The 120746-nt window shown below is 41.0% G+C and overlaps 5 protein-coding genes across 6 annotated transcripts; 1 reads left to right on the top strand and 4 right to left on the bottom strand.

Moving 5' to 3' along the window:
- Positions 1–14457: 14457 nt before the first annotated feature.
- On the bottom strand, positions 14458–38308 carry LOC310897417 (uncharacterized protein C1orf198 homolog). The gene is made up of 4 exons (XM_083831064.1): positions 37825–38308; positions 29553–29603; positions 18882–19433; positions 14458–16926 (listed from the first exon to the last, which is right to left on the bottom strand). Exons 1-4 carry the CDS (start codon positions 38170–38172, stop codon positions 16870–16872), a joined length of 1008 nt encoding a protein of 335 aa, XP_083687190.1. The 5' UTR covers positions 38173–38308; the 3' UTR covers positions 14458–16869.
- Positions 38309–43958: 5650 nt separating this feature from the next.
- TTC13 (tetratricopeptide repeat domain 13) lies at positions 43959–83752 on the bottom strand (the record flags this gene model as incomplete). Of its 2 annotated transcripts, none has more annotated exons than XM_083831029.1 (23): positions 43959–44108; positions 46030–46109; positions 48097–48175; positions 49369–49448; positions 50135–50270; positions 51563–51672; positions 53869–53953; positions 55469–55552; positions 60698–60790; positions 63125–63257; positions 63572–63702; positions 64779–64935; positions 65333–65507; positions 66821–66962; positions 69266–69348; positions 71631–71741; positions 72542–72658; positions 73299–73391; positions 74757–74822; positions 76884–76954; positions 79743–79818; positions 81086–81180; positions 83557–83752. In XM_083831029.1, the coding sequence occupies 23 exons, from the start codon at positions 83750–83752 to the stop codon at positions 43985–43987; spliced, it is 2517 nt and encodes an 838-aa protein (XP_083687155.1). In that variant the 3' UTR covers positions 43959–43984. The 2 variants fall into 2 exon arrangements, with proteins under 2 accessions (XP_083687155.1, XP_083687156.1); XM_083831030.1 differs by having other exon boundaries at positions 51563–51669.
- On the top strand, positions 83751–103002 carry ARV1 (ARV1 homolog, fatty acid homeostasis modulator; the record flags this gene model as incomplete). Its single annotated transcript, XM_083831066.1, has 5 exons — positions 83751–84047; positions 96519–96638; positions 98307–98460; positions 99392–99616; positions 100080–103002. The coding sequence occupies 5 exons, from the start codon at positions 83751–83753 to the stop codon at positions 100184–100186; spliced, it is 903 nt and encodes a 300-aa protein (XP_083687192.1). The 3' UTR covers positions 100187–103002.
- LOC310897421 (uncharacterized protein) lies at positions 89962–96511 on the bottom strand. Its single transcript, XM_083831068.1, has 3 exons — positions 92706–96511; positions 92076–92356; positions 89962–91769 (listed from the first exon to the last, which is right to left on the bottom strand). Exons 1-2 carry the CDS (start codon positions 93117–93119, stop codon positions 92120–92122), a joined length of 651 nt encoding a protein of 216 aa, XP_083687194.1. The 5' UTR covers positions 93120–96511; the 3' UTR covers positions 89962–91769; positions 92076–92119.
- An 11125-nt stretch (positions 103003–114127) lies between the features above and the next one.
- Positions 114128–120105, bottom strand: FAM89A (family with sequence similarity 89 member A). Its single transcript, XM_083831069.1, has 2 exons — positions 119710–120105; positions 114128–116127 (listed from the first exon to the last, which is right to left on the bottom strand). The coding sequence occupies exons 1-2, from the start codon at positions 119959–119961 to the stop codon at positions 115969–115971; spliced, it is 411 nt and encodes a 136-aa protein (XP_083687195.1). The 5' UTR covers positions 119962–120105; the 3' UTR covers positions 114128–115968.
- Between the last annotated feature and the right edge of the window lie 641 nt (positions 120106–120746).

Genomic DNA, 120746 nt, shown 5'->3' with positions numbered 1-120746 from the left:
TTTAGAAGAGCAACTATAATCATTTTAGGTGAACTACATTGGTAAGGCCTTGATCTCTGCAGCTATTGCTGTTTTGCATTTGTCTCTTGTATTGTATTATTCATGTGACATTGATAGTCAGCGCTGACTTAAAAAATAACAGTAATAGCAGCCAGGAACTTAAGAAGTCTTCACTGGATTTGTTTCTATGTTTATCTTCATAACTTGTGTCTATTTTATAATGAATCAACTGTCTCAATTTGTTTTCTAAAACTTTTCTTGCAGTGAAACAGATGGCCCTTCTTAGAAGAGCTTTGCATTCCCTACTGTCCAGGATCACTGAGGCAGACAGGGTTTTATTTTCTCTAGATTTAGACCTAACAAGCAATTCTGGAATGAAAATCAAACCGTAGTAAAGATTAAATTCAAAGAACAACAACAACAACAAAAAAAAAAACACACAAGGATCACGATGTTTAAAATGCCCATTTCTTTTCCCTAACAATTACAATCTTATAGCTATATAGAAAATGCTCTGGAGCTAACTGGAAGCTGAGAGAAAGCTAATGCAGTATTTCATGAACTGAGGTACTCAGTCCCATCAGGTGTATTGATTTTCAGATGTGATGGTTGTATGCCCTTTCAACAGCACTGGAGGCAGCTGTCCAAGTTTGTGAAAGTTTGCATTAAAATCCAGACCATTCTATAACTATTTGGACACATACTTCAGAGTGAATTCATAGATTATTATCTGTTTCACTGCGTAAGCTTGAATGTTGATATAAATTTGTTGTAATATATTTTCTTTCTGTAATGATACCCACAAGGTATGCAGAAGAAAAGAGACATCTCCATGCCTGGCACCTCCAGTGTAGCTTTCTGTGTCTCCACAGAGAGTTGGGGATGCCTTGGAGAAATCTGGTTTGATATAAGCAACGGGGAGCAAGTAAAAATCTCTGCATTGAAGAGAAAATTCATGCATTTAAGAAAAAAACACCCCTAAGTGTTTTCTTCCCACTCAGAGCAGTCTCCTGCTGACTGTATGCCAGGGAATCTGAGAGTTAACGTGCAAATCCTTTACAAATTAGAGTAAGACCCAGCTTCAAAAGGAAAAAGTAATCTTAGGAATAAGTGCATCTGAAGATGGAGGATTATATAATGCCCTGTAAGTTTTTTTATTATTATTATTATACTGTTTGTGTGAGCAAATGAGTAGGTGAGTGAGAGATGTTTGACTTCACAGACCCATCAGAACATGGTAGCCCTTCTCAGCGCTGTGCCCATTAGATGCTTGAGCAGGAGGGCAACCTGGTGCCCAGAATCAGGGATCTGGGCATTCCAATTTTCTTTTCTTTTAATCAAGAATCTTGAGTTTAAAGCCAGACCTTGCTGCCTTCTCTGACATGAGATGTGGATGCATTTGGTTTTGTACAAGAGCTGGGGCTAATCACTTAGGGTGGTCTGAAAGCCATGAGAGCTGTATGTTCCCTATTGTGCACACAGATCTTGTCAGTGAGTACTGGCTCATGCTGTGAGCCCTGCCTCTCTGCTAATGGCTACATTAATGGGGAACATGAGATGCATTTTTCATAATTATGTTACTGGGGGAAAAATCACTTAGCTACAGGGTTGCAATTTGAGCATGCTCTTCCACTCTCTCCCAGAACCAAAAATGCCTCTCTAAAACCTGCTGCTGAAACCTCAGGCCAGATGTTGTCTGGGATCAGCAATGGAGAGTCTTTGGCAGTGACACCTCCCTCAGAAAAATCGCATTTCTGTCATAGCCCTATTTTAATCCCCACGAGACTTAACGCTGGTCCCCAAACACCTGATGTGTCAACACAGTGGGTGCCTGAGGCATTACAAGGGCCAGGAGGTGGGGGAGAGAAAAAAAGTGAAGCGCGGTCATACTGCTGGCAAAGCCTCCTTCTTGTAGTGTTGTGGCATCAGGCAGGAGAGATGCTTGAAATGATGAGGCTGTTCTCCCAATTTATAGCAGTTGTGGTTGCTTCCCTTCATCAAAATTAAATATTTGTGAAGAGATAGCCGAGTTATCTAAATCATTTTCATTTCAGCTGCATCATCTCCCTGCCTCTCCCTGGAAATACTTGAGTCTTTGTGCTTTTCAGCTAATGGCAGCGCATCTTTTGGAAGCACATCAGAGTGCTGAGGGTAGTTTATAACGTCCCCAGTTATGTCTGGAACTTCAATATTTTTAAAATAAATTACAAATACTTGCTGATTGAGGTAAACTAAAGCTGTCAACTGTCGCAAACAACTATCTTTTGCACGTCAGCCACTTGTGAGGGCAAGTGTGTTATAAACTGCCCTCCCAACAACTCCAATTTTCATCCTTTGCCCTTTGTGTGGCCCTCGAAGGGAGGTCTGTGCCGCTGAGGAGGACTCGGCCTCCTGGGTCAAGAGAGAAAGCCTGGGCCCCTCCTGGAGTGTTAGACACCACAGAGGGAGACAGGGCAGACTGGCCACAGGCACCAGTCCCCTTCCTTCCCATTCTTCTGGCCCACTGAACGTACAGCCACGGCTCCCTGTCACCATTTTGTCTTTGTATTTATTTAAAATGTACAAAAGCAAGATGTGGGGGTGGGGACAGGGCGGGGACAGGGACAGGGCTCCCAGTCATGGCCACACTGCCTGGCAGATGGCCCCGCGGGACACGGCCCTGCCACTGCCCTGTCGGGGAGGGCACCGCCAGCGTTTTGTGACAATTTTATCCAGTTGCTAAGCAGCTGGGGACACAAATACAGTGGAAACAGACTGCCCAGAGGGAAAACTGCTGCATTGTTCTGGAGGGCGCCAGGCCTCCTCTCCCCTCCTGGCTCGCTGGGGGTCCCGGCTGAGCTCCCTTCTCAGCCGGGGGGCACAGGCCTGGTTCCCCCGGCCCCTCCAGCTGCGGCCTTGCCCATTAAGCTGCAGCCATGCCGGAGAGCAGAGCCGTGCCCAGCTCCACGGCCTGGCACTGGGCACCCAGCCTGGAGATGGAGCAGCTGGGATGCAGTCTCTGCTCCTCTTGATGGCTAAGCCTGGGCAGCAGCCACATTGCACTGCAGCCCCCGTGGCCATCCTGCAGCCTGCCAGGGCAGGCAGCTCAGCGGCTGCTCCAGCTTGAAAACAGATTATCTGGTGCTGCAGAGGATGGATTTATCATGACTGATCCCATCCGTTTCCTAGAGGGCGTGATGAGTGACCGAAATAGAAATGGGGTCAGCAATTAACAGGGTAGCTCTCAGTCACTGTCACCATATGTTATGATGAATGTCTGGTTTGCATATTTACCTGATAAATAACTTACTGGAAGTTTTAACAGGACACGGTTCAAGCAGAAGGGAGACAGAAGTGGTCTGGGTACCTGAGAAATGAAGGGGCCGTTGTACAGAAACTGCTGTCCCTGCAGATTTCTCCTCCAATATGAAAACGTGCATAAGTATTCCTCCCGTTTCAGTGAGGGCTTTTTATGGCACTGGAGAGAGGCAAGTGGGTGGGTAGCAACAGCGACGCTCTCAGCTCAGCTTCGTGCCCCACTAGGCTCAGCTGAAGTGCCTGACTTTATCCCTAACAAGGACGTCATATACGCTATCTTTTTTTGAACTGGGGAAGGCAGACATTTGGGCACAAGAAGCAGAGGTTGAGAAGTGCCTTTATGAGTGCACTGCAATGGCAGTGACCCAAGCCATGTCCTGCGCTGATGCCAAAATCCCTGTTAAGGCCAGGAGTTCTGGGACATCTTTAGCACCACAATGGCTGTTTCAGTTTCTGAACCTTTTAGCAAGCCCAACTTTCTCTACAGCGAAGGGTAACATCTCTCCAGGAGAACCCACTGCGCTCTTTGAGACACATGTTGTTCCTTCCAGGGGCAGGAAACCTCAAGCTTGCCGAAGCACTTTTCTGAGCCAACAAGAGCTACAGTAAGAAATTTTGATTGAAAACAGGTTCATGGCTGGCTGTCCAGCTGAAAAGGAGTAACGGTGCAGTTTGCAAAAGCTCTGGGGGAAAGATGTGCATTCAAGGTGATGAAAAAAACATGGGCACCGGGTTTGGTTTGGCAGGGAAAGCCAGCAAGGGGCCGGGAAGTGATGGCTCCCTCAGCAGCCTGCACCGTGGCCCACACACATTTCATTTCAAGCATCTGAAGAGCAGAGGCCTGTTCTGCAGAGGGCTCTTGTACTGACGTCAAGGAGTGATTTACAGGGTAAGCTCTTCTGGGAAGGCAAGTCTGTCCATATGCAGGTATTTAAATCCCCATGTTGGCCCCATGAGTCTGAGAATTTGGCCAGTTCCTTGGGAAGAAAGACAATGGTCAATGTCTGACCTTGTTCTCTTCCAGGCACATCCTAGAGGGCAGCTGTCTAACTTTTGCATTGCCTTAAAGCAGATGCCTCTTTGGTAGTAAAGAAGACTCTTGTCGTGCAAAAGAGTGCTGGGGGAGCAGGGAAGGAAGAGAAAGGGAGAAAAAGTAGGGGCAGCGTGAGCGGTCTTCAACGCTTCAACATAATTATGAAAGTCTATTGCTTTTAGCCTTAAGAAAACAAATTCCTGTGGGTGACCACCAAATCTGCAGGCCAACATGGCAAAACTTCAGACACAGGAAACGCATGAGCACCCTTCACACCCTCTCCTCCTTCCTGTATCCTGCAGCTCGTCCTGCTGGCACTGACCTCCCTGCAGAATCGTGTCCCACCACTGCTTCTCTGACAGCTCCGTGGCAGAGCTAGCACTTGGCACTCTGAGATCCCCATTCGCCTGGGTTGGTGCACCCCAGGTTCATTCTCCTGCAAGGTTTTTCTTTTTAAGAAACAAGGTGTCCCTTAAGTGACAACCCATTGGAAGAGCAGCTTTACTGCTGGGATGCAGCAACCTGTGTCCATGGGTCCTGGGCATGGTCCCATGCTCCTGAGCAACCTGCTTGAGCAGGGGGGTGGACCAGATGATCTCCAGAAGTCCCTTCCAGCCTCATTCATTCTGTGACATGGCCAGCTTTTACTCCAGCCACCCCAGTGAGGATGGCTTGGCTGAGGGACCAGGTGTCTGGGGGGGTACTGGCTGGACCACTCTGCTGTGGGCAGACACAGGGGTGTATTCAGAAGACCCCGCATCACAGGGACAATACATGTGCTTAAGGCAACTGTGTCTTAAGGCAAATGTCCCTTATTTCCCTCCATAGACTAGAGCAAATTTCTCCAGCGAGGTGCCATTATCACCCAACACCTGGACCTAGGACATCCCAGAAGGCACCAGACAAGTGCCGGTGTCACTAGATTTTGTGTTCTCCAAAAAGCTTCAGGTCCAGAGGTTGTATGAGAAAGTGGGAATTCTACTGTAAGGTTTGGTTTTTATGGCAACAGATAAAATCTAGAAAATGGTATTTGAGCAGGTTAAATATTCAGAAACTAGAATACAAACAAATATCAACCCTATTTTATTACTTTTTGAAGTTCAGACCATGTTGATAATTTTAGTGGCCTTAACTCATGACTCATGAATGCTTTGATGTGTTGTTACTGCTCCCAGTATAAAATAACCCTGTGCTGGCTTTGTTTACAGGCAGGGATTTCCTTCCCTAATAAATGTTTGAAAGTGTTCTGACAATTAAGTCTCCAGAGCTGTTAATTTTGTAGTTTCCCTGATTACTAACAACCAGCTCTTTAAAAACATTAACACTAAGCGGCCACAGGAGCGGGAATTAGTGATTTAAAGACTTTTGGAGATGTAACATTAGTTTTATAATGCTGCAGTTCTGCGCTAAGCAGAACCACGTTCCTCCCTGCAGTCTTGTTGCCCCTGTGCATCGCTCAGATGCACAAAGCAGAGAAGTGGCACACCACCATTTCAGATGCATATTAATATATACATCAACTTACATTTATATACATTAAAAAAAAATCTGTAACATAAATAATATATATAAATTTATTGTACATACATGTAGGCCAGTCTTCAGCAATAAAAGTAAAAGTCTTCAGCAATAGCCCCCAGCAGGGAGGTGGCCAGTCCCTACGCTGACTGACAGCCAACTTTTGACTCACCACATGTGGATTGTCCGGTTTTAAAACTAGCTGGGAAAAGGCTACCAAAAAAAAAAAAAAGCCCAAGTTTGTTCTGCAGAAGCAATTGCCTGCAGTCTCAGCTTCACTCAAAACTCAGTTTAAAATTCAGCACTTGTTTGAAGGCCAGCTTTAGGCTAAGCAGCCTCGATTTAGACAATTTATCAAGGTAAGTTGCAACTCAAGAGGTCTTCCAGTGCTCCCGGGGCTAACATTGGAGGTGCCAGCTGTGCTGTGGCTGGAGATTGTGTTGGCACTGCACGGTGCCCTTCCCCTGTTCCCTGTCACACCAGGGTGAGCCAGGCACTGAGAGATGCACAAACCCAGCTCCCCAAGCTCTGTCATGTGTGACAAACCCTCTGGTGAAACTGGGGCTTTGCTGGAGTCTGTTGCTTCCAGTGATGTCGGGAGGATGGGGATTTTGCAGCATCCATGCCCAGCTTGGGACAGGACAGCCACAAGCAGATGCTTAGTGGTGGAAGTGTGGCTCCAGGATCCCAAGGGGATCTGCCCTGCAGGCTGCCTGGGAGACTGCAAAACTGCACGTCAGAAGGACATCCCCAGCTCCACGTCTGGCCCTGGGGCTGAAGCTCTGAGGTTGCTTTGTACATTGGATCTGCTGTGTGCCCAGCTTCTCCCATGGTCCAGGATTTTGCAGGAATTTTGGGGAATTTGCAGGAATCTGTTCAGGAATTTGAATTCCCGTCCCTGTGTAGTACTGTGGCATTTCTGTGCAGGACCCAGCATGAAGCCTGTCAAAGCATGGGGACATTTATTCCGTAGCTAGCCCATGCTTTCAGCTAGTGCTCACAAAGGCGTCTTTCCCATCATCTCAAGTGCCTTACAAATGTCTGTTCCTTGCACTTCCCACCATGAGATCGCTTCCACGTGACTTCAGCTGACGCTTTTTGCTTTTAAGGAGGTTAAGATGATGCTTCGAGCTGTGTGCAGGCATTCAGCCTAGGGGCGAGCATTGCCATTTGATATTAAGATCAGTCAATGGCTTTCATTCAAAGTCTCCAGAGAGGAGTCTCAGTGTAGTTTCTGATATCCAGTGAAAATCTGAAAGAGTTCAGTGTAGAAAACCTCTTTAGAATAATTTCAAAGCTGGAACAAAATGATGTCCTGTTATTATGAAACTTGCAGCTTCATTCACTGGGCTACAATTGATGCAGTACAAAAAGTTGAAAGGGCGTCTTCTTTGGCTCTTAACAGTGAAGAGCTGTGCACCATGAGCAATTTGTAAAAGGAAATACCATAGCCACGGGTCTAGCTGAGGCGGAGAAATGCCACAAGTGGCATGAGCACATAGTCTTTACCATTGCTATTTGCAATCACTTTTGCAAGGAAGTTGCTATTTTGTCTATAACAAACTGAAGCACTGAGCTGATGTACAGGCCCCCACGGCCTTTGTCTCACCGGTCCTCAAAAGATAACAACACCGTTGACAACATAGACACAGGACCTGCATCCCCTCAGGAAATCTCATGAGGGCATCTCGAGGTGGTGTGCGGTATCTGAGGTCACACTAATTTTGCCGTCAGGCAGTGATGCCCCCGCAGCCCCCACAGCCCTCACTGGAGGGCTTCCACCACGGCTGCGGAACTGGAGGAGGTTCTGCTGTCGAAAGGGCCAGCAAAGAGTGGGCTGTGCCACAGCCTGCTCCGAAAACAGTGCGACGGATGGAGCTGGCCCTCAGGGCATCCCTAAAAGGGGAAACGCTGGCAGATCTTCAGGGTTTCGATTTCTGTTAGCAAGAGCTTGCATTTTTCAGCCCCAATTTCTTGAATTTAAAAATATATGTGTATATATCTGAATCCAGTCGACACTTTGTGCCCTTGAGGACTTACAAACACCCTGTCCCCACAACCACCACCAGTGCAGGGTCCTGCTGCCTCTTGCAAGGACTGCGCAAGGAACAAAAACCCACACTAAGCAAAAAGGAGATTGATGCTGGGGAAGCAGTTTTGAAATGAGAACATTTTGTAGGTATCTGGTTGCGAGTGCTGAGGCTGTTGAAGTCAAAAGGGATTTTAACGTGGCAGAAATAACTTGGAGCCTATGAATTTTTGAAGAGCAGAGCTCTGCATAACTCAAAAATCTTTTCCCGCACCTCTCCAGTTACAAGTTATTTATGTGCCGCACACTTTTCCTCTCTTTAATTAGATTGTAATTACTCTGTTTACATTGCTGTGCACGGCGAATACATGTGCACGTCTCGCCTGCTCTCCTGGAGGCGAACCAGCCACTGGGAGCCTTCTCGGATGAGAAAGGACCTCCCCTGGGGCAGGCAAGGGGCCCGGCCTCCCCAGGCCCAGCGCGGGAGGCTGCTTCGTCATGGGCAGGAAGGGCTGGGGCTGGGAAAAATGCGTGGTTTGGGTTTGTGAGGGAAAAATAACCCCACTCTGATATCTTCCTCCCATTCCTCGTGTGCCCAGAAGGCCATGGGTCTGCAGGCCGGGCACCGGCCAGTGCCTTGCTGCTGCAGTGCTGCACCGGCCCTTCCTCCCCACGGTGAAGAGCCTCTAGGAGATCGAACGTGGTTTTACCCACGCCTGGACAGAAGGAGGATGGTGGGGTGGGCACGGCTGTGGCCGGGGGGGGTCTGGAGGCTGGTGGCTTTATGGAAACTGGGATGAACTCCAGTGACGAGAGGACGGAAGGACGCTGCTGGACGTGCAGAGGCTCCCGCGAGATGGACGCGGTGAGGGGAGCACGTCTGAAAGGATAGATGCAATGCATCATGCAATGTGCTTTTTTAATTGGAGATTCCATCATTTCTTCCCTAAGTGTTTCCACTGCCTGGCTAAAAATGGTATCTAAAATTAGCTCCCCCAGATAAAGGCATTTTTGTCATATTTAGTACATTCCTATAAAAACACTGAAAGCCAGCTGTTTGCGCTGGGTTACAGAGACAAATCTGTTTGTAACTATAATGATCTGGCATTGTTATTGCTGGAATTAATAGTTGTTGTTTTTTTTATCTGTCTACATCCTATGCTCATTTTTTCCATACTGAGGTAGTGCCAGAGGAAGCATTATAAGGGCTATATAATTAAAACCAGAAGTGCCTTGCAGTGAACTTAACAGTAAAAGCTAATGGAATTTCTAGCAAAAAGAAATGCCCTGGAGGACTTGCTGGGAAGGAACTAGGAAGGACTCGGTGCTGTTGCTGTTGCAGATTTTAGCTGAATCTGTACAGTTGAAAGGAGTCAAGACTGCAATTTTTCTCATGCCAGTTGAAGTTCTCTGTGAGTGCAGTCACCGACTGCTGGATGCAGTCCGTGAGGCTGGGGGCACCGAGCCAGGACCCACCTTGCCAGTTCCCGGTTCCCACCCCATCCATCAGTGCCAAAACCCCTAAAGCCCAGAAGAGCCCACACAACCCAAATGGACTGCTGTCTGCTAGCAGTGACCTAGACCAGGGGGTGCTGGGCCTGGGAGACAGGTCTTGGTCACCAGAGCACAGCTGTAGGCCTGAGGGACCTGGCTCGGTGACTCTTCGGGCACTGGCTCGCTGTCCTGAGCTTGGGCAAGTTCCTGCCATGCAGGGAGCTGGGGGGGGGCAAACCCTTGCTGAGTGGTGCCACTTGTGTCAGTGACAAGGGGCTACAGGGCTCCTTCTTTGTTCGTGCAAGACATAAAAAGCTTCACGTGCTCCCAGCCAGGACTGGATTTGAACTGGCTGGTGGAAAGACTGTACAGGAGCACACTTTGCTCTTTACCAAGATTGTTCTTAGTCATCTCTGCTCCTGAAACGTTACTGGTGATATCTCAGTGGCCAGGAGCTTGCCTTGCAGGACTTCGACACCATCAGATGAGCTGATATCAAGTTTAGCCTGCTGACCCAACGCTTGGGTCCAGGCTGGTGGTATAGATGTGGTACAACTTAACCAAGAACTCGGCACTCAACATGGTTTGATCTGTGAGGAAATACATGGGGGTCTGTGTGAAATTTAACGTCAGGTGTGCCTCAGGGAAAGCAAGCACGTGATACCCTGCTAATAAGTCACTGCACGACTGTCAGTGACAGCAAGACCATTCCCTTGGTGAGACGAGAGCCAGAGCAGACAAACCAGAGGACACACAATAAAAAACACTCCTGTGCTGGCAGGGCAGCGGGCCAAGAGCCTCTCATTGCCCTGTAGGATTGCTGTGACTTTGGCCAGATGCAGTTTGTGGGGCCAGCTGAGCGTGCCTCAGGCTGCGGGTGAAGGGCTTTGCTGAAGGGCTCGGGGGCAGCTGCGAGGCCCGGCAGCAGCTCACCTAGGTGGGCAGGAGCTCGGTTCCTCCAGGGGCTCTGGATCGCCAGCAGCAGCTCAGTTTCTCCAGAATCCAGGATGGAGTAGTGAAAATAAGCTCTAATTAGTGGCCACAAGTATTTGCTGTCATTCTCTGCTCCAGAGGAACTGGGCTGCAGCCAAGTGAGAGTGGAAGCCAAAGGGTTCAGTACAACGCAGAGGCCCAAGCAGCTTCTTAAACATAGGCTTATAGGCACACACCAGAAGTTTCCTTCTTGGCAGATACAAACTGAAAAATGTGGCAAGGAGAGCAGGATGTCCAGTCAGCCCTTTAATAACAAACAGCTGTAATAAAATCCGGGCTTCCTGCAAGTGAAAATAAATTTTGCCACCAAGTTAACTGTAGCCAATGCTTCAGCTTGTGTAGCTGGGAAATGTCATGGTGGAGAGGAGAAAAGTGGTGAATTTTCTACTCCTATTTGAACTTTGCTCCTTCTTCTCTCATCTTTCTTTCTTATCTCTCGTTCGTGACGATGTTGTGTGCCACTGCACCTTTCCATAGCAGCTGGCACTTCACAGCAACAACAGCAATCCCTACAAAACACTTTGTGCCTGGCTGATAGGGGAAATTTTCAAAGGCTGCCTTCACTCTGGGTCTTTGACTTCAGAGCACAAACCCAGGAGGCAGATGGCCAGCTTGACTTCAGGGTCACCGGCACTCTTGCCACTTTTGGTAAGAAGGGAAGTCAAGGCTGAGGGCAGGCCCCTGTGTTAACCTCTGGTTGGTTACTGAAATGTTAAGCCATCCAAAAAACACAGACAACTCCCCTCTCCCTCCCCCCCTATTTTTTTTTTCATTCCCTCATTCTTTCTGGAGACAAGCATTAAAGGAAAATTGCAGCATGCTATTTTCGGAGCAGCTACATGTTTTTTGACTCATTGGCATCCCAGTAAAACACTGACCTGCCAAGGGCATTTATCCCTGTATCTCTGCTCCAAAATGAGGTCCAAGTTTCACAGCCATTAGGCAGCAGAGCTGATAAATGCTGCGATTTAGAAGTTGCTTAATGGAATCTTTTGCCCCAGAAGACATTCGGAGTAAAACCTAGAGTGATGCTTAAGGCAAAACAGTAAGCTTTCAAAGCAGTGTGCTGGGCTGGAGGTGAGCAGAGACAGGGCTGCCAGGCTTTCAGCCAAGCTGTCCTAGGAATAATGGGTGGCTGGCCGGCCCGCGGCCTGCTGCCCTAAGAGTGGGTACCCATATTGCGTGGGACACAGGCGCTTGTCCTGGCAAGAAGTTCAGGGTGCTGGTAAGGAGCAGGATGAACTGTGGCCTCTCCCCTGGTGTCTTCATCTTGGACAGAAGGTATGAGGATGGGAAGGACCGATGCCCCTGGGAGGGGATCTTAGGGGACAAAGGGCTGAAGGAGAGGGATGAGGTAACTGTGAGATTTTCTTCTCACAATAAATTTGACCTCAGATCAGCATCAGAGCAATTGGCTGACGGGCAGGGCTCAAAGGGTTGTGGTAAATGGGGCCACATCAGGCTGGCGGATGGTCACTAGTGGGGTCCCTCAAGGCTCCATTTTAGGGCCAGTCCTCTTCAATGTTTTTATCAATGATTTGGATGTAGGACTAGAAGGTGTTTTAAGCAAATTTGCCGACAACACCAAACTTGGAGGAGTTGTAGACTCGGCTGAGGGTGGAAAGGCCTTGCAGAGAGATCTGGACAGACTGGAGAGCTGGGCGATCACCAACCACATGAAGTTTAGCAAAAGCAAGTGCCGGGTCCTGCACCTGGGACAGGGCAACCCTGGCTATACGTACAGGCTGGGCGACGAGACGCTGGGGAGCAGCCCCGGAGAGAGGGATCTGGGGGTTGTGGCTGACAGCAAGCTGAATATGAGCCAGCAGTGTGCCCTGGCAGCCAGGAGGGCCAACCATACCCTGGGATGCATCAAGCACGGCGTTGCTAGTCGGTCGAGGGAAGTGATTGTCCCGCTCTACTCTGCGCTGGTGCGGCCTCACCTCGAGTACTGTGTGCAGTTCTGGGCACCACAGTACAAAAAGGACATTAAACTGTTGGAGAGTGTCCAGAGGAGGGCGACGAAGATGGTGAAGGGCCTAGAGGGGAAGACATACGAGGAGCGGCTGAGGTCACTTGGCCTGTTCAGCCTGGAGAAGAGGAGTCTGAGGGGAGACCTCATCGCAGCCTACAACTTCCTCGCAAGGGGGAGTGGAGGGGCAGGCGCTGACCTATTCTTCACAATCACCAGTGACAGGACCCGCGGGAACGGTGTGAAGCTGAGGCAGGGGAGGTTTAGGCTGGACATCAGGAAGAGGTTCTTCACCGAGAGGGTGGTCGCACACTGGAACAGGCTCCCCAGGGACATAGTCACTGCACCAAACCTGTTGGGAGTTTAAGAAGCCTTTGGACTGTGCACTTAGTCATATGGTCTAAAATTTTGGGTAGACCTGAGCGGTGCCAGGGGTTGGACTTGATGATCCTTATGGGTCCCTTCCAACTTGGGATATTCTATGATTCTATGATCCCTTGGATGCTGTTCAGTGCTGCCAGGGAACTGCAGGATCCAGGCTGCAAACAGATCTCGTAATCATCTCTCACCTCACTCTGACTCCAGAGGGTGCTGCCAAGGCTCCCCTGGTGGTGGGAGGTCAGATGAAGTTCCAGATCCTCTCTATGAACTACATGGTTATATTAAGTACTGAGATGTAAAGCCTACTTGTGAAAACAGGACGATAACAGATTTTCATTGTAAATGTAGAAAGAGTCCTGTTGCAAAAAATCGGGCATGCCAGGCTTACCTGCTCTGTAGAGGCTTTCACTGGCACTAATTCATAAATGTAGGACAGCAAATTCTGGGCTTGTCTCAGATATGCAGTCATAATCCTCTCACTTCTGCTGGGTTTGTACCTCACAGTAACAAGCACATACTGCTACAAGTAGGTCATGAGCAAACTTGGGCAGCGAAGTCCAGGGACCTGTCTGTGAACAACGCCTGCAGAGCTGGGTTTTGCATCTCCCGCGTGTGACTTGCAAGCCCTCTGGGGATGCTGCTGCTGAGCAGTGAACAGGACTCTGCTGCTGGGTGCCGCTTCAGCACCCACAGCGGTGACCTGGAAGCCAGCTCTGCACTGCTTGAAGCAAGCGTGCCATTGGGGTCCTCACCGACCCTCAGCAACTACGGCAGGTCACCAGTAACTAACCTGATCTGCAACCTACTGGTCTCAGGCAGACTGCCACAGCATTTCCTACACTGTCTTTATTCAGTTATGAGACCTGCTGACTCCAATTGCCCAGACAACCCCCAGAGGCTGTGGATTTGCCCTTATTAGAATGGATTTTTAAAAGTTAAGATGGAGCTCAAACAAGGCTGAGGCGAGCTATGTGTAAGCCAGATCCTAAATGCAGTTGGAACACCACCCCTTAATTGGCTGTCCAGTGTCTCCAAACCAAATTCTTCTTCAAATGCCTTTTTAGTTGTTGATAGAAATTTAGCTCAAATATAAAACAAATTGAGCTGCTTTTCAAAATACACTTCTGTAAAAAGTGGAGGTGGGCATGCAGAAAAAGAACCATCCTTGTAGCTAAATGTTTGAGTCTCTTACGCAGCAAGTTCTCAAAGGGTAAGACAGATGGCAGAAAGTGAGGCTACCCGGTGGCCTCTGCCAGCATCTTTTTGTGACGTGCTTTTAAAACCTGTAGGTAACCATCCACTGACAGCATAACTGTGTGAAACAGTCGATGCTATTTTTGGTCATATCCATTAAGTATAGTTTTCAGATTCCTCCTACGGTATTGCTCCAGATACTGATTTGGACTAACTGAAGATACTGGGTTTGTGTGTTAAGTTTAAAGTCCATTATAGTGAAGTTAAAATAAATTACAGTCTTCACAGAAGTCCCAAATCTCCTGTCCCCAGCTGTCACATAAAATGATAAAGCAAAATATTTCCCCAAACAATCTCACTTAGAAGTTTGAAAACCAGCTGCAGTGTAGAGATTTTTTTTTTTCTGATATGAAAAACTCAGTTTCTAAATTCTAGACCAGATTGCTCTTGGCTGCCTCTTAGGGAAATTCAAGCTGTACCAAACAACTCCAATGGCACTGAGGAGAGCAGGGTGTAAGCGACAAAACACAAAGCAGTACAAAAGCCTTGAATGTTCTATTTAAAGTGACTTTATTAAAACATTGTTAATATAAAATGTGACCAAGTACAATTTTCTTTTTTGTAAGAATGTTTAATAAAAACATACGAAAGAAAGAAGGAGCATCAACTCTTGTCAAAGCACAGGAAAAACCTACCAGGATAAGTAAAAAGTTCTGCAGCATGTTCTACCAGCTGGTCCCAATGTGTATTAGGGTAGAGTTAGCCAATGGAAGAGACAGACAGCCCAGGTTCTTCTTTAAGAAGCTTCAATGTAGTTGGCAGAGATTTAATGTAACGCTCCTCAACAGTAGGAGGCTTTGCTTTAAGATCTGCCCCTATCAAAGTAAGATTAGAATGCACATCTTTACATTGGATTTAAAACTTTTCAACAGCTGAATGCATAGAAAATTAGATTCAATGGTAAATGTAATATCCAGGGTTAGCATTTGTCAGCTTCGAAAAGAAGGTGCAAGTCAATAATAATTAAACACCTAAGGAGGTTTTGCTGAAGTTGTTCTAAGCTGCATTAATGCTGGATGCTTGTAAGAAATCCTAAAAAAAGGGCAGCTAAGAAAAAGCCAGCTGTAAAGCCTAGGCCAACAGAAACAATGAAAGTATTTTGTGAACTGCTGAATGCAGAGACAATATCCCGAATTACAGGAATTTGTACATCTCAGGAAGGATGTAAAGAAGCTTTCAGAATTCTATAAATAAGTCTGTGCAATGGCTTATACTCTGGCAATCTGCACCCTCAGCTACGAAACCTTTTAAGAAAACACTTACTAGAAAAACTGGAGGTTTGGGGCTTCTATTTTTTAGGGGGTAGGAGGGCAGCACACAGCATCTTCCTTGATCACCAAGTTAAGTTTTAATGCTCTATCAGCACACAATGCTTGTTCGGAGTAGGCGGTACAGCAATTAGAGGCGAGGACTCTTCCAGTACATTTCCAACCCTTCTTGTAACAACCTCACAGCAGGCAGAAGAGAACCCTGCAGCAGCCGGTTCTGCACATGGAGCTGCCACGGGCATCCAACCAAATGCCAAACGCTAACCCACGAGAAGCCTAGCACTATTACGGTCTAGTAGATGGTGACCTTCTTATGGCTTTGGCGGGGACCCGCGAGAGCCGTTAGAGCCCCGTGTTTTGCCTTCTACCCCAAACAAATGCTACGGGACTATTGCTGAGGTAAAGGGAAGGTCAGACCTTTGGCATCGGAGCAGACCACCCGTTGGTTGTGCGTAGGGGAAGTTAAGGCTTCAAGGTGAGGTAAACACAGTGAGAGTCAGTGTGTAAATCATGCTGCATTTCAGAGACAACAGACTCACGTGACAGCTAACCTTGTTCTCTACATTTAAAACACCACACAAAGATCATTCGAAAGCGCAACTGCTGAGGGCCACCTTGAGATGCCTCTTTGCACCTCAGGAACAAATGTAACACAGATGTCGAATGCTACCCACCAGGAGGAAAAAGCACCAAAGTTGATAAGTCCTTGAGACGATAAGCTGCTTAAAAAAACAAAGAAGCCTCATACAGCTATGACCTCCCACAAACATAGTGGTTTCCTGACACAAAGGTAATCCACACTCCAGCAGTTACCAATGCTGTACATCCAGCACTACTGGTAAGAGTTACGCTCTAGCAAGGAGGCAGTGAAATCATTAGGCTTGTGTTCCCTGAAGACAGTTTCTCCCAATCATAAGGTGTTGTCTTGTTTCCCTTCCACCCCCAAGTCTTTAATCCAAAGACCAGAAACACCCGTCATTTTCCCAGGTAATTTTTCTAACACTCTTCTGGTTAATTTAGCAGATTTGTAGGGTACAGACACAGTGCTTCTTTGGATCCATCATTTTGGCAATGCCTTTGCCCTCTTCAAAAGAAAAGTATTTTCAGAAAAGTGGTATAAAAGTTACTTTCAAACTAAATGAGATAAAGAAATCAATACAATTCTTCTGTATGCGTATTTTTCACACTGTTTTTGCTAGTTATCTGAACTATGGAGTTCTTTGCTTATTTGGAACCATTGCATATGCTATGCTATGCTATTACTTACAGGCCATGCTAGCAAAGTTTCAATTGAAAATAGCAACCTGTTTCTGTAGGTTCCACTTCTTGGATGTGGAGACTCTCATTTATTTCTCTTTAACGTGTATTTGGTAACTTCTCCCACCTTCTCAATACAGTGGCTACTAAAAAAATTTGACAGATTTTAAAAAATAAATCAAAATGAAACCACACATCTATCACTGTTTAAAAAAAAAAATGCATCTGGTATTACAAAAGTTTATACAAAGGCAACATTTAAGAGTTTGAAAGTTACTTCTAGAAAAAGACACAAATACTAGTAAATTAACACACAAGGAGAAAGATATTCCACTCCTTCCCAAAATTGGTTTGAACTATTTTGATGCATCTTTTACCAGTTGTCTAGAAAATCAAAGCCAGTCTTCAAGATAACATTGCTTGTACTAGTCTGCAAGAGAAAAAAAAATGAAATAAGATGTGGTTGTTAATTATGGTATTACAAACTCAGTACCTGACTGCTTATCTGCAAAAGAAAGCTTAAAATGTTGTCTGCCACTATTTCAAGTCCTTCACCTTGCTCTAGCATGCCTAAGAACCCATGCCAGAAAATGCTAGACATGAAGATACACTCACGATGGCCAAAGAGGCAACTCCAGATAAGAAAAAAATCCTTGTTGTGGTCTGCAGGCAAAATGTTATTTTCTCCCCATGGAAAAACTCATAAACATCAATTTTCAGACTAGAGTGGGAATTGCAGAGAATGAAAAAAAAAAAACCACCACAGAATGTAGGCATTACTAATTCAAATGGATTGTCTGTTACAGTGACAGACAGCTGCTTCCAGAAAACTACATGTTTTAAACCCTGTTGACAAGTTATTTTACCAAGAACGTGCTTGCTCCTGCAGCACTGCACTGCCAGCCATGACATTTAGGGCGATTCCACCTTTCAGGAAGACTGCGCAAGGGACACGTCTGAGGCTCTAGAGCCTCTTCCTAGACTATGACCTATCTTCATTTCCTCTTTCTGGAATCTCTTCCCTGTTTGGGGGAAAGAATCCAGAAAGGAAATGAAAATTCTTTCACGGATCCTTCTCTGCTACTCTGCTCACATTTTGACATGGGAGGATTGTTTCTGCACGGAGAGGAAAAACTGGCTTTTCAAACTATTCCAGTTGGCTAGAAAACATTCACAGAGGAATTAATGCTGTACAAATCATTAATTTGTAGGAAATCATGACAGAATCTTTATCTAAAATTAAAGAACTACTGCAGTCACAATTTGTGGCAAAACAGCTTCAGAAGTGTAATGCCTTAGCTCCAGGAAAAAAAATAATGACTAAACATAGGGCTCCAAGTGCTGAAGTGGCTTAAGTAATGTTCTCTCCTAAGTGCTGCCACTCACTCTGCTTTCAAGTATTTACCTCAGCCTGCATCTTTCTGACCTTACATCATCTTGTTCGGAATTTAAACAATCACCAGTGCGAAGATATGGTAAGAGAAAGCTACGTGACATACTTGAGGTGTACAGTAATATGTCAGGCGTATGCCTGAGTGCAGTGCTACAGATCCCAAACAGGAACGCATGGCTTTGTTTCAAGAACGACTCTCCTTCTCTGCTTCAGTTTTTAGGCTTCACATCTCTTTCTTTTCTTTCCCTCACCATGTCATATCCTGTTGTTCCCTTTCTTTTCTCACAGGTCAGCATCTGCTTTTTAAATAGCTCCAACAGTCTATTGAGCTGCTTAAGGATATTTTTTGTTGTTGAGCTATTTGTTTTTCTTCAAGAAAAAGAAAAACACATTCAGAAGGCTAATTTTGGGAGCTCATTCCATTTCCATTTTGGACTTTAAGAGAAAATACTTTTGAAAGCTGCCCAGCTGCCTGGGACAAAACACTGGGAAGTGGCTGTCGGGCTACTGCTTAAAACAGCTGAGAAACAAGCTCACCATTCACTGTTACGCTGCGTGTAGCAAGAAAGTAGCCTAGATTCTAGTTTATCTACTATTCAAGTTGAGCTTTTTCCAATAAGTGTTCTGCTGTTTCAAGAAAAAATAGTTTTTTATTTTTTTTTATTTGATATAGTAAGTTCTTTACCCTAAACTGTTAGGTAGCTTGCTGTCAGTCAGCCAACGGATGCCATGTCAGTGTTTCTGTTATTATATCCAAATGATGCCCTCATCCTATGAATTTTACTCCATTAAAAAACACTTGATTGAAACAAACAATAGCAGTTAACATGTTGGTTATATAGACTTCCCTAAAGTTGCAGGATAAAAAGCCATCAAGCTTAGTTATGGCTTAATGCTTTATGGAATTCCTGATCTTCCAGAATGACCTTATTGCATTTTGATGTGTTATATTTGTTTTTCAATTTAAGGATCGTGGATACAGCAGTCCTTACCTGTCCAGGCATTTGTGGATCTGAAAGTATAGTACCATCGTTATCTTCCTTGTTTGTCCTAGAAGATGCCAGGTACTGCGGTGGGTCAGGAAGAAAGAAATCATCTAGAGAACTAGCAGGGAGTTGAGAGGGTCGAGGTTTCTCCCATTCGAGAGATACAGAAGGTAGACTGGGGGTCACGGACTTCTCTGGTTTAGTTACGCTGGGCTTCTCGGCTTTCGCCATCTCCTTTGGAGCAGACTCCTGTCTGCAAAAAGAGGGAAGGGGTTTCTCTCCTTTCTCCATCGACTTGATCTGGCTGGGCGTCAGGGACTGGAACTCAGACTTGTCTCCTTCAAACTTTGAGCGCTCTGCATTTATCTTCCAGAAAGAAGACTCCTCATCCTTTCTGGGTGCTATCAACCCATCAGAGCCAGGGGTCTTAGCAGCCTGAGAAGGTTTAGGGACTTGGACACCAGGTGCTGCTTTAAGTGGCTGCCTCTGTTCGTTTTGCAGCTGGGCACCACCTTGTTCTTGTATGGACAGAGATGCAACGCTGAACTCCATCTGACTCTGTTCAAGGTTAAAGGAAAGAAAAAAGAGTATTTCAAAGCCCTTCATAACGACAGTTTTGAACTTCTGATCTTGATGCATACAGATAACACCTCTACCAACAGCCAGGCAACTCCCGCACAGCAAAGCTAACTCATTTTCTCCATAAATGTCTATCTTTCTAGCTACGTTATAATAACTAACAAAAGACTGAAATGCAAGCAAATGTAGGAGTCCTGGACCTGCTGTAGAGGAGTCAGGCAGAGAGAAAACAATCATATTTGCGTTACTCAGTGCCACCCAAGATAGAAGTGCATAGCTTGCATGGCTCTAAAACATTAGAATAGATGTGGATGCATCTTGAAAGCTACAGATGTTTTACATGAGAAGATTAAGCGAAAACACATGTGCTTTACAGAGCAGTTGAAAAGGCCGTCTTCCAGTAAGGTCTTCAATACGGTTGGCAACATGTTACAACTCCATCTACTTCCAAGATAAAGCATTAGATGCAACGGGTATGTGTAACAAGCAGCTTTCACAATTCTAATGCCTGAAGTACATCTCTGAAGTAAGAGAAACACCTCCAGCAGGTCCAGTTCAACACTTACTCCAGAGCTGTTTCGCTTTAACTCGCAATGAGGATGGCTGTACTCATTTCTGAGAAGTTATACAGGGTCAGGGAAGCAAGTGACCATAGTTAAGGCATGAAACAGAGCTTGCAAGAGCCACCTAAAAGTCCGCAGTACCACAAAACGTTCATTTTGCTTACTGCCACATCAGTACTCTTGATCGTCATTTGGACACTTTAGGCTAATAAAAGTTAAGCCTTATTTCACCCTGAGGAACACGCAAGTGTTCCTGTATGTAGGAATAGTGCACCACAGCAAGCACCAGAAAAGAACAATGTCATGCCTAGTATCTTGTTTGGAAAAAGGAACAAACAATGCAAAAAAAATTGCATTTACAGTTAGAGCTACACTGTTGTCATTATGGGCTTGACTAGTCTTCAAAAAGCCTAGAGGACATTTCAAATACTAGATTTTGCTGTTAGCTATTGATAATTTCAAAGTTCATTACAAATCTGTAAAGTTTTCCCAATTCTCTCTCTTTCCCGGCCTTTCCTGAATAAAATTGCAATAGCATCTGCAGACCTAAATTTAAAACAAGTCCAAACTGGTTATCATTTTTACTAGAAGTGTTTGAGACCTCTGTTATTGTACATGTTAAGTTCAGATGGACTCTAGATCTAGGGCTTGCACACCTAGTATTTAGTATTCAGAAACTTCTCATCAAAGAGCAAATGTTAACCCTGCAACTGATTATTTATAAACCAAATTTGTTTTGAACTGTCAGCAGCTAGCTACGCATACATGAATCATAGAATCATAGAATCATAGAATATCCTGAGTTGGAAGGGACCCTTAAGGATCATCATGTCCAACTCTTGACACCGCACAGGTCTACCCAAAAGTTCAGACCATGAATCATGACTTCACTTCTGAAGTTTCTAAAGAATTAGATACCTTGGGTATTTTTCCAAGGTTATAGGCAAGGAAGCACCAGGTTGCATGCTTCCATTAGGAACATACTGTGTCATCAAATGAGGCAGAACATAAACACGCTGTGAGCAATTACAGCTCGACTGGAATCAGGTGAGTGCAAGAATACGTGAGAGTCCTTACCAAAGAGCTCAACTCCCTGCTCCACCCTCAGAAAACAGAGAGGGAAACCACAATGCTTTGTTTTCTAGTTTTCTTTTCAAACCCAAAGTCATGCCTTAAAGTTAAGAACAGGGGATAAATCTGTGTTAAACCATCCATGAGTGCAATGATGCTGAAGATTATTCGCAGTGACTGCCATTCCCTATATTAAATTATAGGGATTCATTTCCCTGAGGTCACTTGGCAATACTATTGAATTGAGATTTACCACCCTGAAATTAAGATGCATTAAGACTCACAGCTGATAAAATCCAAGCTCAAAACAAAACAAAACAAACGAAAACCCACAACACAATATAAAGCGGACCTGCGTTTACCCAATAACAAAAGAAAAACGTATTTTTTTGGGTTTGTTTTTACTGCACCTTGGAAGACTTAATTCCTACATGACAACGTACTTAAAACAGTGGTACTTTCTGTCCTTCAGCAGTAGCCTTTTCCTTCTTCTGCGTAGCCTGTCCCAAGGCTTACACTAGAGATGGCACTAGCTGAGGGCCATCACAGCAGCAGTTTCAGTAAAATGGTTCCTTCCTTCCTCAGCTCAAGAGAGAGGGGGTCAGTGCCAAGAGCAGAGAGGGGCCACCCCAGCCCCACATCTACTTGATTGGTGTTGGAACCAAAATCTGGGCAAAACACTGACGGAAGGCAAGCGGGGGCCTGTTAGATCAAAAATAAGAAAAAAAGCAAAACCACCAAGATGGTTTTGCCCTTCCACAGTAGCAGGATACACAAATAACGTCAGGTCTCCTGGAAAATTCTTATGTTGCGGTGCAAAAGCCACTTCCTGTGGTCATGTTGTATTTTCTCTCGCAAGGGCCCAAATGTCAGCTGAGAGCTCTGGTTTGGAAGCAGCGGGCTGCTTCTGGTGAAGAGGAGAGCGTGGCACCACAGCAGAGCTTTGGGCAGCTTTACCCTTTCCAACCCACTCGTCGATGTGTGTCTGGGAGAAGATATGCTTTTGTCTTTTAGAAGGAAGGCCTTGCAGAAGAATGGAGTTATGCTATTTTTGTATTTTCACAGGACTGTGGATGAAGTAGTCATCCCAACCCAAAACTGATTCTGGGGAATAATGTACCAAAATAAGACCACAGCTTGAGTAGCTGAAGTGTGAGATTAAATCTAACAAAAAACAGAATCTTGGTTTAAGAAAGAAAAATATCTGCTTCTCAGTTTGGACACAGCTTTTGTAATTTTGCTCTCAATTCTTGGAAATTTTCATCTTTCAAGTGGTGAAGGAAGTTTTTGAATATTCATTAAATCGGTTTTCTGTGTAGATGTTCTGTCTAATTTAAACTAAATCTACTTTATCTACATTTGAAATAAAAAAGAGCTAACCTCGCCCTTCTTGGTCAGTCTCTAATACCATGTTCAGTGCACAGCTGCGGGTGACCATACCTTGCAGCTTCACAAGAAAGGCCCACATGATGTTTAAGATCGCATATTTGTGTCACAGCGTGCTTTGGAGATCAAATAGTTCATAGCATGACACTTCACATGGAATAATCTGATTGAAAATACTTCTCCAAGAGTTTTCTTTACCCAACCAAAGAAGGCGAACAAGAAAAAACCACACTGATATGCTCCGAAAGCACAGGGCCTCAGCAGTCTGTGCAAGCAGTCCCGTGAGGTCAGACATATCCTTCTGCTTCCCAGGAGCTTCTGTGGGTCAGTCACAAGTTTTCTATTTTCCTTGAAACATATTTATGTTTCTATTTGACTTTTAAAGTTATTAAATATGTCTGAACCCCTGAGAAATGCTGGTGATGAAAGAAAATGACTAATACATAATATCTTTCAAGTCACAAAATTGGTAATAAAACACTAAAAAAAAGGAAAAGAAACAGAGCAGCAGAAAATTTCACACAGAGATAGAGAAGACTCATCTGAGAAACACTCAATGCAGAAACCTAAACCATGAGTATGTGTATTCTAACAGGCAGCTAGACCCTAGAAACGAGAGTTTAGCTGGTGTTTTCCTCTCAGTTTCTTAAATCAGATCGTAAATTGGCAACTGATGGCTCAAGCAGCAGAGGGAAGGAGGCGACTGTTACTCCCCCCAAATTATTTCCTTTTTCTTTAAGTTTGTCAGTCAGAGGAGCATCTTGGTGCATGTTTCTTCTTGCCCCAGCCAGACTCACGGCAGCAGCTATTCCAAAGAGAGCTGTGCTGTGCGTTTGCTCTCATGAGGCTGATGGCGCTGCCGTGAGCTGAGGCTGGGCAGCTGAACATTTAGCAGCAGAACTGCACTTGTGGTGGTCTACCAACAGTCTTTCTGGGGAAACAAACCCAGAACGTTTTGATAAGATTAGATAATCAAAACAAAATTGACATTTAGGCACAATTTGAAATTCCAGAGATTGGTTTTCAATCTCTTTCATAGGCTTTGTATGATCTTGAATAAGCTGCGATTTTTGGACTTTAATTTCCCAACTAAGGAATAAAATAAAAACACTTCCTTTCCTACCATTTGTCCAAATTATATGTCTAGAAATTGTTCAGCTCCAAAAGTATCTCAGTAGTTTATAGACAGGTTACTACAGTCCCAACTGCAATTTCTATGTGTTATCACATTCAAAAAAAAAGCTATTAACAACAGTAGTATTTTCAATATTGCCTGCAAGAGCAAGTAATTCTCAATGCATGAGACAGAGAGAGAGAGAGAGAGAGCGAGAGAGCAGACACAAACACACAAAGTAGTATTTTGAGGCAGAGTAAACTTAGAAGTCTGTTGTTAGTGTTTTTGTGTTTTAAATCTTACCCCTCTGGTCCCAAACACCTGCAAGGAAAGGGTTAAAGTAAAGGATGCTTAGGTCTTGGATCATCTCTCTGTCCAATAGATTAAGGAGAAGCAATATTCAAAACTGTAGTTTTTAGGAATCTGTGTATCCATCTTTCCTTCTAAAGACCATGGAAAGGCATCTATCAATTTTATTTATTGGATTAAAAACATTGAGACCTAACTTCAGTATCCCTCAGGAGGGAGGGATGACCCACCAGATCATAAAACCATCTGTATATGCTCCTGGGAAACAATGTAGTCTGAAAGGGACGAACCACACACTTCAGGAACCTAATGATTTAATAACACTGTATAGAATCACGTCTCATTCCTAAGTCTATATTATAAACAAGATGACCACAAAGAACCCAGGAGCTTTTATTTTTGTTTTTAAGCAACTTATTCACTCATCAGGAATGTGTAGTATTTTACTAAACAGACACGCAAACAAAGCCGAAACAAATAGTTTTGCTTGGCAGCCTGAAAAATCTCAATCGTTGAGACAAAGACTGCAGAAATGCTGTCAAAAGCAACTTGTTTTAAGCACAGCCTGATATATGCAGAGGTAAGAAAGCAAAGATAAAAAGATGACTTTAGAAGATGACTTTGGTTTGCTGAATGGACAAAACCAGAATAAACATGGACACAAAGCAGTTGCAGTTTTTGCTTTGTTTCCTGTGCACACAGTGGGTGTTTTCAGGAGCTTTTCAGAAAGAAATCCTTAGGTCAGCAGAGACTAATGGCAAGGGCAAAAATAGAGCAAAAACAATCTAAGTAATTTTAGTCCATACCAAGAGATAATGTGGAAGACGCGCAGCACTTAGCTTCAGGGGAAATTTCATGATCTGGACACAAGTTTGTTGCTCTTACTGGTGAGCCTGAGCAAACTCAAGAGTATCAGTACCTGGTATGTGCACGGTTTTACACTCAAAAACAGCTGTCCAAAGGTTGATGCAGGTGACTGAATCCTTAGCCAAGAACAACTGGCCATGCAGATTAAAATAAACTTTGAACACAGCTACTATTATCACAGTTTATTTTTTTCTTTTGCTCAAGAATTGAAACTCAACAGTAGTCTTGCAGCGCTGTGTTGTTTTTTTTTTAAATATCTGTAGTCCAGATAAAAAAGGGGAAGCAAAAACCCCAAATCTCAGGCATCACTTTTCATACCTTCCAAGAAAGTATTGCCGTTTATGCCAACTCGATAAAAATAACTGCACCAAATTATAGGTTGAAAAATGAATCTAACATCAGGCTACTAAATAAGGAGGGAAAAAATATTTTCTGCTACTTTCTTCCTATTTAAATAAATAATAAAAAATAACAGCTAGGACTTGTGTAAGTCAGGATATTGAAGACTGCCTTTTAGTTTTAGCCCTTAGATATAGGAAACACAATTTGTATAATACCATGTATTTTATAATAAGTAGTACTTTTTTATTTTCTTTCTAAATCATTGCTGGAATTAGATCACTTCCATTGAGACATAAAAAGGTGAATTCAGACACTGAGACAGCAAACAGATTACTCGAGGGGATTGAAGCTTGATACATTTTCTTTCTGTCCTTTTTTTAAGTATCACACCTTGAAGGCTTTTCTTTTCAACTAACATCTGAGGGGCTGTTGTAAGTAGAAGAGAGCTGAAGGAGGAAAAGTCAGGAGTTTTTTAAACAAACAAACAAACACACACACACATAAATGAAAACAAAACAAACAAACAAAAACCCCACAACTACAGCAAGGACTCTCTAAAGCTACCTCTACATCTACTCTAGCTGTAGCAAGACCAACAATTTTTTTCGATGAGAGTGTGTCTGTTTTAAATATCTGGAATGAAACCTATTTTAGTTAACAGCATGAATTAGAAATAGATTCCAACTTATTCCCATGCTGCTCTCTGTATTCAATGTGTTAGCTGAGGCAGCAGACTGAAATTATATTTTCTGCCCACTACTAAATTAACTAAAAAACAACAACAACAGCAAACAACACAGAAAGTTCTGAGTTCAGGAAAAGTTTCACAAATTTTATTTCCAAAACCAGGCACGATTCTTGTTTTCCATTTGTATCTTGAGGTCCGTGCCGAGTTTCACTGAATTTTTACATCAAACAGACCAAGAAACCTCAAAGCCTAAACTCAGCCAGAATGTCAGCTTTCATCTCACTTAAACCTGAAGCCATAAATAGAATGACCTAAATTCACAAACCTGGCTTTAAAAAAACATTCACAAACCTGGCTTCAGTTAAAAAAATGTAACCCACATTTCATGATGTGTTATATTCATGAGGGCTCCACCCATGAACCAAATCACTCTGTCCAACTCTGTCCCTAGCTTTAAAATGTCACTTTATTTGCAGTGCCATGAGAACATGTTGCTTTTTAAGTGATTTTCCTTTTGAGAAGTGCTACAGTTTTCCATGAAAAATATGAAATCCTTCAAATGCTGCCTAACAGCTAGCTCAAAAATTTATTGTTTCTATTTTTTAACCTGCAAACAAAGCAAAGAGGTAAGACAAGAACTTATTTGAACAAATGACTTCAAACAGCTTAAAATCCTAGAGACACTCATACGCATATTTGACATGAACAACTTAACCCTTACCTCACATTTGTGTTTAAAATGAGAGCACAGAAAATTTACTTTTGACAGAAGAGAGGTTATCGAGTCCTCCAACTGCATTCTGTCCAAAATCAAAGCAATTTAGTACACTGTTCTCATGGTAAGTGGAACAGCCACGAAATTAGGGAATTCGCAGCAGTAGCTACTGTAAGAAAAATGTGTCCATGCCTAATCAGCTGGAAGCAGCATTGTCATCACTGCAACAGCTGAGAGCAGCTCCAAAATGCAGAAAACATACCTTCCCCTCTTCCCTACTGTTCTCACTACCCTCTCAGCTGTCCTAAAATAGTTGTCCTACAGGCAACTACTGATTTCGCTACTTTATATTTTTCGTACAGTCTCAGCGTTAAAAATAAAAATCAAGCCTATCGGCTTTACTGATTTAAATCTCTATTTTCTCCTTCTCTGCAAAAGTAGACATTAAATGTCACATTCCCTTCCGTAGGTAACCCAAAGCACATTCGTACAAAGCTGCAAGAGAATGAAGGCATTCCATCATCACAGGCAATAATGTGGACAAAACAAAACAAAACAACTCTTCATGAGCAGGAGATCAGGGAAAACAATATTATAGAGAGAACAGCCCGTGCTGAGGTAGAGCTAATGAAATGGGAAGAGCCTGATAGCCTAATAACAGTGGGAGATCTGGCTCACAAGACTCTGAACACGCATCACAACATAGCAACCTTATTCAGGCTCACTCAGGCTTTTTTGCTGTTTCCCCATGCTGGACTGACGGCAAGAATATTTTCTACTCAGGCACTACCCCATGGAGAAATTGCGTTTCAGTATTCTCCTGCTGAAGTACTGGTTAGGGAAGAGATCAAAGAGTAAGCATGAAGCAAGACACCAGCCTTTAGAAGCAGGAGACGCAGCAGCTGAAGGGTTGGGCTGAAAGACTGCCACAGCATGACAAGGCACTGGGAAGAAAACAAAAGGAGGAACCCACACAAAGCAACCAACCCACACACCACGAGGCAGGACAAAATGGATTCTCTGGAGCTTTACTCAAGGAAAAGGTTGTTCAGCTTCTCACCCTGCAGCTGAAGCACAGCTTTTATCTCCGGTCAGCAAGGAGGGAAGGGGAAAGCCAGAAGCACATCTCGATTAGCTGAGACAAATAATTATTCCTAAAGCAACCTCCCCCCACCTCATTTTTCTTCAGCAGTCACACGAGGGTTTGCATGTCATTCTGCGATCCTCCGTTCATTACAGAAAGGCAAGAAACTGGAGCATCATCCTTTACTCTGAGACACCAGGAGGACAGTAGAAATAGTCTTAAGCAGCAAGGGAAAAGCCACAGGTTGGGCTCAAAAAAGCTTCACTAAACATACAAGCATTGAAAAGACAACTGCCAGCTAAGGAGAAAACCCATCTGACCACAGGTACAGCTCACCATGGATCACTGGGCAGCGTGTTACAGGCAGCACCATCTCCAGTGCAAGTATTCAGATGTTATCAAATCGTATCAAGACACAGCCTGGAAATATGATTACACCTGCCACGTTTCCAAGACTGAGTTTTGGGGTTTGCATCAAAAAGTACAGGAGAGACACCGTAACTGTCTCCAGCATATGATTTATTTCTCCATATTGTCAATGAGTTCCACGCTCTTCTCGCTATTCTTGACTGATTCACCCAAGCTCACACACATTACAAGCCCTCTAGTATTCTCCTAAAAGCCTGTGGCTGCTTCTTCTAAGAGTCTTGAAAAGACAGGAGGGCTTGACTGAGCTAGCTGGCTCCCACCGCCAGAAACCCTCCTGATGCAGCTTATAACACAGTTTTAAGGCCCCTAAAGACTGGCGATGGTTTCTCTTGAACTGTAGCAGTGTCGGCTGCAGGGATCCAGGAGCCGCAGCAAGTTACAGGGTAATCCACATCTGCAGAGCGCAGATGGGGTGCTAGCCAGAGGCAGTGACCTTGAGCAGGAAGGCTGACAACAACTTTAGGGCTGGGTCAACTGGATTAATTTAGCGTTCACTGGCATTTCCAGGTAATTACCCTGCATTAGCCTAAGATTATATAGGTAAGCTCATACATGATAACTACATATTTCAAGGGCAAAAAAAGGAAAGTGGGAGAAAAGCAGCTTTCTCTGGCAGATAAATCCAGAAAACAAAAAGTCTGAAATGTGTGATTAAATTAACATGGCCACCACACCCAGCTGAGAAAGGCAGTGAGCTGTGCTTTCCCACTAGAAACATGGTACAACTGTGTTTGTTTCCTCACACTGCAAGTTCACAAACATGGGGAAATCTGGCTCTACTTCAGCGTTATGAGAATCCCATTGTAAATAATGCTTTAACAAAATATCAGGGGCAGAGTAAAGTAAAAAAAAAATATATATATGTGTGTGTATATATTGTATATATATTTTATATATATATATATTTTTATATATTTATATATATATATAAAACCACCACAGAAAAAAACACATTATTTTTGAAGGAGCTGCCTTTTGGAAAGAACGCAATGCTTTCAGCACAGCCCCAGGTTAACAAGTTTTACTACATTCTACTACGTAACAAAAAGATGAAGCGTAAGATAGTCTACAAGAAAACAAAAAATGAACTTCTAATGAAGTTACTAGATATATGTACCTTTCTCACCTCATTCCCTAACTACTTTAATTCCTGCCTTCTAAACTGAAATGCGGTTATGCTTACACAATAACTGATGCATGTTTTCAAGATTAAATTTTCTGTCCTCACTAAACATGGAAAATTGTTTTGAAAGTTCGCTGTGAAAAAAAAAATCAAATAATTTGGAATGAATCAGTTCTACACCTGCACTTGAAGTCAGAACATTAGTATAGAAAGTACATTTTGTGTTTTTGTTACCGTAAATCAAAGTACACCAGCCCTGTTCCATTTGAGTACGGTCACTTTACACAGCTCTCATAGAATCGAGGCGACATTGGCCTATCAAGTATCGAAATGAAGACATTACAAAAGCAGAAGGACCAGCATCAAATGACAAACCAACATTAAAGATAAAAGTGCTGCATATTCACCTTCGTTTCCCAGGAGAACGGAGCCGAGTGTTCATCTTGCCAAGTTATGTCCTGAAATAAAATTCAAGAATGTAAAAATCAGAACAGCTTTACCTGCTCAGAGAATCACACAGATAACGTTATGTTGCGCTGCTGGAAGCATAATCGCCACCACAGAACTAGCTAAAAAGTGAGAGCGCTGCTTCTACATGTCACTGATTACATTTTAAGACCGACTGAAAGCAAGTTCTCTGAGGGAAGGACTACCAATTAGTATTCCAATTTAACCTCACAATTTAACCCAAGTATATGAAGATTTAACATGGTCTAAACTTCTGGAAATGATTTCTCTATAAATCGCTTTAAAATGTATTATATCTCCAATTTTCTACTGTACATTCTCCTCGGTGGCTACTAGCAACACACAGGGACAGGATTAAGGAGAGGAGCGGGGGCCTTAGGGAAATGAAGTCCCAATTCCCCCGCGCCACAGATGGAAGAGTGAGTGTGCAAGCAGGCAGCCTCGTGGCAGCAAAACAGCTGCACGTCCATCCCTCCAAGCCACAGCTGGGTCCGGCCCTGACAAGATACAGCTTTATGCACTTTAAGAACAGTCGGTTCAAAGTATTTGGTGCTGTTCAAGCAAGAGTAAAATCCCAATCTGAATCCAAGAAGTGCCATCCTGGGAAAGTACTGTGAGGTTTCATGACTACCGGAGACTCTGGTCACGTGTAATGCTGCAAGAGCGTGGTTGGGAATTCATTAAGAGCTCCGAGTGAACTCTGCTGGTTTTGATCATTACTGTATTTCAGCTTTATTACTAAGGCCGGAATGAGTAATGGAATAAAATTCAAGAAGGTGTTATTACGAAAATAATCCCAATTCGAGAAATTCAGGTAATCTCTTCACACATAGCATGCCCTCCAGAAAGACACGCAACCCACATCAAGAAAGAAGGGGTGAAACATAAATAAATAAATAAGCACACATCGTGCACATTTTTTCACAACTTGCAATAAAATGGTTGCACTTTTAGTTCTAGTCATGGCTGAGACTTATTTGTACATTGGATGCTCGTGCTGGCCAAGGTAACGAGATGCACCCTCCACACTACGTATAACGCTGCTTTGCCGCCACAGGGGAGGAACAGGAGTCAGAAGGATGGCTGGGTGGATGGATGGATGGATGTAAAAAGGCCTGGAGTAACCATGCATAAGGAAGGAGAGGACAGGACAAGGCCTGGAAAGCTCGTTTCACACTTCTAAATAGAACTTGACTGTGTTTTAAGCTAACCACTGCTCAGGAATCCCCCATCTAAACATGAAAACACGGCAATCTCCAATTCTTTCTCACTTGTGAAACACAGGGTTTCTAGCAGCAAAGTGTTTGTGGTATATGACAATAATCCCTCACTCTTTTGTGAGGATATAAAAGCAAGATTCACCTGCCTAATTCTTTACTGGCCAAGATCTTAGCATCTAGGGTGAGGATGGATGAAAATACTTTTGAAATCCAAAGAACCAGGCTGATCAGAGACCACCTGAAGGGGAAAGCCTGGGCTCTGCTGGACCAACCATTCTGACCAAGAAGGAAGTTTGACACAGGAAATTAATTGCCACAAACACAAGCGTAACACTAGGTTCTCTCATTCTAGGAAGCGGATACTCTTATTTATTACTGTTTAAGGGAAACAAAGTGAGTAAAAGTCTGTTTTTATTGTCTGTTCTATCAGTATTTGCCTTGTGCAGTGCTGCCGACCACATGGGAATGCCATAGCACTTAGGGGGGATGCCTTGCAGCAGGTGAGCTGACAAATTATTTCAAAACCATTTTAGAACTGGATCTTTCACATCTGAAACTGGCAGAGTTGTAACCCCATTTCTGAAGGATGCACGACAGGAATCACAGCCCAAGGGGGAGCACGTGTTGGAAAGAGCATTCAGTGAGCCCAGCTGCTGGATTAAGTCCAACGCACTGGAGGTAGGACTATAACCCCTGTGTCCACGTGGGGTCTGGACAAATTAGTTCTGGCCTTCAACCACAGCGCTAGAGGATACAAATGAAGTCCAACAAATTCCCACATGCTGTCACGGAGCCTCAGAGCTCCACATGTTAACAGAGTTGTCAGTGTATTTTACCTCAGGAGTTTAAAGGAAGCTTCGTCTTCTTGTCAGAAGGCTCACAGTTCATGAGGAACTGGAGAGCAGGGGATAAAAAACTTAGTATGAGACTGATCCCAATAATAAACTGGGACAGATTATAGGTCAGCCAGCTGCACACGTATGGGTGGTTTAAATGAGCTACTATTAACTGTCAGACATTTCCAGTGGAAAACAACAAAAGGAAAACTTGTGTTGGTAACGAGGAGAGCACATTAAGCCCAAACAGCCCTTGTAAAGGACTGTGATACAGGTCCATTTCCGCAACATGCAAAGCAGCCACAAACCAGTCCTAAAGCTGGCAGCAAGGCACGGCCATGTTGTCCTGGATCCCATGGCCATGTCGCCCTGGATCCAAGATGGCCAGTTCTTTCTTTTCCTGTATTTGGGACAAGTATAGACAGCGCTGGGAGGAGATGCCTCTTCACCCAACGTTCTCTGCACATCCTCAACTCAGAGAAGATGCTGGTGCTGCTGCTGACAAAACGCTGCCTGAAGAGGGACAGGAAAGCAGCATAGGGAAGAATGAGTGAACGTACGACATTGCCATACACCAGGACAGACAACTCCCTACAGAACGGAGCGAGTCAGCTTTCCACTTAGCAGAAATTGTTGTCTTCAACAACCACTGAACTTGTGGGCACAAAACTTCAATCTCCAGCTTAGGTAGACAAAACACTCCCAAAATGAGCTAACGGTATTTTGGTACTGGTTGTTTAAAGGTTCTTATCAGAGACAAGACCTAAGACTTCGCTGGGTAATTTCTAAAGATGTAAGTAGTGGACACTTGTTAGGCTGGAGGAGGTCCCTGAAAGAAAAGCACAGATTTTCTTTCTTCCACATAGGGTTCATTGTATTTCAGGCTCCACTTCCCAGCACACCTGCACTTCGCAGCCAGTAAATCTGAAGAGCTTTGCCCCTATTGAAGAGGTCTTCCACTGGATCTGGCAATCTATTTCATAACACATGGTTTGAAGCTTCAAGGAGTTGATGTCTGTGGTCACCTGAAGTGTCCTTGAAGGTAGGATTAAACAGACAGTTACCAGTTCTGTCCACTGTCACAGAAGGGAAGGAAGTCTGTGGCCTCTACCTCTTGTGCCTCAGAGGACACGCAGCGGACCAAGTGAGCAGCAGGAGAACAGCGCAGTTCTGCCGCTTCCTGTCTGATGTGCCTGATGCCTGATCACCAACTAAATCTGAGAAAGAATTTTGCATTCTGTGCAATAAACAAGTTCTCTCATGCTTGAAGAAAATGGGAGCAAAAACATACACAATTTTAATATTCACAAAAGTAAATGGAGTGAGATGTTTTCCAAAAAAAAAATATATATATATATACAGCTTTGAGGCTATCTAGCATCAGCACGGATTAGACGTGATCCATATCTGATCAGCTTTTGTTTTCAGCACACAAAGCTCTCTTCCAGAAAGAAGCCAAATAAATAAACTTTTGTTCACCAGTGTTAAAGAACCCATTTGTAAGAAAGAGGGCCTCATGCAACATATTTCATAGCTTAAAAAAAAAAGGGGGGGGGGGGGTAGAGAGAAAGAGAGGCAAAAATCTGGTCATACGCTTGACTTCAACAACCAGCTGCAGAATATATTAAAAAGATTCATATACTATGCTGGCTACGTGTAGGCACTGTGTTGCCAAACAGCATGAGAATTTCGAAATGGAAGACACTGGGAGAAAGATGCCAGGCTGTCTGACACAAGCATTGCTCAGAGCAGCTGACAATGACCATGCCATCCCAGAACTACCATGAAATGCGTTCCTGTGCTGGCAAATGCATCTCAGAAGCATTATCGGAACAGGACTTGCTGGTTCTTGTGGTTTAACTGCACTCAAAAATTGCACTGTGTTTTTTATTTAAAAAAAAAAGCACAAATCTATAACAGACATTACATTAAAGCTATTGCTATGTTCAGTACTTGCTGCTTTAAGGCATTTTTAAGTAGGAGATAAAAGGGTTGATCCTTTGGCTTGGTGTCAAACTTCTTAAGGCTAAGCAACACGAACACAGCACCCACCTTCAGGTAGGTAAGTCAAGCTCCCCTATTAAAAGATGGGATGAAACTAACAAAACTCTCTTACCTGTCTATTCTCCGTATAAACTATTTAACATTTTCTAAATCACATGGCATTTTCTTCAACAAAAAGTTTAGTTATCGTTACTCCAATTCTTTGAATTGCTCAGTACCTATGGCATTTTCTTCAACAAAAAGTTTAGTTATCATTAGTCCAATATGCCTTAAAAAAAATAATTAAAGATAAAAATAATCAGGCCTTGAATCTACGTGCACGTCACACTTGTGGATAAACAGGGGCAGTATGGAGAGATGGCAGAATTTGCCGTAAGCTAAATATCTAAACTGTCCTGCACTAAACTAAAGGGGGAGGATCCAATGGCATCAACTATCATCAAGTCAGATGCTTAACACAATTTGTGATGTATTTCAAAAATAACCCCTTTCTATTACATTTACATTAAATCCCAAATTCTACTTCCAGATTTCTCTCTGCTTAGTTAACCCTATTTTCTACCAGCTGGAGAAACACCAGCATTCGGAGCCTTGTTAGGGAAGATGAAGCTCTGCTTGAAGCTTGCAGCATCCAAAAGCCCTTGGCCAAAGGACGTAGACTGTCTGGACACAGGCAATGATGGTGAAGTGACAGTTTTCTGTTGTGCCCACATGCAGATAGCAAGTCACTTAACCTTTAGCAAACAGGACAAAAAATCTTTCATGGGGGTGTAAATGACCCTGTTAGCCTGGAAGAGACGAAAATATATGCTTGACCTAGAGCACATGATTCTAGAAAAACAGAACCCGAGAGGCAAGAGGTGCTTTTTGCTAAGAGCAGGTGTTGGAAAACAGCAAGGTCTGTGACCCCATCACGGATATGACGCTGGTGTTCTCTGGGGCCTGTTTCAACTTGCAAGTCTTACTTGACATCGCGAAGCTGACGGTGGACACGTCAGTGGCTGCTGTTTGTAGTTAGGTGCATCATCACCATGACAGTGTGGAGCACGTAGGTAGACGTCAACCATGCTGGGTGCCACCCAGGCAAACTGCGGTGGTGAAACAGTGGAGTCAGGGAGCCCGGTTCCTGTCCTTCCATTTCTTTCATCGAGCTTTTTGTAACTTTTTAAAGTACGCTCAGTTCTTTGACAGCAGGATGGCACATTAAAAAGCAGCACATGAAATTCACAGTGCACACACATCTTCAGGTATTATGTTGGGGTCTGGCAATGCTGCAGTGAGGGTGAGGTAACGAAAGGGAAGGAGCTGTGGGACTCAGGCAGTTCCAGGCATTTGCCAGCAGCGATACATGGTGCCACAGCACTCTGGCGCTACGACACAACTGGATCAACACTACAGGATGCTGTGGTCCTGCCTGCCACCGTGCATCTATTTTCTGTCACAGCCTTCCCACGCGGGCAATGTACTGAAAGATGTTTTGGAAATGTAAGAACGCTTACATTTTGAGAACTTGCAGTCCTGCACTAGAAGTTCAGGAAATCAGTTTGGTGTTAGAAAAGATCTATGGGAAGAGGTGGGAGGAGAAAGAGGGAACGAACCGTCCAGAAATATAATATATACCACTAAATATATCCTCTGTACCAGCTTATCAAAGTAGCCACGTGCATTAAAGTGGCAAGGAAATGCTGAGTTCTGGCTGGGTAAATTAGTATTTTCAGCATTCATCCTTGCTTTGCTTTCTCCCAAGTCCTCCAAAGAACACAAGAAGAAGATTAATATTTCATGCTTAAGCAAGCACAGGTAGATCTCTACAGATTTCAACAGTAGTTACCAGGGAAGATGAGCAATGCTTCTGTGGCCAAATGTGACACTGGTGGAGCGGGTGTCAACAAGGACATCGTTGGACCAGCACACTCATGCTGTAAGGGCTGGAATATTGATCAGTGGTTTTGGGGTATGCAGGCTACTCTCTGCTTCCTTACCTCAGGATACCGTACACCAAGAGACAGGGACAGGAGCCAGGACCAACCTAACTGCCCTCCGAGCAAGTGCTAGGTGACCATGGTACGTGCAGCAGCTACAACTTACAGACGGCAGCAGCACGGCTCGGTAAGCTGTCAGCTCAGAAGGCAGCACGGTAACAGAGCTCCGTAGGCAAAGCGTTTGCAAGCCTGGAAAGTTGACCTGTAACAGCAAGGCACTGGCCGCGGTGGCTCTGTAACAGTAGGACGCGGAGGAGCAATTACTGAGCCAGGGCAAATGTCCAAAAATCAGGTTGGATGCCAGAAGAGGAGCTGGGGGAGAGGAAGCTATCAGATGAGGAGCCAGGAAAAGCTCCAAGGCTCAATAGTGCTATTGGAAGAACTAAAATGGAAATGGAGGATGCCAAAACAAGTGGAATCTCTTTCTTCAGAAAAGCAATTTATATTAACTTCAGCTTGGAAGTCAAGGAGGAAGTCAGTTGAGGCAGATGCTTCCAAAATTAAACGCTTTGCATCAAGTATTTTGATGAGCCGCGATTTCTTTAGTTAATGGTTACAAAAAGGCTAAGGACAACATTATTTGCATCATAGTGATATTCTGGGGGAAGAGGAAAAAGAAAACGACTTGCCAAATTTCAGATGGACTCTCTAGTTGTACTTTTGTTGAGCAGGAAATGATTATTTCCATATGGTACAGCACAACAACCTACTACATGCTTTCTTTCCTTCTGGATCCACATAATTCAAAGCAGAAAGCACAGGAGAGCTGCCTGAGACCGGGAAAGCTGAACGCATTCAGTTTCCACAGTCATTAACCTAAGTCCTTTCACAAGCAACTTCAAGTTTAGGTTTCCTTTAAAGACTGATTGTGCAAGCCAATTTGTCCATGTCCTTCTCTACACTCTCTTTCACCAAAAGTGATGGTTTATTACCAGAAAATATCTGCCCAGACTTTCTGGTATCGCTGACTATATAAAACTAAACATGAGCATACATTGCCTGGCTCCAGATGCGATGTGTGTGCTGCACATTGTCCTACCTTCCCAGCACACAAGGCACAGGCAGCAGCCTCCTACCACAAAGCCATTTAGGAACCACGATGCCTCAAACACTTCTCACAAACCTTAGTGCACAAGATACCGGTGAGGTAGCTAAAAGAAGCACTGCTCAATTTAAATTGGATGATTACAAGTGCAGGAGCAGATTGCCTTGTTCTGGTAGCAGTCACCTAAGTTAATTAACAATAGGTCACTTTAAGAAATCAAATGAACAGAAGGGGAGATATTGGCTCTGTAATCATACCAAGATTTAAAAACAAAGCAAAACAAAACAAAGGAAATCTCATGCAAGGAGTAAGAGGGATACAGGATGTGAAGAGCACCGTTAGGTCTTCTCAGATAATTATTAGTCCTTCTCCACGGGAGCACACTCCGTACGGGGACCAGCTGTTCCAGACCAGGTACCCTCATACCTGTGCTCTCCTGGAGCATCTGCCACACTTTGCAATTAAACAGGTAGCTCTCAGGAACTTCAAAATCCATACTTTTTGTCATCTATCTTTCCACACCCTTGTTTTTCCTGGCACGTAACATGGAAAAGGCTACATTTTCTAAGGTGTCAAAAATACCAAGAGCTGGAATGTTTTCAGCGTTGTATTTTTAACCGCATCTAAAATTAGGCACAAAAAGGAAGAGATTTAACTCAGGGTAAACATTCCCTGCAGTCCCTTTCCAGCAGGGGATCACGTCCAGAGCCAGCCCAGCCTTCGCCGGCCGGACAACTTCGGGAAGGCGCTGCCACCGACCTCCTCTCTAAGCCTTTTTTTTTTTTAAATAAAATCCACTCCGGGATCGCTCCTGCTTATCTCGGACAAACTTCGGCGGGCTGCCTTTAACCAAACCCCCCCGCGTACAGCGACCACCGCACCCCGCCCTTGGGCACACGCAGCGGGCGAACAATACCGCTCCCGCCCCTCACCGGGACCCCCCGAAACCCGTCCCTCGGCCACCGAGGACACGAGGGGCGCCCGCCCTGCCCTCCTCAGCGGGGCTCGCCGCCCCGGCCCCTCACGGCCCCGCCATGGCGGAGCCCCCTCAGGCGGCCGCGCCCAGCGGGGGCGGGCGCGGGCGCGGGCACGGCGCGGGCCCCCCGGCCGCCGCCCGCGGGTACCTCGTCGCCGAAGCGCACCAGCTTCTGGCCCGTGTTGAGGCGGAGGCTGGGGTAGGAGGCGGGCGGCGGCGGCGGGCGGGCGGCGCCGCGGTGCGCGGCGTAGCGGGCCTGGACGTGCGGCTCCACCAGGCACTTGTCGATGATCTCGTCCTGCTGGCGGGGCGGCAGCCGCTCCCACTCGGGCCCGTAGCGCTCGCGGATCCGCTCCTTCTCCGCCATGATCTTGCGCGCCATGGGGCTCAGCGAGGAGAAGTAGCTGAAGCGCTTGCGCTCCCGCTCGTCCAGCGGCCGGTTGCCGTTCATCACCGCCGTGCGGGAGGCGGCGATCGCCGCCGCCATGGAGGCCATGGCCACCCCGCCGCCAGCCCCGCACAGCCCCGAGCCGGCCGCGCTCGCACGGCGGGAGCGGGAACCGCCTCCTCCCTTCTCTTCTTCTTCTTCTTCTCCTCCTCCTCCCTTCTCCTCCCTTCCCTTCCCGGCTCCGCTCCTGCAGACACCGCCTCCCCTCGCTCCCTATAAACGCCGGCCGCCGCCCCCCAGCCCGCCTCCCGCACGCCCAGCGCTGCCGGACGGCTCCCGGCGCTGCCGGTGCCCGCGGGGCTCCTGCCTCGCAGCTGGCGGCGGGACCCGGGCAGGACAGGGGCAGGAGGAGCGCTCCCGGCTCCCAGGAGAGCCCCTGCGGTGCCCACCCGCCCCGTCCCTGCCCCGGCAGCAGCGGGGGGCGGCCCGCCTGCCCCCGGCGAGCCCCCTCATGTCTTCTACTCCCTCACACGCGCCGGCCCCCCTGGAGGAGCCGGCCTGCCCCTTTCGTCCAACCCAACAAGCTCGGCAGGTAGCCGCTCGAAAGCGACTGTGTTATGTGGCAAAATAAACCCCAAAAAGTCGCAGCCCAAGTGTAACGGCTCCACCCATCAGTAACACGGAGCGTGGTGGGGCTGAGCTCTGAGGACATACCCCAAACGCCGGAATAAAGGCATCTCGTACGGACTGAAACTGCTGGTGGCTTTTTATTTTGTCTTAGGTGTGCTGCCAGAGGAAGAAGAACTCTCATATGTTCAATGAATTAGGATAAGTGAGGGGTGGAAAGCTGGGGAAGAACAGTGGCAGTAGTGTATGTTCAATGTGGCACAGCACTCCTGTTACTACTGCTTCTGTCACTGAGATTAGGGAAGACAATTGTGGACTGCTGATTTTCCACGTAGCACTGGCCTCTTTCATAAATTATAAGGGATTTCTGACAGCCACAGCACGAGTCTGCTCCTGAGTTTATGAAGTAGAGCAAGAGTACAGTACAAAACCAACATCTTAAAAAAAAAAAAGTTTCATTACCAAACTGCCCCCCTTTTCTGAAATCTTGCCAGCATTATGACCAGCTTGTGCCAAGAGCATGGTTCTTTCTAACCTCCGTTCTTCTCTCCAACTGTATTTTTCCTACTACTGCATTTACAGGGAGAGCCTGTGTCAAACCAACCTTCACTCCAGCACCCTGTTTAGCGTTAGCCTCTCTGTGTGTGCTGCTGGCTGAAGTCTGTTGTTGACCCCAGCTGGCTGGAGCTGTATACCAGAATTCCCCAGTATATCAGTATCCCAGAGGGGAGCCCATCACTGTAATATAACATCTTCGAAATATTCTTTACATAATCAAGAACTTCATATGCCTTTCCCACAGCCACATGATAGCAGTAAATTTTAGGTAGGTTGCAGCTAATAAAATCTGGAATTCAGTATCGAGAAATTATAAGAGACTTGATTTTGTTGATTATAATTTCCAACCTGTTTCAGGTACTTTCAGACATTGCGTTCTCCTTATCTGCTATTCTGGGCCTCATTTTGTTAACCCATCCATATAACCTGCAAGTTTCATTGCAAGATTAGACTACTAACCTTAGTTTGGCTAGCACCACCTTGTTTCTCCCTTTCAGAGACCTCTTCATCCTCTGTACGAGTGTACTCTGTATCAAGTCCTAATTGTGGTAACACACACAGAAAGGAGGCTTACCAAAGACAAGTAAATACATTGAGACTAAATCTGTTTTGCCTTTTGTGCTGGGTAGTTGCACAAGAAATTTTATGATCTTTAAAATATATTATGAAGTCTCACAAATGCTGAGGTTCAGATTAATGGGTTTCCATTGCTTAACCTATTTTTTCTCCTCATACTTTCTGTAATATTAATAGATAAGTGGTTGGGTTGGGCCTGCAATGCATCTGTGTTCCCATTTAAAAGCTCAAAAGATAGCTAGACCAGTTGTCTAAGATGACACAGGAGAGGATGAAAAATGATAATTAGATTTCTCCACATATCTACTTCTAAGGAGATAATTACAGTTCTCCACGTCCTCACATACCAGTCCAGTTATATAATCTTGTTCTGTTTGTTAAACTTGTTTGAGAACATTATTTGACTGCAGCTCACTTTCTTAGTCATATGTATTGCCCAGAGAAACAAGCCTTTGAAGCACCCATGCACACACACGCGGATGCAACACACACTTTGCCTACCCTCCCTTCATCTGCCACTAACAATCTTTTTATCTGTCAGCAAGGGGATAGGTATGAAGTCAGGCACACGGGTAAAAATCAATAAGGAGAAGAAAACCTGGACAGCTGTACACAGCTTGTTTGTCTGGGTAATCTTCCTCTTCCTCACTGTCAATTCTCTACTCCCTCTTATCAAGGCCATAAAACAAAGCCATAAAACAAAACAGCTCTTATTTTACAGTTCCAAAAACTTCCTGGTCAATACCAAAACAGATTTCCCCCTTATCAGTGAATAATAATAAAATGTACAGGTATAAAGGAAAGATCACAGTTTTTGAGTACAATCAAGGCATCAATTTAGGAATCTCTTCCTGTTTACTGAACCTTTCCCCATTACATAGAAATAAAATGATTCCTTTCCGCCATAATGATATCTAATAGATATTTCTGAAGCTTTTAGACCTTTAAATAGAAGGCATCATAGAAGCAAACACTGCTTGTTTATAATGGGGCAGGGAAAGGTACTTAAGTAAAAGTGTGGTGAAATAACTCAATTCTTTCAATGAAAACTCACAAGCCTACTTTACCCTTACTTAGAACGGAATACCCAAGTTAGGCCTTAATATAAATTCTGACCAAGAAAGTTTAAAATGCATTTCCATTAGTACCCACCAGACAGAGGGTCAAATTTGCCTTTATTATAGGTTTGCTGATGAATTTTAGGTCAGTATATGAAATTCTGCTTCTATTTTTTTCTGATGAGTTTCACTTCCCTTCTTAAAGTTATTCCTAGCCTTCCAGATGTTTAGCAATACAATGAAGCGCACTAATGGCTACTAATGTGGATTCTAAATGTTTCCTTTTTTTCCTAGATTTGCTTTTTGGGTATACACATTTTGTACCCCATTGATCAAATATATATACTGGAACTTATTTAATACTTTCCCTACAAACAAGCAGGAGCAGAGAATGCTAGGCTTTAAGAAAACTGTGCTCACATAAAGGCATTCTACTTGCCTTCTGATACTTGAGAAACAGATGTTGACTTCAGGATACTGCACACTGGATTATTCCCTTGGCTGGGAGGTGGGTCAGTTTTTCCATCAAATCTACCCTTGACATCTCTGTAGCTCCAGAACAAAGCTCCATGCAAAGCCTGAAACAGATCCTAGACCTACCTACTCAGACATATCCAAGTTAGGATTAAAAAACATCTTTAATGCTTCCTATTCCTTCCTCCTGCCTTCACACGTAACTTCTGCTTACAAGTATAGTAACAATAAATTAGCACAGAGTAACACTGGACACAGGTACAGATTTGGAGATGAGTGGCTGGACAGCAGCCCTGTAGAAACGGGGTGGTCAAACACTGGAACAGGTTTCTTAGCAAGGCAGTTGATGTCCTGTGCCTGTCAGTGTTCAAGAGGCGTTTGGATAATGCCCTCATAAATGTGCTTTAACTTTTGGTTAGCCCTGGTCAGGCAGTTGGACTTGATCTTTGCAGGTCCCTTCCAACTGAACTAGTAGTTCTAGTTTATAAGCTAGAAGTTAATACTATAATAGCACTTGTTCTTGGAGACATACTTACTACATGGGCAGCAAAATGTTTTGGCAACGGATGGTAGAAGGTGCTAAGTAGAAGAAAAGCACATTCTTTCCCTACTCTAATATTTTCAATATGTAATCTTAGAATATAAGACTTCATGAAAAAAGTTCTTGTGGATACATATGCATCACTATTTTATTTTGATCAGGAGCACATTTTTGAAGTGGATCTCCTCATCTTCTCCACTTACCACATTTTTTTCCCACCACAGGAAGGTCTCAGAATACGTGTTGTTTCATCCAAGAAGTCCAAACCAGAAGATGCATTGCTAACATGCACTCCAAATGCAGTGAGCAGTCAGTTCACAAAATAGACAAGTATAGAAAAAGACCTCTGAAATTAATAGTGTGGGAAGCGTTCTACTCACACTGGGTGGGATGTGCTGCTTCCTAATGTAGACATAGTACACATTCACTTTTCAGGTTTCATTTAGAAATAGCTCTAGGAAAACCCACAGGAACATTCAAGACTTTAGCTACCAGCTAGCTCTTATGCTGCCAGTGATCAAATTAACAAACATTGAATTTAAATTAAGCTCCTCCCCTCCCCCCCAATTGGCCGTCAGTACTCAGAGCAGCTTCTAACTTATTTTGTGGCTTTTTTTTTTCCTTGCTCCAGGACTTACACAAATCTGAACATACATACCCACACAGAGCTCACTTTGAATCCAATACAGAATCATGTTGTGCAGAATAATCAACACTTTCCCTTCAATAATCTATACTATTCTCAGCCCCACTATAAAGCAGTTCAACTATATCAACATCCTTGAGGCTTTGCTGCATTTCTTTCCTTTTTTTTTTTTTTCATTAAAGAGGGAATTCGGATTGCATTGTGCTGTAGCCAGAAAAAAAAGGGGTATACAGGATATTTTCACCTCTCCCTTGGAAAATAACTTGTTCTTTACAATATCTTGTGCTGCATGATTAGGACAGATAGTTGTTATTGTACAAAGCCCTAACCTCTGGAAAATTGGAAGAAAGTGTATAGAGTATTTGTGTAAAAGATGGCAGTAGCAATCACAGAATAGATCATCAATATTAAACAAGTTGAAATCTGTATCTAAAACAGAAAAGCTCTGTACATTTTCAGAAGTGTTGAATATTAAGGCAGAAAAAAAAAAATAAAGTCACTGAGGAAACTAGACATTTGTCCCAACATTGCTTGCCCTTTCTGAGTTCATTTAACCTGAGAAATAGATCTAAAGTCACAGAGCTCAACCTAAAATGAGTACAATTCAGTTAAGACTCACTGGAAGTAATATGGCTATGATAATGAGAAATTGGTTCATGGTATTGTCCACATTGTCTGAACTGAATTAGCTCTACCCTACAGGAAGCCTGTCTTTCCATCAGTCCCCTTCCAACAAAAACAACCCAGGGAGCCCTAGGTAGTTCTCCCAATATGCGCTCAAGTTTGTTGATATCTTTTGCCAGATACCGCCACCAATGGGTACATGGAAAGAGGAACTAATGCACTGCTGCTGTGTTTTTGACATTTACTCACCAAGAAGCTAACCCCGAATGTCATTTGTTTTTGTTTCCAAATTATGTTCTCCTAGAACCCGTTCCTTTAAGCTGACATCTGTTCCTTCACTGGATTACATTACATGAAATGTCTGTATATTTACCAATTACTCACACATTTTCTCGAGGTTTTCCATGCGGAAGACAGAGGCTTTGGAAAAAAAATAAAAAGGGAAGTTGCACAGTGGTATTTTCAATGCACTTTTTTAAAAGTAAATCTTCACTTCCAGAACATTCAGAACATAAGTGAGATGGAAATTTCTTATTGCTCTTCATTTTGCCCCCTCTCCCCCCCCCCCCCCAAACAGCTGTATTTCTTGTTAGAGCATGTCAGGATACAAGAAGTTAACTGTTCTCCTTTTTTTTCCCTTTTTAATATTACTGGTCACAAAGATTCCCTTTACTAGTGATCATTACTCAAATAAGTTTGTGTAGTCTATTTATCAAAAATAATAATAATAATAATAATAATAAACCCAGTTTGACCATATTTTCCCCTTCAAAATAATTTAAGCAGCAGCTTATCTTGGTCTTTTATTTGTATAAATTACACAACAGCTATCGTTTTTTTTAGACAATAAGACGAGTCTGTATTTAGTACTTCAATCATCGTTCTCAGGGTAGGAAAAGTCTCTGATACTGATGGTAGACTCTTGTAAGAAGGTGAAATACTGAAAAAGGAAAAAATATTAAAAAATATATTAATCTTTTGCTGTGTTAAGAATAATTTACCTGGAAGTTAACATATTAGCTTATATTTCTGTTCAAGCACTTCAACACATTTGGGACTTGAAGTCAAGAACCTGTTGATCACCACCAGTTCTTGCTTCTCATGACTCCTCACTTCACGAACTGCCCTCACTACACAGAATGAAAACAACCACTAAATAAGAGCCTTCTGGAATGGCAGAACTTAAAGTAGAGTTTTATTGCTCTAAGTCTTCAAACCTTACTTACCTTATGCACTATTATTTCTATACCACAGACAAATTAGCTCCCCAGGTTAATTATCATCATATAATTACTTCCAGTTCTTTGGGCTGTGGTTCCACAGATACTTTTCTCAGTATCAAGCAAAGCCAGCTTTAGCATTTTCTCCACTCTGGCTCATTCCTCACCCATCTCTCAGTTGAGCCAGCAAATCCTATGCTGTGAAACAGTCTCAGTTAAAAATAACCTTGCCAAAACCAATATTTAGCACAGATCAGTTTCCTGATCTGGTTTGCTATGGGATCCCACAAATAATTTCAGCAGTACAACTGAGAGGGTCAGACACACATAGGTAGGGTTGAAGTAGCTTAAGCTGACTTTGCTCCAATTAGAAAACATAACTTTTGTGTGGTTAAGGCAGTGTCAGGAACTGGGAAGTTCCTGTTAGGTCAAAGCCTTCTCTTCTCCAGGTTAAGTAAGCCCAATTCCCTCCTGTTGAGGCATGTGCTCCAGCCTCCTTACCATCCTGGTGGTCCTCTGCTGAATTTGCTCCAGTTTATCCTTCTTTCTTTACTGTACCAGCAGCCCCAAAACTGGATGCAGGTGTGGTCTAAAGTGCTGAATGGAGCAAAATCATCTCTCCTAATCTATTTAGGGTAGCCCAGGATGCTGCTGGCCTTCTCTGCTGCCGGCTCACATTTGGTTTGCAGTGTATCAAGACTTACAGGTCCCTTTCCACAAAGCTGAGACTCCGTAACTTTCCTAGGGACCAAAGTGCTTTAGAGGACTCCATCACTTTCCTAGGAACCAAAGCATGGCTGACCAGCCTCTAGTTTCCCTGGGTTGTTCTTCAGGCCTTTTGAAGACAGATGCAAGATTTCCTTCCTGAAGTCACCAGGAACATCCCCAGACCCGCATCACCTCTCAGAGATTACAGCTGGCCTTGTAAGGACATTGGCCAGTTCTCTCAGCACCCTTTAAGTGACTTGACCTTTACCTAAAAGATAGTGTTTTTCTGTCTCTAGCCCCATTTTTAGATTTTGTATGGCGAATATCCACGAAGGGACAAATCAAATGCAACAGTTCTGTAACACTGACAAGGAATTAACATGTTCAGTACTCAAAAACTACTCTAAGAAAAATAAAAATACAGAAGTCATACAGTTATATTAATGTAATACTGCATATTCAAAACTTCCATTTACTTTGAAAATACTTATTCTCCAAGTCAAAATAGCACCAACAGATAAATACATCACTTTCAGTGTACAGGTCAAAGATCCATAAGAACGGAAAGAACCACCAAGTTGAATCCTCCCCCCCCTTTTTCCACTCAATCACAAGATTCATAAATAACAACTACAGGAAAAAAGGCAAATTATACCATTGGACAAAATGAAGAAAATATTAACTCAAGGAATTTTCTCAGTGGTAACACATGATGACTGGATGTGTAGACAAATGTTCTGTTAGCCTAGAAAAGTGTTTATAAATTAGGATTTGTTAAGACAAGATTTGAAAGTTAAAAATAGACTGGATCATTTGCTAAATTCGTCATGTCTAAGTCACTTCTTCAGCATAGGCTTAAATTTGACTTAAAGTCTTTCATATTCTACTACCCCACCCCCATCCTCCTCCACCATCAGAACAAAAGAGATTTACCTTTTTAGGTTCATCCAGCTCCTTGCTATTTTGCTAAAAGCCTCAGATCCTGGTGCTGTCATCGCTTCAAAATCAACAAGCTGAAAATGCAACAAAATTAAAAAGATCTTAAGAAATGAGAGAAGTTTCAAGTTCTCTAATTCCAGGAAGTTAATCCTTGAATATTCTTAATAGATAACTTCAACTTTAAAAATGTATCTTTCCTTTTCTGACATAATACAGTTTCTCCCTCTAAACAAGATGTCTATACTACTGAGTTGGTGACAGAAAATATGGACCATCTTCAGAATTATTATAATGTCCAACTAACAAATAAAACCGGGATATTTTACATTTCCACATACTGTATTCTGCAAAATATCATACCATAGGAATGGTAGACTTGCACTGGATTTTCCGGGCATTCTGTATTACTTCTTTCCATGACAAGTTTTTAGAGTTTACTTACATACAGCGAAGAACTCTGGAAACTTCATATCTACAGCTTATAGCAAGTTTTCAGCAAAGCAATGCTCAAACACACTGCTTCATTAAAACTGTTTAGTGAATTCTGGCTGAATTTAAGGAAGGGTTCCAATCAAATCTTACCTCTGTTCTTGGTGGGACAGGAGTAAGCTTGCTAACTAATCTGCGCCCAGGCTATTTTCTCCCTCATCACCAAACAATTTGGAAAAGCAGCATGCATGCCAAGCACTGAATGTGACTGTGGGTTTGCATTCCTGTCCACAATAAATAATATGCAGTCCATGGCTACTGACAGACCTTCCAAGGCAGTAACAGGACTCTTGACAACTAGACATCTTTGGCTTCAGAGCGGTCTGATATTGCACGCTGTAATAAGCTTGGGACCAGAAATCCCCCTCTAAGAAATCTGTCAGAAACTCCTGGTTTCAAAACAATTTCTTCCAGCTAGTTAAAGCCTTTCTAAAAACGGTTTTGTTTCAATTCAGGTGCTATTTCAGGAAAAAAATAATTAAAAAAAAAAGCCTCAAACATAAGAATTGCCTTGAAGTTTCCTGTAAGTCAGAAATCCTGTTTTTGAGTAATCCTGAAACATTGCTTGATTGCATAAAATCACGCAGCAAAATGCACTACCTTATTAAGTCCTAGGAAGACGCATTAAAATAAAATAACAAAACAAGAAAACTCCACATAAGTAAATATTCAACCTTATTCTGAACTCCTACAAAACACTGAAGATATCAGCTTAGCAGAGCTTAGCAGCCCACTGATAGTGAAGCTTTTTTGCTATCTGCTCTTAAAAGCAACTATTATATATTCTTTTTATGTCCATGTTTATGTTTTTGCTGTTGTTTTTAATGTTATCAGCCTTCTAAATTCATTGTACTAAAAGGACAGACTTTATTGTTTTCAGGACTTTCTAGAATAGAAAGGAAAGTTGCTCTTTCTTCAGTTATCCGCACAGGGTATTTTCTTCAACACTGAGTCTCACTGAAATTTTGCTGATTCTTTTGGCAATACACTAAAGAAACAGAGGTGCTCTCACTCCGTTCATGTTGAAGAGGTGATACAGCTAACAGACCATTAGTTGAATAAAGAAAGGGAAATGGAGCAAGGTGTTATAATATTTAAATGAAATCCGACCTTTCAACATTTTAAATTGATTTCAGAGGAGGAGGAGATATTACAAGAAGCTGCAAATACATTTTTGATTGCTAAGCCCTAAGTACTCAAGAATACACTGAGAGTAAAGAAAGAATTTCTGCTGTGTGTCCAGAAGAGCTGCTAATTCTGCCCAAGTATTCTCAGAACCCTTTTGAAAGAAAGCTGGAAAATGCAGCTCAGCACACGAGAACTGCTTCACTTCCAAAGGTTTAATTACTGCGGGACACAAGCAGCTACCATTTGACTATGCAGAGTTACTGTATATAGTATTTCTACATCTCACCTGCTCTCAGATCAGCAGTGGAATCTTTAAAACTCTCTCAGGCTACCTCATCTCCAGCAAATAAGTGTGCAACTTCTGTTCATTCTTATAGTTCCTTCCTCAAATTTACATGCACTACTTCCTCCACCAAGGCTGAAGCAGTGCGTTTTGATACTTGCCTTTCCTTTAGGAATTTTTCCTGATACTTCTTTTCCACTTGCCATTAGTGCTCCCATGATCACTGAATAAGCTATCACACTTAAAAAAAAAAAAAAAAAGAGAGAGAGAAAAAGAGTCAAAGTCTTTCCATAGTGTCATACTAAGTAATAGCTTTAAAATAGCATTCTTTTAGACTGCAAAAAACACAAATTATATATTATATATATATTATATAGTATATATTGCTGTTTTACAGAAGGTTAGCAAAAGTTATGGTGCTGGTTATTTTAGAAATAAAATAAAGTGCAACACGCTTAAAAAGTGAAATCACTTCTTTCCCAAAACCATTGGAATAAGGATCCTATGAAGTTTAACTACTGAAGAACAGTTTCTACAGTAGTCAGAATCATAATTTCAGACTTCTGAGTTCTTAAAACTCCACACAGCTGAATACAAAGCAAACTCCTGTTTCCAAGAAGCTTAACTGTAGCCCAGAAAAGTTTATAAACTTTACTGCAACAGAGCTAGAGGCACTGTAGAACAGAAAGGGATTCCCCTGCCTCAACTGTTCAACATTAAACTTTTTTTTTTAGTTGTGAAACTCAAACAATTTGTTATTTTTTTCATTCAGCACGATAAAAGCTGATTAAAGAAATGTAAGTCTTTTGATTATTTATTTATATACTACTGAATGGTGTTTATTAATAAGCTTAAAGCTCATAAGTGCTCTGTGGAAAAGAGATTAATAACAGTCATACACGTAGCCAGGTTTGAATTAAACTAGAATTTCAGTTGAAGAGATCAATGAAATATGGGACACTTTATTCTTATGTTTCGTTTGGTGACCCTAACAGCTGAAAAAAAAATTTAATAAAATGTAAAGTAAATATTATTCTAAGCTATACCAAAGTATATTTCATATAAAATCTGTGGTTCAGTAAAGCTTTGAATTAAATTACAGTGGTCTGACAATGTAGATTAAGAACCCAAATGTTACAATTTAAAAAAGACACTTTTCAATCCCTGAGCTGAAGTCCATAAATACAGACTACTCATCATTTTAAATATAGATGCAGCTATGAATAGTTACTATCAGCAGTTATGAACTATCTTTTAAAACACTACAAAATCAGTGTTCATCATCATGGCAGATAAAATAAGAAACTGTACAGGACAGATGGTCCAACTTCTAATTTTTTTTTCATATTAAAAGTATATTAGGATACTGTAACACATGGACATTTTACAGTGTGCATCCAAGATAACAGATGTGATAAAAAGCAACCACTAACCTAGATCCTCTTGAAAGTGGCATTAAATTATAGAAGTAATAAACTAATGACAGGATCAAGTTGCACACAGCATCTGCTTCCTAAGCAAAGACAAAAAGAGAATTAAAGATGGTCTAATATCCAGATGTTACTATACGTATGAACACATATTTGGAAAAATCTTGTAGCACTTACTTTTAGAATTACCATTTCAAATGTGAAAACCATATATAAGCATTTCATTTTATTATACATTTTAAATTTAGGTGAAACTGTTCACCTATACGGTGTCAAAGGATGAAAAGTGGAAAGTGCAGGCTTAAATCTGGTCAAATTCTCATTACAACAGAAATCAACATGAACACAATTTTAGTGTTTTTTTTTCATGACTCCACGTTACTTCCCATCTTACATCCAGCCACTATAAACCAAAGCTGCATACAATCTTAAGTAGTGCTTGTCAGAACAATGAAACAGTGATCATAGACCTGTGCAAACAAAGGAGAAAAAAATATCCACTACTTCTATAGCAGAACACATTGTGATATCAAGACCTTGTCTGGACTCTCTCCAATTACTGCAGCAAATCAGGAGCAAATTTAAGTAGCAGACAGAATTATGGCAATTTTTTATAATATTTGACATAACTGGGTTTAAACAAGCAGTCTATTTTATTACTTAAGGTCTCTGTCGAAAAGTATTAAAGACATTGACTGTTAAACGCAAGGTATAAAAACATAATAGAATTTCATCAAGGAACTCATCATTTCCATTAAAACAGCCTTACCCCCAGCTCTGCAGACAGAATTAAAATTTTTCCTTTAGCTGTTAGATCCTTATACAGAGCATCTATTTCTGCATGATACAGCTGTGTTCTTTCTTCTGTTGTCTGAGTTTCTACTGAAAATAATATGTTTCCAACTCTATCAAACAGATTAAACAAGAACAGAGATAAATTTTTTTTTGCACATATACAGGCTAAGTAACAAATATGTAACAGTTAAATACTACATCATGTCTTTTTCCTATATTTTTTTTAAGCATGATATTATGTGCATTGCCCCCACATTTTAGTTTAAAAAAACACAAACACTGAAATTAGAAACATTTTGCCATGTTGTAAGTTTATCTGAAAGAATACAGCAAGATGCTATCCAATTTTAAAACATATTCTTGGCTTTGAGACTCCTGTATAGAATGCAAAATACAGTTTTACAAACTTGAATCTACCAAAATGGAATTGTTTTGGTACAAAAAAATGATTATAAACTATGGATTAAAACAGATTAATATAGAAGAATATTTGTAAGAAGTAAATAGTATATACCATTTTACTAATACCAAAATATCTTTCTAAAATAGTAAAGGCATGTTTTGTTTCATTTCAGTGTATACAGGCATACGATTTAGAATATAAAATTAGAAGTTAGGAGATATGTTAACACTTTAGAATAGAAGTTCAGCTTCCATGTCCCAGCGTTAGAAGCACTCAAGTTCTGGGAAAAAATCCAATGCACAGAATTTAAAATCCCATAATAAACCAAAAGCACGAACTGTCTAGTCAATCTTTCAGCTGGTAGTTGGAAGGGGTTTCTGATTAGTTCTAAATGGATTCAGATTAATGCTCTTTGAGAAGACAAGGAGTCAGTATCCATACAGTGAGAAATTTGCTATCTCACTCAATGAGATAAGCCCAAAGTCCCACCTGAGCATATCCTCATAGAAGAATAACGTAGTCTAAACTGGCAAAAATAGGTCTGCAAACATCTCAAAAAATACAGAAAATGAAAAGGCCAAAATCCAAACAGAAGAGTCTTTTCCATGCCTTGATCAAAGAAATTTCCACTCCATTCAGGACTTTTCAGCCTCAATAAAAGACAAGGTCTCACAACAAGAAATGTATTTTAATATGGATAAAGAATGACATTTTTCCTCCTTTAGGCTTTTTATAGTCTAAAATGAATAACAAGGTATCTCTTCACTTATGCTAGAGAATCATCTCAACTGAACTCCATAACTACTAACCATATTCCCTCTCTGTCAGGGAACACAACAGGAATCAGAAGCGCTGAAATAAAATAAAAAAAATACGGTGGCAAGAATGTCACCAGTGAAAAAACAAATGCCACTTTATGCAAATAGAAATGGCATTTGAGAAGATAAATACTTCAATACTTCATCATTACTTAAGGTATTTGAGCCCCCCAAAACATACTTATCTCCTGTTATGGTAATCGTGAATCCATCATATTCTTTTCCTTGATCCTTAAGGCTGGGGACTTTTGTGTTCACAGTAAACCCATCTCTTGTTTTACTGTTAAACTGCTTTCAAAAGAAAAAAAAAAGCAATATTAGAGTAAATGCAAAGAGACAGCCTGCCTCTATTGTTTTGAAACACTTACAACTGGAGAAGAAATGAAAGTGGACAAGCTGGGTGAGCAGTGCAAAGAGTTACTGTCAACTACATTATTTCATTCATTCTTCATTTGCTACTGGATGGAAATCTTAAGTACTGAATAAGGCATTTTGCCATTCAACTTTAACTATATAGTGAATATAAAACTACATGATGTGTGAAAAGCAACTGTATAAAACAATTTGAACTGCACAGATTTCTCCCCAAGTTGCATGTTGACAGTAACCATTTGGTGAAACAATGTAAATGCAAAAGCAGGAATCTGAAAGTCTGCCTTTTATGTTTACACTAAGAAGTAGCTGCATTAGTTTAACTGTGGATTCCAGAATACAATCTCATAGCAACACTTTGTTAACTGTGATCCAATTTCAATTAATGTTTATCCTCATCAGAAGGAAAAATATCACAGAGTTTAAGAATTTTACAAAGCTACATTATCTAAATGTAGCACTGCAGCCAAAGAATTGTATAAACCAGGCAAAACTGTATTTAAGTAAAGCCAAAAGCCCAGCTTTTGACATACAACATTCCTCAGCTATCTGAATAACCAAACTGCGTCAATATTAGCAGGCAGTTATTTTATACAGGCACTATTAATGACTATTGTGCAATAGTGTTGAATGAATTACTAGGACAATTATTTATTTTAAGATAGAACTTATGATCCAGAATGTTATGTTTAAAGAGAATCTGCATTTATTTTTAAAGAAACAAATCTAAAAGCCTCTAATGAGAAACAGCATTCCACTTAGATGCAATTCAGAATAGGATACAGTTGATTCAAACCAGAGCAAAACGTACAGGTTATGAAAACCAGGAAAAATATTTGCTGCCAGTTCTTAGAAACATTTATAACAAACTAAGTCATGTATAGTCCACTATGTTTATACATTTTCATCATTGTCTTGGTGTAACCTGTATTTTTAACTCCACTAATAGGATTTATTTTCTCTTTTTTCTGGCTTATGATTCTACAGTAGCCGTAAGAAGTGCTCTACAGGGCTGTATTTGCACATTCATGTGGCAACAGGCAACATGTAATCACCTATCCACCCTAACATCTACAGTCTCTGCATCACAAGTTTATTTAGGTTCAGCTGGTATTCACATGGATTCTTCTTCAAAGCCCAAGAACAAGACAGGAGTATAAAAAGGATGGACTTCCAAAGCTATGACTTTTTTAGACCCTTTTATTTATAATACCTATTAAAAACGTCCCACAGAAAAATTCAGTGCTTGAGCCATGCAGCTTTTGTGAAGATACCTATAGTGCACAAGTGAGCAAATGCAAAATTGGTGTATCAGCAGTAGCAGCAAGGTAAAAGCATCTTCTGAGGAACCGTTCTGTGTCAATCAGTCAGAATGACTGATTAGCGACAGCTTGGTATCTGTCCATGAAACCACGATGCAGACATACTAACAGAAAGCTATGAGTTGGTCTCTATTTAGAATGTATATTCCTTCCCAAATTTTATTCTATTCTAAATGAAGTTCTGCTCAACCTTTTTAAAAGAAATACTTTGTAACAGTGTTTGGGGAAACACAAATAATTACATAAGGGTCATCCTAAATTAATTTGAAGGGAGTTACGGGAGAGGGGACGACTTGTTACTTAAATCCAGCTTAAGCCTCATTGCTTAAGTTGAGATCAGACTATAACTCATTTGGCACCTCTCATGATGATCCACAGCCTTTCTGCAGATACCATCACCAGCAAGTAGTAAAACTGCAGGTTTCCCTCACTCCTTTTTCCAGAGCACAAAAATGTAAAACACAGTTTCAGGTTGGCTATCAGTGACTATAGCCAGCTTTAGTTGCAACTTTTTTACATTAGGTTCATCAAATGAACTTGTTCCTTTGATGTTCCTAATCTTTCAGACATATCTTCTATTTTTTTCCTTCATACTGTACACATATGCTGTGAGCCCATTACAGAAGATCTGACCACAAACCTTTCTGGCTGGTAAGGCAGAAATAGCTTGAATTAGTGTTTCCAGTTCGTCATTTTAAAGTTTATACCCTGTGGTTACGTTCTGGGGAACTGGATATATCCCGTAATATGCTGTATTATTTTCAGCATATTTTGAATGTTTTCTTTGATTTACCTTCATTATGGGAAGAAGATCTTCTACTTTATGTACCTTTTCCAAAGCTTCTCGAACCTCCAATAGTCCTTTTGGATTATTAGCACTGGAAAAAGAAATAATCAAATATGGAATCACAATGGTTGAGCACGTGTAACATTTCCAGAAATCCATCTAGCATTAACTTAATTAGCAATACCGATGGTTAGCACAATGAGTTATTGAAAGGTATTTATTTCTTTTCTGAAAATGAGTTTCTTCATACTTGACCCCATGGTCACCTATTCTAGCATAAGAGAGGCAGTTTCTTCAAAAAGAACTTTCCACCCTAGACCATCTCAGCTTATTTCTTCAGTTTCAAACCTCAACTTGAAACTTCAAGTTTATCTTTTTTGTGGTTGGCCACTCTGAAGTGTTGAACAGTGCTTGCATGTGTGTGGGGGCAGGGGCTATTGATGAGAGAAGACAGAAGAAAATCAGCACTGTTAGAAATGCTCTTCCCAAAATGCATGCATTTGTGTAGCCTCAAAAGTTACATATATATTACAGGTGCAGGCACAGCTGAACAGTGAAGAAACCTATTGAACTAGCTCTCTGAAATTTATGACTGTACACAGATTTTAAGAACAGAAGTATTTTTTTAAAACCACTGCACAAATTGCTCTGGTTCAAGCCCAAAGGCTACTGGCTCAGCCTGAAAAAGCTTTCTCTCAATGGAAGATAGACGTTCCAGTTACTACAAAGCTTATGAACCAGTATCTATCAGAAATGTTCTAAAACTTAAATGCTTTCAACTGCTATAAAGCTCTTCTGTACTTTTATTTTTGATATTCACGTAGCACAAAGAATAATAGAACATAATATTTAAGAGAAGTTACCAGGCCAAAGAAAAATTAGAGGACTTAAAGAGTTTCTTAATTTTTTAAACTTTGTCAGAACATTGTTGTCACAAATAAGCCACTGCTTGGGAAGACATTTTACTCATAAAAGAGTGATCAAAGTTTGAAATTGATATAAACATCAATTTTAAGATTATTTACATTCTTCTATTTAAGATTCTACCACCATCTTCTGCTTGAGCACAGTCTACAAACCCATCTATGTAAAAGGTAGTAAAGATTTCCTGTTCTGATAAAACTACTTGCCAAACACCAGTTTTATATAAAAGTGCTTTCTGTATCCTCCATTCTTCCTTTTCCTCACTCCAAAAGGCGGGATTTATCCCTCTACTTAATAAATTAATCTTAATATTCAGAGAAATTGTAGTCTATTTTACCAGGAATTGTACTCCATTCTACTGGGGGGAAGGCATCTTTAATGAGTCATATTTTACAGAAAGAATTAAGACCTACTCATGCAAAAACTGTGGGTAGAAATTTAATACCATTATTTAATTAGAGGTATACCATAATTGACAATACTTTTCCGATTAGGTTAATAGGATTTTGTATTTCTATTAGGAAATATAACAGGTATAGACACTAAGAAAACTAGAACATACAGTTAAGGAAATGTCACTTGGACTTTCCAAAATTAATTATTATGTAAATTTCAAATCAATATTACCAGAGGAGTGAAGCAGCAGGCAGAGAGAAGTGAAAAAAGATAATCAAAAGTTTACCCATGATAAACAAGGATCCTATCTTTGATAAAATGAAGAATTTTCTCAAAGTACTCCAGGTACCGCATGTTAATGACCTGTCCCCTACAAAATAAAAGAAAAGTTTCTCTTTAAAGTTCTGTTTTTCAACCCAACATTCCAGGGCTAAGGCAAACATTGTTCATTAAAATTTGACAATATTTTATCCACAGATGCTCTTAGATCAAAGGAAAGAATTAGAGGTTTTTCTGAAATGGCAAATTGCCCATCCCCAACTTTGGATGTAGATTCCCAAGTGAACTTGCAAAAATTCATGTATCATTAGTTCAGTTGTTCTCAGATAAACTGCATTTCACGGGTATTTCCCTATTTTCAGTATATCCATTATCTATATGATAATTATCTATTTGTAATAGGATAGAATTTTCTCAGACAGTTATTCAGACTAGTAGAAATTGCAGAGCTAAGAGAGAGTTATCGGTGTGCACACTGATTTACTTTGAAAACTGACATTCCCCATTTTACGTATTTGCCAACATATGTGCTAAATATGCTCTAACATAGTTCTCCATGTACAGTTTTCACATTTCCAGGTACAGTTTTCTTTACTCACCTAAGCACCTACATACTGAAGTAATTTTGCTTTGACTCCTAACAGTTAGGAACAGTAACTGTTGAACAAGGAAACAAGTTTTTTTTCCCCCGTAGAACACTAAGAAAAGTATAAATAAAAACCTGATAAAAACCTACTAGTATTATATAACCACTCTGAGAGGAAAAATTACATACCATTATTGCATTTGTAGAAGTCCTTCCTCTTCTCCCAGTCTACAAAACAAGATTTTATAAAGCAAACGTTATCGCTCTCTGAGGAAGCAAAACCACTGTCAATCACAGGAAGGTGTTCACACCTAGCTTTTATTCACTCTGAGTAAGTGATTTTGGCAGCTTAACTCCCTAAAGTCTCACTCCACCATCGCACACTTTAGTAGGCCTGGTCTCAGAGTAATTGCAGAATCAGTCTTTAAAAACCTGAACAGAATTAGAACACATACACAATCTGCACATAGGAAATGGAGGGAGGAATAGAAAGAGAAAGGATGAAGGATAAATTTCTGTGCATAATTTGCCCTTGTTGTACGTCCCATCATTTTCCATCTGTATAAAAAAAAAAATCTGTACAACAGGCAGAAGCATGTCAGAATAAGGAACTGGATTTTAATTAAGTGGCATCTTGGAAAATACATCCAAACCAGACCTATCGTTCTATAAGGCTACCTAGAAGCAGCAGTACTGAGAAAAGACTTTTAGTGGGTGGTCAGATGTAATTTCTGTATATTACCACTTTCTCCTTGTTTAACAAGCACTACTACCAAAACTTCAAAAGCAGCACTCTTCTAGAGAGTTTCTTTACTTTTTTTTTTTTTTTGGTAAGAACACTGAGTATATTATTAATGTTTAGCTGATCCCAAATCCTTGTTATGCCTACAGAAATAACTCAAACTTTCAAGAACATTCACTCTAATTTAAATAAAACTTGGTAACTTTGATCACTTGCCAGAAGAGAGATCAGCCAGAGTTGTGCTTGTGTGTAGACCCACAAAGAAGCAGCAATAGCCAATATACTTCTATCTTGAAACTGTTAAGATCTGGAAGCCTATCAAACATAGTGAAGTACAAGACTTCTCTTATATACCTTCTATTAAAAGCTCTCCAAATTAAAACAAAACTGTTTTCTGACACTCTTCAATCACTATACCATTCTGGAAAAGAATCTTGAATTCAGAATTCACTGATCCCTAGTGCCTCCACAGCAAAACATTTTTTTTTTTTTTGTTTTGCCAGAAATCATTCAATAGTGGACTGTAAATACAAAGAATTCCGAGGCAAAGAAAAAGCATATGTTAACAAGTACCTAATCCAAATACTTTTGCACACAGAAATTACTGGTGTACAATTTATATCAAACAAACTAGAGACAGCATTAGCTCAGTGTGACTAGATCTGTCATGAATACTAAAATAATGAAAGGAAGTTCCACTTTTCAAATCTTTCAGTGGCTAGCTAGTTTAAAAGATTACTCCTCTCCCTCTCCCTCCTAGAGCTACCTAGCCCTCATTTTTGCCAAATAAACTGCACAGATGCATGGCAAAACAGGAATACTGAATGTTATGTGCAATAAGACACTGAATCAGCACAACTGAAAAAATGGTAGTTACTGGTATGAACTACACCCAGTATTTGCAGTTATATTTCTTACATACTTCCAAGACAATGGATGCCCTTCGCCAGAATGTCAAAACATTATTAAGTTAGTACGCTACTAAGTATTATCTGAGCTTCTGGCAGTAGGGCCCATAACAAATTAGTAAGTCAGGAACCGTTAACTATCCTATTCCCTTGGAACAAAGAACAAAAGACTGGTGTTCTATGGTTAGATAAAGTCATTTTATTAGAGAAAGTCATTTTTATTAGACTTGTTCTAATACTTCCATGTCCTTCTTGTGCTGGGGGCCCTAGAGCTGAAAGCAGTACTCCAGATGGGAGTGAGCCCCATGTGAAGTCATCAGGAGGGAATTCGAAATCAGAAACAAACCACTGTGGAAAGCTAACCAGTTTGCAGACGACACCATGTTAGGTGCGTGTGTCGACCTGTTCGAGGGTAGGAAGGCTCTGCAGGATGATCTGAATAGGCTGGACCGATGGGCTGAGGCCAACTGTATGAAGTTCAACAAGGCCAAGTGCTGGGTCCTGCACCTGGGGCGCAACAACCCCAAGCAGCGCTACAGGCTGGGAGATGAGTGGTTAGGAAGCTGCCTGGCAGAGAAGGACCTGGGAGTATTGGTGGATAGTCGGCTGAATATGAGCCAGCAGTGTGCCCAGGTGGCCAAGAAGTCCAACAGCATCCTGGCTTGCATAAGAAACAGTGTGGCCAGCAGGTCTAGGAAAGTGATTGTCCCCCTGTACTTGGCTCTGGTGAGGCCGCACCTCGAGTACTGTGTTCAGTTTTGGGCCCCTCGCTACAAGGACATGGAGGTACTCGAGAGAGTCCAGAGAAGGGCAACCAAGCTGGTGAGGGGTCTGGAGAACAAGTCTTACGAGGAGCGGCTGAGGGAGCTGGGCTTGTTCAGCCTGGAGAAGAGGAGGCTCAGGGGAGACCTCATCGCACTCTACAGGTACCTTAAAGGAGGCTGTAGCGAGGTGGGGGTTGGTCTATTCTCCCATGTGCCAGGTGACAGGACGAGGGGGAATGGGCTAAAGTTGCGCCAAGGGAGGTTTAGGTTGGATATTAGGAAGAACTTCTTCACCAAAAGGGTTGTTAGGCATTTGAACGGGCTGCCCAGGGAAGTGGTGGAGTCACCATCCCTGGAGGTCTTTAAAAGACGTTTAGATGTAGAGCTTAGGGATATGGTTTAGTGGAGGACTTGTTAGTGTTAGGTCAGACGTTGGACTCGGTGGTCTTGGAGGTCTCTTCCAACCTAGATGATTCTGTGATTCTGTGAAAACAGCTATTACTTGGGGTACAGAATCATCAAACAAGTATTGCTTCCTAGAATCAAAAAGGATGCAGTCAGCAGCCAGTACTAAACCATGATCAACTCTTAAGGCTGCTTCATATCTAGTGTTCCCTCTAAAAAAGCCCCCAAATGGTAATTCACTGATAATCATTAATTTGCTGTCAAAAAATGCACAATCAAAATGCTGATGAGATCTCCAAAAGTCAAGGCTGATCCAAAACCAAAAGATTAAAACTGTGGGCCTATCATTCTCAAAGTTCATAATGCTTATTTTAAATTTCTACAGAACCACCACAATAACTGAAATAGTAAATTGTGAGTTTTGTTTTCCTATCAGCAGAGAACACTAGTAATTAATGTGCTTTGCTGTGAAAAACAGTTGCTGACAGAGATCTTGAACAAGGGTGCACTTCTTCAGAATAAATATTAAAAGTTATTTCAGCATAGTAATCAAGTGTTGTTACATTAATGCCCTTGTATTCTGCCAGCTTACTCTACCTAAGAATTAAGCTTTCCCCTCTCCCATTTTAAAATAAAAACAGACAGAAATGGATGAAGCATGGAAGACACGCTTGTCTCAAAGAATAGATTGTTGTGATTTCAGCTGGAGCTTATGTGTGTGCAGAGAGGAATGCAGCAAAGATGGACAGAGTTTGGAGCCCAAATGTAACACTTGACTTGAGGGAAGACAGAAGCCTAAGCCTAAGACTGTCCAATAATGAGTATATCCCTGAAGGGCAACCACCAATTGCAATTTGGAGTTTAAAACTACATTGTAATCGCTACTTAAAGTAAAGGGGAGCCTTGTAGAATGGTAGGATGAGCATGGAGGAATTATCATTAGTTTCTCTTTGTGAACATCAGAATATCACTTTTTTTACTTGAAAATTCTTGAGAAGGCTTTGCTTCCCTTGTCCTGCTTTTTCCAAGCAGATTCTCAAAAAAGGAAGAAGTAGATATAAAAGCAGAATGACAGATCAAAGATTCAATATTTACCATAGTGGGGGAGAAAAAAATAAAAAGATGTAATCCGGCTACATACTTAGTTACAAACACTCTGCTCCTGTGATTGACAGTGATGTTGCCACATTGAGTCTCTCACACTTCTACCACTTCGTGAGAGGTAGCACTACCTTGAGTACAATACTGAGTCTTGCAGAATGGGAGAAGATGGAACGTACAACAGTGGTTCAATCTTTAATTTGAGCTTTGTTTGAAAATGCACCTATTACCTTTGACAGGTTACTTATTTGTCATCTTTGCTTTAATTTGGCCTACTTTGAGAACAACTAAAGAAACTGTTTCCTCCCTGTTATAAATTGGGAATAAAGGCAATAAAACAGCTCTGTTTCATTATAATTGCAACAGTCTTCAAGAAATATCATCTGCAATAATTACAGCTGTGATTAACTTTACCTTAAATGTAAAAAATAGATCATTTGGGAATTAAAAACAGCATGTAAAAATATGCACCTTCCAGGTACTACTTTTTATCTTGCTGTAACTCAGTTGTACAATTGAAATCCAGGAGGAAGAGAAAATGTCATGAGTGAAAAATAAGAGTGCACAATAAATAAATATTCCATTAGAAAATAAAAAATAAACATTAAAGCAAATAATATAGTATTGGATACATATGTCCTTAATGTGCATGCTGTTTCATGAACAACCAGTAAATTTTGGTACAGCGCCTTGGTGTGTGTGAAAAAGCTGTTTGGCAAAACTCTCATACCTGATTAAATTAATGTGATTATTAAAACCTCTGCTAAGGCTTCGGGCAGGCATTTGGTCCAACCAAAGCACAGGCTGGTCAGGGTCTGCTATCCTACAAAGACAAAGGACGTTAACATTGGCACATGTTTCACTCCATGTAATATTTCTAATTGAACTTTGTTCTCTCACACAGGTCTATTTTTAAGAAGTGGCTATCAATCTGATTGCTACTAATAATTGGCTCATTATACCTCGCTGATCTGCGCAAGAACTATTAACACTAGTGTTACTATATTCCTTCCTCACCCTCTTGTTTGTTTCACCTACCTGTTTTAGCCTTTTATTAGACCATAGACTCTTTGCAGCACAACTGTCTTTTACTTTACAAAAGAAATAAGTATAATAGGGACTCCACTGCGGCCTCTAGCTGCTACTATCATATAAACAAAGAAAATAAGTTATCCTACAGTAACTGGGTTTCTTCAGTCAAATGTGCCTACAATTATTCCATTTTTAGGGTGCATAGAACAAAAGAAAAATCTGATTCTCATTGCCAACAGAACCCATTAAATCGACAAACAAGAATGTCTTCCTACTGATAAAGGTATACACATGATTCCTCCTATGGCAGCCTTCACTTGCTCTAGCGGAGAATTTTTTGCATCAGAATTGCTCACCTTAAGTATTAACGAGTTCAGTATCAGTGATGTATTAAGAAAAATAAATGCCCACACAGCATGAGAACTAAAAATGTGGGCAAGGCTAGTACCAGGTCCACTGAGTCACCTCTGACTTAACTGCTTGGAAGGTCATGGGAATCTTCATGTCAAAATTGAATACTGTGCAGTAGGGAGCTTGACGTTGCAGTATGCTAGTTTCTAATGCACTGGTGTTAACTAAGGAGAGATTTTTAAGAACCAAAAACCTATAAAGAATTAAACCAATACAAGTGAGGTGACTGCTGTATTTTGTCTTTCTGGACTTTAAAAAAAAAAAAAAATCAAACATGCCTCAATTCCTTCTTGCTCTTTGCAGCTGTTACTGCCAGAGTAACAGCAGAAAAATGTAAGCTCTGCCTCATTCTATGATTCTACAACTCTGAGTATGTTATTGGTCACCTCTGACTCAAGAAAACGCACAAGCCACAGAAAACTATGACAGACTGGGAAACTATTCTGGATGATTGTTTTGTGCTTGTTTTATACTTTTTCTTATGAACCTGCAACTAGCTCTTGCTGTTGACAGGATGCAAAGTTATATTGACCACTGGTCTTATCTATAGAGTCCAAGCTAGTAACTTTTCTTACTGAGGAACCTGATGTGATGAGACCAATCTGATCATCATTACATGGCCATATTACTGCAATTTTTGTGAATTATTTCATGAGAATCAATCACACAAAAAATAAGAAGTTTGAATGTTGAGTATTTCAGCTGACAAGATTGTCACAGACTGCTGTTAAATGTCTGTTGTCTTCAAGGCCAGCAGTTTCATAAACAATACTAACTGTGACAACTTCTGCTCAATCAACTGGGCAGCATTTGAAACAAAACTAGAGCAATCGTTTCGCCAACCCTATCAATCTCCAAATGGGAAAGCAAGATGTTCCAAAAGGCTGTTCAGAAAGGCAGCACTATGGAGTATTTTGCTTCATAGATTAAAAACGTAACAAAAAATGAATTTATTCAAACAATTATTTATGCAAAAAATGTTCTTGCTAGTTGTACACTAATGAAAAAAACATAATTGATATTTGCAATGGCACGAGATAATCAGATTCAGGTCTCCAGCAATCAGTTTGTGCAATTTTTCCATAGAGATGGGGTAGAAAAACCAAGTAAACATTAAAAAAAAAAAAGAAAAAGTCTTCAAGACGATTTAAAATATATTCTGTAGAACTTTTTTTTTTTAAAAAAAAGTATTTCTACTTCTGATAACAGTTTAATGTTAAAGCAATTGAGAATTAATAGAAGATCTAATGAGGTATTTAAAAAAACACACATTATTTGGTTTGGTCTTAATTACCTTTGAATGATCTATTTGTGTTTACCTACCAAAACACTCATCCATCCTCTCCACATTAGCGACACACTTTTGTTTTAGTCTACTCTTTTTCCATGAAGAATTTAAAAAAAATAAAACGAAACAGCACACCAAGTAAAGAATCCCTCTAACCCCAGAATGCCTCAGTCTGAGCTCTTCATTTAGATTAGTTATTGTTACAAAGCCCTTTATGGAATGCATTGGATTCTTCAGATTGGGTCAAGATATGCACAAAGATACATGCAAGTATATAGGCTAAGACTGACTCCCTTTAGTTTATTCACCTGTTTCTAGCAAAGAAAGAACAATTGTTCTACCTGTTCGGACTCCAGCCCTTTGGTTAATTGAAGCATGCAACATTATTACAACTTAAGGCTTGTTTTCTCTCTTCTTTAACGTTACCTTCGCCACTTCACAGCAATATCAAACATATCCCTCCACTGCATCAGTCTGGTTTTCCCATTCATCCGAACTTTTGAGTTTGCCCATGTCCGTTGCACAGCTTGCATTACTTCTAAAGTAGCCAATCCCATTGCTGGGAGGAGGAGGAGAGAAGGACAAACAACAACAAAAACAGAAAAGCAATTAGAACCACACACTTCTTTTTGTACAGACAGGAAAACTGGAGCAGGGAAGTGATGTATTTACAGAAACAACTGTCCATATCAATAAAAACTGGGAGATCGTGTTTTCCACAAAATTTGCTGATATTTTCATTTTAAACTTTTTTATATAAGTATTTGAAGTGAGTAGAGCTTAAGACCAATTTGCAGATAGGAAAGGCATGGCATTAAATTGTAACCACATTAATTTTTTAATTCTTAAATTCACAGAGCTTTTTCAGTATACCTCTATGTATTCTTTTATTTGGAAGAAATCCTGGTGTCTCATACTGCATCATGGAACCCAGATGATCAGCTACACATATGAGTTCTTGCACATCAGTCTTATAGCTTTCAAAATTCTGAAATAACACATCTCTTACAGAGGAGAAAAACATACATCAGACATAACTTGGCAACATAGGTCCTGGAAGTTATAAAACACAATTTGTTTGTCTGGTAATCCATACTGTTCACGTGGGAAATACTCAAAAATTAAATTTTTGACACTCATTTCTCCTCCCACCTCACTAAACATACACAGTATATGGCAGTTATACTCAGTATCTCAAATCAAATCCTCATCCTACTGATCTTATTATTGTCAAAAACTATTACGCCTTCAGACTTTCTCATAGTAAGTGGCACTAAAAGTTAACCAATAATACACCGTCCTTCAACGTCACACTTACCTGAGAAGCCTCAACACTAAGTAAGGAAAGCATACATATAGAAACTGGAAGTCTTATTCTGCAAATTATCCCTTAATTCTGAAAAAGCTTCTTGTGTATATGTAATAGAATCTATCATTTTAGCACAAAAGCCATACGTTTTTAACTCAGCATTACTTTTACACAGAGGGAATAAGTGAGAATATGTCTATAAATTCATTTATATCAGGAGAAATTGCTATCCTTCCTTTAAGTGCATATTTCCAAAGACTAGTCTAATAAATCCCCTGCTCTGTTAACTGATATTATGCTCCCCCTAAAATATTGGTTATCTAAATTATACTGGAGAATATTTTCCCAGTGAAACCCATCTGGTATTAACAAATCTATTTAACAGTTGAGAAATTACACCTCTAACAAAATATAATTTAGCACATAGCAAGAAACTGTAGTAAGGGTGCTACATAACACTGCACTAAGCATCTCAAACTTTTCAATGCCTTAACATTAATTGCAAAGAAAACAGAATGGTAAATCATTAAAGCTGTATGATGTGAAACAATCATGTGAAACAATGCTTATGTGAAGATCAAATTGAAAAAAAGTCATCGTAAGTTTCATTCTTCCTCTCTTATGAACTGAATCAACTCCAGTCACTACAATTTTGGAAAGAACCTACACTCACTGGATTTCCACAGTATAAGTGCCTCAGAATAACATTGTTAAAAGTCAAGCAGAAAAAAAAGCATTTTGAGTAGGCTTAAAAAAAATAAAATTGCTCACTTTATATGTGGCTGTAACCCTGGCTGTTCTTCATAATTTTCTATAAGAAAAGGAAGATTTTTGGCCCAGTGGTCCTTGAAATTTCCAGGAAGATCTATATCAATATTATACTCTGTAAGAGGGGTATCCAAATGTGCATGCAAGTATCTAGAATACTCTGGAGGAAAGAAATAAAATTAAATACTGTTTGCATGATCATTCTACTTCTGTAATTATGTAAGACCAGAAAACAGATTATATATTTGTCGGTCATCCAACATAACTTAAATAAGGTATTACTCTTCAATAATCAAGTTTTGTTATTAGCTAATTTCCAAGACAGAAATAAGCCTACTTTAGCTAAGTACCACTTTACCATTTCACAGAAACATGCATTTGGTTTACGGTGCTGGCTTTTAACTGCATGAACAAGCAAGTGTGTACATTTTTTGGATGATACACTCTACAGTGCTCCTCAGGATGTACAATGTTTCCTTAAAATGGCCATAATTATAACCACACTTGCACTTTCAGGGTTCTTATAGGATTTAAGGAAAAAAAAAAATTCAACTCACCTCGGAGATATTTCACTTTCAGATATTCTGGGCTGGCTTTCTGGCCTGGTAGTGGATCATTTAACATAACTTTAGTCTGAGCTTTTATGCCTTCATAAAACTGTCCCATTGCAACATGGCTGAGTCCTTTCATATACTGGCATACTTCATTGTATGGTTCTAGCTGTAGACATCTCTAGAAGGTTAAAGGAATAAAGCACCCACAAATCAAGAAACAGAGAATGAGAATCTTCAAATAAGCTAACCTGTTTCATCAGAAGACCTCCACTAATGAAAACATTTACTGATTATTAAGAAGTACTTTCCATCAAAGGTTTCTTTCAAATTCTTCTGGGCACTTAACTGCTAGTGAAGAAAAACATTTCCAGCTTTACTAAAGAAAAGGAACTGCCAGTGCAAATATGCTTTTGATCACACTAATTGTTATGAAAGTAGGTAGTGTTTGCACTAATGATAATAGCACTAGTTTCATTAGTTGAATGAAACTAGAAAAAAACACTCACTATATTAATGTTTTTTTTTTTTTGACTAGTTCAACATATGGATTGGAGAAATGGTGTGATATCTTCATTAGTTCATGCATTAGTATACTTCATTACGTTAGTCAAATATTTACTGTATGTTAAACACATAGCAAATTGATATTCATTCATTCAAACAATGCTCTGATTCTTTTTCTAACAATTACCTCTCTTTAGAGGAGCATCTCTGCCTTAAAAGTTAAAGCATCTTTTCAATTATACCAGTATCTACAAATTGTGTTACACAAGAGGAATATGTAATGACTAATGAAGTGTTATCCTTGGAATAAGCACAGTCTCATTCAGAAAGGGATATAGTCATGTCCACATCTCATTCCAATTACTGTTTTGAAAGCAAATGTTAACCACGTGTCTGTATCATTATTGTTCTGCTTCCAAAATGAGGCTGTTACTCAATGTCCATGGAAAGGGGTGAGATGTTATTTACCTATGGAATTAGGCACTTTTTTTTCAAGGTCAGTGGATAACTACATACTGTAAGTTGTTTCAAAACACAGAAAATGCCTCAGAAATTATTGTTCCAAAACGCTGGAACTTTCTTCATATGCATAGTTTAAGCTTAAAATTATGGAGAAGACTAAATCCTTTCTTCCCCCAGGAACAAAAAACCATTTAGGTTTCAACCTGAAGTAAAATATTAGCTAGAACACAATTACCAGTTTCAAAAAACAGATAAAACATTTCAACCAGAGCAGGGTTTTAGAAATTCATAAAGCAGTTAGAGGAAGTATCTTAGTTTTAGCCAAATTTTATTTTTAATTTTAAACTGTAAGGTTTTAATAAATCTTTTATGACAGACTGAAACTGCATTTTAATTCAAATGCACATTCCTATTTGCATTCGGAATGTAAAACTTGAAATTTGTCTTTTTTTAAACATTTCTTGTATACTCATTTTTGTTAAAATAGTTTGATTTCTTATTTAAAGTGGGTCTTACACTACATACCTTAAAATTCTTCAGTGCTTCATCTAAGCTACCATGATGATAAAGCATCATTCCTTTGAGCTGTAATGTCTGAACATGATTTTGATTTAGCAGCAAAGCCTTCTGGAAGCTCTCTGTAGCAGCATCAAAGTTGCCAAGTTCCCTAGGGAATTCCATAAAGTATAAAGTGAAGAATACAGAAGGTAACAGTGACAACAAAATTACTTGTTAAAAGTTAATTCCATGTGTCCATGGGGGATATCATTAAAATGGAATGCAAAACTAATAGAAAATTTCGTTAGGAAAAGCGGTAATTCTCTAACTGTTCTTCAATGGTAGTAACAGCTGCACACAGTTTTTTACTAGCTGAAAAGTGTACTCTAATATGCAATGCCACAAGACCACAAAAATTTTCCACAATTCTGAACGGACATAAACCATTAAAAAAATACTCTAAGTATGGCTTTCAGAACCTAACAGAACCAAAACTGCATTTTCTAAGAATGCATTTTTTGCAAATCTGTGACAGATCTTTTAACCTTTTTATATAAACACTTTATTTAATATATAAAATACTTAAAATGTTGAATAAGAAGAAAGCATGTGGTGTTTGAAAGATGAAACTACAAACATACTAACAAACGTAGCGACTTACTCCATGGTCAGGACAGCTTTTAGTTTCTCTGTGGCTGTTTTTACTATCCAGAATAAACAAAAATAGAAATAGTACACAAGTAATTTTTTCCTCGAATATTTATCCAGGAGACTGATTTTTAAAATTTAAGATCTTGAAGTTCTTTCTAGGTCAAATTACATTACCTGAAATTAATCCAAACTAGCAATGCTAGAAAAGACTAACAACATTAACTAGTTTTAAATACATTTGCCAAAAAGAATTTTTAGATAGATCAGTGATTAACCACAGCTCTTCTGTTTCAAACACATGCACGAACACAGAAGTCACTAGACTCAAAGCAGAAATTAAGTAAAATGCCATAACTGAAGGACAAATCAGAGACTCAGAATTGCCTACTTCCACTACAAAAAAAAATCTTTAAAAGATTTTTTTAAGCACCATATTTGAAATGTAGAAGAAAGAATGTGTGAACTTAAAATACACAATTTTAGAAGGAAAAAAGAATCTGTCAGCTAAAGTTAACTAACGGCTGTCCTGGAGAACTCAGATATTATTTCTGCCTATCATAACACCTGTGTGTTTATGGGAAAGTATTTCAGACTTTCATAGTTGGCCTCTAGTTATAGTCCCCTCTGTTATTAAACAATATTCCATTCATCTTCTGGTTGTTGGCTGAGATTCCTTATCTAACTGCTGAGCATTTTAGAAGAGTCAACAGTAATTATGCTTTGCATATTAAGTGTAATAAAACAAAAACCAAGCAAAACAAGAAACGAACAGTTTCCTTTACAATCCTTCTACCATTATTTAATGAGGACCAGAGAACTTTTGAGTGTAGTGGACAGTGAGAAGGGAGAAAAGCAACATACTTCAGCTGATTGGAATGCTCTGATTTAGTGACTTTTGCTTTGTAAGACAACAATCCACTGCAAAATGAAACTTTAAAAAGCTTGTTTCCCCCCCGCCCCCATCCCTCAAAGTAAAACTTCTTCAGACTGAAGTTTCTTGGACACAGGATAGAACAGATGAGAGAGAGAGTCTCACATCCAAACACAGAACAATAGAGTTAAAGGATTTATTGGAAATGTAAAAAGGCACCTACCCATGTTCCAGGCTAAATTACTGACAATTCATTAGCACCTGAAAAGTATTCACACACCACAGTAACAAATACCACAGAAAAACTCAAGAGAAAACTAAGCATTATATTGAGTTCAGAATGCAGAGACTGTGATAAATAAGGCACAAGTCCACAAAGCTAATAATAAAAAAATAATGTAATAAGTGTAATTCACTGCTTTCAGTAAATACTACACGTTCTGTATGCTGAAGGAAGCATACAGCCTGACGAGAACATGACCACGTAACTAAAATCTGTACTAAATGCTTGTGTACCATCCCTACCCCATTTAACCCTTGATACACAGAAGATGTTTATGCTGCAACAGCATTTCTGCTGCAGATCAATACCTTCCAAAAATAGTAATTTAAAATATGAAATAAAAAGCTGACAAGACACAGCAGGTTGGGAAAAGAACTACAATGTGCAGAGATATTCACTTGATGTCTATTTTATGTTCCCATCTTACTGATATCTGCCATTCACCTAACCTTTGATCCACAGCTGCTGGGGACTGAATTAAAACTACAGAGCAAACCTGAAAATTATTTGTATTGAACACATGCTGACATAGCCATACTGGCCATAGGAGCTATCAAGGACACATGATTCTGCACGGTTTTGTAACGTGTGAAACGTGTGAAATTTAGGAGTGCTTTTTAAAGAACACAATCAGAAGAAATTTAAAACTATTTCTGAATGTCCTTACCTGTAGGCTTGTCCCAGACTTTTATATGCATCTATGAAGTCTGCTTTCTGCTTCAGAGCTTCTTTGAAAGATTCAATGGCTTCCTATAGAGAGATAACAGAAAAGTTTTGTCGCTTATTACCTCCATGCCATTTTAGCATCCTCAATAATTACTTGTCATGGATTTAGTTATTCATCGAAACTTTGTAAGACTTAAGTTACTTGTACAGATTTAGTATAAACCCTATCAAGATTCTTATTTAGAACACGCATCAAATATATTCTGAGTACTAACTACTAGAAGCACCAAAATACTTACTGAACAAAAATGTACAATAGTCACCTAGCATTACTGACCATCTTGTGTGCTTTAGATAAGTTTTAAATGCCAGAAGATTATCCCCGAAAGCAATGACTTTTCACTCAAAAATTAACACCCCCCAAAAACTAACACCCTCCCAAACTGAGCCAAAGCTCAGTTTCCAGCAAGCCTAGTAAAACCTAAGAGATGAACTGTACAGCCTTGCTTTAAGAACCAGTCTGATCCCGACTGTAAGTTATTGGATGATAAACAGGAGTAGAGGTATGCCTGTTACTGAGTGGCTCTGCATTTCCAGTCTCTCAGAACCAGAATATTAGAGATGGATGAAAGAGCAATAATGGGTAAGATACTTTCTCCAAGAAGAAAAAAAATGGGGTGGAGGAATGCATAGAATTGTGTTAATTTGCAAATCTGAAAGAAGAAGGAATTGTTCCTGTCTTGAAAATTGAGGCATTATTTATTCTTGTCAGTTATATCTCCATTTTCACTTTCTGGGCTTTTGGCTGTCTACACCAAGAATCAGAAATTCAATCCAACTATTATTTGTAAATACCTCACTTGACTGAGATAAGATACAGACAGTAAGTTCAATGACAACGTGGAGTTCTCACCTTGTACACTGAGTGTGTGTGTGTGAGGGGAAAATACCAGCCTGGATACAAAAAAGGTAGTGATAAACTATGAAAGATACTGGGCTGAAACCCAGGAGTTCTGGGTTGTCTCCTGGTTCTGTCAGGCTTTCTTCATACAACCTTTACTGAATTCCAAGCTGTTAGTAAAGGCAAAAAAAATCCATTCTGTTGGAATTTAGGAATCACAGTTACATCTTTGCTTCTCAAATTGGTTTCAGTTGACTGAAAAAGGAAACAACTTCTCTGCTCATTTTAGAATCTGAGGAAGCAATTATGTTCCCTCTATGCTCAGGTGTGCAGCAGTGTGCTCAGGTGGCCAAGAAGGCCAACAGCATCCTGGTTTGCATAAGAAACAGTGTGGCCAGCAGGTCTAGGGAGGTGATTGTCCCCCTGTACTCGGCTCTGGTGAGGCTGCACCTTGAGTACTGTGTACAGTTTTGGGCCCCTCGCTACAAGAAGGACATAGAGGTGCTCGAGAGAGTCCAGAGAAGGGCAACCAAGCTGGTGAGGGGTCTGGAGAACAAGTCTTACGAGGAGCGGCTGAGGGAGCTGGGCTTGTTTAGCCTCGAGAAGAGGAGGCTCAGGGGAGACCTCATCGCTCTCTATAGGTACCTAAAAGGAGGCTGTAGAGAGGTGGGGGTTGGTCTGTTCTCCCACGTGCCTGGTGACAGGATGAGGGGGAATGGGCTAAAGTTGTGCCAGGGGAGGTTTAGGTTGGATGTTAGGAAGAACTTCTTTACTGAAAGGGTTGTTAGGCATTGGAATGGGCTGCCCAGGGAGGTGGTTGAGTCGCCATCCCTGGAGGTCTTTAAAAGACGTTTAGATGTAGCCCTTAGGGATATGGTTTAGTGGAGGACTTGTTAGTGTTAGGGCAGAAGTTGGACTAGATGATCTTGGAGGTCTCTTCCAACCTAGATGATTCTGTGATTCTATTTACTTATGAGCATTTCAGAATCAACTTATAACTAAAATACACAGGTACGGATGCAGGGTTCTGTATTCCTGCTTTCTTTGAATAATAGCTTGTTTCTAGCTCATTCAAGAAAGAATTTAACATTATTTTCCTCTTCATTCCTTTCCCATTCATAGACTCCTCTAAGGAGTCTCCATTTCATGAAAAAAGAGTTTAATATAACCATGCAGATCTTAGCAGAGATGCAAAATACAAACATCTTTGAAAGCACCACATAAACACATAATCAGTTATGACTGATTTACCAATATCCATCAAGACCAGCAGTACTTGCATGTCATATTATGAAGCATTACATTGTTAGAATTGGACCAAAAACATTTTCATTTTGCTTGTACTCCTTTGCCTTTATAAAGTTTTTATGTGAGAGAAATATGTATATCAACACCAAGTGAGATTTCTACAACTATTTTTTGGAAATAACCTCAAATAGAGAATTGTTATTTAACATAACTTTACCTTCAAGAGTCCTCTGTGAAAAAAGGTTAAGCCTTTATAAAGCATAGCTATAGGCTGATTTCTGTTCAGTTCCAGTGAGTGCTGAAAATCTTCGTGGGCTGTTGCATAATCCTGTGATAAAGTGGATTTTAGATGACAGAAGAAACACCACACAAATAAAGAGTAATATATATTTGTATTCTCGTAAAGTTAAACTACAGAATTTTCTTTGACATATGAAGTTACTTTCAGGGCCAAGCAGCAATGATTGTAAACTGCCACTCAGAATATCAACAAATAAGGAATGAATAATGCACTTCCAACTTTCTTTTCAGTGCGTGCTGTATAAAACAAAGTAAATGGAAAAAAAGACTAGACACAGAGACAGATCAGAGTACAGTGAGCTGTCAGTTATTTAGAATTCAGACAATCTTTAATTTAAAATGAGTAACTTATCTTCAAAGCATAAGAAAATCAACACAAACTGATTACATAGCAAAACAGGATATTAGATTTTAAGCATATATAGTAGTTACTGTGACGGCCATAACTTTTCCTGTTTAGACTGGTATTTAATAATACTTCTTAAATGCAACTGGAGGCTATAAATCTAATTCTTTATCCATATCCTATTCCTCAAACACGCAATAATTGGAGACACGCACGCAAGGTAAACCATGTAGTTGCCCTCTGCTTCTCTGCATTAAATAGAAATGCAGATGAAATCCTTGAATAATATCTTTGAACTGTTGGAAATTTAAATACAGGATAAACAAGGCTTCCCCCCCCCTCCATTTAAATAGGAAAGATGGTCTTGAACAAAAGTAGCAACAGGTATAAAAAACACACAAGAAAACACACACACAAAAAAAAGACAACAACAGCAACACCCACATGACCAGAACCAAACAGAACCACCCAAATCCACTAACCTCAGATATGAAGTACAGAGTGCCTCTATGCCTGTAAAGCCGTGCCGATGGCTGTAGCTGAATAGCTTTGGTGAGATCAGATAATGCTTCACTGATTCGTCCTAGTGGGGACAGTATCTAAGAGAGCCAACAAAAACATAAGTTTAGAGCATGCAGGCTGAATGGATTAGGTTTAGAAATATGAAGACTATTCTTTTTCATGTTCAGCTGTAACAGAATAACTGTATTTGCTAGAAGAGGACAGAAAATTCTATTATTTATTTTCTAAACTCTTATGAAATAGAAAATCTGAAAGCATCTTTCCCTTGAAATACCAGTATACTTCCAACCATCATCATTTTTAGGAACTTAGTATTTTGAATAGAAACAAGACAAACAAAGCAAAATACTGTATTTCAAAGTAATTCCAACACACTCAACAGAAAACGTAATTAAAATGTTCTCAAACCTTTTCAGTTTAGGCAAAGTATTCCCCCCTGTCAAAATTTGCCCATGTCCCAATTATATGAATGCCTTTCATATTTTTAGATCAAGATTACTAAAAAACTTATTTATAAATAAGTATCTTATATTTTATAAATAACTATACACTTAGACATAACATATGCTATTCTATTGTCTATAGTAACTCCATACTGTGTATGTTTAATTTTAAAAGTAAACATTCCAGAAATTACATGGAAAATTATACTTGAAAACACTGTGTAATTGCAACTACTTCCAAAGATCTGAAAAGATAAAAAAAAAAAATGCTCACTTCTGCTCGTTGTTCAAATACTTCAGGATGATCTGGTTCTAGACTAATTACCCTACTGAGCTCAAAAAGAGCAAGTTCAGCATTTTTCATATCCTGAAAAGGAGAGAAATAAACAAGATAAATAACTGTGCATACTTACAGTAATACACTCTGAACACTGAAGAACAATTAATTTGGCTAAGACTCTGAAAGTGCATCGATTTACATTAAACGCCTTTCACACCTTTGCTAACAAGATTAAGATGCAGCATGCTACAAATAGCTGAAAAACACCTATGTGCTATAAGAAAAATGAACTCTGCTTGTAAACATCAATTTTGTGTTGCAGTTCTAATAACTTATTCTTGGCAGCAAAGCTGGCTCAAGCTCTCACATGAACTCCAACACACACGCACGCTCACACCGGTGTTTTCATCAATACCATTTATAAGCCAATCTGAGGAGTTCTGGCAATCAGTTGATGGCATCAGTGTCTTGTCTAAGTTTTTATATTTTCCTCAGTATACTGTAGGATGGGGCTTACTTCACCTACAAAAGATTGGTTACATAGCAAGTTGCTATATAACCAGATTTAACATGCTAAACACTATCTTTGTGTCTCAAAAGTGTTGTTGACAGAAACCTCATTTTATGAAGCAAAACTGTAGCAACATCTAAAAAAAACTCAGAAAAAAAATCAGGCTGCTGTTAAAAATATGCAAATAAGAGGGACTTTAAGCTCCTGTCAGCACCACTAAAGAATTAAAGATCCTACACACAAGAAATTTTCAAGAAGTTACTCAACTCTTCTTCCCTCTAGAATACCCAGAGACCACTCAATCATGAGTTAACAGGCTACATAAACTCTATCTACTTTAAAACTTATTTTGGCTCAGGAAAATTTTGAGCCGTCAGATGCAAGTAATTTAACTTGATATGTATTAATTTGTTCAATAAGATTTGAAGAAGCATGTCCATCAAGAAGCAATATAAAGCCTACTGGACTGCAAGAGCTGATGATTTTCCATGTTGCAATAAAAGACTTTTTCATTTCCAAATACAGACCAGATACAAAGATAAATTCTGTGGGGCTTCAGAAACCTGCCTTTTAGAAGACGCTGCTCATTATCTTGTCTGATAACTCTTTCAAGCAGCTGCCGCTCCCAGCTCTCAGCCTTACTATTCACCACTCACAATTGTTCCTCTATTCTCCTTTGGCATCCTTGCTTCATGTTGCTTTACTTTCACAGTCCCACAAAGAATGTACCCATGGGCTGCGTAGCACGGTCCACTAGATCACTAGGTTACAGAGCACCTACCAAGGGAAGGAAATGGGACACTTCTGCATCGCCTATAGCATTGAGTTTAGAACTTGATAGGTATGTACTGATCAATCTAAGCTCCTCCTGTAACAGGCCTTCTTATAGTTTATATTCAAATAATTCAGTCACCTATAACTTTAAATAATCATCTACTTACATGGAGTCCTTTTTTTCCATATGCTATCCCTCGTCCATAGATTGCACTAACCAGTTCTGGTTCTTCCTGTTAGATTAAAAACAAATGTAATGATCAGTTAAAAAATAAGCATCTTTCTTCAATAAATGTTTAATTCTTGTTGCTATCAACTAGCAAGCAATGAACAACCGCAGCTACCAGGCAAAGATATTACACTGATTGTATTACACCCTATACTTTCACATGTTCACAACTTCCAGTTTTATATACTGGAATTACTGGGTAGTATTTGTCTGGAAAAAGAGCTAAACATCTCCAACAAATCTGATAGGAGAGAAGAGACTTCATGTGAGAAATGCATTTTAAACACTATTTTATAGCAAAAGCACCCAACAGTGAGATACAGAAAAGTTACAAGTATACTTTTATATTCCTTTCTTCTTGTTGTATTTATGATTTAGTTTTATAACACGAAAGGAAAGGAGTTTAGACTCTGAGGGGTTCTATTAGTTAAACAACATCTTGTGCAATAAAATGTAATCCGGCCATGGCTTCCCACCCAAATGTGAAGAACTACAACTGCAGAACTGGTTTTCTTGGCACAAGTAGGCCTATGCAGTTAGGGTTTCCCCTGAAATCCAGTCAGGAATTGCCTATTTAAATACCTGCAACCAGGTACGTAGCTGTGCTATGAAAGTTTGTAGTATAGGCCTGGTCTCATTTACCTGGGACAACTGCCAGGAAACAAATTACTGCATTGACTAAACAACAGATAAGTGGTGTAACCAATGCTGACAGTTTGCCAGACTTCAGCTGATCCCACTGTACACGTGCCAATGTCAAGTTCAGGTAACTTTCCTACTTTTAATATAATGACTAAGCATGAATGTTTTGTTCTGTTAAATGTTCCAATACTTACTTTAAGTGTATTTAAAATTGTCTTATGGAAGACAGAGTGAACGATCTTAATGACTCTACATTCTTTGAGGCATGCAATCATGATATCATGATTTCAACTGAAGTGTGTGCATTACAAATCTACTCTGTTACGTGCACACTTTTCACAATTACTTTCTACAGTTGTTATATCTTGCTTATCTTCACTTTCTATTTTACCTTCTTACTCAAGAGAAGGCAGGAAGAGCTTTATAACTCCAGTGATTTTTAGAAGCAGGATTTTTCATTAGAAAAAAGTTAAATCATTCCTTACGTTAGAAGCAAACCAATGACAGATCTCTAAATAACTGAAAAAAGTTCTGATTCATAGCTTTTTTGTCCTCTGATAAGTTCCCTATAATAACTTTGTTGAATTGCTATACTTTCACTCAAAGTATGAGCCATATGCCATCTGAGTTAAAACACTCATGATACTTGCAGTACTACTTCACCACTTCCACTTGTGCACTACAAGCAGTTCAGAACAAAAAAGAGGCACATACTTCTCGTAGTCACAGGTTCTTGACCATACAAACACAGTATTTTGATATCAGGTTTAGGTATTGGGTTTTTGTTATTGTCTTTTGTTTGTTTGTTTTAAAAGTGGCTACCCAAGTTCATAGAAGATTCTGAATTCTTTACCTTGATCAGAAATAAATATCCTGAAGCATTAGCTAGGTTTTACTTACAAACTCATCAAATGCTTACCACTGAAAAAGGATAAACTCAGCACACAAAAGCATTATCACTAAGAACGCAACGTGGAACTTGACACTAGCAGTAAGTCATCTCTCTCAGTTTTCTCCTTATGTTACTAGCAACGCCCCAACTGCAGCCCATCTCCTCCCATGTTCCCCCCCACCACACAGCAAAATGAAACGATCTCAGTCTACACACTAAGACAGTAATTAAAGGAACTTCAGTCTCGCACAGATCAGTTTCTGAAGATGCTTTTTTTATGAAATGTCATAAAATTACTCGTACAGATGAGAAAAATACTCACCAACTAACCAAGATGCTGAATCACCTGACTTTAAGAGCATGCTTATGCTTGGACAAAAAATAAATATCAGAGCTGTTATTCTCTGTTTAAAACCCTTAATTCAATCTGGTTTAGTAAAAGCCATAGGTTAGATCGGATAATTTCATAAAGTGGTTTTTTTTTTTCTTAAATACTGTATTTAGCTTGAGGAGTCCAAAAAGAAAGCTTACCTGAAGCATTGTTGAAAATTGTCGTATGGCTTCATCATACAGGCCGTTGCCAATCAACACGTAAGCAATTGCTAACAAGAAGTTAGAAGTGTAAGTAAAACATAAAAAAACAGCTGGTTTTCTTTGCATATACATTTACAATTTGGTTGCGTTTACAGGAATATATATAAAATGTATATACTAGAAACTTACATTAGTCAAATGTTTTCTAAACTGCCACTGAAATTGCCTTCTTCAACCATTACCTACCCCTTGTTAATTACTTCAATTTGTATTATAATCATCAGAATTGGGGTTTTGTCCCTCACCCCCCTCTTTTTTTGCAAGCAGTTTAAGAAATAGTTCATGTTAGCTTCTAAAGTACTTAGGACCAGGAAAGGCACCAGGACCCCATTTGGTAGCCCTACATGAACTCTCAATTCTATGTGAGCTTGGCTAACACTAACAGCTTTTTGATCCTTCCATTAGAAAGCATCTGATTTTACTTGTTTGCATAATTTTTGCTAAACTTTAATAGCTCACAATTTTTTCCTTCACTTGAAACACCTAGAAAAAATGAAGTGATTCTGTTTATAAAACTGAGATTGAAAAAACACAGAATCCTTACCCATTTTAAAGTATGAAAAGTTTTAAAGTTCTCGTACCCTGCCTTTGGAGCAGAAGCTAAGTATTTGAAAAAGAAACAGACCACTGTTTTTAGTAACATGTTCCTGTAATCTTCACAAGATACAAAAATAGTCAAGTCACAAGACTGAAAAGCTGTGGTTGTGCTTATGCAACTCAAGTTCAGTTTTGACAGCTGAATACCTACAACACACTTAATGAAACAATCTTTCACAGATCTTAGCTCTGGACTAAGATCTGCCCACACTGCCCACAAAAAGCAAGCATCTTGCAGACTAGAGCTATGAAAGGTAAAGAAAAATATTTCTCCCAGCAGTTCACATGAACAGCTGACAGCAGAACTCGGCACTGGAATTTTACCTTTCCCCACACTTCTAGTGAGTTTTAGCAGTCATACAAGCAGAATGGATGAGGTCTATCAGCTTAGTTATTTACTCAAACATAACCAGACAAATAAAGCCAATTGGAACAGAAATATTTTTATAGGGGACAGACATTTTTCAGGCAGGCCACAATCTTTAGGCAGTGTCACTAAACTCCGTTCATTAAAGGAAGAAAAAAGATAAATGAAAGAAGTGAGAAATGTATTTAATCCAGAGACTCCTTAATTCTTGGAGCATTTCTTTTACACAAAAGGAAGTGCGTGTGCAATATAAGCATTTTCCTCAATACATAAAAAGCTTCACTCTGTGCAGACATGTAGCATAGCCACCAACTGAAAGAAAACAGGAAGAATCAAGGACAGTTTGAAGAGCTGTTGAGTTTTTGTCATTTCATTATCCTCCAAGCCTACATGGTTCTTGGTATCATATTTACGGTTCCAATCCCCACACACAGAACAATCGGCAAATAAAAAGAAAATGAATTCAAACATGCTAGCATTAAAGAAAAAAGCTAAGGAAGCAAGAAAATGGAAACCACTTGCCTTGCTGATAATGAGTTTCAGTTTTATCTTTACTCAAGACTCTTGGCAAAACACACAAGGCTGTAAAGCTATGGCAAGTGATTGACAGTAGCTGACAGAATATCAGCTTTTTAAATTCCAGCTTTTCAATTAATCTTCAAGTACTAGAAACATTACAAGTGTACTTCATTACGAAAAATCTAAGGGTTAACAATGATCCATTTGTCCACGTATTTGGAAACTAACATTTCTTCAGAATGCAAGATACGTTCCACATTACTTTTCCTCAGAACAGTTACAAGGAGTAGCACAGAAACAAGAGGGACCCAGGCTCCTCACACCATGACATACTTGAAATAAAGTGGGTAGGTAGACGTCAGCCTACAGGCAAAACATGAGGATAGGGACTTTCTGACATAGTCTTCAGAGTCTACAGCGCAAATATTAAAGCATCAAATATTTTCTCCCGGTTGGAAGTTCAGTGTTGCCTGAAAGATTCTGGTAACATAGTTAGGTATGCTAGGAATAAGAAAGATTAACCCCTTAACTTTTGCTGGATAAATCCCTGAAGGCAGAATTTACATCAACAAATAACTACCCAATTGTTTTAACTTTGTTAGACAAATTATGAGGAAAGACTCTCTTTGCTCTTATACAAAAGACCCTTTGCTGTCTTCCTTGAAACACATTCTCACCAATCTCTTTGCTGCCTTGTAGTGCCCCTGCTTCCTTCAGGGGATACCATTTTGGAGAAGCAGTGCAAGTAATTTCTTCCTCAAAGCTTTTGGGAAAAGGATTTCTTGTTGCTTTATTTGATATGCCTCCATCTTCTGCCCCAAGTGTGCTTTGAAAAAACATCAACAAGTAGAGGACTGCAGAAGGACAGAAATTCAGAAAGCCTTCTTGCTACCTGTAAGCATTCATGAGAAGAGCGTGTGGAGAGGGCAAAACTGATCCAAGATCTATACGTGTCAGAAAGCACATCCCACGGAGATTTTTCTGGATGCTTGAATAGTTTTAGCCATCAATAGCAACAGAAAAAAGGGAAGTAGAAAGTAGCTGACGCTGTTTAATGGGATTTAATCAAAAGGATTTCTGAACACCTGCTTAAGCAGACTCAATGAAGAATTCCAGTGAGCACAGCAAAAAGGACTTTTAGGAAGACATATCTGTTTTCTCTTTTTGCAACCAGAGAAAATACACTGGTTTTTTTTTTAGGATAGTTTTAAAATTAATGTATCACTTAGGAATCAATAGTTTAGCTTCAAAACATTCAATACTACTACTCAGCATGTACTTCACCTGCACAAAACTCATATAAGAAACCTTACCCAATTCTTCATTTGTGTTGTCATTATCAGTAGCAAATGGAAATCTTTTTTGCTCTGCAAGTGACTTCGCTTGACTCTGTAAAACATCACAGTTTGTAGTGTTTAGCAAACAACGATAAAGAATTTAACACAACTTTAATAGAGAATGCTTTAAATCAAAGTGTTATAACTACTGTGATTGCTCTAACTGAAAACAAATTCAATCCTAGTCTTCCATAGGGAGAAAAAATTGTTCTTCAGTCAGATACTGCAGCTATCCTCTCTAACAAAAGGCTAACTGAACATTTCAAATGAAAGAACATTGACGGTATTTCAGGAGTGGTTGCTGTTTATGTATTACACCTGTCTAACATGAAGTTTTAGAAGTTTAACACCCATGTTACCTCATAGGAGAGTTTCTGTTTTTGCCCCATTAACTATTCCTTTGTTTCCTACAAAGGGAAGGGTACTACAGAAGACTAAAACACAAAATGAAATACCAAAAAGAAAATAGCCCCAGCAATAAAGACAAGTTTAACTTAGTAGTGCCATGCTAAAGAAAAAAGGCTGTCCTAAGAACTTTCGTTTGGTTACAGATGAGAATACAACAGGCTGAACAAAGCCTAAGACTTGTGTTGCCCGAATAGTTTATCTGCAGAAACTGATTTTGCCAGAGACAAACACCCAATTACTGACATACTCTACCCTGTTCATTTTCATATTTTTTCCCAAATGTAGCTGTAAGCCTAGCAGAGCAATACATGTTAGAAAAATACAAAACTCTCATTCAATTAACCTTCCAAACTGCTCTAGGAAGTAAGAAGGGAAAAACTAACTTCTCTCACTGCTCAGTTCTCTACTTTTGAACTGCACATCTGTACATCTTTAACTTTACAGAAAACAGCTTAACACCTTAAGCTTCAGACGACATTTTTAACTTCATTTCCTCTACTGAGAGGACTGTGCTTTGTCCTTCTGCCTTCTGGTTTTGGTTTTTATTTTTGTCTTGTTTAGTCAGAAGAAGTCCCATCGCTTGCACCCATGACACAGATATTTCAACCTCCTACAAGTGCAACAGTAACCATTGGAAGCCCATTATACATGTTCTGCTCTGTTAAAGCTTCGACTGGTTTAAACTGCTGACAGCCTTAGAGACTCATGCTGGAGTACTACGAAGCCATTCTTCCGTGACCAACTTTAGTTCATTGGTACTTAAGCCTCTTGGGGACCTATGCCTGCTGATTAATAGATTCTATTTATAGTTATTTGCTTAAAATTAACTGCATAACCAGTTGGAATTAAAGTGATGTCACTTCAACAATCTATTAAAAACTGTTTTGTACATTGTATTCTTGACAGCATACCAGAATTTTTTCTGTGTTGAGAGAAAGCACGGACTCGCAAGATGAAGTCCCTCTTATGTCACAATCTGATTCACGGAAGTGCAAAAACGATGAGTCTAGGGGAAAAAAAGAAAATTAATACCTTTAGGAATTCAAGAAGTCACACACATGTTCTGCTACCACATCTCACACTTCCTCATGTTCATCTCAGCTTCCCCCCCAAAAAAGAGCTGGGGAGTAATAAAAGGGGGAGGGAAACTGGAATCAAGTAGGGAAAAAAACGAGGTAGGTCTGTCCCCAGCTGGCACAGTGATCCTGTTCTCTTGCCCAACAAACTGAAGGCCAAATCATCGTTCCAAACCTACAGAAGAAAATTAATGGAAGGGATGATATGGAGGTAGGGAAAGAGCTGCTGCTGGAAGTCCAGGACACAGAGGTAACAAAGACTGCAGAAAGTAGAGAGAACATAGTAAACTATAACTGACTAAACATATATAAGACCCTCACAGGTATATTACTAAGGATAACGTTACATTCAAATCTAGGAATGATACACAGCTTGTTAGGACAGCAAAGAAAAATATTAACAAATAAACAGCAACAGAATTAAAAAAAAAAAAAAGCCCCTGGATTGACGATAGGAGTCACTATCTAATCCACGTGGTGCTTTGACTACTAGCCCAACAGAGATGTTAACTTTCCAATCTTCAGATCCTACAGCTTCTATCACCTTGAAACACTGCAAAAGCAAACAAGAAAAAGCAAACACAGTATTACCTCCTTGATTCCATAACACAAATATCAGATATTTACAAACAAGAGTGGAAATAAGTTTGATGCTGAATTTGAAAGGCTGAAGGAGGGTGTATGTGCATTCTCATTAAGTTTTACAGGCAGTGCTATTCTTGTAGTTTGATTACATAAGGTCTGCAGTTAGCTAACTCCCCATTTCTCACAAGCGCAGGGGAAAAACAAAATGAAACAGCCTTCTTATAAGGAAGTCAAAGAGCACCTAAAATCATTCACTGTAAACAGAAACTTGGAACTAAGTTGAGCCATAAATGATAACTGGGTGGGAGAAGTTTTACAACAGAAGCAGGGCTAGTGAAAAGCAGAAGGTAAAAGTCTGAAGTCGCAAAGTCCTATAAGAACCGTGGCTCGACACCCACAGCTCCCAGAAAAACCATTGCTGGTGAGAGGTTTCAGCACCGCCCTGTTCTTTATGTTGGCCGAAACGTTTCTCTCCCGTGCCGTGGGCAGCATCATCAGTATGTTACTTGTTCTGTGTTGGTGCTCTTAAGTCAGTGACAGTTAGGGGACGTCAGCGTAGGCTCGCTGAGCAAATCTGGCTTCACATGTCAAAATAAAGAGATGCAGGCACAGCCTACTAACTCCAGAATCATTTTCTGTATAGCAGTGAACATTTAATGAAAGAGTTTTTGAAGAAGGTGGCAGGGCATAATAACAGCCTACCTGGTGCAAGGTAAAGGGGGAAAAGTGCCCTTTGACCTTTGCAATTCTCAGGGCAACGAAGATGCCATACATACAGGAAGAACAGAGTTGCCTTTCTCTACAGGTTGGATACAGGCATACTTGAACCATGCTGCTTTATTAGCAGCTTTCAGTAGGATCAGCAGAGAAACTACCCTGGACCTCACAGTAGGCAGCAAGAGAAATGCCTTGAGACAACAAGATTCACAGCTCCTGAGAAAGCTGACCTAGGAACTGAGAGCTTCAGGGAATTTTTCAGCTGGCAATTTATTTAGCCACAAGATTTAAATAGCAAGGAGTGGACTGCTGTACAGCTGTTTTAGGGCAAGTAGAGTAAGTATATATATATTTTTTAAATTAAAGGCTATCTTATTGCCAGTGAACGCCAAAAGCAGAGGTACACGCCGCAGAGTACCTCCTGTCGATCCCAGTTACACGGAATCTCTTTACAAGCGCACCCACCATCGCTTCTCAATCCAACCTCCCAAACTCGCCGCTGAAGCAGCGTCCTGAGCCTACCATTCACGTCTCAGTCCGGGGAGAAACGCAACCCCAGGCCTTGCCATTTATTAACCCGCACGTCACGCAGGTTTTATTTTATCTCAGCGCCGGGTGAAAGTCTTTTCGGGTCTGCGCTGAGCCCGAACGACTCGGAGCAGAGGTCGGCGGGGAGAGCTTTCACAACCAGATGTGGCACTCAGGGAGGGCTCAGCCCTACACCCACCCCAAAGAGAAGCAGCTGGAGTAAAACCCCTCCTTGGAACCCCCAAGAGCTTCAGGCTCTGAGGAGAAAAGCACGCACCTAGAGGGGGAAAACACAAACCCAGGATCCCGCAGCGAGGCGTTTTGAGAAATCCCCGATTCCCCTGGCCGCGTGTGGCTCAGGGGGACCCCGGGGAGGGCTGACAGGACCCTGACGCCCCCGGGGCTCCCTCCCAACCCATCCCATCCCCACCCCGGTGCCGGTGCCGGTCCCAGCCCCATCGCCGGCCCCGTCTCACCGCACTCGGCCGCGTACTGCTCTGCCCACTCCGCCGCCGGGCCCTGGCGCTGCCGGTGCAGCTCCTGCTTGAGCAGGGACACGGCCGGGTACCGCTCGCTCAGCGACAGCGCGGCCCGCACCAGCGCCGCCGCCACCGCCAGCGCCGCCCGCAGCCCCCGGGCGGCCCCGCGCCCGCCGCCGCCGGCAGGTGCCATGTTCGCAGGGGGGGGGACGCCAAGGGACGGGCGGGCAGGAGGGCGCCGCCGCCGTGCCTCCTGGGATATGGAGTCCAGCCCCGCCCTGGCCTCACCGGAGAGCGGCTACGGAGAACTACAACTCCCGGCATGCAACGCGAGGCGGGCCGGTCCCCACCGCGCCTCCGAAGGCGGAAGGGAGGCGGTGGCGGGCGCCATGGAGGAGCCGGGCGCGTACCGCTGCGTGGAGTGCAGCGGCGGCGCCGAGGAGCTGTACCGGGACTACCAGCGCGGGGTGCTCCGCATCGCCATCTGCGTGAGTCCCACGGGCCTGAGGGGACCTGGGGGGGGGGCTGCGGGCTCTCACCGGCGTTATCACAACTTTATCTCTTTCTGTTTTCTCGGAGGTTGCACAGGGAAAAACATAAATAAACTCTTAATGTTTTAACCAGTGCTTTCAGCTGTTTCCGAGTTACTGTTGTCAAGGTTTTATGTCATTTAGGTAGACTCCCCTCCAGTGTTTAGTTCTGAGGTGGTTTGGGTTTTTGGGGGGTGTTTCGTTGTGGTTTTTTTTGTTTTGTTTTGTTTTGGTTGGAATTTGGGTTAGTTGGCTAACCGTGAGGTGGTGACCACGTTTGTGTGAAACCTGTGGCGAAATTGCTGTACAACTGTAAAATTTGGAGTAGTTCATTTCTTAAATCAGAAATAGAGGTTGGAAGCAGTCAGTTTGTAGAGATCTGTGGCTGATTTATATCTGGGGAGATAGCAAAAGATTAAAATGTTAAAATGGGTTGTTACTGTAGAGCATAAAATAACAAAAAACATACACAAAAATCTCTACAGGTTTTTCAAAAACTGGAGAGAGCAACAGTTTTTGTCGTGTGGAAGACAAAATAGGTAATAGAAATTGGCTGCTGCTGGCTGTAGGCTTGCACACTGCAGGGAAAGACAGATTTTTAGTCGCTTTTTAGCATTAATATTATATATCAATTGTTCAGTTTACTGTGGAGCTTCAAACTCGTCTTTGAAATCAAGGACAAGTTGGATGCGAAGAGACAAGTGTAATGTTTATGCCTGCAGCCATATCCCACAAGACTTAGTACATCTTGTGAGACCATGTTATCAATTACAGTTACTATTTGGCTGTGATAATCTCTAAGGGAAACTGGGATCCAGTAGATGGCACTCGTTCCTCTTAGCATTTAACCATTTGATGACAGAAACCCCTCTTCTCTTGGAGCTCTGACATCCCATTAAGACCAGAGTCAAAAGTCTTAGTTGCCGTGTTCGTCACAAATGCAAAACTGTTTTTGAAAGCGTAAAGAACAGAGTAAAATAAAAATGAACTACGCTGTCGTAATGAACTGGAATTGAGTCTACCTTTCTCCATACAGGTCCAGATGTCTACCATTCTTATTTCTGTCATTCTGTTTCCTGCACCTATGTTGTGGGTTGTCATGGTTCAATTTGTCTTAGTCCTAGGGACCCTTACATGGTGGTCTCACATAATCTCTAACCCTTTCTCTCCATTTCTGGCCACCCAGGATGGGCTGAGAGTAGGAGCAGGCCATGTGAGGAACAGGCGATAAGAAGCACGTCAGCTCACAATTTATCAAGTGGAGATCAGAATGTTAGAAAATTGTTAAGATCAAAAGGCTCCTTCAAGTGAGCTGATCTAAATTCAGCTTTATATATGTATTGCGGGAAAGCACTGTTGTCATCTTCAGCTATCAAGATCTCATGGTTTCTAACAGGGCAATTCTTGTTGCATTTTTTTTCCTTTTAATCTGGGAGAATGTTCTTGTCACCACAGTAACACTCAGCATCGTGCTGTCGACAACAAAAACTAGCCAAACACAGAATGTCGCTTGATAACCTTCATGAAATTCAAGGGCAGTGTTATAGTGAGTTTGTCGTTAACCTGAAAATAGTAATAGTAGAGTTTTCTGCACTTAAAAAATGCAAAGGTCCTACTTATCAGAGTGAAACATCATTTAGATCAGATGTATATACAGCTTGGAATGTAGACCCTAAATTACAGAGGGAGTTGTTATGAAAATCTGAAGGTAACTGGGAAAATTTGGAGGACTAAGGTGGGACTAGTAGGTTTCTTCACTTGACCTGAGAACACCCTTTGTGAAATCAGAGCATGGAGTCAGACTGTATTCCTTTGTAGCATAAAGAAGAAAAAAAATGAAGAATACCTACCTGGAAAGACTGCATAATCATACTCAAAGTGAAAACAATGGACATTATCCAAATAATTTTTTTGTTAAACAGCAGTGGGATACTTGTATCTCATTACAATTTTCAAGTAGTCCTTGAAAATAGTGACACTTTAAGGAAACTACAAACCATTTGTTTCATATTAATTTAATATGAAATTGAAGGTTCCTCTACTTAGTATATCTCCAGAAAATAAGGAAAATGCAGAACATTGCCATGAACATCACTATTCTATATTGACCCTACAAACTTGCCTCAATCCTAGTTTAAAGTGCTCCTTGATGAGCTAATAAATCAGCACCTAGAAGGTCTTTGCCATTCTCGGGATGGTCCTGTCATGCAGCACTATTTGGAACATCATCTTGAGGTTGAAGTTGAGTTCTCCCAACAGGATCTTCCATCTAGCTTTACATTTATTTTTAGGATGTGTTTAACATGATCTGAGACTAATATTCATTCAGGTAGAAGATTTTAATTTGTATGTCCAAGCAAAATACCACTATTTTGTAGTCCATTGTTTAATGTGCTCGAGAGAAGAATGGAATTTTTTCCAGAGGCAAATACTAAACGCTTTCACTAGGGCTCATCTGTTTCCAGCCCACAATATTAGAGTGCAATGTTGGAAATTCAATCTAATATTCACGGCGCTGCTTCAGTTTAGTTCCAGTAATATTTTATATTGCTCTTACAAAAAATAAGTTTCTTAGAGCTCTGTATTGTCATTCTGATGCAGACAAGCAGACCTCGCAGGTGTTAATATGTACTCTGGAAATAAGTTTGCAAAGGCCACTGAAAAAGTTAAGGAAACGTTCTTCCTTTATCAAACATAAAATTCCACTCAGTACCATGAAATTCGGGATGGAAAAGTCATGTCTTTTGTTAGAAGTTCTGCAGGGTGGCTAACTGCTACAAATTTTTCCAAGTTCAATCTTTTTTTTTTTCAATCTAATTTGTTTAATCGGGACCAGTTTCAGCAGAAGCCAACCCCAGACCTCTGAGACTGCGTTCTTTCTTACTTGAGATTTGCATTTAGTGAAAGGACCTTTTTCTCATCTTGCATGTATTTTGCTGTGGAAATGTCATTACAAAGAATAGGCGGACTGTTGCTCCTTAAAAAGAACATACAGGTACTTATAAATGGATAGTAATTTTTAAGGAAATTTACCTCCTCAGTTTACACCTATTCAGTGGTTTTGGTTTTTTGTTTGTTTGTTTTGATTCAGGGTGATAATTAGGGGGCAGAAGGGGTGGATGTGTGAGAATTGGCTCCAGTGAAGGTAAGGTCTGGTGGCTGCTGTATCACTCGTCACATGCTGACGTTTTCCCTATTTTGACCCAGAAGTGATGGTCAAAGTAAGTGTAGGTGGTTTGTTATAGAAATGATTTTTAACACTCAAATCCTTAACACTGACACGATGTGTAAGTAACATAGCAGAATCTTCACTTAATATGTTCTGAACCAACTGGTAACAGCAGTAACAAAAAATACCGTTCTGATAATACCGCCATTATGGAATTAATGATATAGGAGGAAAAAAAAAAAAGCAGATTGGGCTAACCTCAGGTAAGTTCTGCAGTTGAAGTGGAAAGAATATAAAAGGGAATTAGTAAACTCGATTCAAAAACAGAAGGAGAAGCTCTTTTTTTGTACTTGATTTTGAATCACTTTTTTGTTTAAAAAGAGTTTCAAAATTGTTAATAGTTTCAGACCCTAACAAAGGAAAATAAATTATCCATTGCAATGCATAGCGTTCAGCCAGGATCCCCCTTGTGTTTTGTAATAAGAAAGCCAAATTGCCTGAGCAGGGCACACTTCATTTAGCTTTTCTGCAATTAAAAAATAATTGAAAAGCTCTTTTATTGCAGCAAGGCAGAAAGACTATAAATGCTCTGAATGCAAAGCATTTATGTGGTAAGGTGGAAAATCTCCCAAGAGTAAAAAGATCATCCTGGAAAATAAAGTATTGTATTTACATAACTCAATCTGCAGAGCACCTCACTGCTGCAAAATGCTTCATGTAGGAAAAAATATTTTTAAAACATATTTAATTTTAGTTTTCTGAAATGGAGTGCATTTCAAAGTGGACTGTTTTATTTTTCAGCATATTATGACAGCTGCATCCCTCATAAAGAACCCATTCCTGAAAGCAGCACGGCTGATTAAGTTTTATTGTTTAAGGGTGCCACTGGGGTTAAGGGTAATCTCTCAAAATAATGGGCACATGTTATTTTGCCCTATGAACCGATGTAACTGAACTTGTGTTCATGTTGAACCCGTATAAATGCTAAGATTTGCTATACGGGTAGACCAGCAAAAAATCGTAGCTTAATTTTGCCAAACTCCAAACACTGGAAAAAAGAATACTAAAATGAAACTGTTGCACTGGTGTTTCTAATATCCACAGATTTACAAATATATTCCTGCTGTGGTGTAGCGTTCGTGTTATTTTTAATTCAGGATGGAGCCTGGTTATTCAATATATGTGTTTATTTTCTATGGTATGCTCTAGACTTCTTTTCAAGAAGAATGCTTTTCCCTTCTCCCAGCCCCATTCTAAAATACTTCTACTTAAAAATCCAGTATATTTTAATGTTGAAGAGAGCACTCAAAAGCATATGTTCATATATTTTAGGAACTTAGCCCTTCAGTGACAGTAGGTACTTCCCCAAATATTTATACGCCATCGTTTATTTTGCATAAATCTGTGGACTGTGTTCACAGCTGAGTATCTCTGATGAATAAAGAATAGGTACGCCTTTTGAACAGAATTTTATAAAAGGCTGGTAAAAATGCAGTAAGAATTAGCATTTTACTACTTTGTTCTTATTTAATAAAACTGTGCTGTTAAAATATATATTACTTTTCTGATCTTTTTTCTCATTTTGATCAGAAAGCATCTTGTATGCTGAACTATGAAGAACATGGTTGTACTGGTGTTTGAAGAGGCAATCTTAAAGATGTCTTTTTTAAAATAAAATACTTTATGATAACTGGGCACATTTTTAAATCATCAGAGTGGAAATTTTGTTTTTTGAAGCAACAGATGAGCATACTCAAATACTATCAATAATTCATTAATTAATGTTCATTTTCATTCATTGGAATACTGAAATACATTCAAAATGCCATTTTTTAGAGGATTGAAGTATTTATTGGACTTGGGTGTGTTAGTATCAAGCATTCTTATAAACTGAACTGTAGCAATTTAGAAGAAAATCTGTCAGTGTAATTAATGGTGTCACATTTGAGCTGTCTCTTCTGCAGCGTAACCTGAAAGTAGCTTGTAATCCAAGTCATCTATTTTTTCAAGGAAAGATACCAGTTATGTCTTGTTTATGATGTCAATTGCATATTTAAGGAAGAAATTAGAAACTGTTTAAAAACATGCAGAAATCCAGATACTCCTTTCAGTCAGTTTAGATCTGGTTGTGATAAATGATGCGTTTCTTTGAGAAAACCCAAAGAAACCTGAAAAAGCTCAGTTTCATTAAAGATGTACTTTACTGGTTATGCTGAATGGGCTGTTGTCTACAGCTATACAATGGGAATTAGACGTGAGCACCAGTACTTTAGTTCACTCTGAACAGCCTGGCTGAAATCTTAGAAGGAGGCATGCAAGCAATTCTGCAATCCCCGCGAAAGAGCTAGGGATTATCGATGTTCATAAAGTTACATCATTTTAACTAGCTAAAGCTGTCAGGATAAACATACATGCACTTGAACTGCATTAACCTTTGCTTGCATGGATTTTGCTGAAGTCAGGCTCTAGTCACAAGTTTGCTTGCTAGGTGTTTAAGGTTAGTGGCAGATGTTTTAGTATTACAGCGGGAAAAGAAAAAAAAAAAAAGCAAAGTCAGGCGTGGAGAAAATTTCATTCTGGAGGGTTTTTTTTATTCTGTAATGTCCTCGTGATATAAGAAATGTTGTCTTCATTTTGTCTGCACACATAAGTCTGTCAGCACACATGCAAGTCTTCTTCAGTGTGATGCTTTGAAGATCTCACAAGTCCCTGAATCTCCCAAAGACTCACTCTGGCTAGGTCAATGGCTGGATAAGCAAAGGACTTTTCCTTTATATGGTTAATACTCAAACAGAAATAGAGTATATTAAGAATAGGATGCTGGTCTAACTCGAGAAGACAGGCAGACATTAATGTATGTTCCTGTCTTTGCGTGAAATGTCCTTGAAACTGACTGGTTTTTGTGATATGGCAGATTTTCTTTTTGCCGTTAAGTAACACGAGGGAAATAGGATTCTTAAATGTTCGGTGGTGGTATGCTGAAATACTGAATTAAGCATCATTCTTGTAGCTGCAGAAGATTTATTTGGTTGTGGCAGCCAGAAGCTCAAGAGCAGAAAACTCATGGCTAATGCTGCTACTTGCGTATTCATGGCAGTTTCCCTGGATGTCTGTGGTAGAATTTCTAGATGTTTTGTTTTGCCTGGAGGGTTGGTCTGACATATTTTAATTATCTAAAATGCTTCTCAGCCGTCAGGGAAGACTTTTCAGTAGCTCTTAGCTGCAGGTGTTTGGATGGGACCCCCTTAATTTGAAAAGATGGTTCTTTACTCCTTCCAGAAAGGTTTTGGGCCCTGGTCTAAAAACGTTCAGTTCTAGGAAAATTTGAGAGTATAATGAATTTGTGGGCATGGGGGATAGCCTTCATCCTTAGCCTTTACAACACACGCTGTGTTGAAGAAAAATCTTTTGTTTGTGCTTGGCCAGTGCTTGTGTGAATAAACTTATTAAAAAAAAAAAAATCCTGTGCTATGTCAACCCAGAGATTTGACATCAGTAAATTGCTGCCTATACGAGTGTGTTCATGATTTTCCCGTAGAAGGAAATGAAGCAAGACATTGCCTTTAATTATAATTGTGATTTCTTCTGTGGTAGATTTTTCTCTTTTATTAAATGCTGTAACTGGTCTTCTGGTAATTACATCCTTTCTTCCATCTCTCTGACTTTAATGTTAGACCCATCCAACGGTTGGTTAATTGAGTCAATTTTTGAGTTCATTCCGTCTACCTTCTGCGCTGTTGTTATACATAGTATTTTCTTTTCTGATCCAAGTAAGTTTGTTGTGTTTTTTTCTTGAGCTGGACCTAGAAGCACTGATTAGTGGTAGCAATATTCCTCAGACAGTCTATTTGATTTATCAAACATTTGATCAGATGCTTTTCTTGATATGGAAATTGGTCTTTTGAGTCAATTTGCTAGTGAATTTTTAGAATTTAGTGACATTTATTTTTTTTAGACATTTATTTATTTTTAGTGACAAATTTTAGGATTTAGAAATTTTAGAATTTAGTTCTCTAAAACCCACAAGCAGCAGCCCTCACCTGCCCCACTGCTTCCCGTGTGGCTGCTGCCCCAAGCCCCTTGGTACCAAAAGGACACAAGTTCCTGTATGGATGATCTTTATTCAGCTGGGAGATGTGGTCTGCTACCAACAGAAATGTTCAGGAGTCCCCCAGCCAGCTCTGCTGCACACGCATGCTCCTGCTGTCCTCTGTGGAGCAACAAAGCAGAGCCATGTCCTTTGGGATGCCAGCAGTCCCAGCGGTGCCTCTGGGAGGATGGAAAAGGGAACTTCTCAGAGGTCCTCATGAGATGAATGCCGAGTCCCCGCTGGCTGTTGCGCTGGCAGGGCACGGGCAGCCCACCAGGGGACAGCTGGCATTGTCGGTGGTGCCCGTGCAGGGAGGCGGTGTTCAGGGCGATGTTGGCATCCAGTTGTCAGGGGAGGTGCCTTCACCGCGGGAGCCTTCGGAGGGCTGAGGTGTGTCCTGCCTCACCGGCTCGCTGTCAATCTGAAGAGAATTGACTGTCAGATGGGTGAAAATGCTGTGCCAGAATTATTAGCCAGGCACTTCCTTCCACCTGCCCCTTTTCCCGGTGCGATGCCTACCCTCGCACGGGCCTTGGAGGTCCTAAGTCCAAGGGCTAACCCAACAGGTCATGGGCATTCCCTGGCCACTGCCACCTCACAGGGACATGGGCCCCTTCTCCTGGGTCGTGGGCTCCTGCGGGGCAACCCACAGCCGTGGGTTCCTAGCTCCTCTCCCCCCTTCTCCTGGAGCATCAGCCTCCCCAAACCCATGGACAGCAGCACTCACTCGCCGCACTGCCTTTCCTGTCACCGATACACAGCATGCACGCTCTAGATGAATTTGCGGAGGGTATGCAAGGGGACCGTTCTTCTCTTGTGCTTGTTTTGTGCCTTCTTCCTGGGCAGTGGGAGCCCAAGCTCTTGCAGGCGGAGCTGGTAGAGGTGCTTCAGGCACCTCACCACGACAGCAGCATTGGCCTCCATCCGGCAGAGCGAGGCACAATCACCCAGAGCGTCCTTTCCCCGGTGGTCTGTCCCCACGGAAGCTGAGGCCCACCGGACCGTTCCCTGGAAGCAAAAAGAGAAGCAGCACAGTGAAGGGCATGGCTGAGGGCTCGCGGGGTGGAGAATTGTCCTGCTGGGCTCGGCTTCCTCTGGAGCGTCCAGCCTCATAGCACTGCTCCGGGCAGTCACGGGGCCTCACAACAGCACCGGCAGGCCCTGGCCCATGCTTGGGGCTCCCAGCGGCTGTCAGCCGTGCGGCTGGGGAAGAGGCAGAGGGCCTCTCGGGGCCTGCTAAGGCTTCTTTATGCCTGCTGGGTTTTGTTCTTTCCTGGGAAGCCTTCGTGGCCAAGGTCCTTGTGGTCCGCTCGCCACAGGTTGGCCCTTTCCTGCACACTGTGTCTCCACCACTCACCTGTCTGCTGTATCTCTTCGCACTTCTCCAGAGGCTGAGGGCAAGCAGCCCCACGCCGAGGAGGCAGATGGCGTCCCGGTTATTGCACAGCAGCCAGACGCTCCTGCCCTGGGCAAGGTATTCCCAGTAGTGGCCCAGGGGGTAGGGCAGCTCGGAGGGCTGGCGCTCGGTGCCGACGGGACGTTGCTGTGGGCCCTCTGAAGGGACCATGGTGTTCAGCCTGAGCCGGATCCGGCTGGGGCAGCTGGAAAGGCCGAGGCTGCAGGGCCAGTTGGAGACCTGGTGCTTGATGCCAAGGCTCCTGCTGACCCTGACCCTTTCCCAGCGGCGGTGGCCGCAGAGGCCAAGGCCACAGGCACGGAACACAGCCACGGCCAGAGCCATGGCCAGGAGGAGAGCCAGGTCGAACTTCATCCTGCTCTCTCCTGATGAACACAAAAGAACACTGGAGACGGCTGTCACGCTGAGCAGAGCTCCGGCAGTGACCACCAGCACTAGCGGCAGTGACCAACAGCTCTCGCAGCAGTGACCACCAGCACTAGCGGCAGTGACCAACAGCTCTCGCAGCAGTGACCACCAGCACTAGCAGCGGTGCCCAGCCGCAGCCTGCTCTTATGCCCGGCCCTGTGTGAGCTCACAGGGCCTGTCGCCGGGAGACCGGCAGGCAACAAAGGCCGCGGCGAGGCTGGGGAGGACGCGGGCAGGCGGTCTTCGAAGCCTGCTGCTGCCGCTGCAGTCCACACGGGGGGACTGCCTGACCAGCAGGGCGGTGGGCCTGAGCCCCCGCCATGTTTGTTTGGGACTGTGCCCTGGATTTCTCAGTGAGAAGGAGCCGTGGCCAGAGCCACATCCAAGCTAGGCAGCCGTGGCATGGTTCTCCTCAAAACCCCTCTTGGGGGCAAAGTGGAAGCCCCCATCAAGAGGAAAGCCCCAAAATGGCTGTTGGTTGGATAAAATCATGGAATCATTAAGGTTGGAAAACACCTCCAAGATGATCTGCTCCAACCACTCCCACATGACCAATATCACCCACTAAATCACGTCCCTAAGCACCATGTCCAGCCTTTCCTTAAAAGCCCCCAGAGGGATGGTGACGCCACCACCTCCCTAGGCAACCCGTTCCAATGCCTGACTGCTCTTTCTGAGAAGAAATGTCTCCTCATTTCCAGCCTGAACCTCCCCTGGCGCAACTTGAGGCCATTCCCTCTAGTCCTATGCACTAGTTATCTGTGAGAAGAGGCTGAACCCTAGCTCCTCACACCTTCCTTTCAGGTAGTCGTAGAGAGCAATAAGGGCTCCCCTGAGCCTTCTCTTCTCCAGACTAAACAACCCCAGTTCCCTCAGCCGCTCCTCACAGGACTTGTGTCCCAGGCCCTTCACCCGCTTCTTAGCCCTTCTCTGGACAAGCTCCAGGGCCTCCATGTCCTTCTTGTAGTGAGGGGCCCAACGCTGAGCACAGCACTCATGTCCTGAGGTGCGGCCTCAGTTGCTGCTGTTCTTCTGCTCGTTCCTACAAGTTATTTCCCCCTCAGGTCTGCTGGTTGAGCCTCTTGTAGGACTGTTCCATAGCAATTCTGTTAACTTAAAACAGGAGCCTCTTGTCAGCTCTTCCCATTTGACTCAAGTCAAGGAGTAAGCACCCACCCATGTGAGTCGGTAAGTCCGAAGGGGCTGATGACAATCTAATCCCAGTGAACCCAGCAGGAACCAGCAGATTTCACAGATTTCTCACAGATTTCACAGATTTCTAGGTTGGAAGAGACCTCAAGATCATCGAGTCCAACCTCTGACCTAACACTAAATACTCCACTAAACCATATCGCTAAGCTCTACATCTAAACGTCTTTTAAAGACCTCCAGGGATGGTGACTCCACCACCTCCCTGGGCAGCCCGTTCCAATGCTTAATAACCCTTTCGGTAAAGAAGTTCTTCCTAACATCCAACCTAAAACTCCCCTGTCGCAACTTTTGCCCATTCCCCCTCGTCCTGTCACCAGGCATGTGGGAGAACAGACCAACCCCCACCTCTTTACAGCCTCCTTTAAGGTAACTGTAGAGAGTGATAAGGTCGCCCCTGAGCCTCCTCTTCTCCAGGCTGAACAAGCCCAGCTCCCTCAGCTGCTCCTCGTAAGACTTGTTCTCCAGACCCCTCACCAGCTTGGTCGCCCTTCTCTGGACTCGCTCGAGCACGTCCATGTCCTTCCTGTAGCGAGGGGCCCAAAACTGAACACAGTACTCGAGGTGCGGCCTCACCAGAGCCGAGTACAGGGGCACAATCACTTCCCTAGACCTGCTGGCCACACTGCTTCTTATACAGGCCAGGATGCTGTTGGCCTTCTTGGCCACCTGGGCACACTGCTGGCTCATATTCAGCCGACTATCCACCAATACTCCCAGGTCCTTCTCGGCCAGGCAGCTTTCCAGCCACTCATCTCCCAGCCTGTAGCGCTGCTTGGGGTTGTTGCGCCCCAGGTGCAGGACCCAGCACTTGGCCTTGTTGAACTTCATACAGTTGACCTCAGCCCATCGCTCCAGCCTATCCAGATCCTCCTGCAGAGCCTTCCTGCCCTCGAGCAGATCGACACACGCACTTAGCTTGGTGTCATCTGCAAACTTACTGAGGGTGCACTGGATGCCCTCATCCAGATCATCGATAAAGATATTAAAGAGGACTGGCCCCAGTACCGAGCCCTGGGGGACGCCACTAGTGACCGGCCTCCAACCAGATTTGACTCCATTCACCACAACTCTCTGGGCCTGGCCATCCAGCCAGTTTCTAACCCAGCGAAGCGTACGCCAGTCCAAGCCCCGAGCAGCCAGTTTCTTGAGGAGAATGTTGTGGGGAACGGTGTCAAAAGGAGGATCAGATGCATTGGAGAAATAATTGTCTTAATGTCTTACCACCCTGCATTAGCAGCTTCTGACTCTTTAGCTGTATCTGTGTGGGAGCTGTATCTGTGTGGGGTTGTTCAGCCTGGAGAGGAGAAGGCTGCGGGGAGACCTTATAGCAGCCTTCCAATACCTAAAGGTGGGCTACAGGAAGGCTGGGGAGGGACTCTTTACAAGGGCATGTAGTGACAGGATACGGGGTAACGGCTTTAAACTAAAAGAAGGTAGATTTGGATTAGACATAAGGAAGAAATTCTTCACTCAGAGGGTGGTGAGGCCCTGGCACAGGCTGCTCAGAGAAGCTGTGGATGCCCCATCCCTGGAAGTGCTCAAGGGGGAGGTCTTGGAGCAACCTGGTCTGGTGGGAGGTGTCCCTGCCCATGGCAGGGGGTTGTAACCAGGTGGTCTTTAAGGCCCCTTCCAACCCAAACCATTCTATGGTTCTATGAAAACTACATTTTAAGTATTCCAAACATATTGGTATTTGTTCAGTAACGGAAAATGAATTGAAGCATCTGGACTACGTACTGGTATGGAAGAGCAATGCAACAGGAAAAAAAATTATTGAAAGGAAGGATAAGGTAGGATAGGAGGATCAGGCATCTCTTTAAAAAGAAGGAAATGATAACTAAGTACATCCTTCATAGTTTAATGATCTGTGTTAATCTGAAGCCTACAAAAATAGGTAATGTATCTTTCTGGCTTATAAAGGAAATCTTTGTATCAACTGTAGTGTCAAAGGGGGAAGGTACAATTTTTGTGGATGGATTAAAAACCTTTTGAAAATTAAGATTACATTAAGGAAAGACTAATAAGAATGGACTAGCTACTTTGCATTTATGCAGTTGTGCTAAGCTCAGAGGAACATTTCATAAACTTTCTCTTTTTTTTTTCCCTAATTCTTGTTATTTTGTGATTTTTCAGAAATCCTGCCAGAAACCTGTGGACAAATACATTGAGTATGATCCTGTTATCATCTTGATTAATGCAATTTTATGTAAAGCACAAGCATACAGACACATTCTTTTCAATACAAAGATAAACGTAAGTTGCTATGCCCCCACTTTATGACTATTTTGTGTTAAAGATAATATTTACATATGTTAAGTTGGTTGGAATAGCTGTAAAATTCAGGAACTGTTCCCTTTCACAGCTACCAGCAAGCTGAACCAGTTTTGTTCTCAAAAAAATTAAGGGTCTAATATTGTGAATAGAATATATGAAGTCTCAAACTCTAGCTGTTACTGATAAAGTTACTTTCCCTGCAATACCAGTAAAAACAGCTATCATCCTACATATTAAAGAGTCCTAATTGGACTCATTGGAAGGGAAAAATTTAATTTGAAATTCATTTCCAACTTAAATTTCTGATGGAAACAATTGTTTTTGAAATGAGCTATAGTAGTACAACGTGGCATATTACCAATACTAAGCCAATTAATACCAATTAAACCTATGCTACTACTTTCTCATGAGTTTCCTCCTGAGTAATTAAACACGTCCTCAGAACTGTAGCAAGAGATAATAGTTTTCACATGAAGCATCCTTGTTCTTGATGCAGTTACAGAGTCAACTTAGTTGTGCTGGCCCCATACTATTGGAGTGTAGAGGTAGTTGTTCTGACAGATTTCCTTTTTTTTTTTTTTTTCCTTTAAGGATTGATTTCCCAGGAAAGGGAAGCTGATTTACAACAAACGATGCAAGCATAAGCATATGTTGTGTTCATGTTGATATCTCTTGACTAGTCCAGTGTTAAGCAATGTAGATAGGTATACTGGCCTGATTTTTCAAACAGAAATCTGACTAAAGATTTGTAATTAATTCATTGCTTTTGGAGACTGGTGATGATGCTTTCCATGAGGCTTCTGGAAGAATGTTCCATTTGTGGAAATACCATCTGTCAAAATTGAATTGAATTTTTAAACTTGCTTAGCCTGTGCATGTACATGCAATCAGCATAACTAGTCTCTACTAAAAAAGAAAAAAGGCATTCACAGAAATTGCATTGGTTTATTAAATTTTTATTAAAAAATCTGTATAAAATCAGAATTTACCCCCTCCCCGTTGGCTTATAGACTGTGTTTAATGTTGCAATATGCGAAGCATGGACCCTCATGACATAATTTTTGCATCACTTCGGAGGATTCTCTAAGTTTAGTTGGGTTATGTTCCTCCATTGGTTGGTTCCTCACCCTTGTCTGAACCAAAAAAATGTTTTTGGTCTAACTACACTACCAGTTTATTTTAATGGAGATACAGATTGCCACAGGGAAAAATAAAAACAAGGGTACTTAAACCAGTTCACTGAATGGAGTAGATGCCGTTACACTGAAGTTTTTGACGGTATAGCTCTATTAGCTACAGCACAATTTTTGTTTTTATATTCCTTACTGAAACAGTTTTCACAATTCAAAAACCAAATAAATAAAGAGCAGGCTTTAAAAACTAGTTACGTACTTTCTTCTGTGCAGAACTGTTAATACAGTTTTCTACACCCTCTAATTTGCCTATCAGGTTAATTGATGTTAAAATGATGATGTGCTAAACTAGTGGCTCAACAGAAGTAATTTGCTTATATTTCTAAGCAAACAGAAAAAACCTACAGAGCTTGTTTGTTTAGAGATATAGAAATGTATATCAAATACTAATTTAACACTAATTTAATTTATGCTGATTTAACAGTAATGCTTTTATTATTCTTTCATTTACCAGATTCATGGTAAGCTCTGCGTATTTTGTTTGCTCTGTGAAGCTTATCTCAGGTGGCTCCAACTACAGGATTCAAGCCAAAATACAGATCCTGATGACTTAATCAGATATGCCAAGGAATGGGATTTTTATAGAATGTTTGGTATTGCTTCTTTAGGTAAAAATGATTTCATTTAACTATCAAGTGTACATTTTAAGCATTCAATAATTTTATGAGTCTTTCAGCAAGCCTGTATTGCAAAAAGACCACATTAGAATAGATGTCATGTCCGACCCAGCATGGTTAAATGATTATGCACATGTTCTCTAATTTACTGGCAGGAGGGTTGGAACTAGTTCATCTTTAAGGTCCCTTCCAACCCAAGCTATTCTATGATTATGATTCTATGAAATTCATATCTCAACACTGATTGCAATTCAGACTAATATGATCAGCATTAGGTATCAAATCACTGAAAAGTAGCAATATTCAGAATCGTGGTCTGAACCATTTACGTAGTTTGAAAACTGGTATAGAGCTCAGCCAGTTGTTGTGAGAGTTGCTTTGACATCTGCATGAGTTCCAGTGTTACGCAGAGACAAGGTGTCAAGAAAAGTCTAATAGCTCAATGATAATTTCACTTCAGTGTTTCTCCTTGTGCTGCATGGAAAGGGTTGATTGCTGGTGACCTTTTCAAAAATGAAAAGTATTGACGATCTTTGTTTTACAGGCTAACAGACAGTTGGGGGGAAAAAAACAAACAAGCAAAAAAAAAACAACCCTCTCCTTTTGTTGAAAAGTAGAGTTTCATATATTAAACTGCCTGTGCTGTATGGTATCAAAAATTACAAGTGTGACAATGCTACATATAGAAATCTGTGATAGGATTATTTTGAATTTAATGATACAGAATTAGTTTAGGTAAGTAATAGTAATATATGACTATTACAATGAATATAGGAGCTGGAGGACATTCATGTTTACATATATCTTTTAAATAGCAGTGTCTCAGTTTCATTTGACGCAAAGTATTTCATTAAAATGTTTCAAAAAGGACTTGATTTTGGTGCTTCATAATCTCTTTCCATCTCCTCTTATTTCCTCTTAGAACAAACTTCATTTTTGGTTGGCATCTTTATTGCCTTGTGGTGGATGAGACCTGAGATGCTAAAAACCAAGTCTGACTTCATTTTACTTCTCAAAGCACTGCTGTTGTCTAGCTATGGAAAACTTTTGCTAATTCCAGCTGTTATTTGGGAACATGACTACACGCCTTTGTGCCTTGTGTTTATAAAAGTATTTGTCTTGACATCAAACTCTCAGGCAATTAGAGGTACGTTTTTGCTTTGTTACTATATGATTTGTGTAGAATGTGTGTGAAAATACAGCTGTTAGATAAGTCACTTTTATTGTTGTTATATCAGTATCAGACGTCACTGACATAGCTCTAGCCTAAAACAGTCATATTTAGACTTTCATATAAAATGAATTAAAAAAACCACTTAGATAAGAGGTGCTTTTTCTTGTTTTTTTTTTTTATCCACTATCTCTTTGTATATGCTATATTGCATACATCAGTTACAGTTTGAGACACCTTAGCATGGATCATTGAAACATAAAATAGAATTATTTGTGTGTCTGGAAGATGAAAATTTCATGTTAATTTTATGCATGGCTTTGGAATTCAGATTTTAACACAGTAGTGTGATTTCTTACACGTACAAATTAATATGAATTCTCACATGGTTTCTGTGGACTTCTTAGTTGGAAATCAATACATTTGTTTTCTTTTGCAGTTACATTGAACTTGAACCGAATGCTCTCTTGGTTGGCCATCGTCTTTGGATTAATTTTGGAAAATGGTGTGGTTTGCTTGTTCCATAAAATGGGATGGGATGTTTGAAATATCAGCTCAGACCTAAAGAAATACAATATAGTGATCGTTTTCTGAGAATGATCTCTGCCAGCAGCCTCCGAAGACACTATTTTTATAGTGATAAAGAAGATGATCGATAACAAAAATTTTCATTAGTGGTGTGAGTAGACTGTTTTTAGGATGAGTTTGAATGAGAAACTTCAGAAGGTGTGCTGTTTAATTTGATGAGCCATAAAACTTCAGCCTTAGTTTTTCGCATTAAAAATATGAATGTGTCGCTATCCTAATAGCTTTATAATGCTGGCTGTATAGCTATGGCTGTAATAGAAAAAAAGGTACACTGAAAAAATTCAGCAGTGCTAACCATCACTGCATTTTGGCAGGAAGATGGGGATGAATTCTTCCCTTAAAAGGAAGGAAAAAAGTCAGTGGAAAAATGTAAAAGGCAAAATTGATATTTCCACAAAACCAGATTTTCAGAGAGAAGAGAACACATACGAACAGATTTTTAGAGAAAAGGCAAGTATTACAGATTGAAACTGCAGTGAATAAACTAAGTTGCTCTTGAGTGCTTATATAACAATCCAAAATAATAAAATATTTAGTTCTAGAATAATCTCTAGGACATATAGTTTTAAATGGCTTTGAATTTTATGTGATCTCATAAAAAGTGAAGTATGAGGCTGCTCAGCAATGTTCTTTTATGGAGTATTATTTGTTGAAAAAGAAACAAGGTTTAGACTGTATTAATAAAAAAAACATTTATAGAAGTTCTGCATTTTTTTCCCTAACAGGCAAGGAGAGTGCTAGATGACCCACAAGAACTGTTTTTCTCGAGGCAGTAGTTAGGACACTAAACTTACTCTTCTGCAGACCAGTTTCCGTGATATTTCATCCAGTGTTTAATTTTCCTGCTTCAGTTCTAGAAGGCTGTACTGTCTCAGGTACTACTTCCCTACTTCATTTTTCCCACATGCAGTCTCCTATCTCTGTTTTGGAAAATGCATTAACAAAATTAACGTTTTGCAACATCTTCAATTGGAACAGGTTTAAAGTAAATCTTGATTATAACCACAGAAGACATCAGACTCCTTAGAACCCTTGCAACAACGTTAAGTTACTCTGTTAGAAAAGCAAATGATTGCTAATTCTTTTTTAATAGATCAGAGATTGACACCTCTCACATACGATTTGTTAAATCTGTCATCTTTCTGAGCATGTGACAGTGAAAAAACAGTACAGCCTCTTTTAGGAACACAAGTCAACACTTCAAGTACTCCAGCAAGCACGTAGTTGTAAAGGAGTATGAGGGCTCCACCTTGCTGCTGGTGTCAATTAGTGACCAGACGACTGACTGTCGGTGTGCAAGTTGTTCACTGGGTGAGCAGCAGCATTGTCAACGTGGTATCTAGAACATGCTCTGCTTTACATAATTACATTTGGGGAGATACTCCTCCTCCAAAAGTTTTTTAAGAAGAGTATGTTGCCCAAGGTGCATAGATTAGTGTTTGTCTTCCTCCTACAATACCCAGCACGCGTCATTGCAACAGATGCTGCAGGTTGAGATGGTGCAAAGGGAAAGAGCAGTAGATCTTTTAGAAAACCTTGAGGGATGCTGATTTGGCCTGCTTTCATTTTCTTCTTTCTCCTTCTGCCAAGAGCGTAAGAGGGAATGCAGTTCTGCTGCAGCAGAGAGGGTGGCAGAAGAATAGGCACTAGGAAGATGCTGGTGTGTGCTGAGCTAATTCCCATTGTTATTGTAGCTGTCATCTGGCATTTACCCAGCTCTCCGTACATCTTAGAAGTACCTGCAACTGATAAAGTTTCTTACTGTCTGGTATGTCCCTCTTCAGGAATTGCTTTCTCCTCCCCACCCACCCACAATTTATTTATTTTTTTCTAATAATGTAAAAACAATGCTTTTGTTTGTTCCTGTTACGTTAGTTTTTTATTATTATTAATCTTATGCATCATGGGTATACACACAAGATTTTTTGTTTTTAAGAAATGTCTCATCTGCTCTGGCACTGATTTCAGTCAAAAGGCTGAGTGGAGCACATTTAATTGCAGGTAATAAAAAGAAAAGATTTTATATGACGTGTAATGTACATATTACCTATTCAGCAGCAAAAATGTAAATACAATGTATATAAATTTGGGAAGAAACAGTTTTCTTAAAGTTTACTTAGAATAAAAAACAAAGATTTTTGGGACACTTAGAGTTTTATTTAGAAGACCCAGAATGGACATGAATACATTCCAAAGGAAGTGCGTAATGTTGTGTCACATATAGTGATAACATCTCAGTTTTGTGCTCTGTAATGTTATCAGGAGCCACCACTATTCTTATGCAACTAGGAGGAAGGAGAAGAAGATTAAAACTACGCAGCTGTGGAACAAATGTAGGTGTTGCACATGTTTTCATTCTTCAAGAAGCATCATCATGATCTGGGCATTCTGCATTACGTGGTTTTATGACTACTAATTTACCAGAACTGAAATGACAAATGCACTAATATTCTGTCAGTCCAGGGGGACTTGAGAATTTCCTCTGCATATGTGTGTGGGGTGCACATTTGATAGCTTTGGGAAAGGATTCTATATGGTGCTTCAGAGGGAACGTAGACTGTTTCAAAGGCCTGCCTGTTTAAAATAGTCATGTCTCTCATATTTATTCCTTTTTTTTTTTATATCATCTTTCATAAACTTTTTTTGTAATAAAATAGTCTTCTGTGCTAGAAGATGTAGTAAAAATAGCCTGCCCTTTCTACATATCCTCATATTGTTTCATTAACTTATGTGCAAAGGTTTATTTGGGTTAAAAAAAATAAAAGCCAGCAAATGAAGCCCTGTAAATAGTTGTGAGTTTTGCTTAGAATCTAATGGGATATTGGAGCCTATAGAGGAAGGAAATAAGTGGAGGAAAGGTCAGAATTCTGTCGGATTAAATCCACAGAACAATCCGTGATGTTACTCAGACTTGGGTTGAGCAAAGGTTTAGTGACTATGCAATGTGAACTCTACCTGGGTCCAAAGGTCAAGTAACAGGTATTTAGAAATTATTCTGTACCACATTGAAGAAATGGAATATAAGCTAAGAAGGAAGAATTAAAAGAATGTAGCTGTCAGGCAGGCTTCTACCAAATTAAGAGTTGGGAAGATTATAAAAACTAAGGGGATAGTCTCAATAAAAGTTAACGTGTAGGGAAAGATTAAGCTGTTATGAATGTGTTATAAAACAGTATGAGTGAATGACTTAACTGATGTATGAACATCATACTCAAATTTTCTAAGGGTGAACAGGAAGGAAAAATATTGTTCGGTTTAGATGTTTTTGTAATAGTCTAAATGATAACATGAAGTGGCAAATGATGTTTTCAGAACAGTGAAGTCTATCGTTTTTCCTTAGAAAAATTGCTGATAACCTTATTATCCAAGTGGTTTGCACCCCATCCTTGACAATGCACTCCTACAAACAGAATTACCAATTATACAGAGATAAATAGATAAATGCTGTGAACAGGAAGGGGCATGCCTCAGCAGAGGTTCTCCCTTGATTCTGTAATAGTGCATGTTGTTCTAGGTTTTGCTGGTGAGGAAAAGGCTACTACTACCCTCATGACCTCATTCAAGTGTAGACAAGTCTTTTCTTACATGACAAGTCCTATCTCTGGCATACAAGCTGCCATTTGTTAGCCCAGTCTTCACATGGTTGAAAGTATAATATCACATCTGCACTGGAAAACTATTAGCAGCTGATTTCTCTTAAAACAAGGAAGCTTTTGTTTTTCAGGAACTTGAGCGCTTTTGCAGTCCATCAGCTCTCACACAAGTGGGTAATGTTAAGCACCACAGTGCCATCTGGAGTTTAAGAGTAAAGCGCTATTGTTTCTAAAAACTGGAAGGAACATAAACGCACTATTTTTATTTTTTGGAAAATCACTAATTCAGGCTTTTAAAAGTCTTACTCATTTTCAGTTTGGAGACATGTTATAATGAGCTTAGTGATCAAAATCAGCCCACAAATAATTGTTTCATGACTTGCATCAAAGTCCATTCACTTATTCCACCAGGAAAGCTATGAAATGCAAATTATTTTAGTATGGCATTCTCTTGTTTAAGACATAAACAGTCATGCAAGCTGAGATTATTTTGAGTAGCCTCAGTGAGTTTAGAGAAAACCCACATGGCAAAAGGCGTAGTGAACACGTGCCTTCACTTCTAAAAATCAGTGGGAATTTTGACACTGAATTAATTTGAAACCCACATTGCTGCAGTTAGAATTTGCAGGAGGGAATATATGACAAGATTCCTGAATTCTCTCATGGTGCTTTTAAAATGCTTTGCTGACCTTCTTAGTCTTTCCAATAATGCTTACTATATTACTGAGCTGGCTAGAAAGAAGATCTGAACTTGAGGAGCTTTGTAAAATCTTTTCCCTAAATACGATCTGCAGTCCTAAATTTGTAAAGCTCTTTTGAGCACTGTATAAATAAATGGCAGGCCTGCAAAATGGCTAGGAAATAGTGCCAATTATGTTTTATTTGCTCCTCAGATTATAGATTTTTTTTTCCTTGGAAAAACTGTGGTTTAAGTTCCTTCACATAATGAGTGTGAACTTGAATAGTTTGTAATATATGCTGGCTGCTGGAGAAATAAATCCAGATGACTCCCATAATTTTTTTATAATCTGTAACTGTAATTCTGAATACATTTTTAGGCAAAAGGATTGTCCATACTATGCACAGAAGTGCATGCCACAGCTATCTGAGCACAACAGTAGGGGCCTGAATCCTCATTCCAGATATGAGACTGAGTGCTGCTGTGACCTTGAGCAAGTCACGTATGTATCTCCATAAAATGACTGTACCTCCACCATCACAGGATTTGGGAGAGGATTAATTTGTTGATGTCTGCTTAAAAAGATGAAAAGCATTAAGTCCTCTGAGCTGCAGGTCGTTGGGAGTCAGTCAACACCGTGTATGTCAGACATGGAAACAGGGATGCCAGGGGCCAGAGAATGTGAATATCAAAGGTGATATGTTTAAAGAATTCTTCTTTGTTACATTAAGGGAAGTTTTAATTCTGACCCTTGCTGGCCTACCGTTCTATAACATACGTATCTGTAGACTTTTAGGGGTATATACAGCAAATCATGAGTTCCTTATCGTGAATTTTAAGTTATCACAGCTATTATATGTGCCAAAATAAAACTGAAATTAGTTAAGAAAATTGGAGGGGTGGGAGCTGGCACATTAACTGATCTTACTTTCAGCTATCTGAAACGAGAATTTAGGTATCCTGTTTTATTTGACAGTATGAGACTTTGAGGTTGAAAGCACAGGTATGTCTTTAATAAAAATTGGTGTTTGAAAAAAGTATTCCTAACTATTGGTATCTTTTCAGCAAATGAATCCATTAACATTGCACAAATTTAAACAAGAAAGCAAAATGTTAACACAGAAGCACTTGTACACGCCTTGCATTTTCTTCTTAGAACTGCTAATTCACTCCGTTTGTAAGCAGCCATGGTTATTACCTTTACAGTGATTTCCTGCCACACATGCCTGTAGCCCATCTGATGCTGTCATACCTGCATCACTCCCAAACCTTGATCCCTTCTTTGGTCTCTCACTTTGCTTCCAGTATAAGGGTTTGGTTCTTACCTTCAAAGCCACCAGTGTATCATGTCTTGGCTACAGCAGAGATAGCATCTCTTTTCTCTCAGTACAAGTACAGCATTCTTTTGATCAACAGAAATCAAAAGCCAACAATAATGTAATAATGACTAGGAAGGAGAGCCTCCACTGCATAATAAAGTGCCACATACCAGAATCAGGAAAAATGGTTTGGACTTTGCAGGACTGAGAGCAAAAGTAAATATATCAATTTGAGCACACTCCTTATCATCTTTTTTCAATATCAAGGATCTCTGTTTCTCTCTGAGGACAATTCTCCTACTTCGCAGTGTGGAAATGACAGGTGAGTTGCACAGCTAGGAAACCATAACCCATCTCTTACTCATTCTGTCCTGGGAGAGAGCAATACGAAAATAAGACAGTGCTGATCTTTGAAGTGTTTGTTCAGCAAGGGTAGACAGATTGGTCAAAACCTTTGCTAGGGAAAAACAAATGAACTTTGCTAGGGATGAACGCAATGGTTCCTCTATATATACATTTCCTTACATAACCACATGAAGAGATTAGCTTTCATTAAAACTCAATTCTGTTCAAATTTTATTTTATACTCCTTTCATTCTAAGTTGTTTTTTTCCCCAAAAAAACTTTCCTACTCAATTGAACAGTGGAATTTATCTAAATCATGTGTGTGCATGTATACACAAAGAGAGAAAAGGAAGGTCAATTGATCCTCTTATAGCCTGTACATTTTCCGCCTTAGTTATGTATTAAACTGTGTAACTTCTAACTATTCCACCTTGCCAGTGTAAACACAGCTGCACCATGTAAAGGTTCTACATGGAAAGAAAATGCCACTGGGGAAGAAGGCACCTTATCCTCACAATAGTTTGACTGTGCAACAGTAACAGATAGTATCATTAAAAAAAAAAAAGTCCCTGATAAAACAGCATGAAAAATGTATATAGATCACTTCTGCCTTCTCTCACTGTTACTCATCTGTTTTCATTAAAAAAAAATGCCATCGTGGTGATGCTAATCTAATTCAGCTGCAGGAGCTCTTTGATAGGAAGTTCAGAGAGGTTTTTTAATCCTCTACATTATGTCCTGATAGAGGACAGCAAAACAGGAAGTTCTCGTGCACAGATCCTTCCTCTTTCTAAAGGCTGAGTGGAAGATAGCCATCTGTAATTTCATGCCATTATACAGAAAAGTGCTGGCTTCTCTAAACTCCTCGCAACAGCTGTTCCTGAGCACTCAGCTCTTTGTCGTGAGCTGGCAGCTGGCTCTGCCACTGTCAGGGGGGGAAGAGATCTGTTTTCACAGAATCAGATAGGGCTAAAAGTGAGCTCAGAGATCATCTGGTCCTTCCTCCAGCCATGAGGCTGGACTGGTACTCTGGACAGATGTTTTGGCTGGCAGCCAGAGATCCTGCCTCAGAGGAGCCAAAGTTCAGCTGTCTTCCCTAAATTAGGAGACCTGCTGGATTTTGCTATGTGCAGCAACAGTTTGATGTCCTGTTCTTCAGCTTTTAAACCTGGACTTACTTATTGTGAAGATGGTGGCTTGATCTCTTAGCTATGTAGCGTCCTCTGTTTTTATCCTCCTGGTTGCATGCTTCAAAAACTCTGCTACCCCCTGCAACAGCCTTGCTGAGCCCGATACATTAAAATCCATCCGATTCCTCAGCTATAGAACTGCAAAGTGTATAGGACTTTAAATAAGGCAGTCTGTACCTCTTCAAATCTACTACAGACTTCTCATTGGGGCTTACACATTGGATTACACACAGTTAAGTTTAAACAAAAATATGATCGCTGCCTGCAACGTCAAGTATTTAATTCAGAAGGCAGTGAAAGAATGGTGAATTGAGATCTCTGTTCTTGGATAATAAATGCATCTGTACAAACACCCATTTAATTTGTAAAATAAATTGTCGTCTAAATTTCTACAGTCAGCACAGTTTTAAACAGACTCTTACAAATTAGCGTATGCAGTAATAGTGAGATATGCTTGGCTTCTCTAATGCTGATTGACATATTTTGTCTCTCCACACCTGCATTTAAAGGCATAGAAAAGAGTTTTATTCTCTATGAGAAGTTATATTGAAACACTAGAGCAATTCTCCATTTGCAACAGAAACAGAAAGGACTTTCTGAATGACTGGCTAGTGATAAGTGGCACGGGTAAAAAAAGTCCCATTGTGTAATCATACAAAGCACTAAAGACAAGACAAATCTATTTACATATGAAAACTCAGACCTTAAGCAAATCCTACAGAAAAGACATGAGGCAAGATAAAAGAAATGCATAAAACAGATAGGAGAATTCCTTTCCCCCCTTGAGATTACCACAAATTTCTACCTCACTCATTTATCATTAAATTTTAATCCTTTATGCAAGTGCAATGACTGTCCCCAAAATACACTAGAGCTTTGTTCATAAATGTCTTTCCTCCGCTAAAAATGCCCGGAAAGAAAGGTATAAATGATATACTGAATAGGCACTACATATTCCATTTCCCTCTGCAGGAATAATATATGGTGTGATAGAATGTATTTATGGAAATGCTTCTCCAATTTGAGCAATGTGGCTAAGTCAGTCAGAAAGAGCAAGGGTAATCGAAAGATATCAGCAAAGAATCTGCATGATTTGTAAAGTAACAAACAGAAGAACAAAGGAATATCAAGACCATTACAATACAGTTGTGCTGTGTTCAGAACACAAAAAGGTAACAAGTGATAACAGGATTTGGATATGTTTGTGCTATGAGAAACAAATTTTCATCCTAACAATGTATTATTTCTCTTTCAGCTCATTCTGATAAAATGTCCTTCCCCTATACCAAACAAGTGTTTAAATCTTTAGGTAGTTTACTTTTTGTGCAATGCAACACACAAAAAATCATTTTATTCCATGATATGAACAGCCTATGATGGTATTTAATAGTAAGTGATACATGTGGTCCTGTTTAAGCTTGTACTTCTCCTATACAGAACATTGCCTCATTTCTTAGTAATTCACGTCTGTATGCAATGCTTGAACTTTCCAATATCTTAAGCAACCATAATGAAATTGTAAGCTCTGGGGGCTTTCAGTACAAATAATTGGTGCTACAGATTTTTGTTTTAACTGAATTCCAGATTCAGTTAAACTCAACACCATAAAGGGTTGAGTTTAGAGGAAAAAAATAACAAAGCTTACTGTGTGCATCGTACAGGTACTTTTGTAAGTGAGGTAATGACCTTACTATGTTGCCCTTTTGTAAATGATTTAAGAGGTTCTGCTGTTTGACAAGTCAGAACAGTTTAAGCAATAGCTACCAGGACGCAGACAGGCACCTTTATTGTTTGTGACAGTGCTCGGTATCCTGAGCCAAAATGAGCTCTCAAACTATTACTCATGTGTCTAGCCAGATAATCACAGGGAAGTCTCTGACCCATGGAAGAAACGCCTGTGATTTCTGAAGGAGAGAGTGTTTGGCGCTGCGAGAATGACTGAAATACTTCTGCTCACACCAATTTAAGGCAGCAGTTTGGCACACAACCAAACTCTATACCCTTACAATTCCAAACAGCAACCTATGTAGTCTGCTCTGGTCACATTTTTAGAACCGTAATAATCCACAATTTGCAGGTGATTTCTCCTCTCACTTTAACTTGAGGAATTCTCGAAAATTACATAATCTTAAAGACATTATCTTAATACTGCTGTAGCATTAATGCATTTAAAACCATGGCAGAAGTTCAGTGAAGAGTTGAAGTAGTCACACGCCCGTGTATTTCAAAAGCAAATGGCTTTGTCTCTTTAAATTACATACCAGCCTTATCTGAAAAATGTAAATTCTATTGCTAACAGCACATTCCTCTGAAATCAGATGTGGGCTCGATTACTCAATGCTGGTTGTTTCCACATTCATCTAATGAATTTTCCTGAATAGGAAGGATGAAAGGAAGCCAAAAAAGTAAGAGCAACAGACTTCTGCAGTGAATATTCATCCCCTCCAAAATTACCCTGTCATTTAAAAACAAACAGCCAAATTTACTGCTGGCCTTCTGAAGTGAGAACTCCTTTCTAATACTATCACTTTCTTATGAAGCTTAATTGCCCTGCAAGTTGCAGGCGCCAGTCCAGCACAAATCCAGACTCACCTACAGTTTTAATCTATTACATCTGCCCTTAAGCAAATGTACATTGGGGGCCATGTCTGCTCTTCCAGACAATCTGATCTTGGGATAGCTTATCACTGTGTGCAAACCATGTGTACAGATTTCACAGATTCTTTTAACCTCAGAATACCAAAGAAGCCAGCCCTTTGCAACAGACCCTACACGTTTGCAGAGCTGATTACAGGGTTAGAGTAGCCAGGAAGCCAGTTGGAACAGCTTCTTAGGAAGCTTTACCATTTAGCATAGCACATGGAGCATTAAAACTCCCAGAAAATGTTAAAATTAATGTAAAGATGGCTTTGTAAGTAAGGCAGAGTTGTAGTTATATATACTTACATATATAATTAATATATATATATATTAATTAAGATAGTTATTTCCTTAGGTCATGCAGTGTTGTCTATAGTTAAATTTACAAGATTCAAATAAGCCAACAAATACAATGGATAGAAAATAGACACATGAGGAGCTGTTTTCTTAGAAAGCGTGTGTACTATATGAAAAAGAATATGAACCTGAAACTACTGTGGTGATGTATTCTCTACGGGCAGATGTCAAGAAAACAGGAGTAAATTCTTTCAGAATGGCTCAAAGACACAAAGCTGCACATTAGACAAGAAAACATACCTCTTGGTAGGAATCCCTTTGGCAGGTACACCTATGAATCCACCCACTTCATACTTCTCACCAGCAGTCAGCTGAATGACAGAGTGGGGAAGTTAGTTCCCCTTGCCCTCAGAACAATCTAATTCCTTAAACAAAATTAATGGTTTTAGTTAGACAGCAAGGCAAATAAAATGCATTCTTTCCAGTTACGCAAATCTATGCATCTGCAACAAATGACTTTGACATTAGAAATCCATGACAAGTAAGTGCATACCCAGATTTTAAAGTCTTTTGGAAAATAACACGAAAAATCCCTCAAGCTGTGAGCAGCAGAGCTAATGAAACACGGGATGTTCAACAACTTGTGTCCTGGGTAGTCGGCGTCTCCTTCCAAACTGCACTTACCTCTGTCCTCTGAAAGCACTGGTATTCTTCACCACAACACTCACACCTCCCAACATCCCATTTAGTCCAAAAGGCAGTATCTGAGTTCTCCCCTAAGCCTCTTCCCCCATGCAATATACCCCGTTCTTATCCACGCTAACAGACGTGCTGGTCTCTCGCCTCCTTCCCACACCACCTACATTTATTTTGTCTGGCAGACAAAACTAGGGAAGATGCGGCAGGCATGGAGGCTGCTGGAGAGCTTTTGCTTTTTGTCTGCTGGCGACCATAAAGAAAGGAAAAGTTGAGTTTTACCTGTGAGTCTGGCAGCTGAAGCACCAGCAAGCCTCTCTCCTCTACCAGCTGCTAATTTTTACAGTTTCTAGAAAGAGAGCAACTTTGCAAATTTTATCTAGGAAGTAGACTAAATGCACAGCAAAGCCTTCGGTTAGTAAATAGACACTGAGTGGATTAATCGTTAACTTTTTATAGAGATTCTGGGAGTTTTGCCATTCTCTTTGTTGCATTTAAAATTTTTTTTTTTTTAATTTTTTAAAAACCTAATTCTTTACAATGAAATATAATCAATTTTAAAAAATCAACTTATTTTAGAAGGCTTTCCAAAATAATTTGGTTAACTATAGTTAGGAACTGAACTAATATTTGCAAATATAATAATAATTTTGAATACTCGTTCTCCCCATCTTTTGATTTCACAACTACACTAAATTTTAGATTACTTTTGTATTAAGGACTCACCTTTAGAAAGCATCTGAAAGATGAGCCTAAGCTATCTGTAAACAGAGGGTGCAGCTTTGTTCCACCTTTATTGGAAAACTTCGGTGAAGCAACAATTTTTTCTTTTTTACAAGTTAATCAAATGATCGCCTATGGAAAGTTTTGATGCATTACAAAGTAATACCTTTGAAAATACTTGTGCTGTTTATTTGAATACCACTTGTACGTTAGCATAGGTTGCTGGAGATACCATGCAGATCTTTCAGTCATGGAGATAAATGATGCTGAGCTGCAGTTCTGATTTCAGGAACAGATCGTCGCTTCCAATTCCATCCCATCAAAATCAACAGGACCGATGGTGAATTCACCAGGACTTGAAGCTGGACCTAAATGCTCATCCCTTAATGCGGTCAGAGCATCAGCCATCTATTTTTGTATGATACTTGTGTTGCTGAGCAGAGCACATCTTCTGAAAAGATTTTTCTCTATTTGCAGACTCAGAACATTTCAAAACAACTAGACTGTGATTTAATTACAACTGGTATGACTCTGTAGTTGTCATAGCAATAGAATGAATGTATGTTGTTAAAAAGCCTTTAAACAGCTAGCACAGACCTAGTAATTCCCTATTCCTAACCACTCTACCCCATTTATAGCCATGCTGGAAAAAGACTAGTGGAGAATTAGCGATGGTACTAAGTTTTCCATCTCTGAGCAGCAGGAAATTGTCCCTATTTTCTCGAAAGCCTGTCTTTTCCATCTCTTAATGCCATGTTGGCTAAGCTGGCTGTGCTGTGTGGGACTGCCCGTTACAGGGTATTCACTCGGTACAAAGCAATGTGTCTGAACAGTCTGAAACAGAAGAACCTTCACTGCATTAGCTACTTCTGTGTTCAGAAGCATCTCTGAAGCCTTCCTTTGTGTGAGGTCACCCCGCAGACCCAGCTTCCTTCCCCCCACTGGGATTCTTGCACGCAGCACAGCTTGGTCTGGTGGGAGAGCATGCTCGTACCATGTCACGGGCATGGTGAGACACACACACAGCTGTGCTGAAGGAAGGAGATGGAAGAAGCGAGAGGCATCTTGTACACTGCAGCCTCAATGGTTTTGGAGTTGACTAAACATTAACACTCATTCACTTTACTGGAAGGGAGATACCACTGTGAGTCAGTCCTGGACTCCTTCAGTAAGTACTCTGCAACACGTAATTCATTTTCCTTGTTTGAACAGAAGCTGTCCCCATTTTACTACTGCAGTACTATACTAGCTATGGACTCAGCCCTTTTCTAGAATGAACCAACTGCTAAGAAGGCCGTAGAGTCTTTACAGAAAACAAATTAAATCAACTGCGTTGGTTCCAGCTGCATTCATACTTCCTGATACAGAAAGAAAGAAAACTGTCTGATAGAAGTCTAAAGGTATTAGAGTCCAGCAATACAGACAAAAAGTTTCAAGAGTTTCTTGTGTTATATCCTTAAAAGGTTATATGTAATTTAAAGTGGGATTACAGAGGGAAAATGGGAAGTGTTGTTACCAGTACATGTTTGGGACTGAGAGCAGCAAGCTTTTGTAGTAACACAGCTTATTCTATCATGCACATAACTAAACTCTGATTCGGAGCTGCATGTAACCATTACTCAGTATTTAAGCTGTATTTTCCCACCAAGCATCTCTCTCTCAAATCAATTTCCCTACCTCACGTTGTTATAATGTGGTGAAGAGATACAGCTCAGCAGCCAAAACACCAGGCAGAGAAATATGCCTCTGCAACAATTGTTTACTGATGGAAATTTATTGTTTTTAAAGCTTTTCACTAGCTAGCCAGCCTTCACTGTATTTGAATTTGGATAAGGAACATAGACCATAACTTCTCTCCCATGCAAGGTAGTCTTAAAACAAAGAAGGTGCTGAAAACTTAGCAAGTCGTAACGATCCATCCTTTTTTCCAGTACAAATAATGTAGAATAAAGCTTTGAGACTTTTATGCTTCTTTTCATACAGCAAATACCAGCCAAACATTCCACATTCCCTAACTCACAAGCATGCTGCATTAGAAGCAAAAATCATTTACCCTGATAATTTTAACTTTCATTTATACATGAAAAAAATATTGTGAATTTTTCTCAAGTCCATGCTCACCAGTGGGATTGCCCATGAATTGCACTGCTTATGGATTTGTAAAACATTTTTAATTCTTGCAGAGACAAATTTTCTATGCTTAATTCAAAATAAAATACAATTGAAGCAGAAGCAGGAAATTCCCACTCCAAATATAGACAGACAGAACCTTTTCCATTCTAATTTAAAAATGGCTTGCTTCACTGCAGAGGTCATGACAACAGGTTGTTGTTTTGGTTTTTGTTTTTTTTTCAGGAGGGCACATACGACACCAGTTTGGATTTAAATAATAAATTAAAAATGCACACACTAAAATGTTATGCTAAGCATCATGCTTTTATTTTTTTGGGAAAGAGCAAGAAAATAGCAGTATTTCAACAGACTAGAAAAAGCCTCATATAAATACCAAAAGCACAGCAAATTATATTCAAAACGGATACATTCCTAGGTCAAAGCATGAAGTTGTATGCTTGTGTGTATGTGTACGCACACACATTTTAAATATGGATGTAGCCATTTGGATTATTTGTGTTTGCCTTTTCATTTTAGTTTTGTGAGTGAAGTAATTAGACCAGAATTAACAACAACAACAAAATCCAACCATTTTCACAGACTAGTTTAAGAGCTTAAGCACATACACAATTACAACACAGTCTTTACTCTTGTGGCCATTAAATTCTACTAAAAGAAGCCAGTTTTAGAGAGAATGCACAAAAACTCCACCCTGGAAGTCTCTTTGCTTTTATCACTGCAACATCCTAGCATTTGCTAAAAACTAAGAGAGGAACTACCCCAGAATTTGTCTCCAATTCTTTCTGTAAACTGTATGCATGCCAGACATAAACCATGCAAAAACCCTTTGAGATTTAAGCCCTTAATTATTAGCTTGTGTCAAGATTCAGGCACTGTGATTTACAGCAATCTTTAAAATGAAAGTTAAGAAACGAAAAAATTGCTTTGGGTGCTGATTTTATTTAAAAACAGAGTTGGGGGAAGAGTAAGATAGTGGCAACTCATATATTCCAAGCTAATTAAGCATTACAGGTACACACTACGAAATAAAAAAAAAAAAACAAAAACTGAGTGCTTTAGTAAGTTCTGAAAACAAAAATAAGTTATACTTCAAAGAACAAGTTAGTATAAAAAGTTTTAACGTATGCAAAGTATGTGCTCAAAATACTTATTTTGCATTTTTAAAAAGAGCTGTAGTCTACCTTACAGAAACAAAGTTCACCCAGTATAAAATATTGCAATTTGTCCCATTTTGTCATATGAGAGGTTTCCTTATTCTTCATATGATCGAGAACACTTGCACAAGAGTTCACGTTATTTCCAAGCCACATAGTGGCAGACAAACTATGTTTGAATCGGTGCTTTTACTATCCAGTATAGCAAAAGCTAAGCAAACCATTTGAGAACAGAGTTTAGCAGGTCAAAGAACTACGTTTATGCGAGAAATCCAGACAATAGTATAAAAGTTAATGCCAAGTGGCAGTACCAAGAAAGTGAATTAGATCAACAGGAAAAAAAACTGCTGATAGCATTCACTGTCACATGTACAGCTTGTAAGCTCGGTATAAGGAAAAGTCAAAATTAGCTTAAGAAAAAAAAAATTATACTGTGTAAACAATCCACCCAGTACAAAACTGGATGCAGCTGATAAGAGCAGAACTAGCTTAATAGAGCTGAGGATGTGCGTGCATCCAGATACCTGTTCAAAATGCATTTATCAATACTGTTGACAAAAAAAATAAATCACAGCTATTTACACCACAGCGGAGGTTTCCCTCCCCCCCTTATGAAGTTATTACAACTCAGGAAGTCACTGCTGTCTTCTATGGTCAAAATTCCAGTTATAAGCTACCGATATTTGTAAGTTGAAAACACCCACCTTGCACATTAAACTGAAAACTCTTGTCAAACATGCTTGAGAACTCTTCAAAAGTTATAGTACAGCACTTTGCTCAAGTGGTATTTGCATGAGTAACTTGTACTGACAGCCTGTTAAAATAAGTGAATTTAACACCAGTTGGGGTAGCTGGGTGTTCCTCCTCAGGAAGAGAGATCCGTAGAGATTCCAGTCATTCTTAGTGATGTGTAGTACAGGGAGAGAAGGACAAAGGAACCTAGGCCAGCCCGGAGATTAATCTTCTTCTTTCTAGAAGTATTCCTCCTCTTCATCAAAAAAACCATTTTCCATAGCATACGTGCAGTCTGCATTAGAGTCAGCTTGGCAGGCACCTTTATATTCTTGAATTGACTCATACAGGGAGTAGAGCTGACACAGTAACGACATATCTAGCTGCCGAAGGCCGACCTGATGGGAGAGGAGCGGGAGAGAAAGAAAAAAAACAACCAAGCAAAAAAGAAAACGTTATTACAAGTTCGATTTCATTGGCAGCATAATGCTTTTACTGCACCAATGCAAAAGACACTTCTCCAGTATCACCACGCATCTCTCCTACATCTATCTGCTTTTGTTTAAAACTGCCTGGATAAAGATTTGCGAATGCAGCTCTGACCGGTGTCCCACTTCATGGTGAGGTCTCTCTCTACTCGCTTTTCTTTTCTATATGACATACGTAGGCAGCTGACGTGTTTGCCTCGACAAGGCTCCCCGTGTCTAACACAATACCGCACGCCACTTGAAGGCAGCAAAACCAAAGCTGAATCAGATAAAAACACTCGGAAGGTTTGCAAGCTGTGACACATGTCTTTGTGTGCTCCTCGAGCCTTTTGGGTACTCCCAGATTTTGACGTGCACAGGCTTGATGTGTATTGAAGACCCTAATATTTTGTGTCCCCCAAACTTCTAAAATATTAGCTCCAGGTCTAATTAAAGACTTGGAGCAACATTAAAGAAAGTTACCTTGTGGCCTGCATTTGTATTTCAGGCACAAATGTGTACATTACACTGAAAAGTAAAATAAAGCTAGCCATTTAACTTGAAGTGGTTTCCCTCTGTGGCAACAGATCAGAAAATTCCTTTGACATTTTCACCTACGCAGGCGAGATCAAATTAAGTGTAGGTTCCCTCTTGCAGTAAATTCACCCCACTACCCAAAATAACATTTTTCAAGAAGCAGCTGTTACGCCTAAATTTTAGAATAGTAAGTGTTAAGCTGACAGGCTATACCAAGTGAGTCTCATTTTCATAAAGTATTTTTTTTTTGCTATAATTTGTATTTGAACATGAGGAAAAAAAGCAGCATTTATTGCCGCCTCACAGCCAGGTTATGTGTTATACAGAATGAGAATTCTTCTCAAAAACCTTTCCTTACGTGTTTAAATTCTAAGAAACACATTCAGCACATAAGAAACCCACACGGGGTTAATACGAAGATCTTTCTCTGGCATTCCCCAGGTCCCTACCAGCCTGAATTATCCTATGAGCTCCTTTCTCTGAAGGTGGTAGTAGGAAAAACAAGCATCACACACCGTGCCACTCCAACTTAGATAGGATACACTGTCTTTCAAATTCAATGTGTATTACCTGGTCAGGCCAAGAAGCCCAGACATCATGTCTCCTATAGACCAGAACATTAACGCTTTCATGCCTTTTAGGCCAAGACTTGGAACAAGCTCTGGAATGTTATGCTAGTGGCCAGCAGGCTACAGATGTGCCTTTCAATACCCTCAGATCAACGCTGCTCTTCTTCCCCATCTCATTTTTCATTTTTTTTTTATTTATAGAACACTACTGCTTTCTCTCTCCTTGTTTAAGCAAACACTCTGCAGTAAGCAAAGAAACAAAATTCACTTAGTAATGTCTTCTAAGTCTTCCTGCATTCTCTAAAAGGAGAACAGCACCTGGGCAAATCCCCTTAGGCAGAAATTTGTAAAAACCAAAACAAGAAAGACTACACAAGGGAAAATGAAAAGGAGGTATTTGTATCATATCCGGGCCCCTCTATCTACTCAAGTCCTACTGAGGTAATTTCTTCAGAGGTGTTAAGCTAATGAATGTTTACCTGCCCAAGAATAAAGTCTGAACATCAGCCTTTATGGCTGGCAGAGTTTGGCTTGCCCCATCTAAACAAACTGCTCACCTCAGGTAAGAAAGAATTCTGTGAAGCTGGACTTAGAACTATTACATGTAAACATCCGAAAGATTAAGCAAACTTGCATCAGCGCTGAGGGCTAAGGCTGTGGTGTGGAATTTTTCAGAGAGTGATTAGGAGTAAAGGGAATGAATTGAGCACGGAAATTCAACCTGGAGATGGAAGAGAGATTCCAGATGCAAGATCTTTGTCTCCGAAGAAATGCATGAGAATTTCCTTCTTGGTGAAGCACTTCACTTCAACAATTAATTCTACACTTAACTCTAATCTCAAAGCTAGACATTGCTCAGCAGAATTAATTCAGCGGGCCTTAACAGCCATAGCTGTCACCAGCGTCAAACACTCAAACAAGAACAGTAGATCTGCTGAAAAAGAAACACAGCATCTTTCTCTTCACAACTTTCAAGTACGATCCTGAAGGTAGTAAAAGCTTGAAGAACCATCTGGGCTTACTAGCACAAGCATGAAGTTTTTAATCCCAGTCAATCTGAGTCTGACTCAAGTTTCCTCACAGCACCTACCAGGCAACCCACTGCACATTCCCCTGCTGTCGGCTCTTTTCCTCACGATCATGGTTCTGAGGTAACTTTTCTGTCCCCCCGCAAAACATCTAAATCTAACACTTTCTCATCTTTAAAAACCCACACAGAGTATCTTGCAGGGGAAGATGCTGCTATGCATAGCTTCCCCATTCAGTGCTGAATTTTTAAAGTAAGCTCATTACCCAATTGTAATGCTATCTTTGACTGGTGCAAGGAAGAACGTTCAATATAAATAATAATGTGCTATTATCCGCTTGATGAAAGACGGGCTATTAGGATGTGAGTCTCTCTCTAATTTGTATGGGCCACAAAAAAGCACACCTGGAACTGAGGAGCCTGTTGCTTGAAAGCCTTTGATGTGTTTGGAGGCAAAGTGTTTTTTTCTTCAGAAGTGTTTTATCAAATTATCATCAAGGGTAACTGAGTATCAAAGGGGGATGTGAGTGTCAAATGACTTTAAGAAGCATCTTGTTTGATTTTCCATTAGGAAAAATAAATTAGGCTTTTATAAGAGCCACCTCTGCTTTTCTGGAAAGGATTAGGACGACTAGGATCATATCCTTGCGTTCCTTTGCAAGACTACAGGGAAAAAAAGCCCCTGGGGTGAACAGCCACTTGTGCTGCCTGTACTTCAGCACAGCTTCAAAACAGGCAATTTTAGGGCCGTCTCAAACTTTATCTGAATTACTTGTTGAAGCATTCATGGCAGACTGAGGCAGCACGCTGCATATTCCTTCTGAAGCTACAGAAAGGAATTTCAGCAGTATCTCACGTTCAAACCATGTTTTTAGCATGGTAAAAAAAAAAGAAATAAGCCTTGAAACGTGCAGATTTTAGCCATCTCGTGCCCTGTTTCAGAATGCTAGGCGCGTAACGCTTGTTACTTGTTAGTCATTACAACCGCATCTGGCATCAGCAGCGCACCACCACCCAAATTAGTGTTTAATCAAGAGGCGTGCCAACCGCCCGGAGGAGCTCTGCCACTGACACCGCGTTACAGAACCAAAACAAAGCCTGCAAGAAAAGCCCTGCCGGGGCTTGCTCCACCTGGACGGGGCGAAATCGGCGCTAACCCTTCCCTAAGCGCCAACAGCGCCTTGGGGGGGGGGGGCGCCCCGCTCCGATGGCCGCCGCTGCCCACCCCACAGCCGGGCGCCTTCGGGGGGGGGGGGGGAACCCCTCTCCTCGGTCCCCTCGAGGGGGACAAAGCCCCGGAGGCCGGGCCCCGGCCCGGGCAGGCCTCGGCCGCCCGGAGGCCGTCATGCGGCGCCCCCCGCCCGCCCCCGTTGCCCTCACCATCTCCTTGCGGAGCAGGGCCAGCGCCGCGTCCAGGTTGGGAGGCTTGGGGGGCCGCGGCGAGCCCCGGCCGCCGCCGCTCAGCTCGTCCTGGATGCGGGACTTCTGCGCGTACAGCCGCTCCAGGTCCCGCCAGCGCCCGCCCTGGCCGCCGCCGCCGGAGGAGGAGGAGTTGAGCAGCCCGCTCAAGCTCTTGGGCAGCGGCGGCAGCCCCGAGCCGCCGCCGGGACCCGGCAGCCCCGGACCGCTCATGCTGCGGCGGCGGCGGCGAGCGACGACGGGAAGGGCCGCCCCGGCACCGCGCCGGGAGGCGCCGCCCGCTGCCCGCCCCGCCTACGGGCCGCGGGGAGGGAGCGGGGCCGAGGGCCGGGCCGCGTTGTACCGGGCCGTGCTGGGCCGGGCCGGGCCGTGCCCGCCTGCCGCCGACCCGGCCGTGCCGGCGGCGCCGCCTGCAGCGCGCAGCAGGTGCCGCCCGTAGCGCTGCCCGCGGCAATTAACGCCGCCGCCTCGTTAGCGCAGGCCCCGGGCGCTAGCGCAGCGCTGGGGTCGGGCAGCTCTTGGGCAGACCTTTACGGTTTGCCTCCCCTCTGTCCCGCCCTGTCGATACAGACCCCTGGCGGGCCCCTCTCCGGAGTCTGCTGAACACTCGTGCCGGTTTGGGGTCGGCAGCCTAACTAACCCTCAGAGCCTCGCACAATGCCAAGGCAAGTGGATTTTTGAAAACCCTGGAAAGTTAAATATTGAACAATAAAAAGCTTCGTGACTTCACATTGAATAGTTAAAAGCTTCTTGACTTTATATAGAGCAGATGCTTCCTTACTGTATATACCCCACGTTAACTCTTAACCCGCTTTAACTCTGACAGCCTCTGACACTCTCCGTGCCTGCCAGAAAGACCTTTTCCTTTGTGCAACAGCTGGAGACTGAAAAACCAAACCCAAAGCAGCACATAAAATTGGAGCTCTGGGAGCACACCGCCATTGCACGGCCAGGCTGCCAGGAACAGATGGTTAAAGGTGTAGTCCTGTTGCCACAAC

This window comes from Anser anser (assembly GCF_964211835.1).
Source record: "Anser anser genome assembly, chromosome: 3".
Lineage (NCBI taxonomy): Eukaryota > Metazoa > Chordata > Aves > Anseriformes > Anatidae > Anser > Anser anser.
The sequence above is the reverse complement of the archived record's forward strand: the minus strand, read 5'-3'. Positions and strand labels throughout refer to the sequence as shown.

Excerpts from the sequence above, each read along its gene's own strand:
- LOC310897417 (XM_083831064.1), bottom strand. The coding sequence starts at position 38,172 with ATGGCCTCCATGGCGGCGGCGATCGCCGCCTCCCGCACGGCGGTGATG. Across the intron at positions 19,434-29,552 it reads CGTTCTCCTGGGAAACGAAG|AGTCAGATGGAGTTCAGCGT; the intron begins GTGAATATGCAG and ends AACCTTGAACAG. Across the intron at positions 16,927-18,881 it reads ATCCACAAATGCCTGGACAG|ACTAGTACAAGCAATGTTAT; the intron begins GTAAGGACTGCT and ends TTTCTCTTGCAG.
- LOC310897421 (XM_083831068.1), bottom strand. The coding sequence starts at position 93,119 with ATGAAGTTCGACCTGGCTCTCCTCCTGGCCATGGCTCTGGCCGTGGCT. Across the intron at positions 92,357-92,705 it reads CGAAGAGATACAGCAGACAG|GGAACGGTCCGGTGGGCCTC; the intron begins GTGAGTGGTGGA and ends TTTTGCTTCCAG.
- FAM89A (XM_083831069.1), bottom strand. The coding sequence starts at position 119,961 with ATGAGCGGTCCGGGGCTGCCGGGTCCCGGCGGCGGCTCGGGGCTGCCG. Across the intron at positions 116,128-119,709 it reads CCCTGCTCCGCAAGGAGATG|GTCGGCCTTCGGCAGCTAGA; the intron begins GTGAGGGCAACG and ends CTCTCCCATCAG.